The following is a 144,179-nucleotide window of genomic DNA, read 5'->3' as shown; positions in this document are numbered from 1 at the left end:
AAGCGGAGACATACGGGGACAAGCTGTAAGCATGAGAAACAACCTGGCGTATACCCTTTGTAAACCCCCTGATTTGCTCTCTCACGCACACAACTCACAGCAACTTGTAAACCTGTCAGGTGGTTTGGTGTTCTCTTGCATTTGTAATGATGTTATACTGTGAGTGCCTTCGGGCCCTCCTGGATGGAAGAGCATTCAGGTCGTGCAGCTCTTGCTAGGCGGTGATAAAGTTATCAGACATTTAATGGGGTCAACAAGTGGGAGCCAATATTTCATAGGTGTGTTGTATTGTCCTCACTTAGAATAGGTTGACCTTTGTTAGTAGCTCAAGGGTAGGGAGAGAGGGAGAGAGGCGTTTGTGGTCAAAAACACTGCCCAACACATAAACATGACACCCTGCGTTATCACAGCATACTAAACTGCACACACACGCAGCACATTTCAAAGTGTTTGTTACCAAAGCACAAAATTAGCAACGGCATACACACCACAAACTAATTTAACAGTCTGATCAACATTTTTCCTCTTTACATGCACCTTGAGGTGATAATGCACCTCAAGTCAGGAGGTCATGTAGAGTGCCGTTTCTTTCGAGAAAGTAAGGTGCGGAATGGGAAAACATCAACACTGCATAATGCATGTAATTGTCATTCTGCTCAGTGATATCTCAATAGCTTTTCTGTTTACCGAGGGAAATGCTCAGCCATAAACAATAATCCTTTCTCAGAACGGGCCCTTATCGGAATGTAATGAACCATCACGATTGAGTGTGTAAGCCTGCTTTAGTTGATGTCCTTCAGCCCCTGGCACGACCCATGCTTCATGGTTATGTTGTTTTTTTTGAGTGCATCTCGAAGATCACAGAGAAAGAAGGAGCACTCAAGTGCCATTCGGAGACAAATACGCCTCGGTGAAGTGATATTCCATCCACGGTCTATCTTTTGGCTATCAAAGGCTCGCCCACATAGGCTTGAAAGGTGGCCGTAAAAACTTCTAATGATCATTCCTCACATCCAGAGTCTTAATTAAAAGACTGCAGTTATTTTTATTCTCGGAAAAACTGTTTTTTTTCCCGAAAGTTTTGTTCTGTGTCATTAAAGTGGTAAACATTTGAAAGCTCCACTTTTGTGCTCTGAACTCTTGACAGTACGACACCGACTGAACAGAACTGCCAGCAGCTACTTTAAATTTTTACAAATGGTTCAGTTGGGTGCTACAGTACGCTCCGGCACTCAGAGTGCTAATTTAGGAATGTCCCCAACATTTGGAGCCTTTTGCAGAAAAGGAGAGATTATAAAGAGACACGCATTTGCTCCCCCTGAGAGAACAAATTTAGACTGGCATTGACACTCTGAGAGATCAGGTCACATTATTATCCCAGAGTGGGGAAAAAAAACCACGCACTAAGCAGTGGGTACTTTTTTTGTCATAAATGTTTGATCTGTTCTCTGCCATTATGCTGCAAACCGGGGCTTTTAAGAATCCTAGTTGATGCCAGACTCCGGCAGTGAGGACCAATTAGACACAATGGTGTTATCTGGACAAAGACCAAGCTGCAGTGCAGTACTGGCGACTTCTGAAAAGTGCATAAGGCTATGCTGGCACAGGGCATGTTGCAAGTCCTATGGTGCCCACAACAGCCCACATCACACGTTTTAGATGGGCATGCCATATCTCCGCTGCGTGGCACTTTGAGCGGCTGCGGGAAGGAGGCAGACAGAAAAAGAATATATTACAGGAGGATTACGCACCCAGCATGCCAAGTCTCTTGCAGGAGTTTGTCATGCTGCATTTAGTATGTAAGTGAGGGGGGGTGAAAGTGAGAGGGTGTGCTATTGTGTGTGTGTGTGTGTGTGTGTGCAGCTTTTGTGTGCTTTGCCAGAGTTTACGCCTTCATTATAGCCAATATCTGGTAAATTCATTATTGTAATTGTCGTTCCAAATGCTTTACATTCCCTGGCGCACAGGCACTAATTAAAACAAAGTGTAGTCATTAAAGATCAATTCCATACCAGCTTATCAACACTCAGTGATTGTTTAACACCATGCATTCTAATAAAATGAATAGCTTACCTTCAATTACTGCAGCAAAACCCTTTGCTGTGTGTATATATATAGCAATACCTCCAATGCAGCGTCACAGCTTTTTATTTCCCCTTTTATCCAACAAACTAATATAGTTTTATATGTTCTTGCACATATGCAAATCACCTTATTTGCAGTATTTGTGGCCATTCATTGCAGCCTCTGTAGACTGTTCAATAACAGACTTTTCTGCATCTCACGTGTGGAATCTAATTATAGTCTCATTTGCACTTCAGAGAAGATAGTGGGCTTAGCTTGGTGTAAAGCATGCACAGCCATCTAATAAAAAGACTCAAGGTTTTATTGAATCTTCTCAGTTAGAGGCACATTTCAGATCCAGCCGCTGTGTTATAGTCAAACAATTGCATTTGTAACTGTTAGACGGTGTGAGCGGACTCATTAGTGATTGACGGTTATATAAACATTTACTTACTCTGAATGAGAGTGGGTGCCTGACAAATACTCCACAGACTAAATAACCCCTCTGGGTGAGTTGGATGAGCTCTAATCAGCACTTTGGTGTAAACATCTTTCATTGTACCAACCAATCAATGCATTACATGCAAAAGCAGTGACGCCCTAGATTGCGGGGCCCACCCATCATATCAGCAAGACGACAATGAGAGGTGAAAGCAGCTGTCTCCAGTCGCTGCACAACACTGACACTGCACTGTCAGTCAATAAAGTTTCAAGGACACGCTGAACTCCCAAGTTTTTCTGCTAAGCCCTACCTTCCCTACCTTCTCTGTTTACCATGCTCTACCTCAAAGATGCTGACTTGTGGAGAAGTGCAGAACTGTCAGTGCAGGAAGATGAAGTGTACATGCACCTCCCACTTCGTCAGAGTGCCTCAGCCAGGAACTCTACACAATTAGTCCAGAACCTCCAGGGGATGGCTGTTCATAGGAGATGAATGCTAGCAGGATCCCCGAGACGACTCATATGTGTGTATGTGCGGGATTTTTTTTTGTATGTCACGGAGAAAAGAAGAGCAAGAGAGACTTTAACGTTTGTTGGAATCTTACAAACAGTCTGCGATAAGGGTAGACGAGGAAAAATAGTCTCGCCAGTTCTGACAAAACTGAGCGTATCAAGAAGCCACAGTGTCAGAGACACACATCATTATACAATATAGACAACTCTCTGTACAGCACAGATTGCACTCTGCAGCCTTTATCATCCATTAATGTTGCAATGCCTTTGCTAAGAGAAAAATACATGCACTCAACCACCTCAAGGAGACCTGCCCTTCGTCAGCAGCAGCAAATCACAGAGACATTGTGAAGCCAAAGGAGAAAAATATGTCATATGTCACTGCAAGTTTTTTTTGTGCACTCAGTTTGATATGAAAATACCGAGTGCAAAGACATGGCAGGGACCCCGGGCCGAGATCCGCAAAACCGGCATAATCTCTACATCCCCTCCAGCCCACTTTAGAACCCAGAGCAGTCTTCAGTTCAATAATGTAACACTACACACTGCCAGAGTTAATAGCAGCGAGTTCCAGGGTGAAAAAGTTTTCATTTGAAATAATCATGCCCACTTCAGTCCACGCTCTCCCACATCGAGCCTTATGTTAATGCCTCTGAAGGGTCGGATGTGGATGGATGTGCATTTCTCTCTCTCTCTTACTTCATACAATATACAGTGCGTTTTGAGTTGAGCTCTGTTCCCTCTCAATAAAAAGCACATATTTTTATCTTCCATTTTACCAGCTGTCTGGCATAAAACACATCCTGATGTGTAAAATGCCCAGCTAAATCAAGAAGATTTTTTTTTTGTCTGGCGCTAGTGTATACTTTCTTCTTTCCAGGGCCTGAACGCTGAGTGATTTGAATTTGATTTTAATAAAAGTCACTTACTTTTGTATTTCTCTGAAAGTTACAGCCTGTCTAATTCAATTCATTGTGACAACACTAATCTGGGGCTTCTTTTATTTTCATTTCCTGCCACTGCTGCTTCACAAATACATTTCATTTGGTGTTGTTACACCCAGTTGGTAGTGAGGTTTTTCTGTGGCTGTAAATCAGTACAGATCCTCCACATAGATGCTACATATAAATGTCAGCAGGCTTATTTACTGTAACAAACCCCCCTCAGTCTTAACAGGACTGGGTTGGTTGGGTTCCATGTGTTCTACATAGAAGGAAAAAAACACAGTCTCTAATGAAGCATCTCTGGAGATGCTTTCTGCTGCGATGGAACAGCGCAAATGTAGTGTGGGAATAAGGTCTGACAATGTGAGACTACTAGAGATGCAAAGTGAGAGGGATGGCGGGAAAAAAAAGGAGGGTTGCAGATGATCATTTGTTGTTGTTTTCTCTGCCACGGGTTTCTTTTCCTCCCACAGATAGAGAGAAAATATTTGAACCTTTTTTCTGGGCCAGGAGCTGTGTCTGTTGCTCTCCAGTGGTCTCCCTCCCTTGTTACTCTCACTGAAGGGATTCAACCCACGGCATTTCACACACTGAGAGGCATCCGCCGCAAAACCTACATATTCACATGCACATTTGCACACACATAAGCCCCGAAACTGATGCACAAACATTGTTCAAGTACATCCACGGGAACACTACTGAAATATGGATAAAGTATTCAGACAAACACGTACAATCTGTCGTATTTCTGTTAGAGCCTCGGACAAACTCAGCTTTAGCGAGTACATCTATCTTACTTTCAGTTGCATAAATTAAAACTAAGTGCAGCTGGTGTGCAATCAGCAGTTCTCCCTAAAATTGGTGCCAAATGTGCAGGCTAGCTGTGTATTCGTTTTACGAATATACATACATGAAGAATAGCTGAATATAGCTCATATTTGTACTTACTCTACAGATAGCTGGATTGAAGACAGACAACAGAGAGATATCGATAAATATACAGTGCAGAAATGAGCGGAGAAGCTGCACAGGTACAGGAGCCGTATCTCTACAATTGTTCCCCATTGGGAACAAACACTGTCCTCAAGTCTGGAGTCAGCACTTTTATAGTTTTTGCAACTCTGTTTACCATATTTGCAAGATTTCAGATGTAGTTCTGCAGTAGTCTCCCAGGACAAAGATGCAGAGGTACAGAGGTAGAGAGGCTGTACAGTGGTGCACTGGTGCACTGTTGCTAGGTAGCATGATAGCTCCCCCATCTGGACATAAAACAAACTATCAGGCTTTAACATGTAATGAATTCTTGGGAGAGTTAATACTCGCGGTGCCAAGGTTACAGCTGCTGCATGATGAGAAAATTACTCTGCTGGAATCAACGTTCTTTATATTTTAAGCAACTTTTCAGTTGTTGTCATTCATCACGTCCTTTGATTGCCCCACATTCATATTAATAAGTAACTCAGGGCAGGTCAAACTCATTATATAAAGCTCAGAGCAGCACAGTAAGGGTCCACGCAAACACAATTTGATCTCACATAGTTTTTGTGAGTGTTTGTCGAGAAGGCGGGATGCAACAATAATTGTTTGCTTTGAACGCGGGAACAGAGCACCAACAGAGATACAATACAAGCCACAAAGGCAGGACTGACAGTGCAGGGGGAAATATGAATGAAAGGCCTGTGCCTCGCAGAGACAGGGGAGGGAGAAGTGGGGCAGGGGAAGGCACGGGGTGCTCCGATTGGTTGTCTCTCTGCGGACCGGTCTCTTCCAGGATGTTCTTTGGACGCCACAGATGTTTGGATGAAACGAGCAGGCACAATTCGGGTTGGCCTGGGTTCAGTTGGGTCTGTGAATGGGGCCTTTCAAATGCACGCTGAACCACATGGCGCCCAGGACCTCAGCCACAAAGCCTCACTAGACTAACTCAATATTGCAGACATAAAAGGATCAAATACCTCTTTCATTCTTTTATTTTTTGGGGGATCCTAAACAGGGATAAATATTTGTTGTAAAAAATTAGATGATATTTTGAATGTTGGACTGCATGACATGTAATCCCTGTGGTACTGTCAGCGTGAAATAAGCCAGCAGGTAGAACTCTTTCCAAACGTCCTTCAGATCTGTTGACAGCGATGAGCGTTTAAAGTTGTGCACTGAAGAGCAAAACTTTATTCAGTCAAAGTTATACAAACTTAGCTTTAACTTTTCAAAGGGATATAGACGGTTTCAGAGTTTCTCAAGATTTCGATCTAAGATCTTTCAACTTTTACCTCACAGGCTAATTAAGTGAGAATTACTGTTATCCTGTTTCTTTTCGCAATTACAAAGACATAAGATAGAGAATAAAAAGCCTCTTCACTGATGAAATCGTTACCTGATGATTTAAGTGTGTGTGTGTTTGAGTGTGTGAGTGCGAAGGTCTGCACAAACAAAACTATCCCGCTGCTCCATAGCTTCTTCACTCTGATAGGAGAGGCCAATGTATCCAATTAATAAGAGAGGTTAAAGTTGACTTTCCACTGGCTGGTCCAATCACAGTAGGTGCCCCGGTTAATTTGGCGAACAAAGTCATGGCAGGGGTGGGTGGCCACTTAGGGAAAAGCGAGGCGAAGGAGAAGGGATGGATGAGAGGAAGCACGATAAGGACTGAGGGAAAGATTGCGGCCCCCCCTGACAGCTCAGCTTGCATGGCAAATGAGGGAGCTGACTGAACAAAAACATTTGCTGAATGTGTAATGGGAACGATCAGACCACTTCAGGAGGAAGACCAAAACAAAACTTTTGCGACAACCAGAGCTAGATAAGTCCACTGCAGGTTACCGCCTTGGTGGAATGATTATTTGTGCATAAAGTCCTCACATAAACATCGCTCCACATTTCCACTTTTGTCATGAATCATAGTTCAGCCAAGTATTTGTTACACAACAAAATACAGTCAGCAGCATTTTATCTCTGCACAGTCCAGAGCAGTTGGACATAAAGAGAATGGCTTTCTGATGTGATATGTGGCTATTTCTATTGCAGAGCACCCATGTGGATACACAGTCAAAAGCATCACTCACTTGACTCCACTCAGGAGGCCCGTGACTCCCCACTCTGCAAAGGAAATCTCTGAGCTTGCAAAAGACATTGATAGATGTTGCCAAAATATAGTGCATATATACACACCTCATTGGGACTGAAAACCAGTCTCAACTCTGACAAGCAGCCATGGACGATGCTCAAGCACATCCACTGTTCCCTAAATTCATACACAGACACTGATGGCAGTTTTGCCTCAGCAAGCTGAGAAATATTCCCGTCTGCTGGCTTCTTCTTTTTTTTCCCTCTCTCTCTCTCTCTCTCCCTCTCTCACCCTGCATCCCGCTATCTCCGTCACATCTCTCACACTTTGGTTTATGAATCCAAACTGACGACAGGCAGACTTCTTTTCAAACTTTGAAAAAAGTGACTCTGAATAGAACATGTAGCCCTTCGGCTCCTGGGGGCTCCGAGACTCCAGAGCTTTCTTGAGTGGTGCATTTCAAAAGTGGAGAAAAATATTCAAAACAAAGAAGGTGGAGAAGAAAAAAAAAAGATATATATATATATATATATATATATATATTTATGTTTCCAAGAATTCAAGTAATAACCTTAGAAAGCGCAGGTAATAAAGTGATTCATGGAAGTTGGAGATAGTATTTGTTTAATAAAAAAAAATAAAAAATAAAAAAAATCCCTCACAGAACTTTAGCCACACATTACCAGGATTTCACTGTTGTTTCATCATTTCCAGTGGAGATCTAACCTATCATTACAAGCTCTTAAAGAAGGCATTCTCAGCAGTATTATCTTGATGCAGTGTCATCATAGAGTGCCCTTATTCTGAATAAATGTTTTCATCTATCCTTGAAAAGCCTTCCCTATGGCTATATCATAATATTTCATTACTTGGGTGTAATTTTCACAGGCAAAAAAAAAAAAAAAAACTGAACGAAGGGTGTAAGCTTAATTCGATGCAGCTATGGTCTTTTAGAGTTTGAAATTGAATTCCACCTACCTTCAAAGTCTGCTAACACAATTAAGCTTAGTTCTTTGACTTTAAATGTGATTCTGTTCTGAAGTGTCTTTGTTCCGAATGTCTTTTCTTAGAAGTTAATTGCATTTTCAGCGGGTGTTGTTCAGCACTGTAAAATGGGCATTTATGACACCTAGCTTATATCTCTACTTACAGGCTGCCCTGTTGTCGAATACCTCACTGCAAGGTGAAATTAATACTTTTGTATTTTTAGTTTAAAGCGAGCTGGGTTATAGCAGAAGTCTATATAGTGGGATTTCTTTTTGTTTTGTCACTAAATTGGTTTTGTGTTCTCGCCGAGCTTCACACACAAGAACCCCACTTCCAGTGCCTGAAAATTTCTATGCTTCATTAACTCGCCTTCCTTAGTGAGATCCTAAAAAGGTCTCTTTAAGTTAGGGTGAATGGCCTGCTTTACAGAGCAAGAAAAGATGGTCTAATTAAACTATGCCCTCCACCACTCCATTTAACCTCTGACTGCTTCTTTAATGAGTTACTCACATGGAACAGATTTGATTTATATTCCATTTATTCACGGACACATAAATTTGAAAAATATGGGTTGGCCCTCCACAAAAGCCTCAGTCTTAACCTGGGGTTATCACGTTGAGGCAATTGTGGTCTGTAAAAGTGAGAGTTAGTATTTGTTGAACTTCCTCCTTATAAGAACTGCAGTATTATCCCTTAAAGTTGCACTCACAACACATACTTGTTAAAAAAAAAAAAAAAAGTTTCTGCACATCTTCTGAGAGTGAATGACTCTAAACGCAGGGGTGAGGAAAGGGACAGACACAAGAGCCGAACAAGCAAAACAATGGGGAGCCTGTTGGGTTTTGTAAATACATATTATAGCCGAGTATCCAGCCAATCAGTCCGTGCAAGCCTAGCGTCCCTGGAGCCTCCTCAGCAGCCATCTGTGAGCGAAGCAGAGAGAATAAGCAACAGGGAGTTTGGGGAAGTCTGGAAATGCTGAATCAAATCTGCACTACCAGCTGCAAGACTTAAAAAAGTAAGACACGGTGACCTGGGAGTGAAATACATGAAAGAGTGAGTAGAGGAAAAGACCTGCTTTTGATACAGTGAGAAAATGATGCATGAATGTTTGTATGCCAAGGTTTCTCAATGGAGGACGGACGCTTATTAGACTTGCAAAAAAAAGGTTCAAATATTAACTTTTTTTTTTTTTACCTCGTTTCCATCACAAGGCCAAGCAGGTTTATAAAACATGTATGAGTGTAGCCGCGGCTGAATTATCATGAGAGAAATGCAACAGCCAAAACTTTATGAAGTGATGCCACACAGTGCTTTTAGCAGCAGTGGTGCCCTTTGCTAAATAAAGGGACTAAATGATTGATTGAGTGACTGTGTGAGGGAATGACCAATTGAGGGAGAAATGGAGGGAAGAGGAGGAGGAGGGGGAAGGGGGTCAGGGAGTTTGGGAGGGAAGGAACAGACTGCTCTATCATCTCCGCCCAGACACCACTGGGATTTAGAGTGAGAGACAGTATAGAGCGGTGGAGAGACAAATCGCTTCTCTTGACCTTTGAGAGAATAGCCACATACAGTAATAATCCACCGAGGAGGGGGGGAAGTTGAGCCGGCCATAATATTGGGGTTTTTACTTTCACTGGAGAAGTACTCTTCCAACATACTGCCGAGGAAGATAAGGCCGGAAGGATGGAGCTCTGCACTTGTACATGTTTGTTGGTGTTTGATCTCTCGGTTTTTAAGCTCCAGTGATCGTGTGAGAATTCATTTATCACACGGTTTAAAACTAACCAGGACACCACAGTGCAGTATGGATGCTCAGATCAGTTTAAAGATGTGTTCCAGCTGGATTTAAAAAAAAAAAAATCTTTCTTCCACTGCTTTCAGCTGCAGCTTTCACACAACTAGCACTTCGTTGAGATCCCGAACGCTGAGATTTCCACTTTATGTGCCTTCATTAAATTCTAACTAGTGCTGTAATTCTCTTCCCTTTGATTCAAAAGCTCTTCTCTGCACTTTTTTTTTTCCAACGAAACAGTACATGTGGGATGTAGCCTGCAGTGATGTGCAAGCAGTGTTGCAGCATTATGGGCCCTTAACTTTTTTCATCTGCTGCAGTAAAGAGGTTAGCGTGATGGACTAGTTACTGTTGGAGCCTGTCACTGTGGTGTGCACCGCACTCTGATCTACATCGTTCTGGGCTTTAAGTACTACTCCGTGCCCTGAGCAATTATGGGCTGCTTCACTATAGTCTGCCGGGTAGAGAGCTGAAGATGTATTGGTGGGGACAGTACCATTTCTGATGGTGAATAATTCATCTGGTACATTACTGTGGATTTAGATCTTTCCCTGGATTGCTTGATTCAATTTCACCTGTAATTTCCAACAGCCGGCTCTGTCACGTGAGCTTTTAGAGGAGCTTCTGCTAATGTGGTTGGTTGAGTACGCCATTAAAAAAGGTTGCATTACCAAGGACGTATGTTTTGTATCAACACTGCATGTTTGAAATGGGGGTTTGGGGTACTTAAATTCTGAGCATCAAACACTTCTGGGGAGTCTCATGCACCAACTTGTTCCTTTTCTGCATCAATTTATGTCGCAAGTGTCTTTAGTTGTGTCAAAATAAAAGTTTTCCACAACTTTCATGTTTTTATTTTAATTTAAAGATCTCATTATTTAAAACATGTGCAAAGGAGATGAAGGTTAGCTCCCAGCTGTATATCCTTGGTATCCTTGGTAGCCAACAGTATTATCAGGTGACACTTTCCTATCCATCACACACAATATGATTTTTATCTGCCTCCATGCCACCCATCTTCTTCTGATTTTCTCCCCCCTCCTTCCCACTCGTAGACACTTGATGAATGCATACAATTTGCTTGAATCTGTTCATCCATTCCTACCAGACACTGCAGCCCCTCACCTGTTTGCTCCCAATGCATCATCTCTAATCATCGTCCCTGCCATGCACACCCATTCAGTATGTGGGGAATCCCTATCAGTTACGCACTGAATCTGGCTCTAATGGTGCACAGTTGACTGGGTGGGAGGCAGCCCGCCATTAAGGCAAATACAGTAGGATCATGTCTTACCGCATGTTCCACTGAATCCAACAGGAGCAGGCCCAGTTGATTCAGTGGCACCTCATCACGCGGACGCATTAATAACTGCCACAAAGACTCAAATGACTTATGAGGCTGTGAAAAAGCATCATCCTCCTCCGAACGGCGCGCTGTACAACATAATCAATTCCAGGAGAGCACAAATACGCGCCGCTTTATTATTACAAATAATAAATGAACATTAGGCAGCTGGTAATGCAACCAATTTGTCTTTCTGAGGGTCGCTAATGGCGCAAAACACTCTGCGTGAACCCACCAGAAAGAACTTTGGATATTCCGGCACTTTCCATTAAAAATTGAAATGCAATCAGTGTTGTAATCTTCGGCTGCAACTCTCGCTGAAGTCAATGGTGCTGAAACAACAGCCAGCCAGTTCAATCTAATATCAATCAATCATAAGAGATTGTGCGCGCTGGATGAAACTGCTGAGACAGAGAGATGGAGGCCGGTTCTGCTGGTGGCGTACAGCTCCTTTATATTCTACACCGAAACAAATGGGAGCTTATTGAGGTACGGACCAAATGTCCCCCATAGCCTGCCTTTGCATTATAAGTTTTACAAGTGTGAGCACAATGCTTTCAACTTTATTTGACCTTCTTTAAATGTATTTGCTTGTTCTTAAAACCCGGGACGTCCTTGTCCGGGTGCTCCATTTGCTTCCTATATGCTCATTAAATATCCTCTCGTCTGGGCCTCAGGGTCATGGACGCTGGGCCGAGCTGTCTGAGTTGTCTGTGGAGTGGAATACCAGAGTGCCAGTCAGACAGCCACACCTCACCCTCAACCCCCCTCCCAACACTCAGCTCTAATGAAAGAGATGAATTATTGCTCTGAGTGTCCAGAGTTTCATCGAAAGTGACGTTAGCAGGAGCCACAATAAAGCTGTACCTCATATCCACACAGACTTTAGGCTTTGTGTTCTGTGCTGTGTAGTGTAGTGTGTGTGTTTGTGTGTCTGAGAGGATAGGGAAAGCACGTAGGAGGCGGCGGGTAGTGGGGTGGAGGGAGGTGGTGGGGTAGGAAGAGAGAGAAACTGTACACATAAACACACACACACAAACACACTCACACACACACACACTGCAGCCCTCCTTCCCTCCACGATTCAGTGGCTCAGTAAAGCCCAGACATCGTAAACAGGATTTATGTCATTTAATTAAGCTTTTGTACAATTACCTTTATTTACAGCTGCATGAAGCAGGCAATGGGGAACTCATGGCAGTGTGAGCCAAACAGAGAGGTCGTAATTCCTGTCCTTTACTTCTCATTGTTCCCAAGATATGAGAACAACACTCCCGAGTATGTACTGTAGCCTACATGTTTTGCTTGGAGGAGCTGTATATTTACATTTATCACAAATCAGTTGCTCCTGTGTGATTTAAATCATAATTCAGTGTCTGGGTGTCCCATGGAGTTTCTTTTTTTTTTTTTTTTTAAGAAAAATGGATGTCCAATGCGTTTATTGTGTTTTTTAAATTGCACATTTTGTTAAAGCTGTGTCTTAAGCTCAAAATCTATATTCCTCAGGACACATTTATCCTGAGATTCTGCTCCTGTTAATATAAAGCTTCCATTCCCACCAATCTGTCCCCTAATTTGCGAGGAAACGTGTGGCTGACGTGACTCATAATGGTGATGCATTCTCCTGCTTCTATATATCGATATAAGGACGCTCACTTCAGCTTTGATGTCGCAGTGCCATCTACTGGTACGTCCGAAACGTCCCAGGTTTGGCTGCTCGCTGGTGCAGAGAAATATATCAAAACATGTGATTCTGTGTTGCATGCCTGTTTGCTTTGACAACAGCAGAGGCCCTCTCTGACAACTGTTCCCATCTCTGTGTCAAACCAGCAGAACACATGGCAGTGTCTGTGTGTGCTGGCTCCCTGCCACATGGCACACTCACACAGACACACTGGGACTGACTGTCGGCATTGTTGTCTCTCCAGGAGGACGTGAGTCTCATCAACACAGGCATTGTGAAACAAGAGTCACACAACATCCTCGCTGTTGATATTTCAATTTTGGTTTGTTTTGTAATTATACAGTGTAAAGTTACAGGTAGGGTGCACATTAATAGAATAATTTCTATGAATGTTCCAGTTTAGCCATTTTGGCAACTGTAGTCCCTGGTCAGGTGTAATCACATTACATTTAATGTGAGATATCTAACAAAACAAGGTTGTAAATATGTCATTAGCTACAGTTGCCTTTTGAATATATTCATTCTGATTTTGTAGATAAATGGTACATTGTGTGTGTGTGTGTGTGTGTGTGTGTGTGTGTGTGTGTGTGTGTGTGTGTGTGTGTGTGTGGTTGTTTTTTCCCCCCCAGATTTCATTCAGATAAAACGCCTCTTGTTTTTGGGTTGCATGATCTGACCAGGAGAGGGGGCTTTACTCACACTTTTCCTCTGACTGGACTTACACCCAGCAGGAAGACCGGCAAGTCACACTATTTTCCTGCCTGCTTTCATGAAATTGATACCTGAAATAAATTTAAAATCAGTGATGTTTAACATATAACCCAAATAATTTAGCAGCACTTCAAATACTTCTGTGCCAGTGAAGATATCTTGTAAAAATGCTTAAAGTTCTGCTCATACATCTAGTTATAACTATACTGCTTTAACTTATAGCGTCTGTTTATATAACCAACAGCAATCAGTGTGTTTCTCTTCACATCAGCCGTGCCTTGTCCTCCTAAGAATAGCCTGCTGTTTGCTTTTTTCGTTTCTGCATCATGCCCTCTCGTCAACCCCTCTGAATGGGATGGGACATGAAACTAAGCTCAGAAATGCAACAGGCCCCAGAGGCACCGCGACTGAATGCAGAGCTTTACTTCTCATTATGGTCCTCATAAAGAGGCTTTTGGATGCTGCTGGCCTGGGGAGGTCTGTGAAGGAGAAGTAAAAATAAAAAAAAATGAGGAGGCAGATGGAAGAAAGAACCGAGCAAGAGTGGCGAGCGTGGATCAGCCAGTCACAAGACAGATATAGCACAGTATGAATTAAGAACTGTCTATCTATCTATCTATCTATCTATCTAGACAGCAGTCGTCTCCACTCAGGGTTCCTCCATGTGACCTTTCATCACAGATAGGCATCTGTCACACACACACCCACACGCACATTCACACTCTACATACTTTAACATCAATTCAAAAACCCAATCCCATAATTGCAGCACAACTCTGATAGACGACTGTATCCTGTGGGTATTCATACACAGCCCTGGATTATGAATTCATAAGCTGCCATTGTCGTGGAACTTGAGAGAGGATGAACAGCATAAAAAAAAGCTTCATTCACTGCTGCAGTCGGCGTCTCGGGGCATTTTTACAGTGTTTTGGAACTTTGGACAGTGATAGAAAGGATGGATAAAAATAGTTCCTGTCTAGCCAGTAATGATAAAGCCATACCTGCTTATCCGGGTGCTAACCTTCATCCCCCTTTTGAAGACAGAAAGTCAAAAGGAACATGAAGAATTATAGCCTATTCAATCATTCACAAACTGTACTGCTGGAGTCTGCGGGGAGTGGTTCTTTGCCTTGTTTTGAACCATTATTTTTGATCTCTAAATCCCAAGGTGTGCCAGAGGAACAACTACATTTTCCATATTTCAGAAATGAAGCCCTACAAGGCTTAAATCAGAGGGTGCTGGGACAAATTCTGTACTCTGATTAAATTTGCTGAGGAGGCACAACAACTCTGCAGCTGGAGTTCAGAGGCTGTGAGTGTGTGTTTGCAGCGCGTGTGCCTTTGTGAGGGGTGGTAAGAACATTAGCTAGTAAAAGCAGAGAATGGAGTACTCTTTAATTAATTGCAGAGCAAGTTTCGCCCTCAAGCCAAAAACTATGCCTGCTCCTGTTTTAGAAAGACCGGGAGAAGATTGCCGCTGGTGAAAACACAAGCTCTTTGCTGCAGGCCTTCTCCAGTCAAAATGAGAAATGTCTAAACAGCAGCAGCGAGATCATTACAGTTAGCGCCAGAGAGGCTACAAGTTCACTTGCTTATACTCTTGCGTATTAGCATTCACATTTTAGACAATAAACACATTTTATTCCACATGCAGTGTTCTGAAAGATTAGAGTTTTACATGTATGTGTCCAACTTTGGATCATCTAAGTTATTATGTGGGTCAGAAAAGCTAATATTGGGAATCAGCAAGAGAAACAAACTAGCAGAAGGAAGAAAGAAAGATATTTCCAGCCTGTTTCTGCCGGAACACATGGGTTAAGCGCTGAAGATGAATATCCTTCCTCATCTAATGGCTTGTCCTAGATTTCCCCCCACCTGCAGTGCCCTTATTTTTCACTGTAGTGTCTAATCCACCATCGCTCTTCCACTTAACACAAAACAAAGCCTCCTACAGCAGTGTTACTCCAGGCAGCCCAGGGGAGCTGCTCTGCTGAGACCCAACTTCATCACATTGTAAGTAACACACTTTTCATGACATCCATTCCGGGGAGCGGATTATGCCGAACAGATAGCAGACACTCACCTCTCGCCTCCGAGCTCTCTGCTGATTTATAATGCAATCTATTCCATAATCTAAATTTGTTTTGCATTATTCATGCTTGAATGTACTTTTTTTCCAGCAGGATAATTTGCTTGTTATCGAGCTACTGAATGATATAAAGAACTACACAAGGAAACTGGAGTAGTGTATAGCTTTTTTTTTTTGGCTATAGCCTGCCAGATTGATTGTGTGAGTTTATGATAGCAACAGCTACTGTCTTATGTCACAAACAGCTGTGTAAGTGGCATTATTTGGCATACAGAGGTCTCTTGATCGTACAGTGCCCTCCTCCTGTTTCCTGTCACTGGTAAATATGAGGCAGTAATGTAAGGAAAAGGCCACATTTCTGGGGGATCACTAGTTTATGCCATACTTATTAGGCCTAAACATTTAACCCTTGTGGTTTTTTTACATTGATTTTAGGTCCTAATTGTTTGGGGTTGGGGTTACTATAAGTATAAAAGCAGCAATGATTATTGCAAAATCAATCTTTTATTTTCTTTACAATTTTTTCTGGCCTCATTAAAGCCTGATATGAATAAAAGTATTGAACCCTTCCCTTTGCCACAAGCTGGGCTGGCATATCTGATGAAGGCAACAAAATATCGAAATGAACTAACACAATAAGCAAATGTTTTATGTTCTGCAATCGATATATATTTTCTATTTTGTTTTCTAACTTCTAAAGCATATAATCTATTCAGAATCATGTTTTAAGCTACTCCTGTTTAATTTGATAAGTCAGTAATTGTAAGATTGATAAACGACCCTAGGCATATTATATGAGCTTTTACATAAGGAGGGCCTGGTCTCCAGGACCCCGAACAGACCTTTAGGGTTTAATGAAAGTTTAGTATCTTTGTCACTAATTAGCATTTATCTGTGGCTCAGGGAGTAAAGCAGCTAATCCACTAATAAGAAAATTGGCAGCTTGATCCCCTAGCACCTCCAGTCCACATATCAAAGTGTCCTTGGGCAAGATACTCAACCCCAAATTGTGATTTAATGTTTACATGAATGGTTAACTGAATAGTTGTATGGTAGCCTCGGCCACCAGTGCATGAATAAATCGTAAAAGTACAAGTGGTTGGAAGGCTAGACAGGCACTATGTAAGTGCAAGTCCAGAATCTTATTTTTCTACTCTCCCCTTTGTGTCAGGATATTCCTTGCCAAATTTATACTTGTATGACTACTTGTGCCATTGTAGTGCCCTCATATGTACATTTACATCATTTTGTCAGAAACATGTCCCAAAAAAAAGGGTTTTGGACCCCCTGATTACAAACAGCCCTGAGTTGGGGGTGCTCGTTATCACCTTGTGATGACCCAGTGTGCAGGCTAACAGGAAATAATAATGAAAAAAGGGTAGCAGAAGACATCATGAGGGCAGGACCTGGCTCATGGCCTAATTTACCATTAATTTTAGCATCGATCCATCATCTACACCTAGTGAGAGGCAGGGTACACCTGTTGTAGCCCACATCAGGGGCAGAGCCAGACATTGTAAACATTCAGGGATCAGCCCAAACCTGGTGTTCCATAGGAATGCTACTCTGGGAGATTTATTTTCCACTAACAGCAGCTATATGCACTATTTTTGAAGACATTCGAAATAATAGAAAGCCTAAAAATCTGTACATGGTTTAAGAAAAACATGATAGTACTATTTTGTGTCTACTTGTTCTCCAACTGTCCTCACCATTCTGAAACCATGACACAGCAAATGTTGAGGTTGCCTACTTTTCACTGCTGCCACCTAAAAAAGGGGCAAACAATGTCTGATGTTACTTTTTTTAAGTTACACAACACAGTTATGGTAGCACTTTGGCTTGGACAGCATTTTTAATCTTGAAACCTATTTTGTTATATGGACTAGAGTTCACAGAATAAATGTTCAGCTGACAAATCTGCTACGTTTGAATCCATGCCATAATAACCTTGGCTGTTCTAATTGCAAATCAAGAATCCTCAACAATGCCAAGTAAATGTGGTCTTCAGTACTCTGAGCTGAGGCCCACAGAAGAAAATTTACTCAGTTATATTAGATTTCTTTAGGGAATAGCATAGTAGGATAAACAACATGGGCATGTATTATCATCTGGATGACACAAAGTTGAGGGCAAAACTAAAAGATTCGGGGCTGGAGCCCCAGAAGCCACCCTTCCTGCTCCACCTCTGGCCTACACGTCATGATAATGAGATGACATTTCATCTGTTCTGATGTATTAGTTTGTGTCTTGTTTGTAGAAAATAATAGGGTGGATGACATTGTATGCTAAATAATGAGTGTATTGTTTCACACACACACACACACACACACACACACTCCACTGTGTACCTACCAAATGGGCTGCATCAACAGCCACAGGGAGCCAGATCAAGCAGAATTAAACAACACACACCTCAGCGCTGAACAGCCTAAGTAGCAGATTTGCTGAACATAGCACAGATCAATAAGGACATGGTGCGTGGCAGTTGTTACCCCCAAGAGATTTCCTATGTTGGATCAACCGCTGTGACATTTACATCTCTGTCTCACTGTGTCTCTCTACCTAACACATATGGAAACACATCTATTGTGAGTGCACACCAACAGGACGCTTAATTCTGATATCATTAGAGCTCTATGGGGAGACATTACTGTAAGGAAACAGTCATTACCTCAGATTGTGTCATACAGTGTGTATACAGTGTGTGAGCGAGATGGTAAAAATAACAGTGTGTGAATATCACCAAAGCCCATTGTTTTAAATATGAAACATTCACCCCCTGCAGATGTGAAAATAGTTTGCTCCATCGTAGAGGAAAAATCGGCCCTCAGCTTGGATTCAAGGCGGAATCGGTTTCTTTTTATTCCACAGCTGACTCACTTTCTATCTGTACATCCCAGCACTGAGCCCCGTTTACATTACTGGCTTGTTTGCCCAATTTATAGTAACTCATAAACATGCCTGACGCCCTGAAAATTGATAATGGAGAAATCCTGCAGGGTGAGTGATGATGTTGCAAAGAAAAGAAGGCAAATTACAAGGACACTATGTTTAGAGCCTGAAGCTTTACAATCCTATCCAGGCTCAAAGTCCCCTGTCCTGATCCATTCTTTATTGATGTGCGCAGAACAAATATCCTGAGGGTAGATATTTGAGTAGGACAAAGGGATCTTTGTTGTGTTTGAGGAATTGCTCAGCTATGCTTAACAAGCAGATCATTTTAAAGACTTTGCCTCTAAAGACTGCCCCTGTGAGAATTAAGTGAGGGCCGTGCCTCCTTACCACTGCCCTGATTTCTCATTTTGTCTCGCAATAGTATCGATCTGAGCATCCTGTTATGGGGTTTAAGGAAGGATTCCACAGAAGATCGCTGATGGGATGGCGCTTTGAAACCACCTCTGCTGTGAATAATGCCAATAAACCGCCCAGAGGTGATCAATGGTAAAGATTCTCGCAGTGGGAGAATGTTATGCTTGTTTGATAAATGAGCCTCCGCTTGTTTTATGGGGAATACGGTGTCTGCCATCATGTAGGCTATTGAAATGAAACACAAAAAGTCATCTGTATATGTTGTTATTTGACATTTGAATTAAAACATGCTTTAGTGTGCAATGCTGAAACTTGTGCATGAAGTTGATGATGAAAATCCACTCAGATTTAAGTATTTATTCATGTTTATTCGGCAAAATGTATCAGAGAAGTGAAACGTGGCATGTATGGCAGTATGTGCTTACGCATGCGAACAGCCCTGTGTTCACCATATGTGTAAAAAATAATGTTATGAGCATGACATATGTGTTAGAAAAGCACGGGAACACAGACTGTTGTCCTGTCTTCTTCATGGGAGCACATGGTGCGCTGCTGTGACAGTCAGCATTGAACATGTCTTTGGGGATGCTCCATTATTTACACCGTGCCTTCCTGTGGCCCCGATGAGACATGACAGGAGCCACAGGAAGCTCATGAATTAAACAGAGGGGCCTAAAAGCACAGGGGGAGGGTACAGGGTGATGGGGAGGCCTGGGGAGACAGCAGAGCGTTGGGGCTGCAGATTGCAACGCACATGCCGCGGCCTGAGGGGCTGGAGGGAGGTGAGGCGGGGAAGGAAAGGACACACGGGGACAGAGGGGGGGGAGAGATGAGATGGCAGAGGGAAAAGATTTTGTTGAAGAAGAAGTAGAAAGACATGGAGACAAGAGTAAACGGCAAATAGAAGTAACAGATATTCTCTCAGGAGATGAAATGAGAGGAGAGAAATACCTAAAAGAACACAACAGCAGTCTTAATTTAGCCGGAGAGACATTAATACTGATGCATATAAAACACCAGAGTGAAGATGATGTCATGCATTCAGCGGACAGTTAGCCGGGTGTGTGATGTCTCAGCTGTTGCTCCAATAGGTTGGGCAGTGAGTAGCTTCTGGTGTCAGCCTGCATGTCCGGATGGATGGGATAACCTCATTTGGTCTGTGACTCATCACCTGATGCAGCAAACCAATACACAGTAGCTGCGGGCAATAAAGGACTCAGGCAATACCCTTCCTGTTTCAGTAAAGCGATACAATTTGACTAATGGGTATTGAGGTCACACACGTGGATGTTGAATTTTGATGGATGATGGATTTCCTGCATATTTATTATGATACAGTAGGTTTTTACATTGCACTATGTTGCATGCATGTTTATAATCACGCATTTGTCTCAGGATTAACCCATGATGTGGATTAGTTGTTTGCGTAATGTCTCAGATACAGTGAATATTTGCTGAATAAGACCATGGCTTTATGTCCATCTCTCTCTCTATCACACACACACACACACCCTTACACACACTTACGTGTTTTATGAGTCTGATATTTGTAAGTAACTTTTTACAGGAAGTGCCTCTAATAACAACCCCTTTCATTGGCCCCCAGGGAGCAGCTGTCCATCTCTCATGGCAACCCCAGCCGGGAAAAGGAACCGCCCAGACCATTGGTGCCAGGGTGATATCATCTGATCATCAACCTCAAACATGGGCGCTGAGCCACACAGTGCATTTTCATATCGTGGAAGGTCTTCATCCTTCACTTTCCCCCTTTTATATTCAGGGTCTTTATTTTCTGCAAATATTAATCCTGGAGAACAAGTGGAATTGGCTTGTCATATAAAATGGGAAGTTGTGAGCCTCATACATCCGACTGGGAGCCAAGTAAATTAGGCTTATTAACCTGAATCTGTAAAATATGTCCTTTTTTTAACCCCCCAGCTGAATGTAGCTTCTCTTATTGATGCAGTCCATTAGTTGTAATAGTAGTCTGTCTGTGGAGTATCAGTTGTCATTCTACTTGTGCTTGAGTGCTCTTAATTCCCTCCAGAGTCCATCTGGACGAGCATCTTTTCAAACAATATGACAAGGCACTACAATGCACAATTTAAACGCAGGCATCGCATGGGTTGGACATTTACACAATAACTGCAATTGTTCCCGCACTTACATCTGTAGTCTTAAACATGTTGAAGTGTTAGTCCATTTAGTGAAGCAGTGGCGTGCAAGTGCATTAACAGAAACAATTCTAATGTAGATACAGCATGTAAAATAATTAAATAATCAGGTTTAAGTACATCAATTATAAGCATGGGACTTGTGGTCGTTGCCAAAACAGGAACTGATATGTCCCAGTTGAACCTTTTCATTCCATGAGGGTGGCAGTGGGGACACATTTGGATTATTCTCTTTTCCAATCCAGCTGTCTGAAAAGAACACATATAACATAAATGATTCAGCAGAGAAAAAATGTGCCTCTGGATGTTTGTTAATATCTGCGTGTCTGTCTGTACTTGCTAGTGAGGACCAAAACATGTTTTTAACCAACAGAGTGAGCACATTTCTAACTTTTTCAAAGGCCTGTTTGAAGGTTAAGATAAGATTCAGGTTACATTAGGTTTAGGTTAGGGCATATAGTTGTGATGGTTAAGGTTACCACTGAAATACATGGGACACAGATGCGGCACGACACATCTGCCACAGCATGCCGGCAGCAGAGCATGTCCATTATAAACAACTAAAGCTGCTAAACTGAGCACAGAGGCCGCACGTGCCTGCTCAGCCATCGCACAGCTCCTCTGTAGTTTTACGTGGCTGGCCTGTTTTTTCTTCTTTGAGCACTCTGCGGCCCTGCAACAGGTAAAAACTACATAGAACTGTAAAAAAAAAATACTACAAATGATTGAAATGAATACCTCATTGTACTAGACTCAACACAAAGCAGCAGAGCAACCTTGCTGGTGTTTTTACATTTCACATTCAAATACATCAGCGCATCTTGTTGTTAAAACGATCCAGATAACTAATTCAGTACCAGGCAATATGGCCTATACTCTTTCAAAACCTTCATAACCAACTGCATTATAACTTGGCAACAGACAGTAAACGTGGCTGCAACCACATGCTGCAAAGACGGAGTCTGTGTGGTAGGTAAAAAACCCTCGCCCCGCCTACATGACACGTTGCTTCCGTGCCCCACGTATTTCGGCTGTTCAGGTAAGGGGCTAGTGAGTGCATCTTAACAGTGAAGGTTGTCTCAAAAATAGAAGTACAAGGACTTTTAACTTTAGTGTCACTCTGCTTTACAGGCGTTCTAAACCATTAATTACTGGTCATGATCAAACGCCGCTTGATAATGTAACAAACTTAGCACCACAAAGAGGAACATATTTCCAGAAATACATCCAGCATCTGACTTAAATTATGTCTCCGTGGAGATAGTAGTTTTCAATCCACTCCGACTGCGACCTGCATTCACACAGAAAGGTCTCTGTCCACAGAGGCAGCCGTCTGTCAGCAGCAGCTCCTAGAGAGCTGAGGGGACAGCGGCAGGCCAAACAGCCTTCACCAGGCTGACTGACAGCAGACATTTACACAACCAAAATATTTTGCATGTCAGCTCCACAGGAAGAAATCAGCAGTGTTTGTATTCATTGATTCAGTGATTACACAGCAGGATATTTGTTTGATTTAAACGGATTTCTGTCCAGATAATGCTTCACTAAATACGTCAGAAATAGTGTCTGGATGGAGATGACTAAAATCTTTAGCTCGAGCATAAGTTCAGAACGACGCAAGACCATTTAATTTCTGTTCTGCAACACTTATCAAAAGTGTCGAGTGCCTTTTAAGACCTAGCTTACACAACGTAGCTAGCTAATGCTTACGTGCAATAATGTTTATGCATGCTAAACAACAGTTCAATCCAATCAGTTGTAGAACTATGTGTGTTGGCAGAGCCAGATGAATGATTCAATAGACATGCAAATCATAATCTGTTGTCGCCTATTACATCAACTAATAAATAGCACTTGTAGAAGTGTCGTATAACAGCAATATCACACTCAAGGTCATGCTGTTGTACTGAATATCATCATGGCTGTGATTCAGTCGACTAAATAACAGCTGTGATGATATTCAGTACAACAGCACTCCCTCTTATGTGATATTGCTTAATTATTCTGCATGTGTACAAGAGTGTTGACAGTCACTTCAGTTAGAAACAAAACTGTGACCACATGTTTTACTCAAAAATTAACACCAAACCTTGGTGCAACAGAGCTTTCTGGTGACAAGTTGTCTTTATTAGAAGGGTACTTGGAATTCATTGCTGATGTTGTTGCAAGTGTCAGTAAAAACAAGATAGATAGTGAGAACTGTGCAATAGCACCAGCGTTGATTTTCCAAAAATAGTGCTGCACCTAAAGTTCAGATGTTCAAGAAGTTTGAGTCGTTAAATATGGTGTTTATCAGTCTCCTTTGTTGAAGTTGTCCTCGTGTCACAAATTGAAAAGTTGTGCATGCAGAGAGCTGCCCATTTTCTACCACTATCCCTCTGTGAAAGTGTGACTGAGGGGGCCATGTGCTCGCTGTCCCCCTCCACCCCTCCACCCCCATCTCACCACCGCTCTGCCCATATGTGCATTCGAGTGGCAGCTGCAAACTCCCCCGCTTGTCCTCTGAAAAAAGAAAGTGAAAAACAGCCCCCTGCACCACAGCGAAAGCAGGAGAGCTTTTCTGGTCAGAGCGTGTCTGGCTGCCACTGTGAGTGTCAGGGAGAAACAAAAAGGAAAGAGTGGAGGCTTCTGGTGTCCATTGTTGCAGGAAACAGTAAACCAGTCATTTGTAAGGACTCTGTCATCTGCAGTATTCATCCATTAAGAAGAGAACTCTCTCTTTTATGTAATTTCACACTGTTAGTGATTAAGTCGATGCATTAATTGTGTGCACACACCACACACACACAACCTGCAGCTATCCGCTAATAAAGCACCACAGTGGCCTCCCCATCTGCCTTCTCCAACTCCCTTTGGGGACCGCAGGAGGTGTAGAACAGCAGACTGTGCCATGGCCTGCTCAACACATTAGTAACTCACTGACACACAGAGGCCGGGCGGGCACATACTGCACATATTGAGGCAACGCCAGCGGAAGTCTCATCCGGCACCAATTAGAATATTACAAGACAAGTGTGCAGGCAGGAAAACAAATGCAAGAGTGTGCTGCACACGCAGACACAAATATGGAGCAGGCCTCATACTTCTGTCTCTTTCGCGCTCGCTGTTTTACATACACCACAACACTCAATGAAATGTCACCTCGTACATACACACACACACCAGATCTGTTCAGAGACAGATGGACCTGCTGCCTCCTACAGCATAATACCCATCTTGTGCAAAGGAGGAACTGAAGTCATGTGAACTGTTAGTATACCAAACAGACCAGAAGAAAGAAAAAAAAATACAAAACTGGAACTAGCAACAGGAGGTCATGGTGGACTGATAACATGAATCTTAAATGTCATGGATACATTATACAAAACATATACTCCCAAACATAATTTATAGATTATTAAAACAGATTTAAATGTGAGCTAATATATGCGTACTAACAACAAACACTACAGCACATCCTGGCACGGACTGAGACATATTCTCAGGAACATGCTCACTGGAGTTATTTTTTCAGATGACATCTTAGGGTTTCATGTCACATCTTGAAATTCTCATTGATTATTCACATATGGTATTAAACTTTAAGCATCAGGCTGACATCGGACATGGCATAGGAGGGTTTCATGAATCCCATGAAAGTAATGGTGGAACACCAAGCCTACTTCTCCCAGGGACCTTTGCTCACGCCATCCATCCATGTGTCACTCACTCCCTTTTTTAAACTTTTATGGTAATCCGGTGATTTATTCACACAAGTCCTGATGGGCCTGCAGGCATCGTGTTCTTGAGCTGAGGAAGAGGAGGCAAGCAGGCTTGTGCATTCACCCAGGCACTTGGAACATATGTGTTAATGTGTGTATCTGACCCCAGACACTCCCCACTTTGGCACTTAAATGTAACACTATTGGGTTATTCAGTTGACACATTATTATGAAGATTTTGATAAAGCTTCCTCTTTGTGTGTGTGTGTGTGTGTGTGTGTGTGTGTGTGCGCGTGTATGTGAGAAGGATATCAGATTGAGAGACTAAGAGAGGAAGTCTACGTACATGTATAGCTTGTCACCCTCACTGCTGTGTTACAGTTTGTATCTAATGTATGACTTTTACCTTACACATCCTAACCACACAGAATGAAAGACGAATGACACACACTCGAGCCTTGGTTGCTGCAACAGCCGGCCCACTTTACTCCCCCACAAATGGCAATGAAGAGAGAAAGAAATATCTCATTACACTAACACAATCAAGAACCAATGACCACTTGCAGTGGGTAATTCATTTACATTTACTAATGTAGGCGAGGGAGCTTTTTTTAAATTACATTAAAAAACAGAACGCTACTGCTTCACATCACAGGAAACACGTCAGTGAATGCAAAAAAACATCATTGTCTTCAAAGGCGTAGGAGGGTGGAGATCCTCCCATGTGCTGCCTTTGAGGGCAATGAAGCGTTATGATAATATGACTATTAATATGGATGAGGGCCCTCAGTCGACACCCAGTCAGGCTCCCCCGTGGTACTCAAATCAGTGCCCATCCTCAAATCTGACAACGCAGTTATGGTGAAACAGAGCAGAACAGCCAGGCTGGCCTGCCGTTCTCCTTCACACACTCCTTCTCCCCTTGGCAGACCGTCAGCGCTGGCCCGGCTCCCATACTAACACACATGCAGAGATACAGAGATAAAGACAAAGACATGAAGGTGTACACAGATATAGACAAAACCACAGAATACACACGCTCACGTGGGTAAAACTCTTGAGGTTAGATTTCGGACTTGCTTATTTAACGCCACTTGTTCTGGCAGGCCTGGTCCCAGCTTGGGGATTCTTTGATTATTGATTGTTGGATTATATGTATTTACTCAATATTTCCTTATTTTTTACAGAATATTGTCAATAGTCGATGTCATGTCCATATCTGTGTTCGTCAAGAAGAAAATAAGCTGATAAAAAATCACTAGTATCATATGATGCATATTGGTGTATGCACTAGGTCTGCACAATGTCAGGAAAATATGTGATATGCAACAACGCTGTTGAATATCGCGATAACAATGTTAGGCTACTTGCTAGAAATAAACAGATATTAAAGTTAAGCCAGTTCTGCCTTTCTGCTACTTTCAGTATACTGCTAAAATACAACCACCTGAATTAAAAAATATGGAAGGAAATGATTTCCAATATTTTTTTTCATCTAACAAATATCACTGAGTGCTATATTGCAGTCTTTTGCGCTGTTTTTATTGTGCTAGTTGTTATCGCACTGATGATAAAAAAATGATATAATGTGCTGCTACAGTATGGTTAGCAACCACCAGCAGTTTTCGTATATGCAAATGTCTAGAAAGTGCTTGTTTTATGATGTATGGCTTTCGAACATCAAATATGATAACTGGCTCAAAAGAGGGGCAGAGCCTAGTTGTACAGGGTGTAGGCTTTGCACCAAAACGCTTGCAGCATGGAGGAAGTGGCTCTGGTCAGCCATGCTAAAAGGAAGAAGCATCAAAACAACTAAAAGGCTGCTAAACAAACTGCCAGCGTTGGTAGATATTTCCATATCCATGCTAGATAACTTTGCTGCTTTGTGTAAACTGTATGTGTGAACACAAAGCTGTTTCATTCCAAATTCCATGCTGCGTTTTTGCTGCAATGCCTGTCTTAGGGCCGTACTGGAGTAAGAGACTCATCTTGTACACTTTTCTCTTTTCATCTACTTAAATAAAGTCGTGGAAATGGAGTAAAATATTATGGAAAATTTATGGAAAAGTTTTGACAATTCATTGGTAAAAATGTGCAGGAACCCTGAATGACATCAGCGCTGACTGACACAGAATTGGAGGCCTTTTTCACATGGCCACCATTTTGAAATCAAACGCTAGGCTGAGGTGGCAGATGTCCTAACATCAGGTGGTATTGTTCATGTATTTGATTATCAATGGAGAATGTGAAGGTACATCATGCTGTGTGAGATGGGGGCACCATCTTGTGAGGTATGCGTTCTGTTATTGCATTTACCAAAGTTTATGCACTCACACCAAAAACACAATAGTTTACGATGTCTGGGTATGTGAGTGGAGGTAGGGCATTGTGGTCTGTAATCCAGCCTCGGAAATGTCTGCAAACAAAGAGGTGAATCCACATTCTTGTAAGCATTCTACTTTTCTTGGCATGTTTTTGTAACATAATAATCCACTGCATACTTTACTAGTGTGTTCACAGGTGTATAGATGTTGCTAGGCAAGATAATGAATGATTGGAGACAACAAATTGAAGACAAAAAAAATCCAGAAAATTTTATTTCATACCACTAGTGGAATGTAACAGGGTACATTTACTCAAGTACTGTTAAGTACAAATTTGAGGTACCTGTACTTTATTTTCTTGTGATGCCACTTCTACTTTTACTCCACTACGTCTGAGAGGGAAATATTGTACTTCACGACTTTTATCTGACAGCTGGAGTCACTTGCTACTTCACAAATTAAGATTTTTGCATACAAAGCATATGAAACAGGATTCTAAGTTATCAAACAAAATCATGTTCGGGTTTAGTGTTATATCCATATGATTGGCAAGAAGAACAACAATACGTTAACCTCTAAAGGGTATGAGATCTCATTTTTCTTCCTCACACACCTCAGGGTCAGAGGTTGAAATCAAACACAGAAGGGTTACTCCACCTCTCAGCAGGTATGAAGCTAGTCCTCCCAAATCATCTGTATGCCAGGTAAAGGCGATTAGCCACATCCTGTCTTCAATCTCATTACACTCAGTATGGTAGGATCCACAGGACACAGTTGCAATGCCACACAGAGGCAGAGGATGATCCCAGTCGTCCAGATTACACCCCCATATCAAGCTAAATGAGGAGAACACAGGACCTAGCAGCAGTGAAGCCTATAGGGCATGGTGACACAGTAAATGCAGGGGCCACTGACGTCTTGAGAGCAGGCTGTTGTGCCACCTCAAGAGCCCACTCATACTGGAGTGCCCCGCGTGCTTAATGAGCGTGCTTGAGTGTATATGACTGCGGCTATCGGTGCGTGTTTGCGTGTTTACAAGTGAGCATTTGTGTGTTTCAAGGGAAGTAGCTTTTATGGTTACATGTCAAGTCAATGTCAGTCTTTAGATTTCACAGTTCACTGACCTTCTGTGTCACAGGACTTGACGGAAGCCTGTGCTGTAGCAGAGAGCGTAGGCATCAGCTCCCTGAGTGACCCAAGGGAGCGCAAAGTGTACTTCCCTCTGAGTGGCAGTTTTTCACACCCTGTGCCGTATACCTCTGTGAGCAACTCAGCATGAGAGCTTTAAAATCCTCCTCTATCTACCTGTCTTGAAAGGACAGTCCAATCGCAGTACCAAAAAAGAACAGACAGATGAGGGTTCATAGTTTGAGAAAAAGACTTAGACAGAGAGTAAAACTCCAGTGAGCAATGAGAAAGTAGAGGGGGATATCCAGACATCTGTGCCAGTTGCTCTAAGACGGATCAGTGTGAGGTGGAATGGAGATGGCAGCTGCAACGAGGGCATGGCTGGAGATGGTGAGTGGAGACCAACGGTGGCCCGCTGCTGTAGCTGCCCAACACTATGTCAGCTCTATCAGGTCAAGTTTAGCCCATAGCTGACTTACTGGAGCACACAAATCACCCCACCCTGCATTTGAATGTTTAAACAGGTATTTAAAGTTTACCCAGGCCAGAATTTAAGTATAAGTAAAATGCAAAAACGTTTAAATGTGCCAAAGACACGTCACTTGATCAGCTGCTGAAACCTACTGGCTAATGTTGCTTCTGATCAGCCCTCACTGTATGTTATTGTGCAACAGCTCATGCACGCGTCCAGTAAAAATAGCTATCCCACATGATCACACATTTGGTGAAAACTGCACAAACACCTCCTTAGTTGTTTGCTAAAACAACAGACATCAGCAGACATTTGTTATCTTCCCTGGCGATGCTCTGCCAGGCCTGCACTGCAGCCATCTCCACTCCTTGCTTGTCTCGGGGGGCATTTTTGTCTACAGTGTGGTGTACAGTTGTGTTGTCGACATTATCCGACTTGGCCAGTCAAGCATTCGGCTGGAAAAAAGGAACCCTAGGTTGCCTGGCCTGGATCGTTGTCTTGCTACAATGTCCTAAAACTCTACAACTGTGTATACTGTACAAATAGATAGTCCCATTGTGTCCTTCCGCATGAAGGTAAATACTCCAAACAATTGAAAAGCTATCACTGTGCTAATACTTTTTGACTGCATTGCAAAAAGCCACTCTGTGCTAGTCAAACCGAATGAGTTAAATTTAAATGGGATGATCAGTCCAGCTAATATGAACAAAGATAGACTTTCTGTCACAAAGCCAGAGCTATATTCAGACTGTCTTCAGCAGTGTATGAATGTGGTAATTAAAAACTCTCACCAGACCATATGCATATTTCATTTAGTCATCAACAGTCAGGCACAAAGAATGAATACAATGTCCAGGCCAAGGAGACTGAATGATGTCAGTCCAGTTGACTAACGAAAAGGAAGAATCCTCGGATTGAAGCAGAACAAGGAGCACAATCAATAAGAGATTTTAAGATTGCAAATGAGTCCAGTTGTCTATGTGGCATAATGTGTTCATGATTTTACTTAGAATAAAAGTCCAGTTCAATATAACATAAAAATATACTAGAAAATATGTTACTCCAAGTCTCTATAAGCCTGGTTTTGATATACATCTGTGCTGCTTGCCTGAAAGGGTTAAGGTCTGTTTACTACCTACTCTCTGACCCTCTGCAAATATCATTATTATAAGCACTGGGGACATTATTAGATTTAATATATGTTAATATCAATTAGGATACAAGTCCCATTTCTCAGAGCACTGATTGAAGATGTCATGGATTGAAGGGGTGCCGCTCTGTGTTCACTTGGCTGTGTCTGCTCAGTGACTGGAGAGGAGTGGGAGAGGGAGGGGAGAGAAGCAGCGCAGCAGCGGGCAAGCCAGCAGCCCTGAAACCCAGAAATAAAGGCGAACTTAGCTTGTATACGCAAGAATAATTTACTTTGCTTTACGACATGGCACTTCGCACAGAACAACACACAGTTCCGGGGATTTAGGCGATAAGGCTGGGTCGTTTGTGGACTCTACCGGAGACGGCTGGAAACTCACAAGGAAAGAAAACAACAACACTGGAAAAAAGACGGGGGTTACACACAACAGTGACAATAAAACAACACTCCCCGACAAGTGGTCTGCCCGGTGCCGAGGGTGAAGTCCGAGCAAAACAACAGGAAATATTGGTAAATTGATATTCTATTTGAAACATTTTAAATGCTAGTTGTAGGGTAGCTTTTCTGCGTGAACTTTAAACTCAGGAAACAATGAAGACATAGCGAGCAAGAACTCATCAAGTGTCTCGAAGCTGCTAGCCATCCCGCTAGCGTTAGCTTGGCTATCTCACAGCTAGCGAATGCGAGGCGAAGCTAACGCCCGCTAGTGCGGCGAAGTGAGCTAAGTTAGCTTGTCGGCTAACGTTAGCTGGCTAGCTAAACGCGTTTCGAGAAACTTTTCGTGTTGTTTCCCAAGAGCCCAAACACTGAAGGAGTATTGTAAGAACAGAGGGGAAGGGCAGGTTCCCTTCTGGACTTTATCCCCTCTACGTATTTTCCTAATATGATGGCTACGGAGGTCAGCAGTGAGGATACGGGCTCGGTCACGACAGGGACAGGGGTGGCAGGCGGAGGAGGCCCGGAGACGGCCCCTTTCCCCTACTATCCCAAGTCGAGCAGAGTGCGAGTCACTGATTTGGGACAAGGACCAGCACCAACCCTCCGCCAACATTCAAACACATTTCCGGACTCACTTCCCGACATGAGTATGACCTATCCCATGTCTAACGTTAGTGGGGATATGACCGGACCAGCGCTTTCCGCAACAGGGAGTGGCGGAGCAGGAGGTGGACATTCAGTTTTCCAAGGAACAAGCTCAGGGACTGTGGGCGGCATTTGCTGCTCTCCCACTTCGGAGGGTCCGGCTAGTCGGATTTCACCCACATCAACAGGCCCGGATGGGCCCACTGACTTCCCCCCACTGCCACCACCACCTCCTCCCCCTCCAGGCTGCGGGGTGCTCGGTGGCACTATGGATGAAAGCGACATGCAGGATGGACCGGAATACGAGGAAGAAGAGGTGGTGTTCCCCCTCTCTGCACCTCCCACCAACCAGTGAGTATACTACCAGCACAAAAATAGGTCTTGTTCATTGACACCTAGAAATCAACATTTTCAAGCATCCTGTACTTTTTGTTGGGTTCATTTCCTTCCTGCTGTCATGCACTTGAGGTCTGAATTTGTGTTGACTCCTGCAGGAACTACAGTGACTGCTCACAGCTATCATCAGTTATGATCTACACTTACATCCCACAATCATTACTTTATGTGCTAGAGATTCTTTATAACCGAACAGTCGTGGCCATAATGTAATCTAAATTTAACAAGCCCATTACCCTCTGTGTATGGTTTTCACACCTGCAAACATGTTATGCTTCTTAAAAGAATCATAATTACTCAGATGGAGTTGCATTGGCCGCAGAATGTGCAAGTGGTGATACATTGCATATTGAGAGCAGTCAAAGTAAGGTCAAGTTGTTGTTGGAGCAAATTGCAACACCCCCATTCAAAATAAAACTAACAACACAGTATTGGTGTCTGTGTGAAGATTTTTATAGTCAATATCATGCACACCTTAAAATGAGAGTGATGCATTCAGAGTAAGAGTGCAAATTTTGAGCATTTTTATTTATTGACAGTCTACCACATTAAGGATCAATAATTTATCAAATATGAAAAGTTTAATGAGTGTATAGAAGGGGCTCTTGGTCTAGTATGAAATCAAAGAAAAAAATTAAAAACAAAAAGGGAAAATTAAATAAAAGATGAGTTTTACTATGAAATGTAAGAGGATGTTGCTAAAGTAAACTGGTTAGATAAAGCATTGCAGGTGATAAGCACTCACTTCAAGTGAGGGCACTGGATGTTATTTGGGTAAGCAACATCTTTATATGCACTTTTCTAGTTGTAACAAAAACCAGTTGTGTCATGACTGCATCATGGGCTCTGAAATGCTCACAACTGCATGGAGTCCAACTTGAGACAAGGTGCTGTTTGATTCTTAATTACTCAACTGCTTAATTATGATCAAATGATCAGCAACTACCCCTTTACATTTGTAATCAAGAGGTTAATCAATCATTTTTGGCTGACTAGTGATTGGTAGTGTTGCACTGCACCCCCATAAAACACCTGTTAGGATGTCACTGTAATTGTGCTGTGTGCTATCATGCGAAATTGGAAATAGGGATGGGTTTGGAGGAAAAAAAATACAGTCCTCTGACTTAACAGACATTATGCGCAACAAATACAATATTTGTTTGTGATTAAAATGAAATAAGCATAAAACAGAGTATATGCTAGCCTTCTTTTAATTGTAGCATGGAAAATGCATCCTGTGCATTGTGTTTTAGAATTGCATCTCTAATTATAGGCATTTTTTATGAGTTTATCAGGCATGCACAAAAGCACATGTCCAAACGCGTGTGTGCTGGTGTTGTAATAACCTAAATACAGCCCTCCCATTTGTTACAGTCTCATTAGAGAACTGCTGAGCTTTGTCATTTCTGGCCCTCATACTGTAAGATATGGAAGTGACTGGGCCTGGAGTGTGGATTCAGCTCTTATTTTAGGAGCCACTCTATATCTCCCTGTCAAAATACAGAGGAAGGGGAAGGCCGGCATTTCACCAGTCTCGCCTGTGCTGGTAATGAACAACCCTAAATGGAATTAACTGCGCTCGAATCCAGGTTCTTGCATGTAGTACGACTGTGGAAGAGGTAGTTTTGCCAAGGGAATACAGACTTCTTCATGTGTTTGCACTTGGATTCCAGTTTATCAACTTGTAGGGTTGCCAGCAAGGCAGTGGAACAGTTGTCACTTGTGCATGAATGGCATTGATTTTCTTTGGTCCTGCTTGTTTCACAATGAGAGTCTTGTAGTCAAATGTTTATCAGGCACATTCACTAACACACATAACTTTGCACGCTGGTGAGAGTCAAAATGAATCTACTCACTCTCTCACTCATGCCTACTCTGAGATGCTTTACTCAACCCAGTTGTGCAAGGCACATACGCAACATAAGCTTTCCCTCTATATTGGGTTTGTGGTTTCGGTGAATTGCCTGTAGTGGTGATGAATGTACGGGAAAGCTGGACCACATTTCTTTAAAATTGTTTGGTTATTATTAGCCTTCAGTTTCCCAATAGGTGTTGTGAACTTGTGTATGATGTTTACCCCACGGAGGCCTACCTGGATGTAGATCTGTAGAAGGATAGCAACAAAAAACTACGCTCTTATTCTTTCTTTCCTTAAATGCCTCATTTTTGCAATCGACTAGTTTATCATCAGAGAGTTGCACCCAGCAAACATCTGGTTAAAACCATTGTAGTCAAATGCTGACTGCATACACAGTATATGTATGCTCATCATGAGAACACCTGCCACTGGCAATATAAGCAAGGCCAGACACAGGCTAGACATACCGCCTTTATTCATCCTCTTGTCTTGCAGTTAGTTCCTCCCAAGAACAGAGGAATTATAAGGTGCTGCCTTCGCCTTGTAATGATGACCCAGTTAAGGCGGGGGTCTGTCTCTCCTTCAGGATGTGCCACTGATCCACTGACAGCGCTGAGATGCCGACCCTCTGCGTGCTTACTGTCTCATCCAGTAGTGCTGTCTGATAGATGATGCCTGATCTAATATACAGGGATTCGGGCAAATACATCTCGGTCATGGACATAGCTCAAGTTTTAGCCTGTAGGCAATAAACTGAAGCTCATGGCCACATTTTATGACATAAAATCAGCTAATTGTGTGTCATGTTGTGTATGTGCACATTCAGCCCATGTGTAACACAAGACATGCATACATTCGTCTCGTCATGATGGAGTTTTATTTCCTCCATTGTGCCTATAATAGCATATGCCAGTGGCAAATCGACCATTGGCAGCATTGGGTGTTACATTCACAGCTGACTAGCCTGAATGATTCTGAATTTCACCCTGTCCCTTAGCTACATAGCTAGCTGTGTATGCCTTCTGTAATCGGGCTCTAAGACTGATCTTGTATTCCTCTGAGTTATGTTAGCAGTCTGCAAAGTGCATGTAGGAAGAGTGATGGTGGAAAACTTCCACACTGTTGGAAGTGGTCCCACAGTGTGTTGCACAGTGACTGTGAGAGCTAAACTTGGCACACTTGCAGAGTGCGGTAGAGTGAAAATGTTCGCGAGAGTGAGAGAGAGACAAACAGCAGTCACATTCATTCACACCTCCGTACAACAGTGTGTCATTCATAAACAATGGCTGCAGCAATGCAACAACAATTTTACACTGATGATAGCTTAACGAAGCGGCAAGAGTGAAAATGTCAGGTGGCCCTAAACTGCGTGCGTTCCTGCTGCCATTAGAAACCTCCGGCCCAGTGCATGAGCTTAAACAAACAGCACGTTGGGAAATGAGTCGTTGATTTTGAGTTTCCACGAAGATTAGCAAGGATTTCAGATCACAAAGGGTTTCCCCGAGGAGGTGGTGGTAGGAGGAAGGAGAAAAGGGGGAAAGAAAAGTTGGATTTGAAGATCAGTGGCTGTATGAATGAGTTTAGCACTTGGCTGTGGAAACAACTCTGTAACTGCAGTGTTAATTGAGTTACCACACTACCTAATTGCCCTTTGTGAAGGGAGGCAGAGACAGTGGAATTCTGAAATGGCACAGGATCATGTCACATAGCTTAACGAAGTTATTCCCTGACAGAGATTGTTCTCACTACCCAAAATATTACAGCACCTTTATAACAAAGCAGGGTGTTATTAATGGGATTGGATCAGTCAATTAGCATTAAGCCTGTAATATCCTGCCATACATTTTTGAAATTACTCCCAAGCTGGGAAGTTACATACGCTACTGCATTTTATATGGAACTGTGTTTGCATCTCGTTGCACAACCACCCCCTCAGGCTTCCAACCCTGATAGAGGAGGATGCACATGCTTCGAGCTGGCTTACTAGACCCATTGATTGAAATTCCAGTCCCACTTTTATTAGTGTAAGCTCTTTGCTGTGCATTGATAAGGCAAAGCCTATGGTTTCCATGCATTTTCAATGTGTTACGCAATGTCCTGTCATGCCCTTCTAATACCCACGCTGCCCTGCCTTTTCTCTCCTACATCCTGTTTTCAATACTTCTGAGCCACTCATTGTGGCCTTAACAGGATCCTCAGAAGCATTTCAGTTGTGTTTGACAACACCCAGGATTTTTTGATTTGAATGACTTTTCACATTAAGGTGTGCAGAATAATTTGGGTACTTTGCATAGAAAATGTTACAGTGCCAGGTTAATCCCAAGCACAACAGGACAAGTACTACAGGTGTGACTTCATACACAACAAGTATTACAAAGGTGTATATTTTAACAGCTGTCATTGCATTGTTAATTGCACAAAAGAGCAGCCACATAACTGAAAGCTAGTGTTGCACGTTTGCATTTTATTGAGATGCACTTTGTGTGTTGTGGATGTTTGTATAAATGATGGTTTAAGTTTTGCAGGAAGAGAATGTTCTTAACAGGACGCCCCCGCCTGTAGAAATCAAAAGCACAGGAGGAATACTGTATGGCTAGATGACAGGGAAGCCTATCACTGATGTAATGATGTTATTTCAGGGAGGCTGATTCACAGCAGGAAAGCCGAGATGTCGGCTTTGGTCCCTGTGTTTCTGGCTGGGCATTAAAACGATGATAGTTTGTTAGCATTCAGCCTGAGGAAGGCTGAAGATGCATGGATGGGCCTTTACCATCTCTCCATCTGTACATTTTACGTCTACCACTTTGTGCTGTCATTCTCCTGTCCTGACTGAGGTAACAAGCTGTGGCAGTCCATTGGGTGCAAAGCAAAGGAAAACCAGTTCACAGCTGCTGTCAGGCCTTCACAGCTCTCCACCTTTTTTTCTTTCCATTGTGGAAACTTGGGTGCACAAATATGAGTAAATGGTTAAGGGAATTTACATAATAGTTGTTTGGCTGGTTAGTTAGTGCATGAACCCATACTGTGTTTACATTAAAAGTTCTTGCGTTTGTTCATTTACTGAAAGCATGCTCGGTCCAGAGTTAAAACCATTCTTAAATTTTGAGTGTGCGCGATGGTCACGTCATTGTGTGCTTAATCTTTAAGCATGGTTGAAGCCATGTGTATATGAACTACCCTCGCAGACCAGTGAAGGTCACAAGGTTGTGTGATTTGTTTCCAGTGATGCGCATCTGTGTTTCTGAGCATTCATGGGCAGCACAGAAATGTGTATTCATACAGTTGGATGCCACTCCCTACCCTTGCTGTCCCGCTGCTTCAAAAACCAATAGGCAGCATGCTCATGATGCGTGGCTTTATGAGAGAGAAAGGGGGAGGGTAAGAGAAAGTCAGAGCAGGATGAAGTGGGAGCAAAGACGACAGGACTAGTTTGCTTCAGTTTCTGGAAGATCAACTTCTTGAGGATGGCCTCTAAAGGATAACAGACCCCGTCATGGTCCTGCAGTTTTCCTCAAATTAGTTAGCAAAACTAAATGCATGGGGTGTCAGTCTGCAACTCTGTGTCCTCCTGTTCATCTTGCTTCCATGGATGTTGCCCATTGACACTAGTGACGGAAGATGACTGTATCAGGGTGGCTGCAGGGTCATATCATCATGCCTTGTGCGGATTTAGAGCTACCTTTGCTCTGCTTTCCACGTCGGAGCTCACAGTTTTTGCCTGGCCAGCAGCAGTATAAGTGGACTCGGTGCACCTTGTGAGACCACTGGACGCAGGAGGGAGATGCAGCAGAGGGCGAACTCGGCGTAAGTGGGGCATCAAATCATCCCGCAACTCTAACCTAGCCTCCCCAAAAGTGTGCTGGTAGAAACAGCTGACAACTCCTGCTGATCAACAGTTTTTTAATTTTAGGATTTCAGTTTCATTGCAGTTGGTTAAAATATTGTTCGTTAAAAAGGAAATTAGTCAGTTTATTCATTTAATATTATACAGAGGACTTTCGTCTGTATGAGAACACTTTCAACCAACTGTGATCATTTCACTTTTCAGTGATAATATCATAAGAAATCGTAAATATTTTTGCTTGGAATAGTCTTCACTAGATAGCCAAACACTTCTGTTATGATGGTATATAATGCAACAGTTTTGTCTAATTAGATAATTCACAACCTGACACATGGAAGTAAGAAAATGTCATATTACATATGTAACTAACATGATAATATGTCAGGCAAAGACAACCAAATGGAATATATTGGCTCTATTTAAAAATGTAAGTGCGGTGTTTACTGGGCATTAAACTTGTGGGTAGATAACATGTTGTATTCAGTACCTCCTATAGAAAGCCGGCAGCTCCGCTGAGGTGCATTGCTAATGTACAGTAATGCAATGTTTCATTCATTTTGAGACTGATGAGGGCTGACAGTACGTCTTCGGAGATGTTTGAGTACAGCTGCATCCATCAAGACAGAAGACGATGAAGAGGAGAGACATGAGCTGGAGCAAAAGAGCTCACAAAAGAGCATAATGAGAGACAGACAGACTGACAGAGAGACGAGGTCCAACTCACTCAAGTCACAGCAATCTGTATCTGTCCTGTTAGTCTTATTGCTCCTGGAGACTTGGCTCCAGTAAACAGAAAAAAAATAGTTTGTCAGATTTTTCTAGCATGTGGTAACAATTAGGCTGTGCATAGATAGATAGATGGATAGACACAAATAGTAGAATCTTCGCTTACCTGAAATCAACATTTATAACTTAATTTTGATATCAACAGTATAAAAAAAAGATAATAAATGACTGCTTCAATAATCCATCAGCCAAGGCTTATTAAATGGTTTAGCTCTATCCATCATACTCTAGGTTTCATTACTTTTTAACAGTAGTCATGCTTGAATGACCCTGGTCAGCAGAGTATGCGGTGTCCTCATTTTGAGCACAAATATTTCCTAAGACTTGGTGTCCTTTTCAAACCATGTCGTTGCTTTTACGTTTGTACTATTTTTAGCAATAATTCCACCTTGGCATGACGACACACAACGCCCCAGATAATTTGAATTACCTTTTTGTACTCAGATCAGTCTACTGATGTTTTTGTCAGTCATTATTTCACCCATTATTGTGTAATTTCCTCCTATGCTGCGTATACAACATGCTTATGCAGTCAATGCTGTCTTTTAAGTGCTGTCTAAAACACTCTAATCATGAGTTAAGTGCACATTAATGACCCAGGCGATTCAAGCAGCGTATTCTATTTAGCCTCGAGTTTATCTGTACTGCTACATTTATATCGCTGTGTAAAAATGTCCGCATGCAACAGCTGTTACCTATTTAATTGAAATATTAATTACATAGCGGCATGATATGCACTCATATTTTCTTTTCTACAGTTATGGTGCAAGTTAGGCTAGTTGAGTTCCATTTGATTTCTCAAGTAAAACAATCTCATTAAAGAATTGTGAATTCATTTGTGGAAATAGTGCTTCTCTCTTTCTCAGGGAAAGTCTTATCATATTCTATTCTGCAGAATCTTTACCCTGGCCATCATCGTACAGTTTCTCTCAGACAATTGTACATTGATTCTGTATCTGAAATATTTCTTATTCCAGTTGTAAGAACAAAACTGCACTGTTCACTGCGTGGGCTTTCTGTGGCTTCACTGTGCCACAGGTTGTCCTTTCCAGATCAAAAGCTATAAACTACAAGAAACCACACAAAGGGTTTATGCGGCTCAACAGCACAGGCATAATCTACAAACAGTATGTCACTCTTGTCTTGTCAGAGCTCTTGTGATGCAACATTTTTAAGGCATTCAGCCTTAAAAATATAGCCAGAAGGATTGTATACACAATAAATCATGCTGCCATGCTTGCTGGAGCCTAAGCCCTGTGTTTTGGCATCTTGCCCAAGCTCACAAGGCTTGGGCATGTTCAATTTCAGCAACACACAGTAATATTGTTCTTGACGGCATGACACAATTAGTCGGACTATGCATATAACTTAACATCTATCTTAATCTTAATATCTATCAATTTATATCAGTTGACTGTGGGGGAAAATATGCAGAGAGATGAATGCCTTATCTTGAGCGGAACGTCAGTGTAGGAGAGAATCAGGACAGTGACGCTGCTTTCAGTTCATGTACTGACATGACAGGGCATTCCTCAAGTAGATAGTAGCACTGTATCCTATTACCGCTGTCATGGCTTATGCTCATGGCCTGTTTATCATAACACCCTTCCTGCCTAGTTTTCGCACTCATATCCCATGTCATCAAGGACACAGTTATATAAGAATGTAATGTAGCTAATACATAAAGCTACAGGAAACTTGATCTAAATTGCTTTTTCCAAATTCATAGATAGGTGTGATGTACAGTGCAAAGCTAAAAATCTCACAGACCTGAAAATACTTCTTCATTCTGAGTCTCCTCTGAATGTGCAGACACCAGACTACTAGGTGTGCGAGTTAGACGTACGGTAAATTAAATCGAGCAGGCTGTGTAAATAATGCAGATGACCTCAAGGCACTGTACAACAACAAATCCACATGGCTGACGTTGCTATGTAAACACACAACATACAGCAGTGAAGTAAAAGAGGAATACCACAGCTGTAAAATGTATGTTATGGTGCGATGAACAGCAGCCCAAAACAAAAATACAGAAAAGCAGCCTGGCCCAGCATGTAAACATATGAAGAGTTTGTGTGTGGCGAATACTGATAATCAATAACCCACTGGATTAAAGTACACCTGAGAAACAAGACTGGCTTGTGCAGTTTGTGCACCTGCTTGCTTCGGCAATCTAGTAAATGGCCCTAACAAGGTCTGTCTTTCACTCTGTTTATTTGCGACATAAAGTAGGAGTGGGATTCAGTAATTAAGCGATGCCAACAAGCTGTTTATTGTTACATGCCTGCCGAAAGCCAGAGCTCTATAACAGTAAAATATGGTAGGTGACAAACAAATATATTGCCTCCACCGTGTAACATTTAATTTGAAAACAAACCCCCAACACTGAAGCCCCCTTGCATCCTTCAGTAAAACAAAGCACTGTTCTGTATTGAGTTTTGGCTTAAATGTATGATGCAAACAGTTCTCCTTTTTCATCCACACTTGGAATAAGTTGCTTGGAATTTCTGTAGTGGAGAAAAAAGCAATCTAAATGGAGAGTCTTCTGGCGTAAGAGTCCTTGTGTTGTTCAACAGTGTACAGAGGTCAGCAAGTCCCCATTCTACCAACTGTACCTACATGCCTAGTTAATTAATTACCTCTCAGTCATTTATCAGAGGCAACATTCAAGGAAGAGCAGTACTCCACGTTTGAAAATGTCAGGTTTGTGTTCAAACATAGCATTTAGAGATTAGCAAGTTAAACTAAACAAACAGCAGGTGAGCAAAACAGGTTTGAAGCATTTCTAAGAACTGATTGTAAGGCCACCAATACCGTTATTGCCTTTTTATTCTCAAATGGACTTCCTTCTAACTGCTACATCAATAGGTGGTTTAATGATGGGGTAGTAATCAGGTCTACGAAAGGGCTTCCTGTTTGAAACCTTTTACACAGTCAGCCTGTTTGTGATGAAGCATGACATTAAAGGTGTCTCATTTACATGATCACATTTTCTGATCCAAGGCCCAATATATAATTTTTGCTACCACCACGTTTGACCCTAGATTGATTGGTTCTTGTTTAAATCAAGAACTTACTTCTTGGTTGACAAAAATAATCTTGTTGTGGTGACCTATGAGTTTAGGCCTACTAGGTAACTTGAGACTGGTTATCAGTGGTCTGTTTGGTTTAGTAGAATAATGCCAGTAGTGAATTTTGATTAGTTAAATGTTTTACTAATCTTTGAGATTACCATTTAGACATTTGCGTTGGTGGATGAGAAGACGAATAAGCTTTCAGAGTCAGAAACCAAAAATGAAAATGCACAAGTACTAAAGAGTGACAGGGTTGTTGCAGAAACAATGGTCTAATATATTTCACACCTCTGCTGTCTAATCTTTTGGGTTCCGTTCAGTCTTGCACTTTAAACCTTCCTGTACTAAAGTTAACACACAGATGTTTCACTTGGTGTGACTTGGTTAGACAGTGTTTGTTGGATAGGTCTTCTTGTTTTATTGTGAACAAAATATGTTATTATTTTATTTTTTTTTCCTGCAATTTTAAACAGCCCAAAATAGGCTAGCTGATGCAGTTCTTGGATGTGTGTACCACAGCCGAACCCACAGCAGCAGGCTGTCTGGCAGCACGATGCACAGCCTCAGGGAGTTTATCAGTATGAATCAACATTTTGTTGCCTCTATAAAAGTGCATGACTATAGCCAAAGAAGTTTCAAGTATATTATAATAAAAACTACACTGATGCACAGTTTTAGTGGTGTTTGGCTAGGACCCACTATTGTTGATGGTTTCATTGGGTTGTCTATTGCAGACAAGCAAACCTGGATGAAGGGTACTACTTCAAAATTTGAGTCAAGATTTAATATGTCATCAAACATTACAGCCATAACAACATGTGAAGTATAACTATTGTGTGATACCAAAGGCCCACTGTGACACAAAACATATGTAATCAAAAACACATGGAATTTGAAGTTTGAACATTTTCTTGTGTGACTGTATATAAACCGCAGTGTTTCCTTACATGTGTTGGTATTAGTGTGTACTGTTGTTTGTTCATGGTTGTTGAAGCTTTTAAGGTTTGTTTGCTCTGTTAGTTTGGTGTGTGCTGTCACAGGCCCCTTGAGTTCACTGTGAATGCACTACAGTGATACCCGCACACTATTTTGGTTCATGCACGTGCAGCAGCGCAAAGTGCTAATGGGGCTTGGTGAAGGGGAATACAGATTGGAGGGTGTGATGATTAAAAAATACATTCTCAGTTGGTCACATCACTGGTCTCATCTCTCCGAAACAGCTGTGCCAATCACAGTGCTGCATGACAACAACAGGTCAACAACTGGAGAATCGGCCTCTCCAAGAAAAATTGCATTTTGTATGATTGCATCAGTCAAACGCAATTTCAGTTATGAGTCTACTACATTTCGCATTGCACATTGTTACATCATATCTAAAAATATGACACAGTAGCATTTGTCTCTCAAAGCATTTCAAGATTAAAACACAAAATGCAGATTTTATTTCATAAAGAAGTTTGAAAGGAGGCTGTGACTCACAGGGTTCAGTCAGACACTGCAGATTTAACAACATCTATGTCCTGCCTTCAGATGCTGTATGGATTTAAAGGGATACTTTGCCAATTTTACACCAGTTTTGTATCATATAAATTTGCTTAGTAGGTGTAAATGAACTTTGGTAAAGTTCCCTCCTCTTACCAGCACACAGATCTCACTGCTCATCTCTCAGCTCTAAAACTAAGCCGTGTTGATCAAATATGAACCAAGATTCTGTTACTGTGTTGCCTGTCTCTCACCTAAAATGTTATCAGAAACGTATTTCAGCTCACTGTTATACTGTAATTTGTGATCATCAGGTACTAGCAGATTGCTGTGTTGTTTCCTGTGTCAGAACAACAAGCTCACATCACGTCACCCACCAGCGGGAGAGTTTATTGGTCCTGTGCAGCACAGTGCATTTTCGAGCAAAAGTGAATGTCAAAGAACTTATTCTATTATTTCTTTGGTCATATAGCCCCAATTTCAAAAGTATTTGTATCTTTCTACTGCACAGACAGCCCAGTTTTATGAAAAGACCACCTTTCCAGCAGCTGGTTGTTGTGACATGACAAAAATAGTTCCCTGTGTGTATAGGTGTCTATGGAAAGCTGCTTAAATTGATGTCTGGCATAGCTTTAGTAGTTGTTTTCATGAGGTATTTTTTCTTTTGGATATTTACTGGTGATCTAAGGACTTGGGTGTGCCTGTCAAATATACCACACACTCCTCTAAAAATGTCTCGAATTGGTGCTAGTAAATCAGAAGTCGGTTTTGGAGTTGGTAAACAGAGCAGACAGAAAACCAGGGTAGGAAGGAGCGGCCCTCATTAGAAACCAACATCTCCCTGTCCATCATCATCCATGTACTCTTGTGCCTTGCTCGTCTCCCAGTTGCAGGCCTGACACTGGCCGCTCCCGCTGTTTGGTTGTTTAGAATGGCTTGAAGCAATGGAAACAGTAACTGGCCCTCACATTGTTTGTCATGTTGTGTTGTGGCTGGTTTTGACCGTAGGATGTTTTTGTAGATGTTGTGGTTTGGACAGTTTGGTTTTCAGACTTTAAGTCTTTCTTGGCCTGGCTCACAATTGGAGGCAGTAAGAATTTCTATCACAAATATAATTTATTTGGGTTTTAATGTCATTACATTGAGAATGTGAAGGTACATCACGCCATGTGAGGTAGGGACATCATCTTGTGAGGTACGCACTCTGTTAACATGTGGGTGGAGGTAGTGTACTGGGGTCTGTAATCCAGCCTTGGACTGCCAAGTCATATGGATCTAAGTTATTTATCGTGTCCCAATACCGTTGCTCGACCACTGTATCAGAAACAGGTAACACAGCGCGATCCTCACAAGGTGGCACCCCCATTCAGAAATATTTTACACAGGATGATGTCAGTTTCACATTCTCTATAATGGGTCACGTGTATGTGTTGGTAGGGGCATAAATTACTTAAATCATATGCCGCAATAATTGGAACCTAGCTAGTTTGACTTGCTCTCTGCCATTCTTCTTTCGCAGTCATCTACCTTTCTCTCTTCAGTGTTATTTCCCCCTGCTTCCCCAGCCCCTGAAGGGCTGCTTGGCCCTACTCTCCAACTGCTCTCAATCGCCCTCTTCAATTCTCTTATCACCCAAATCCCCCCAAAGCCCCCTCATGGACACTTAACTCTCCCTCTTCTCTTCGGCAAGCCTTCTCCAGCTTACTCCATGATAGCAGACTTCATCATGTTTTCTTTACAAGTAGAGACCTCTACTCACCTAAACCAGATGGGAGCCCTTTAGGTCTCCTGTTAAAAGAGCTACTGCGGCGCCTCATTCATCTTCTCACCGCTGGATGTTTTTCCAGTCACTGCCTTCCGCTCCAAGAGGCACCAGTGGCCTAAATTTGGAAAAGCGTGTTAATTTTTTACCCCAGCTGGCAAGGCCCAGTCAAGTTCAGCCTCACCTGCTGAAATTTTAACCAGTGTTGTTCCTAAGGCTTCTGTTTAATTCAGAAAGCAGCAAGACTTTAATGGTGCAGTGGAAACTCAAAAATAAAAGCTTTTCGATTTCCATTCGTTTAAGAATACATGACCTTCTCAGTGCAGGTTGTGCTCTCATGAAAGTAAGTGGTAAAATTCATTAGAGCTTCATTTCTAATACTGAGTTTATTTTCAGTTATTCTATCAAGAATTTTGTGATCGATCATTTACTTGTTTACTTATTTACCTCAACAAGTTTCCAGAACAGCCCTGAAAATGAGAAGAAGTGCTGTGTTCTCAAGGTTGAAATAGAGACGTATTAAGTAGAACACATGACATCAGGTAACAGGATTCAGTGGTATGCTATTCTGTTATATTATGATTTGTGTTTGCAGTCTTGTACACTTTTTTATTTCTGGTTATGTCCTGAAACTGGACAGTGAATAACTAAAAAAAAGTGTTGTTAAAAAGATGTTTTGTAAGCGAGGCGCTGTGTCCTTACATGTTTCACGGCCCCTGTGGCCTCTCAAAACAATAAATCACGTCCTTCTCTAATTGTGTTTACCTCAAGAGGTGGTATTGCCACAGTTCTTTTATTAGTTGCAAGTGGTTTATTTTATTTTGCTAGAATTTAACAGGAAGGGCACAGCGTATTAAATATTGCTAAGGCATGATGTGGGATGTTTTTTGTTGTGTTAATACTTTAGGCAGTTTTGCCCAGCACTACATAAATTCAATCAGCCAAACAGTTGAATTAATGGGGTAGTTACTGCTCGACAGAAATGTGCACTTCCTTGCTTAACGGGCTTGTAAATTTAGTAACACAGTTCCTTTCAGTTGCATCTCAGTACAGTTTGCCTCACAAAAACCTCACTATTTCCTCCTTGTCTTTCTGTCTCAGGTGGTACCATGGCAAGCTAGACCGAACCATCGCTGAGGAGCGGCTGCGCCAGGCCCGGAACCCTGGCAGCTACCTCATCAGGGAGAGTGACCGCCGGCCCGGTTCCTTTGTCCTGTCTTTCCTCAGTGTGACCAACGTGGTCAACCATTTCAGGTATGACAGAGTACATGCAACAAGCAGGAATAACTTAATCTCAGTGATAGGCCCAGTTTAAATCTGCAGCAAGAGCCTACTTAAATGCCTGAGGGTGAAGAAGGTTTTGCATTGACGAATTATTTAAAATGTTTTAAGTAGCTATTTTCAGAGATGTAATCTTACCTGACCTGACTTGGCTTAGTACACAATGCTGACAAACTTTTGTCCAGTTAGCTATTTTTTTTTAACCAATTACTGCTACATGGGATTTACATGAAAAGGGAGGGTCCTCGTAGTGTCATATGTGTTCACCATACCAATTATAAAAGCAGCATAGAGCTTATCTGTCTAGCATGGTAGTGCTAACGCCCTCCAACTGAAAGAGTGTGGGTGGAATAGTTAGAATAGTTTGGTCCGATATAAACTGTTGCACCTCTCCTCTCTATAGAGCCCTTTTAGTAGGTGAAATAGACAATAATATGGCATCTCACAATAAGCAGGCAGCCTGCCACACTCAAGTACAAGATAAGGAAAGGGGAACTACAGAAGTTATTCATTACCTGCTAACCAAAAGGGCAGAAAGCCACAGACAGAACAACCTCAAAGATGAGCCAACACCGAAGTGAGAATGTTTAAGTTTGAAAAGTGGTTTCCGGTGACAAGTCATGCCATTGCAGACGACTTCAGCCTATTTGTGTTGCAGTCATTCAAAGAGACAGTGCAAAGCTTGAGAACAGTATTTTTATAACGCATATCAGCTTGCACACTTTGATGTCTGCTGAAACCCATGACTGTGTGTGTGTGTGTGTGTGTGTGTGTGTGTGTGTGTGTGTGTGTGTGTGTGTGTGTGTGTGTGTGTGAATTCATGACGCAGAAGACTTTTGTGTGTGGGTGGACCTGAATGTGTGTGGGTGGACCTGAAGCAAAAGGAATGAAGACAGCACACTCCTCTAGCAACAATACCTTTGAGTATTTAGCAACTTTACAGTCAATAAAACAAAACAGATTAGGCATTGTCATCCATCCTCCCCCTCAATGGATGTGTTATAATCAGTATGAGGGTACGTTTACTCTGCAGCTCACACATGAACGGGGAAGATATGCTCTTTCTGATCAAGGGCCAACATCCACTACCGAACAAAACTGGAACATAAGAAGATGGGATGTAATAAAGTGAAAATATTTATAACTGAGAATGACATTTTGCATTTACAGGTAGCCCCAGGTTTCAGCCCCATCTATCAGCACATATCTGTAGGCCCTTGTGCTGATTTGGTCACTCTCTCCCACAGCGCACATTACTCAGAAATATTTAGGTTCCTCTCGTTCAAAGCTTGTTTTTTATCGATGCAGCTATAATTATTTTTTATACATTTTCATAGTATTTCTTGTTTCTACTCTGCTCCTTATGTTTGCCCCGCTCGTCCTACTTTTGTACCTTAGAAAGCAAAAGGTATGTCCTCTGAGACATCCCAGACATTTTCTCCAGAAAATGCACTTCTCTAATTAAGTAACAATGACATCATCTCCTTCCCTCACATTGGTTTATTGTGGAGCCATGATGTCATTGATTCTGGAGGGAAGGAGACCTTCTGTCAGGAAATTATAAACGTTGGGTTAATTGTGTGACACCTACATTTCCAAAGGTTCATGTCCTTAGATTGTACAGCAGTAAATGAGTAATCGCTCAAGTGCGTTTATTATAAATCCTCAGTCGGAGATCCACTCAACTGATGAGCAGAGAATTAGGATTAGTGGCTCTGCAATGAGAAATGGTTTAGAGCAGTACTTTTATCAAACAATTGTAATCAATAACTAGTGATTTTAAGTCACAAATTATAAATATCATGAACCTGATAGCTGGATTCAACAGAGCAGCCTCTCATTCTCTTACTGTCTGAAGTCCTCTTTAGATAGATATTCACTATTATCTGATGTTTAAGGATTGTGGTACAGCTATTTAGTCTGATATTTCAGTTTATATGTGCTACATATGTTTCATCTGCAGTGTAGGAGTATTGGTGGAAACAATGTTTGCACTGTTCAGATTATTTCACAGTCACATTTATCAAAATTGAACCTGTTATATTTCCTTCACTGCACAAGGATTAGCCTGCATTGAAAAATACCTGTGCTGTTTCCTCTTGGCAGGATAATCGCCATGTGTGGAGACTATTACATCGGTGGGCGGCGGTTCTCTTCTTTATCAGACCTGATCGGTTACTACAGCTATGTGTCTTGCCTGCTAAAAGGAGAGAAACTGCTATCGCCAGTGGCGCCCCCAGAGGTGAGACTGACAGGGGGAGTGGTTGGGAGAAAACAGTAGATTCCAAAATACGACATTTTAACAGTCAATTCCGGCATATTTGAAATTTTAAGCATTGCCTTACAATTTCATGCAATTGTAAACTCGTTTTATTTCTTTTTGTGTGACATGACATTACTTGATATTTGCATTTTTCCTCCTTGTAGTTGTTTCCCAAAATAAATCTTGTGAAATACGCCTTGTCTAAATATTATGAGATGTACTCCCAGGGTTCCAGATCTGAGCTGAAATTGTGTAATATTGAATATTCACTCGCTGTTTAATTTAAAGGCTATACATAATGTAACGGGCATCTGGTTTCCTTTTTTTCTGTTGGATTGAACCATTAATATGGTTGCTTCTTTAAAAAGAGACTATTTTTTATGGCTTAATGATAACATTTGATCAAAATGGAGTTGGCTGCTTTTTGTTTTCAGCATTGGATCAGTCTGACTAAGTGAATTGGTCTTTTAAGCTGTTTTTTTTTAAGCTGAATTCAAAACTTTCATGCAAATACTGTGACAGTCAACAATAAGGTTTGCAGAATGAAATCTAATCTCCTGTAATGTAGTCTGGTAAAAGTACTTAAACCTAATAAAATGTTTCAGGGTTGAAAGATTATTGGAAAACCTGTACCTTTTTCAGTTAACTTGTAGTCAACCTCAATTTCTTTATTCAGCCACTTCCTCAAAGTACAAGGGAATATTCTTCATGTCTTCCCTTTCCCCTTTTTTCTTTTGCCTTCAGGCGGTATCCAGAACTGTTTAAGGCAAAGCTCAGGCTAATGCTAATTACCTTTTTTAGCGGAGTGTGATATCTCCCAGAGGGAGTTGTAGTAGAATACTTGATTTTGTGGAATAATTGGGGGATTTAACATGAATGTGGCTTTGGAAGGTCAAAGCGAAGAATGAGAGTTTTATTCTTTGTGTATGTTTCCACAGCCTGTAGAAGACAGGAGGAGAGTCAGGGCCATACTTCCATACACCAAAGTGCCAGATACTGATGAGATCAGGTACGTGTCTGTGTGTTCCTGTGAAAGAGACTTTCCTTGTGTTACAGTATAACATTTACATATCCAACCAATCACTGTCTTAAAAGTATAAATATGATCCATAATATTTGAGTCACAGACGAGCACTGATTATTTCCTGGGCTCAGAAATACAGTACTTGATTATAATGCTCGCTAAGTGCTGCCTGGTTTCCCTTTGATTTTTTTGGCATGTCGCAGGCCTGCTCTTCCCCTCACAGCAGCCTGGAAAGCACATCATCTGACTTGTTAATGAAAAACAGTCTTGTCCCTGTCATTAAGCTGCAGTAGGCACACTTACTGATGATCCCAGCTATCCCTGATTTCCTAAATCTGATAAACATCTGTCTGAAGTCAACCTCAACCCCGAGTCTGCCAGCGAGCCACAAGCTTAAACTGAGTAGATAGACATGCAACATTTGCCTCAGATGTCATGAGTCAGAGGAGACCCCTGCTGGTAATGCCCCGGCATTACCATAGACACTAAATTAATAGAAAACAGTTTCTTAAGCTGGAAATTTTAATTTAAAGATCTGCTGATCCCAAATTTCCTTTACATCACCCAGATGACAATGCCTTGACAAAGGAAAAGTGTGATAAAAAATGATGACGTCATATCATAATAACCTATGTGTAGCAGAGTTAACAGTGTGCCTCACGCATGTTTTTATATTTGAATTTTTCATACAATCTTCACAATCTTTGTATCCATTTTGACGCAGCTTCCTGAAAGGGGACATGTTTATTGTTCACAATGAACTGGATGATGGCTGGATGTGGGTGACCAATGTTCGCACAGAGGAGCAGGGCCTCATTGTGGAGGATCTGGTGGAGGAGGTGGTAAGCACAGCATAACATGTGAAGGCGTTTTTTTTTGAAGATGCATCCCAAAACATCAAAGACAGTTACATGGAATAAAGACAAAATTGATAGTGGCATCTTCACAGTAAACTCTGTGGAGTGTGCATCAAAACAAACCAATGTGACATGACTACTATATGTACCGAAGTTTCATTAGCATAGCACCTAGGGTATTGATGTCATGTATGAATATACAGCAGTTAGATTTGGTGTCTTGACAGATTTCTGTGTGTGATCTTTTTCAGGGGCGGGAGGAGGATCCACATGAGGGAAAAGCGTAAGTTGTGTTGCACTGAACTCACTTTTCTCAGTGTACACTTTCTGATGGATTGGAAGATGTCAAAGCAGGGTGTAAAAGTTCACATGCAAACTTTTCTCATTAGTTACAGTTCTCTATGATGCAGCAAATTGTTACTCGACTTTATTTTGTGATAGTGATTGCTTCCCTTATACTTCTGGACAACATATCATTACAGGATAATATCCACCCTCTTAGTTTAGCCTTTTTGTTCTCTTACATTTACACAACCTTGTTTGCTTTATGCTTCAGAACAGCATGACAAGCATTGTGTACAGTATGAGTCATTACTGTCTCCTCACCTATCATGCCCTTCAGCTTTGGCAAGTCTGAAAATGTGGCTGAATTAGTGACTACCTAGAAAAACAACCCTAAGCATGCCAGATGCCCATGGGCTCCTGTTAGATGATAGATGTTATACATTAAATTATGGTCACATCTAAGGATTTTTCTTTTCTTTTATTGCTTTTAAACAATAGATAGAACATAAAAGGGCACATATTATGTGTTTGTAGAGAATACTAATTAATTTTGCAGACATCTGTAACGTGTGTTTAGAGATGGTGTTGTTGCAGTAAGTTTTACCGAACATCTGCATTTTGTTGTTTGAGCTAATTTTATTGTCTGCACCTTTTTTTTTGGTTGCTCTTGTTCGATCTCCTGAACAGCTGGTATCACGGAAAGATCACCAAACAAGAGGCCTACAACCTGCTGATGACAGGTACCATTCCTCCCTGCACGATAACGTCACAAGTGATTAATAATGTTCACCTAATGAGAGGCTTTCTGTTTGTCAGAAATAAGTTGTGAACATCAAGGTCCATTCATCAAAATATAACGCTGAGCATGCACTAAAAGCTTTCTCTGTCTCCCTCACTGTGATTCTCTGGCCATCCTCTTATTTCATAGTTGGCCAGGTGTGCAGTTTTCTAGTCCGACCATCCGACAACACACCTGGGGACTACTCCCTCTTTTTTCGCACCAATGAAAACATCCAAAGGTTTAAGATCTCCCCCACCCCCAACAATCAGTACATGATGGGGGGGAGGTACTACAACAGGTATGTCTGAAAATGTGCCTCTAAAAGTTGTTAGAACAGAATAATATCAAGAGAAGTTGTAGTTACAGTCACTAATGTGCTGTATCTTGTTCTCCTCTCACGGGCAGTGTTGATGACATTATTGATCATTACAAGAAAGAGCAGATTGTCGAGGGCTACAACCTGAAAGAGCCGGTTTCAGTACAGGTACGTACGTATGAATCTATATATAGGTTATGTTTTTCATTTATTAGGATGAAATTTGACAATGTAAGGGCTTTGATAAGACTTAAATGCTCACATTGCACATACCCTCACTGGCATGCAAAGTATTTAAGTATTGGAAGGACAAAGATGTCAGCACATATCAGTTTGGACAAAGAGGAAAAGCTACAATACATGATGTGGCAGTGTCACCAAACTGTAATGTATATCGGAAGAAAATATATTGCATCAGACATTTTCCTGATGACACTTTGTTTTCTGCAAAATCTAGAACATCTCTGTGAAGCAACAGATACAGCACGTAGTTAAAAAAAAAAAGTACTGTAACGTAAGCTGGCCCTTTGATTTGATGGTTGTGTGGTGGCTTGATATGTTTGTTTTTTTTATTGACTGTAGCACCAGGAACAAGTTCTTTCTGACACAGTGGATGGGAGAGAAATTTATAACACTATCAGACGGAAAACAAAAGACGCTTTCTACAAAAACATTGTCAAGAAAGGCTACCTCCAGTTCAACAAAGGTATATGTAACATCGGTCTTGTACAGCATCATGAACAATATATCTCAGTCCTGTTTTGTGGTCCAGTCAGTTAGGAAAATAAACTTTTCTTTGGCTCCTCTCACCTTCAGGCAAAGGCAAAAGATGGAAGAACCTTTACTTCATCTTGGAGGGTAACGACGCCCAGCTCATCTACTTCGAGAGCGAGAAGAGAGCCACCAAACCCAAAGGGCTGATCGACCTAAGTGTGTGCTCCGTGTATGGTGTGCATGACAGTCTGTTTGGCAGGTGAGATGTCAAACTATTGTTCTCGGTCCAATTCAGTAAAGTTGGCAGGAAGTACTGTCACTCTGCTCAGAATGATCAGTTGCCAAGGCACCACATAAAAGCAATTTCTTTAAAATGATGTATCATACAGTACAAAGCAATTTAAAACCCTTTCTTCTATTTTACTTTTTCAGGCCTCACTGTTTCCAGATTGTTGTCCAGCACTTTAGTGAGGAACAGTACATATTCTACTTTGCGGGGGAAGCTCCAGAGCAGGCACAGGTAATAAGAGAGTCAGCATTGCACTTTCACTGATGACTGTCTCGTCAAACAGAGCAGAAGCACATGCACATCTATTTTGTCCAGATACTGCATCCAAAAAACTATAACTGCGTGCTCCATCTTGAAAATGAATTATACGCTGTGAACTGCTTCTGTTATTTAGAAAAAAAATCTGCCTCAACTAGTTCTTACAGAGACAGAGCCCGTGACAACTGTTTTACAAATCTTCTGTTTTGTTTTTGCAGGATTGGATGAAATGCCTTCAAACTTTCTGCACTAACTTAAGGAAACCCACTCAGACGACCTCCAACAAGAGGCTTAGACAGGTACATATACCGTCAGTCAGTGTGTGTTCATGTAGACTAATTAAAGCAATAGATGATCATATCCCACAAGCTTCCAAAAACATATTTATCACTCAGGTTTTAGACCGCCAGCAATGAGTGATAGTAAAATTTGAAGGTCAGAATTAATCAGAATTAAGCATATCTGTGACAGGGTGGCTACATGATTAGAGACTTTAAACAGTTTGAAAGGTCCCAATTTGAGTATCTAAGTGCATCTATTAAAAATAAACACACAATAAAAGACGAGGTGACCTTTCCTGACTGGCTTGGAGCAAGTTCGCTGTACTGCCCTTGTAAAACAAGTCAATTTTGTCACTGCATAATTACACCATTCCATTTTTTGTTTTGAAGGCTTCTTGCCTGGTCACCCTCTGACTGTTTTATTTTACTTTTAAAGGCCATTAATAAGGTGTGTTGTTAGTTCGTTTTGTCTATAGGTGGCTCATTAAACAACTGAGTAACTATTAGCATTCCTTAGGTTAAAAAAAAAGTATTATTTTTTCTGTGTGATGAGACTAAGATTTTCATATTTTCATTCTAAGAATATTATTAACAGGAAAGATCAGATGCTCTCCATCTTCTGAACTGTTCTCTTCTTTAACTATTTTTAATTTATTAAATATATTTTTGATTTAGGACCTTGTTGAAAATGCTGAGCAATTATTACAACCCATCTGTATGTATGTATGTTATGCTTATGTATGTTTTGTGTGATGAATCCTTTTCTTTCTCTCAGGTGAGCAGCCTGGTGCTGTATGTGGAGGAGGCCCACAAGCTGCCAGTGAAGTATTTCACCAACCCCTACTGTAACATCTACCTGAACAGCGTGCAGGTGGCGAAGACGCACCCTAGGGAGGGGCAGAACCCTGTGTTTACTGAGGAGTTCATCTTTGAGTGAGTCTATCCTCCCTTGGATTCTTCCATTGCTCTTTCTCCCTCTACATTTTGCTCTCCTCACATATAAAGCAACCCTTCTTGCTTAGAATTAAAACCATTTTCTTTACTTGTTTACATAATTATTGAATTGTATTATCTGTTTTGTTTCAGTGACTTGTCGAGTGAAATCAACAGATTCGAAATCAGCCTAAGCAACAAAACAAAAAAGAGCAAAGAAAGTGACATCTGTAAGTCCATCTGGAAATTTGACACATGTAACTTCTTTGAGCCTCTGCATTCATCTCATCTCTTTTCGTTTCATTTCACAACTGACACCTCTCCCACCCTGTCACGCCTCAATCTCTCTGCCCCTCAGTGTTCATGCGTTGCCAGCTGAACCGTCTGCAGAAGGGCCAGATGATTGATGAGTGGTTCCCTCTCAGCTCCCACGTGCCTCTGAAGGGCATCGAGCCGGGCTCTTTACGCGTACGTGCCCGCTACTCCATGGAGAAGATCATGCCCGAAGAGGAGTACAGCGAGTTCAAAGAGGTCTGATCCGCTTAAAAGTGGTTTTGATTGCAGCTTCCATTAACCGTCTGCCTCTCTGTTATTCACTAAAAATTACAATGATATTGTCGTCGTGTGTCCCCTGCAGATGATCTTGCAGAAAGAGTTCCATGTCATATACGCTCTGGCCCATGTGTGTGGCCAGGACCGCACCTTATTGGCAAGCCTGCTTCTGCGGATCTTCAGACACGAGAGAGCTGAAGCCCCTCTACTCAGGACACTCAATGACAGAGAGATTAACATGGAGGGTAAGAAAGCAAGCAATAATAACAGCATTGATAAATTAACGGATCTGCAAACACTTCACCCACAGTATATTAACAACACCTAAGCCTGCAATGTTTTACAGGGTTCAGCTTTATTGTTTTGGTTTGTTTGAATCACCTGCATAACCGTCCCTGCCTGTGCACTCCCACCAGATGAAGCCACAACATTATTCAGAGCGACCACACTGGCCAGCACACTGATGGAGCAGTACATGAAGGCCACAGCCACACCGTTTGTCCACCACGCTCTCAAAGACACCATCCTCAAGATCATGGAGAGCAAACAGTCCTGTGAGGTAAAGACCTACAAAGGGTTTATTTTTGCTCTCTTACACAGCGATACAAGCCTCTAAGCTATTTTCCCCTGCTCTTATCTGCGTTACAAGATTATGTACATGGCATTTATATCATATTAGCGCAGAAGCTCTGCAAGCCTGCCACATAGATGAGAAGAAAAACAGACGAAACAGTGACACAGCCTCAACAAAGCTGAAGTCTGGAGGCTGCTGTGTGAGACGTAGTTACAGTAAATATTTCAAAACACTTTGGAGTTCTTATCGAGTTCACACACCTATTAAAATGAATGTCTAGCCAGTGCGTAAGCTGTTGTGTTTTTCTCAGCTGCTTTTGTGTTAAAAACAAGAAATATCACAAATGCACTAAACAGTGCCTGATCCTGATTTTTATTAATTTGTCTGAAGCTGAACCCTTCTAAACTGGAAAAGAACGAGGATGTGAACCTGAACCTGGCTCATCTCCTCAACATCCTGTCTGAGCTGGTGGAGAAGATATTCATGGCTGCTGAGATCCTACCACCGTAAGAGCAAACACACATTTACTCCTGCACAGTGATGTCCTGTTTTGTGGGTGAACAAACACAAAGCCAAAGGGCTAATAAACCCAAATTAATCAGTCTTTGTCTCTCTGTGTCAACCCATCCAGGACATTGAGGTTCATCTATGGCTGTCTGCAGAAGTCTGTGCAGCAGAAATGGCCCACTAATACCACCATGCGGACGAGGGTCGTAAGGTAAGCAAACAAAATTAATCAGTGTTGGACACACTTCTTTTAAGAGTAAAAAAGCTGACCACGCTATCTTTTGTCAACTTTTCTTTTGCTTACTGTCAGTGCTATTTTGTGTTCGTGTTCAGTGTAACTTACTCCATCCATTCTTCTTCCAGTGGCTTCGTCTTCCTAAGACTGATCTGTCCTGCCATTCTCAACCCCCGAATGTTCAACATAATTTCTGGTGAGCATCTGCTGAAAAGCACACAAAATCCTGTTTGCCACGTGACATGTTACAATGTGTGTTTTGTGCTACCATCTCTTCTTGCAGACCCTCCATCTTCAGCAGCAGGCAGGACACTCACACTAGTGGCTAAGTCTGTCCAGAACTTGGCCAACCTGGTTGAATTTGGTGCTAAGGTATGAATTATGTACTTTGTAAATGTATGCTAATATTGTTTTGACTGTGGTTTTACATCAGAGGAGTAATTTGCATTGGTATTTGTAATGTCTGCTGTAAATTATGATTCTACAAATGTTTTTTCCATCCTCAAACAGGAACCTTATATGGAGGGTGTGAACCCTTTCATCAAAAACAACAAACACAGGATGATCATGTTTCTGGACGAGTTGGGGGTGAGTAACATTCTGTAGCCCAGTTCAGACCAATGATTCACGACGAGACGTTGCAGCAATGTGAACTGGCTGGTCTTAGCTTGACTGACCTGCAACTCAGCTGATCAAATCGACAGAGGCTGGTTTAAGAACGTAAAGCATGTCACCTGTTTCAACCGCCAGTTGGCCTGTAGTGATTGACTGTCAGAATGCAGAAGTCAGAATGACCGCAGACGGCATGAGCTTGTTGCGGCAGGTGCGCCGTCCTTGCTGAGCAGGGTGTGCCAGTGTTGGACGGTGGGTCGCCGCTGCTGCTCGCTGTATGTGCTTATGCAACCCCAAACACACACACTCTCATTGACTGATTAATTGGCGCCGGCTATTTATATTATTGTGGCGTATTTATTATGAGTACAGTCCATCTGATGCTCGTTTTTGCTGTTTCATCACTACTACAAATGCAGCTGTAGCCAGCACCTCACCATCACTATCCTCACTCATATTTTATGAAGCTACAAATTATATTCAGCCACAAAATAAGCCTGAAAAGCTGGAAATCAGAACGGAAGTACAGAGAGTTGTTGCATAGAGATGATACACCATCTCATCTAGTAAGTAGTTGCCTGTTTCAACTCATCTCGTCACGAATCTTTGGTCTGAACCGGGCTTTTGCCTTTTTATCAACTCATCAGAAGTCTCTTATTCCTCCTTGCTGACCCTGACTTCTGACAAAACTTCACAAACTTAGAAAATTGCCCACTGTGTTTGTAGAATGTCCCTGACCTCCCTGAAGCCACAGAGCACTTAAAGACGGACCTGTCCCGGGACCTGGCTGCGCTGCACGAGGTCTGTGCCACACACTCAGACGAGCTCCGGACGCTGAGCAACGAAAGGGGAGCACAGCAGGTCAGAGACTGATGATATGCACAGAGGATGATTTATGCCTGTTCCTGTTTCAGAAGACGAATCTAACTCCTGTTTCCTCTCCGCAGCATGTGTTGAAAAAGCTGCTGGCCATCACAGAGCTCCTCCAGCAGAAGCAGGCTCAGTACGCCATGTCCAACAGCAACAGGTAGTACTGCACTCCTCTCCTCCCATCCTCCCATCCTCCCGTCAAGTCTCCTCCACCGCCGGAGCGCAGCGCAGAGGAGACCTAGCATGCTCTACCCTCATCACCATGGCAACCCCTCCATCATGTCCTCCAATAGTCCCCTCCCATCCCCACCCACCTGCCATCTTGTCCCGTTCACCACAAGAGAGCTATGCAACAACAGCAGCTGAGTACAACAAACCAACGCAGTACTTAAACGTAAATTAAAAACAAACAAACTTGCACCACTGACTGACAGCTGTATGCACAGGAAACATATTTTTCTCCCTCATAAACTGTGTTCACAATTCTGACTCGGGTACATTTCATTACCTTCATCATGAGGGCCAAATATTAAGATTTCAATGGTTTCTTTGTACCCGCTTTGTGTTTTGACAGCACAGGTTGCCAAAGTGTATCCCCCCTCTCTCTTCCTGCTCAATGAGAAAACTGACATGAAGAAGCTAGTTCTCTCAGACCCCCTTTTCTTGTAACTGGATTATGAGCGATAATGCTTTTTATACTGTAATTGACTGATTTATTTTAAGGTTGTGACAATATCCGCAAAGTGCTGAAACTAGCATTTCTGTCTATTTGTTCTTTTTTTTTCCTTTCTTTGTTTTCTAGATTGGAACAAAGTCTTTCAGAAAAGTATGGTTATTTTATATTAAGAATAAATTCTCTTGCTGGAATCATGAGTATATAAGTGAGATGAGCTGAATTTTTTTTTTCCTCCTCAGATTGTATCAGCTATTTTTTGATTATTTGGTTAAGTCTTTTTTTGAAACTTCTCAATGCCAGACAAGACACATAATCAGAGAAAACCAAGTAAAAATGAAAAGTGTTTACAGCAGTAAATTTTTTGAATAGTACAGACTGTATCAGACATGCATGCACTTATTAAACAGTTTTTGTAAAGTAGATTACGGAGTCATTCATTGTCCCCTGACAGAGGTGGAGAAACATGCGCACAGTATCATGTGGCTTGGTTATGTGGAACTTTCTGCAGGAACTTAAAACACAAAATGTAGAAAAATATCTTTATTGTTACCGCAGAACAAAGTTGTTCCTACAGTGTCTTGTAGGAAAGTAAATACAACATGTACCAATATGCAAACTGTCTATGACATGTCCATTGTGTTCTCTAGGAACGGTTGGTCATCCAACCTTGACAGTTCAATATTGGGAATAACTCATAATAACTGTAAACTTTGTTTGAATCCAAAACTGTTTTGGAGTAAAAGGTCACATCAGGTCTTCATCGGTCCATTCCTGCAATTAAAAAAGTCAATTTCAGAGGGATTTTAAAAGAAATAAGTAGTTTAATTAAGTTTCTGTATTGCAAAATATTCACCCACCTCTTCTGCCAAACGTGGTTCTTTTGATACATGTCCGTCTTCTTCATATCCTCTCTTTCGTTTGCTGAAATGCAAAAGTATTTTGTGAGTAATCTTACTTCCAGCAGATCAGAACTTTACTTTGCAAGCCGTAATTGTTGGTGAACTCTGTTCCTTACATTCAACGTCTGTGACCAACCCCGTCAAATCCATTTTCAACATTCATTTAGGTGAATAATGTGGCATCTAGTTTCCACTACGCCCTCATGATCACCATTAGTAGCTGTAGTTTCCCCATGTCTCTTCATTCTCAGTCGTTACGTAACTTCATTTAGACTAGAATATATACATACACACTGATGAGCATTAATATACACAGACGTTCAAGTGATTCTCCCAACACGTGCCTTTCACAAACATGTCCACTTTATCTTACAGGACAGAGTGCACCATCATGTCACTGGCTGCTGCCATCCAGGTAATGTGAGTTTTACAGATCCCCGCCCCGAAAATCAAAGTGCGGTAGTCAGACCGCACAGCCAGCCAGCCAAAGCGAGGCCTCATCCCGTGAGGTGTCCGACCGAAGACTTAAGTCAGTTTGTATTTATAAGCATGTGGCCTAGATTCCTGGCAGTTCAAACGCAATATGGCCGTTCTCCATGGGAAACCACTTGCTGCATATCTGAATACTGAATCCTTCCAAAGCCCTTTCCCAAAATGCTTCAGACACAGACAGGGTGTTGAACTGAAATTTGACAAGACGCCTTGTCGCTTACGACCTTGACGAACTGATTTCTATGAAGATGGACCTGAGATACAGTCAGCTGCAGAAATGTCTGAACTTCTTTGATCCTGGTATGCCTGCCACTCCCTCAGTTTGACTGGTTGGTGATTGACAGAAACCAGACAAACGTGGCGTCCTGATCAGCCACTCCTATCCTTGGACAGAACTTTGCGAGGATTCGAGGGGGGGGGGGGGCAATCCAAAGCATTGAAGTAGCGTTTTCTGCCGTCATCAGGGAAATTTAAACACAGCACCTCTCTCCAAGATGACACAAGCCTTAACTCCCTTTCTACACACCATCCGCCCGCCCACGTCACCTGATCTTACAACAAGCTCTTCCTTCAAACCATGAACGACTTCCACCGTCTTTGTGTATAAACCACGCAGCACTGGAACCACTTGTTACATTTTTATATGCTGCTTTGTTTGTGATATTATAAACTTAGGCTTGTATAGAAGTAAAAGGTGTTTGTGTGTGACCTAGCTGAACAGAGGTGAGAGATAGTCTAAGAGTTTGTAGGAGATATCTGTAACCTGTCCTGTGCATGTGTTAACCCTGAATGGATCCTGCTATTAGTGTGTGGGCCTACATATATGCTGCTCTAACAAACATCACCTGAACTCCCTCGAAGCCTTCTGGGGTGTGAACAAAAGCTTTCATGCATTTGCAGTATCTCTTGCTCAGTACACCTCTGTCTGCACCGACTGTTTTCGTATAGATTCATCCTGAGAAGTCATGCCACGCACAGATTTATCAACTTCAAAGTCATAAAGGGTCGGCCCGCCGTGCCTCCTGATGACTCCAGCAGCTGCAGAGTCTGAATCTGTGCCTGTCATAGCTCAAGAGTTTACCAAACTGTTTACTGTAGTTGCACTTAAAGATACCACGGACCTCACCGACCTCACCAAGTGTTAACAGACCGCTGGCGACAGTTAAGTGATAACGAATGAGCCCAAAAGTCTCCTCATCAGCGATACCAAGAGGATCAGCTGTGCTACATGGTATGGATGATGTAGGTAGGAATGTGGCGTGCTGTTGTACTTCCTTTCTGTATTTCATACAGCTGATGATGTGTTCCTTTTTATTTTTCTACCTGATACTGAACCTTGAACCTTTTGCATCTTAGATACGACAACCTGGCTAAAATAAAACTGTTACTACATATGAAAACAGAAAGATTGAATTGCTTACTTGGGTGTGGGTGATTACAAAAGCATACAAATACCAGCACCAATGCACTACACTACAGTACATTTTGTATTTGAACCAAATTAACAGGAACAGATGTCTTCATCTCCTTACTTGCTTGAACTGGCAAATTCAGCATGAATCCTCTCCAGTTTCTTTTTGCAAGCATTCACCTCCTCTGGTTTGGGAAGTTCATATTTCTTTAGAAGAGTTTTCATGCCTGAAGAACACAGGAAACATTTACTTTAATCTCAGATAAGACTTTAGTACAGTAAAGCTCAAAGCAGCTCACTATCACCATCTTGTGGCGTCAAATTGAAGGTGCAGCTTACTCACGTCTCATTGAGTCGTACATCTTTGACAGAGTCTCCTTGTCCTCTTTGAGTCGTAAACATTCAGTCAGGTAGCTAAACAACAAACAAAGAGGATTATTTTCCATTTTCACATTAAATTAAATACTTTTCTTAAGTGAAATTTCCATTTTAAGGAATACTGTACCTCTCAAATGACATTTGTGCATTAGTGTCTCACCCCATGTTACACTGAATTCATGAAGAAAAGTTTTTTCCAAGCCTCCAAGGAATGAAGAATCCAAAAAGCCTAACCTAAGGTTTTAGCAAAAATGCATGTGTTTGGGAAGAACTGAGCCAACGACTGGATAAATAAGACTTGGATTTTACTGCAGGAGTTGTGTTAAAATTTGTTGATGGATGTTTTGATATAGTTTTGCTGTTGTTAAATGTGACTTCATCAAGAATTTTCTCATTTTTTTAAAAAGATTCTTTGTTCACTGGACGCACACAAGATTTTTATGTTTGTTTGTTTTTTTTAAAGATAATTTTTTGGCTTGTTTGCCTTTAATGACAGGACAGTTTGAAGCGTCAAAGTGAGAGACAGAGGGGACGATATGCACTAATTGGGTTGTGAGCTGGAATCAAACCCATGGTCGCTTTGGCAAGGACACAACCTTTGTATGTGAGGTGCCCACCCTACCTACTGAGCTATGGGCGCCCTCAGGAAAAAATTTAATTCACAAATTCAGCGAAACATGGGCTGAGTTAATTACTTACACATGGTCATTTGGGGGTTGAAGTGCTCCTTTAAGGTTTTTGTTATTACTCTGGTAGAACATTTTCCTTTAATTACTATACAAACAAATGAGCTAATGATGGAAAAAGCTGATTATTTATGGAAATTTATTGCAGTTTATCAGTACAAAATGACTTTAAAATCTACTTTTCAAACTTAAAACTTCACACTGTTCCTTGTTTTAATCTGAGCACACCTAATGACCCACCTCTCCATGCTGAGACCGGCTCTGGAGGCGCTGTTCAGAATCGCTGTTAGAGCGATCTGAGAGGGGGGAAACAGCAGTCCCGCATCTGTCATGGCTGCCTGTGTCAGAAAGTCATCAGCACTCTTCCTTAGCGACTCTGGGTTCTCCAGCGTAGGATACCTTGTCTGATTGATTAAATGTATAAAACAGGAAATTCACTGACAGGACACATAATCTGAACTGGTGAGTGAGGTGCGACAGTGCTGTGACAGTTTTTGAGTACAAGAGTAACATTCAGAGCTCTCAGGCATCCACGTACCTTCAGATCAATGAGCAGACCCTCCATGGGTCTGTAGGGGTTGTGCACCACCAGGTGAAAGTTGAGTTGTTGGATCAGCAGCAGCTCGTACTCCAGGATCTGCTCTAGAACCCTTTCCTGCCCTTCGGGGGTCTCCTGCAGGAGGTTTCCCACAAACTGGGTGCTGGACACGTTGAACTCATCCACTTTACAGGACAGGTATGTACATGTCAGCCTGAAACAGGAGGGGGAAATTGGAACAGTTGGATTTTTAAGGATATGAGGCAAACTTAATCCTTCCTAAACAACAATGTTCTGTAAACAGTTCCTAAACGTTTAATTAAAACATTTTATTAAGAGTGGTGTCAGTTTGCACATAGCATAAGTAAATATATACAAATAAAGAAATTATTGGTAAGTGTATGAATGCAATGTGGAGAAAATTAGTGCATTTACAAAGAAAAAAAAAACAGAAAAAAGAAAAAGGTAAAGCACCCAATCCACCGAGCCTAGACACCAACACAAAATCTAAGGATCCTACATTAAATTCACCTCCTCATTTCTAATAGAACTGATCCTCTCCACCTCAAGAGTACTGACGACAATGATGTGAGGTTGTTAAATGTCTCTGAAATATTAATAGTAGTTTGTGGTTCAGGCTCAATTCTTGAATCAAGCATGTCTGAAAATGTACGGAAAAATGTTGCACCAGTATGTCTGAATCTCAGGACACATTATATAACAGTGTATTAGAGTGGCTTTGTTAGATTGATACTTGTCGCACAGAGAAGAAACAGAGGGGAATCATTCATTTATCTTAGATTTGGAAATATGTAACCTATGTACAAGTGTCCACCTTTTCATTATGCAGAGCTGTAGATACCAAGCGGGGGGTATGGTGGGAGCTTGACAATGGATCTAAGTATGGAGTCAGTTATGGTCTCATGAGATGATGAACTTCCGAGCATCATCATAAAAAATTAAAGGCAATCCCAGCATTTACACAACTGGGGGTACATTCATGTTTTAATTCAGTAATTACATCTACTGTTAGCCTCCAATTATTACCTACAGCTGAGACTATTTGGTCATTCAAGTAATTTCCCCTCAAACATATTATACTATCGGGGCGTTGGTGGCTTAGTGGTAGAGCAAGCGCCCCATGTACAAGGCTGTTGCCGCAGCGGCCCGGGTTCAAATCCAGCCTGTGGCCCTTTGCTGCATGTCTCTCCCTCTCTCTCTCTCCTCCCTTCACACTTCACTATCCTGTCAATTAAAGGCAAAAATGCCCTAAAAATATCTTTAAAAAAACCAACATATTATACTATCTCATAATGCACACCACAATATTTGTATTTCCAGATTATATTTCCCATTAAAAACTGTCTATCATTGCTCATCTCGCACCGTGATCAGCTCTACTCACATGATAATCCTGGGGTGGTACTCCATGACAGAGTTGTTGAGGTAAAATCTTCTGAAGTACATGATGGCTGTGCCCTGCACGGGAGAGACACACGTGGGTCAGACATCTACATACAGTAAGGTCATGTTGTTCCCACACAGGTGAAAAGAAGACACAAACATACCACGACAGACTTCGGCATCACAGGCTTGAAAGCATTGCAGAAGTCCAGCATCCTCCTCTCATAGTGTCGGAATATAACATCTTCCTCATGACGCTCAAGGAACTTGGACTCACTCACCCCGGGCTGGTTCAGACAGAGGGACAGGAGCAGGTGAAGTAAACTGTCACACGGTAGAGTACGAGGTGTTTTTATGTGCTACTTACTTTCCCACTTTCTAGTATCTTGTTACGGAATTTCTGGTTGGCTTTGTATCTCATCTGCTCCACCTCGTCTTCACTTTTAAATGTCCAGTATTTCCCCTGTGAGCTGTTGTGGAACATGGCTGCGTCTGGAAGAAAACAGGGACAACACTGTCAAATGAAGGGCGAAGAAACAAGAACAGAACAGTGACAGAAGAAGAGCTAGCTTGCCGCCCATGATGTCAAAGGGTTATGCTAGCATCAATTAGCTTACTTTATCTGTGCCTAAATGTTCGCAAGTCCATTCAAAACCGGAAACCGGTGACGACGACAATGGTTTGGTGAAGCAGTCGGTGGCTGTGTACTAAACAGCCTCTTTATTTCCTCGCGAAACTTGAAAATCACTGTATAAAAATACAAACAACAAAGATACAACACCATGAAGTGCGTCGCCAGTCTTTGGCGTCAAGGCTGTCCTGTTTTGATGACGCGCGGCGATACTACCGTATTTCACGATACAGTGCGCAAAAGAAATGTATTCATCATACAGGCCTCTCTCACTCACTCACTCACTCAGTCACTCACTCACACACACACACACACACACACACACACACACACACACACATTAAAAAAACTTTTAACAATCACGTTTTCTTTTCTTTATGGCTTACAGGGTTATCTTATTAAATTAATGCTGTGGTGCATTTTGATCACTTGAGATATGGTCTAATCATACGAATTTCAGTATATGACATGGGATTGCACTCATTTAAAAAAATAAGTAAATTATTTGGCTCCAAGGCTGTTTTAGCATATTAGGTAGCCTACTATAGGCCTAGGTTCCACACTTAAAAGTAGTATAGTATACAAAAATAACTTAGTTAGTTAGTTAGTTAGTTAGTTAGTTAGTTAGTTAGTTAGTTTATTGACACAATATACAAAAACAAAAAAAAATCATATATAAGATAAACCCACTAGTAAAAACATTATAAAGTAATACACCTAACAACACAGAATCCCCTCATTCAGTAGAGGCTGGTGCTCAAGTACCGCAACACATGCATGTAACATGAGATTCTTTTATCAGTGTTTACGAAGAGTGAGTTCAGTTCAGAGGAGTCATGTCACGTCCATATTTCTTACCACCTCTGTAGAGGAGTCCAGTCTCAAAAGGTGGCCCACAGGTAAAGAAAAGTTAGAAACATAAAATGAAATAGATACCCAGGGGTGTCGTAGTGGGAGGAAAGTGGGACTGATTACCCGGGGCCCCAACGGGAGGTTGGCTCTCAAAAAGCCTCGAACGAAGTTTGGTTTTGTTCCCATTTTCTTAATTTCTACGTATTTAGTGGAATAACTAAATTAATATTGGCTGAATAAATCAGTTGAAAGACTGAACTTTGTAGTTCGCCTCACATTAGGATTCGTCTAGTGGTAGTGTCTAAGGTAACCTCCGAAATGCCATAATGCCAAAAACTGCAGTTCATCGAATGACCACTTGAGGCTGGCTCCACAACAAAGTAAATCCCCATAGATCCCCATATTAAAATGCCCAACTTTACAGCAGAACTTAACATGTTTACAGCCTGGTACAAAAAAAATATATTTGGTCTCTATTGCTTATTTCAACATTCATGACAACTGAAGGGAGGCCTTAAATTAAGACTTAGAGTTACGCATATTTAAGGAAAGGGCGGGGCTGCTTGATTGACAGGCTGTCTGAAACTTTGCTATCATTCGCTGCAGTCTCCAAGTCAGATCGATCCCTCGCTTCTCCACAGCTCCAGCCTCTCGTCCAAATATGGTCACTTTTGGCTCCAAAAACTAGATGCTGACTGCCATCATGCCGAACTCGAGGCTTCAAAACAGCAGTCCATAAACCAATGGATGACATCACGGTAGCCACGCCCATTATTTATATAGTCTGTGGCAGTGGTTCCCAACTGGTCCAACCATGGGGTCCAGATTTCTCCTTAGTCATTGTTGCAAGGTCCAGGAGGTCAAACATATTCAGTACTTGCATTTGGCCATGTCATCAAGCTTGTGTGCCATCTCTGTCAGGAAGCTGTCCGTTAGTCACTCATTCTACAGCAGGAAATGCCACTTCAAAATAAAAGGTCTGTGCTGGAAATTCACTGTAATCTAAAGTACTTGTTTTTTTTGTTGTTTTTTTACAAACGACACATTTGTGAGTCCCCTGCAGTCCATTCAGAATGAACCCATGACCAGCTTTTGGACCACGACCCATCACTTTGGAACCGCTGGTTTTCTGTGTCTGACTGCAGCTAAAGTGAGTGAGTGACTGCTGCTGGAGCACAAACAAATACTGTTGTGTCTTTCCTTAAGCAAGGGACATTGGGTTCCAAAAAAGTAAATAAATAAAATAATATAAAATAATAAATAAAAATAAATAAATAAATAAAAAGGTGCTTGAGAGATCTGGATCAAGAGAGGAAGGGTGGGGGGCCACACAGACTGCATTTGCATAGGGCCCAGTATTTGGTGTTACGCCCCTGTAGATTAATAAATAAACAATAATAAAAAGCTAATACATTAATAAATAGCCTAAATAGATGGCAATTTGGTCATCCACAAATATAGGCCTACACTGTGTGGTGTGTTACACTAACTGTCCATATATTTCAGGATTTCCTCCACATCTGATTTACACTGTTCCCTCCACTTCCTGCGATTTCCCGCCCTCACCCACCTGGATGAAACTCCAGAATAACTGAGCCGCTCCACAACCATGTTGGTCAAATTCCTGGATTTGGATCATTTTAGATGGAAGAGCATAACCGAAATTGAATCACACAGTATGTTTAGACGGAGCCACTCAACCCCCACCAGTGTTTCCGTATACCGTCATTTGCATAAACATGAGTAATTTATGAATAATAAATGCCCGTGCATTCAGCGGGAGCCGTTAATTTGCATATCACCACAGCTACAGTTTTATTTCCTTAGTGCGGTGTTATCATGAAGCCCTTCAAGCCTGCATAAACCAGAATCAAAGAAATAATGCTTTAACAGGTACGTGCTGAGGACTGTTTTATTATCTTAATCTCTTTCTCTACAGGCGGAAAAGATTTTAACTTTAATGCCCGAGCTGTGTGTGTGATAGGCTTGTAAAACGCTATACGTCGAGTGTGCGCCGGCTCACATCTACAGTATCCATCGCTCGGTCTTGCCCTGTAAATTGCATAAACATGAAGTGCCGATGCATTATTGATGAGACCATTGCAACGTTTACTGTAGCCTATGTGCGCCCGTGTGTGCGCGCACTGATAGGGCGTATTATGCTTGCGTGCGTGTGTGCGTGAGTGACTGTGCATGTACGTCTGGGTTGTCAGTATAACTAAACACCTTTCCTTCTGCTATTGCGCATAAATCCGCAGTGTGGTGTAGATGACTTATTTTTGTCTTTTTATCCTGTGTTAGAGTTTCCCTGAAACATATGTATTTTTTTTACGCTGCTGCTGAATTTTCTGTTTATATTTTTGGCAGTAATGAGGCTCAGTGAATGCAGCATGCAGTCTATTTATTTACAGAAGGAATACTTGGATGCTATTGACACAGAGGAAGCAAGTAAAACTGTGTGTGTGTGTGTGTGTGAGAGGTGGTTTGGAAGACAGGGAGACAGAATGTCAGGTCAGGCGTGTGTGTGTCTGTGTGACTAAAGGTTGTGCCTATATAATGTGACAGGCAGTGTTTTATGGGAAATCAGACTTGAGTGATTTTGTGGCATCACCAGATCAGCTGAATGATCTTCGAGCCTCCCTGATCAAGTTAGTCTCATCCACCCTGAGTCAAGTCTGCGCTCCCTGTCTGTTATTTCTCAGCCCCGTTTGAAAACCTCTCCAGAAATTCCTGCAATTTACGGACACGGAGTCAGGGTTGATGCTGTGTGAAGCATCACCTTGGCTTTACACAGCTTTGTAAACTATTCATGATGATGATAATGTTGAAGAGGAGGAGGAGGAGGAGGAGAAGAATCTAGAGGAGGAAGGAGGAGGAGGATAATCCCCACCCTGTGGCTCACCTCCCCACCGTCTCATCTCTGAAGTTACTTTCTTGTATGAAAGGAAATAATTTGGAAATAACCTTGACAACGATGCAAATGATTTCTCTGACCAATGAGCTCGCTTAATCTCTTCCCCCCCCCCCCTCTCTGATATTCCTCTTTTTTTTTTTTGCCATAGCGTTCAATCCATTTCGGCTTCACACACCAACAAATACAATTAAAATCCTGATTCAAACTCCCTATATGTGCATATTAATTATTCTGCCCTCCATCCAGCACAACCCCCCCCCCCCTCAATTGTGCTGCGGTTGCCGTGGCAACCAGGGGTGGCAGTGCTGATGTCAGAGACTCCTCCAAGGACACTCATGCAGGCGCTGGGTCAGGTGATATGCACTGCTGCTGGGCATCGGCTAACACCCAAGAACAAAATGGCCGCCGTCCCCCCTTCTACTTTTTGCCGCATGGGAGAGTCTGTCTTTGAGCCTTAAACAAAAGAGGAAGTGCACCTGTGCTCGCCTAATACCTTTTTGTTTTGATGATATGTGTGATATGGATGATGTGGGATCTCCTCAGCGTGATTGGTGTGACTGAAACGCATCACAGAGCTGAGCTGTCTAAGCCCCCTCAGAGATCAGCTGCCTGTCTGAAGAATTTAGAAATCTGCCCGGCTATTTAAGTGCATTCACATCTGTGTGTGCCTTTGTGTTCGAATGTGTCTGTACATTGGTTTCCTCAGGTTGGCATTAAGCAGCCAAGGTTTTTTTTTTTTTCCTCCCCTCCCCCCTCCAGACACTCAAAGCTCCCCCACCATCTCTCTCTCCCTCTCTGTCTCTAATTGAGCTTTGTGTCTACCTCCATCTCCATTCAAATCCAGAGTCATTTGCATACTGCCGCCGCACGCCGGACAGCTCCCCAGCTGTACAGTACAGAACTAAATGAGGAACACAGACCCACTTTACGTGACGTGAATACTAAGCAGCGAGGAGAGTCATTTCCCTGTTTCCTGAAAATACAGCTACCTGAGAGATGAGGGGTAGAGAGGAAGGAGGACGCTTGTATCAAATCAGTGCATTCAGAGCGAGACAGGCATTACCAGCCTGAAAGGAGATGCTGATGTAGAGGAACAGTTTATTATTTCTAAATAAAAAAAAACCCCAGAAGGTATCAATAATTTGACGTAGAAGTAGCCAGATATATTGTGATGTATATAAAGAAAGTTGGTGATAAAAGCCAGGTGTACATGCGTGGTCAGACATCAGTGCTTTTGTGCTTCAATTTGAACGTGATCTCAGATTTTTTTTCATATTCAGCAGGGAAATACAGGATTTACCCAGCTTTTTCTCTACCTGTCTGACATGATAATTGCTCCCATTTCGCTCAAATATTGCCAGGTTTAATTTGGACCCCGCTGCCCCTTGGCTTTTCTCTGGCTTCAGTCCTGCGGAGGCCTGATCCCGCAGCTCTCTCTCGCTCTTCACCGCAGAGACTTCCGCAGCATTGAGGAATTTTAGGGGACATTTTGCTTGAGTGCGCCGAGACACGTAATGATGTTGTATTTTTGATGCACTCCAACCACACTTAACAGAACGTGTTAAGCACACCCTTAATGGGAACCTTAAAACCCCAAGGCCAATTTTCATTTCTAGCATATTGGTGGGGATTTGTGACATTTCAACTCATTTCAGGATTCAATCAAAGCCATAGCTCCAGGGAGAGCAAAAATGGCACGCTCTTTATGGCAAATCCAACTGTCCTTGGTTTGCTATATGCGTACAACTTCTCCCTCCACAGTAAGACCAGTGAGAATCGAGTGAAATTTAATGATCCATTTAACTTTACCTTGAAGACAAATGCAAACAGTGCAGAAGTGTTTCAGATTCTTTTTTTGTACCTCAGTGAGTTTAGATGGAAATGTTTTTATTTAGAAAACAAAGTAACTCGTGCTCATTTGCAAATGGTCGCCGGGAATTTAAATCACTGTGGGGAGTGACAAACACACATGGCGCTCCATCATCCTGAGCACCTTTAGCTTTGAGTGAAATGCAGAGAAGGGCAGATAGAGTGATGTTAAAGCGCAGCCATTCTGGTGAAAATCCAATCCCTCACAGTCCCGAGCTCCAACAAGTCCTCCAAATGACCCTTTATATCAACGTGCAATGTCCTCACCTTTCCAAATAGCCGGGCCATTTGGGTGGAATGGGTGCATGTGTAGTGTGCTGGTGGAGTAATGTATGGCACTGTCCCTTGGCACTGTTCTCTTTTCCTAACTGAAGAGCTGCGGTGTGTTTGTGTATCCGAGCATGGACGTGTCCTGCTATCTGGGCTGTATATTGTGTTGTGCAGTTGTGAGGCAGATTTTTTTTTTTCCATTTTAATATTTTTTATTTATTTCTATCACATTTATATACTTCCTATCAGAGCTGCAAAGGTAGAAGTTTCCAACTGAAAGCAATCCCTTATATCACAATGAATTAAATGTTGCATTTAAAATAGATGCATTTACAAATATTTATCAATTACATTAGAAATGAGATCCCCTCCTAAAAAATTACCACCTCCAGCCTGCTAATTACATTTTTAAATGGGTGTGTACATCACTAAAGCAAAGCTGTATATCAAGTGTGTGTGTGAGGCAGGAAGAGATTCGTACATTGGTGTGAATTTGCGCGCAGCGGGGGGTTTTGCATCTTAATCTAATTAAGAACTAGATGCCTGAATACAGATGAAGAATTATGAGCTTGAATATTGGGGGAGGGGAACCGTGTTTGATCAAGTCAGGTTGCCCAGCAACCCGAAGCATTTATTTCAGACAAAAAAAAAAAAAAAAAAGCTCTCTAAGATTTAATAATCAGGTTGTCTGCATTAAAATGCAAAGGAGGCTGTCAGGCTCCACCTGAAGGACAGCAAAAATTAGGCAGGGTAATTTCTCGACTTACAGGTGAATTGCTGACCTTCTGCGGTGAGTGCCTGTCAAAATCAGCACTCAAACGCGGCAAATCAGCCAAAATAAGCTTTTAAATGTAGCTTGTAAAAACCACAAGTGAATAAAACCGAAGCGGCATGTGCATGCAGCGTATTTTTCTCATTTAGAATTTTGTTAATTGAGCAAGCTCAAGTGAGCCTAAACGCCGTCATTATGAATTAAACACGATGTTCATTTTCAATTTTCTCCTCAGACAGGTTTGCAGTTTTCATGCCTCGTTTATTTCGGGGAATGAAACCAAATATAATGACAGACAGATATAATAACAGACAAAGGAAAAATGCCAAAATATGTCTCTCTTGTGTTGCTTATACAAAAAATAACACCAATTGTGGCACAATAATAATAATAATAATACACAAATACATATTTTAAAAGAATAATGTTTTTATTCATATTTTCCTCTAGCTATAATCACAGAGCATTTATATATATATATGGAAAAAAAAAACATTTTCCACAAATATTAACCACTACAAGGTATATTTTCTGACGCCCTTCATTGCCTCTCTAATTGACAGTGTGAAAGCTGGGTGCTGGCTGTTGAAGTGCTCCTACTATAATCACTGGCACCCTCCTCTCCTTTGTTTTCCTAATTGCCGCCATCCCTTTTGTCGGAGAGCATTCTTATAAGTGCATCAATCCCTGCTGCAGAGCACTGAAGGCTTCCTGTGGACTTCCTGTGGACTTCAACAAAAAGCCCTGTCAGGTGGATCAGCCATTAGTCACCGGTCTACATTGTCTCTGACAAATCTGACGTTTAAAGTACACGCATAATTCCAAAGCACCCTCTGTGCTCCACAAATTGCACGCATTTTATCCTGGAAATGTCATAAACGTCAGGTTGAACTATTTGCAGGAAGAATGTTGATACAAAATGTTGATTTGAGCCTTTGCTCAGTTAAATTTTGCCTCATCAAATGTATGGCAGTGGAAAATATATAAATAAATACATTTAATTGTCGACAATAGATCCTATTATTATCATACTGGTATGGCTGGATTTTTTTTTTCTCTTAAGGTCACATAATTGTAACTGTAAATTCATATTCACCCCATTTTTTGTGTGCTTTTTTATGTCAAGACACTACTGCTAAACTAAAACTAATAATAATAATAATAATAATAATAAAAATAATAATAATGGATCAAATTCTCACACAGCATTTGAAACACTCCATTTTTTTTCCCGTCTGTTCGTCTTTATCTGAATTAAAGCATTATGTATTTTTTTCCAACTTGTGTAATCTGTAATAGATTTTGCTACAATGCCCTGATTAAATAATGCCCTCTTGTGGTCTTTGTGTGAGGAATATTAAGCGGAAGCAAATATATAATTAATATAATGATGACAATACAAATACATTTCAACATGTTTTTGGTTTTTTTCCCCTTTACTTAATCTTCAAATATACTCCTGTGCTTACATCACATTTTTAATCATGTTAACACACTCATTTCCTCTTTAAATGATGTTTCTTGAGAGTCTTGAGACGTTCATTTAGGAGAAACACACACACACACACACACACACACACAGCCTCACACACTTGTCTGGGTGATGGGAGTTACTCGCTCTTTTCACTAGATGGGGTAAGAGCATCATTTAAAAGGCCTTGAAACCAAGCAAACGTCGCCCCACTGCACCTTTGCAAACAGCATTTTCTTGATAAAACCATTATAATTCCTTTTAGATTTTTCTAGAAACCCAGGGTGCTTGGTGAGGTCTGAAGTTACGTCACCTTAAAGCAAGTTGTGCATGTGTTAAATCTCTGGAGGAGATGCTACTTTTGTTTTGCGGCTTGGATTTGCGTGTGTGCGTGGCTGAGGTGTAAGCAATACTTACCTGAATACAAAGAAAAATATTCAGGTAACATAACAAGCCTGTGTACAGTGTGTGTGTGTGTGTGCAGGTGTGTGTGTTGCACTATGTGGAGCCTCCACTGCAGTTTGACAGGCCTTCTGTGGGTGTTTGTACGTAACTACTGTTTGTATTAGCCAAAATAATTCTCTGAGAAACACATTTCCCCGCAGTACAATATTTTCAAATCTATTTTAGATTTCATTTCATTCTCTCCCGCATATATTCCGACTCTCAAAATTGCGTTCCTCTTCGATTCATAAAAGTTTTTCCTCTCTGTCCTCCTCTTTTCCCAGCACCCCACCTCCTGCTTCATACATTCATTTCAGAGTAGCATATCATTAGCTCATGGTTGTGTTATGGCCCGCTGTTGTTCGTCTTGTCCCAGCTCCTCAGTGCGTCTGAATTGGCATGGGAAAGAGAAAGGGAGAGCTTAACGGCCAGAACTGTGAGGCTCTGTGGAGATGACAAGTAGCTCCTTGATTAACCCATAGGCTGGTTGAGCGGACACACTGTGTTCTTTATTCATTTCCCTTGTCCTTTTCTTTCAGAAAGAGACCCAATAGGGCCCAGCAGGTGAATGTAAAGAAACGCGAGAGGACTCCCCTCCGATCAACCTTTTCAGACCCAGACAATGGGCCGGCCCACCTCTTGTACAGCTGCATTAAAACCCTGATTAAAGTTCTTCCTGTTAGCGATTGATTGAGGATGCAGAGCTAAAACCAACAAAAACCTGCACTGCTGAGGCCTGATAATGACTGGGCCCCACCTACAAAGCACAGGCTTCAAATGATTAGTGGGGTTTTGTTTTCTTAGTAGGTGTGTGAGTGTGTGTTTGTGATGGAGAGTGTGTGTGTTAGAGAGAGAGAGAGGTGAGGGAGGAGAGGTTGTCTTACCATACCAGGAGGTCTTCAGACAGATAGCTCTAATTAATCAACGGGCTCGGTGGAAAAAAAAACTTTTTTTTTTTTTTTTTTTGTGTGTGTGCATGTGTGTGTGTGTCTTTCTTTCAAAGCAATGACAGCATGTATGAGTGTCTTTATCTGTGCAAGTGCATACCTGTGTGTTATGTGTCAGTAGGCTCTACCTAAAATAAAATAAATCCATATATAAATATAGATACATAAATCAAATATATCAATCAATTATTGGTTAAATTAGATTAATTTTCCCACTTTTATTATATACATATAAACTGTATACTCTGATAATAATAAAGAAAAAATAGGGGGGAAAAAGACGAGAATGAATCAGGGCAAAACTGACATGTTTTTGTGAATTAAAATACACATTATTGTTTGAAGTGCTTGGTATGTTCTTGTAGTCCTTTAATCATCAGTAGCATTACGGGTAGTAAAAGATATGCTCGCGGGTCTGTTAAAACTTTCACATGCTTATCATCATCATGTTTTGAAGTGTGGATTTTTAAACACTCTTGTCATTGTTATGTAAACAGCCTTTTTTGCATGTTAATCCTTTTATGGGAGAACGTTGGGGAGACGCATGACGACATGGGAAATGATTTGTAGAGAAGACGCTGAGAAGACTTTAACAATATGCATGTGTGTGTGTCTGAGTGTGTGTTTGTGTGAGTCAAGAGAGAGAGAGAGACAGAGAGAGGGCGAGAGAAAGAGGTTCTTCAAGAATCCATAAATATTGCATTTCTTTGTTTGACGGATGTGTGACACATTTTCATGTTTCCTCAACAAATTCCACTGTCATATTTTCCCTTTTGTCAGTCATCTTCCAAACAGCAGATCCTGACAATTATCCCAGAGAAACTCCTGATCAAAACCACCTTATTCTGTCTGCTGCTCAGCTCCATCACACGCACTGATTCTGCATCACTCCCCTTCCTCCTCGCGCACAATCTTTATTTGATTCCGGCTCTGTATATTGCACCACTCATCAGTTCAAATGCAAAAAAATTACATTTACAAAGTGTTTGTGTCATCTATATTTCACACAGTTTGTAATGTCTATTTGTTGATGCACGACGCAGTTATTACAGTGTTGCCGCAGAGTGATTGTCGTGAGGCTTCGCTCTGTGTGCTGTAACGAAGCAGCTAATTCACAGTTTCAACAGAGGAGGGCATTGTGTGTTTGCCTTAATGTGGGCTGCTCTTAATGACGGACTTCAGCGGAATAATGGCAATAATGGCTCGGAAAGGCTTATTAAAAAAAATGTTGACTGGGTTTTTCCCTTTCACGAATAGTCAGTCAGGTGTGAATTTGATTTGCAGATGTTTTCCCTGTATTTAAGAGTCAAATAGCAGGAAATGATTTATTTATTGTTTAATATTTAAGGCAAATTTTCCGTGTAATTTGTTTAAAAAATTACACAAGTTAAGCTGCGGAATTTCCTACAAGAAAATTAGAAATTCACACACTTGAAAGTACAAGTAAAACATTTTATTCAGTCAATCCTGGAGTGTTTGAATAGAAGCAGAGTGGAAAATAGAGACAGGCAGGTAGAGGAAGGCACTGAGGAGGCCCTCAGGCTACAGTGAGGGTCTTGGGCAGATTGGCTCTGGGGCTCCACAACGATCCTCACATCCCACACATTTATCAGAATAGGGTTAGCGTACCACACTGTGCCTACACTTACACTGTGCTCTCACGCAAACACACACACACACACGTTTAGCCCCAGACGTCCGCCTACACCCACTGTAAGCCTTATAGCCTTTTTAACTTCTCCTCTGTGCACCTCTTCCTCCCACTCTACTGTTATTAGCCTCAGACAATCAGACTACCTGACTCCACCTCGCGGCATATACATGAGTCAGAACGACCTGCAGTCTCAGTTATTTTCAAGAGCATAATTGTTCCATGTGTATGGCGTGCAATTGCCACTGCAGAATCAAAGAAATGATGCAGTGGAAAAGACGTTAGAGAGGTGGGCTATTAGTGAAATGTCTAAGACAGTGAAATCATTAGAGATTCTCTTCGGGAATCCTAACAAATATCTCCAATATGGTGAAAAAGCACACAGTGCAATATGTTTGTAAATACAGTTATAGGAGTTTTGCTTTTATTCTTGCCACTTAAAGCCTCTGCAGCTCAGCCTGCTCCCTGTGATTTTCTATTTCTCATATGGTCAGGGAGTCTTATTTAGTCTTACATGATGCAAGTGTGGCCTCGGGCGCATGAAAAGAGAAAATTCAACTTTTGACAGAGAGTCTATCTCTCTTTCATTTGCACCCTTGTACATCTCTTTGCTCCGCGGAACCCTTTTGCTTATAGAAATGGACATTAACCGTACCTGGCAGGCAGCTTGTGGGATAAGAGCAGGGGTCTGTTGATAAATCCAGCTTGGTTCGTAGTCGCACTCTTAACAATGTCTACAGCAAGCCCTCGGAGTGAAAAGCTGTGAAATACTGTTTCTGTGTAGCGCTGCTGTTCTGCATTCACCCTGCTGATTTATTATAGATAGGACGCTGCCTACAACTCTGCTTTTCATGTGGATTTGTAGCGGGTCAGGAATGAATGACCACAAGAATCACAAAGTGCACATGATGAGTCACGTATGGATGGAACTGTCAATTTTGATAAAACTCATCTACACTGGCAAAAACACACTCTCTAATTCTACATTTTACCTCGTTTGTTATTTAACATAAATTCAAAAATATATAGACATTTATACATTGTTCTGATTTGTGTGTTTTCTGTGATAAAAACTGAATATCAATGAAATCAGGATGGTGGGAAAACACTTTGGTGTGTGTATTTCCATGCCCTACAATAACCACAAAGACTGGCAGTCTCGACTCAACCCCTTATCCTCAGCTCCAACCCCCAGCCTCGTCTCTGCCCCCACCAACCCACCCTCGACAAACCGCAGTCCTCCGCAGCACAAACAGCAGCACGTTGTCACACACTCGACCCTCAGTGTCAGCACTGGGTCAGGGAGGCCGACAACAGGCTGTGTGTACCATCAAACACACGTGTCAGTGTGAGGGACTGCCAGATTGTCAGTAACTCTTCTCATCCAACCCTAAAATATCTCACACCCCCCCTCTCCACCCCTCCACCCTCACACAAACACACACACTCGCAAAGACTGGCTCAATATCCTGATCCGTCTGACCCCGGTGGATGTGGATCAGTGCAGAGGCACTGACAACTCAGGCTCTGGCATGCCAACAAGTCTGGTGTCGATGAAGTGATGCTTTGAATTAAAAGTACGTTTGACGCTTAAGAGGAGCTAACCTGATTTGACTGGCTAACGTGATTTGAGTGGGCTCAGACGGAGATAGAGTGCTATGGTGTGTGGAGAGAAATGGATCTCCGCCAGCCGGATCTGCTTATTCAGTCGATAATGGAAGCAAATGCAGCCAAATGAACCCCGAGGTTCAGCACGGAGCTAATCTGAAATGTTAACAGTTGCCCTTGCATTGATGCTATTCTAGGTTTTATCACTATGGTTATCTAATAGCCTCTGCTAAATGCTCTTGAGCATTACAAGCATTTAGTGAGGTGATCATTGATAAGCTTGCTGATTTTTATTGGCATCCAGCGGGATAGATTAAAGAAATCACAAGAAACCCAAATGCAATCTTGTGTAAGTGCTTTTTTTTTTTTAATGGTTTGCATTTTTGACCCCACTGAACTTCTATGTTCATCTCTGTTTCTGTTAAGCGTTGGATATATGCACACTTAAGAATAGTTTTTTCTTTCCCATACTGTGGCTAATTTTGTTGTGAGAAACGCTTTTGATGAGAGAGGCCGGGCTTCTGGGGTGTTTTCGGAGGTGAGAGAGTGTCAGAAATGGTGAGATACAAAGTGCAGAAGCGTTGATTGGGAAGAGGTGGGTGGAGAAAAAGATTTGACTATTAGGACGCCCATCTCTATCTGTGTCTGTGAAGTGCAGGCAGCCCGTGTGTGTTTCTCTTACCAACTCTTTCTCTGTGGCATCACTGTTTGTGTTGGAAAAAGCAGGGTCTTTTGCTTTGTATGTAAAAAAGGTGAGGTGCAGTGCTTTCCCCCCCACCACCCCACTCCAACCCCCCCTCATCCTCAAAGAGCATTAATCACTGGTTCTCAAAGACACAGTCTCTCTGAGGAGCAGTCACTCAACCCAGAATGACGAGACACACATGAAAGCTAGCAAAGGGGGGTTCAAGATAAGGTATAGCGAACCATCCTGCAGGGAGAAGGGGGAGAGGATTTCCCCTCTCATTAAAGATCAACTGCTCGGCTCTCGCCTAACGAGAACTCCTTCTTGAAAGCAAACAAACAAACAAGCACTCACTTGGAAGGAACCATAAAACGGAGAAGAGGCTTTTCACAATAGACGATATTGCATATTGTCAACTCTGCACCTCCGGTAAACACTCGTCGGGCTTGTCAGTAGAAGTTGTGGATGCGCAGCTATCAGCGTGAGGTCACGGGTCACAGATGGCCTCAGGGGGGAGGAAGCGGACCAAAGCTGGGCCTTCTTGTGCTCTTCTCAGAAATGCCTTCATGATCTCCAAGCGTGAGTCCTCGCCCCTGAAGACCAGCACCCGCTGGGCCTATAATCCTGTCTAAAAGAACCAGGAAGATGGCTTCTCTGCTCCTTCTCTGGCCTTGAGGTCCTCCAACAGCTCCCAGTATATGAGGGGATTAGCAGAGCAGGCCTCGAGCATCCCTGCTGTCTCAGTATGGAGCTGACCCTGCAACCCTGTGGCCAGGTGGAGCTCCGTGATGGGTGGATACTCAGGACTGAATTAGCCTCTCTCTTCCTCTCTAAATGAGGTGTCCTGAAGGGCGCCAGGTAAGACAGGTCACGAGGGGTCGACAAACCCCTGTGGTATGACACAAAGAGAGGCAGAGGATCACCTGCCGCTTGCCGGATCAAATGAGAGCTTAAAAAGGGGGCTCCTCTCTTGTCAAATCTCTCTCCATGAATACTCAGGAAAGCCAGAGACTACTGTATAGCCTCCCCCCAGTCTTGGCCTCCTGTAGACCAGAGACCCTGTTGACTGCTAACACCCCTGTACTTCAGCCCAGGTCCCCTCGCAGTAGCCATCAAGCTCTTAATTCCTACTCTCAGCCCATCACTAAGTACTGTGTGCATAATGGACCTATAATCAACCCCTGGCCAATGGAGCCTTTTCTCTCAGCGTGTCTGCACTCATGTTGAGCTCACATGTCGAGTTGCAATGAGATGCTAATTAGACTTCATATCTACAGGGCTAATCTGTGTGTTCACATTCAGGTGCTTTTAATCCACTCCATAGCCGAGCAGCTTGCTAATTTGAAGGTAGTAGTGGTCAAGGGAAAAGGCTAAAATTATCTTATGAAAAATTTTTGATGTAGACATGTTTGAATGGAGCTGTTCAGATATAACACGAAGCAGTAATTATCTACGCGTATGTACAGTGTGTTCTGTGGCTGTAAGGTTAATGGTCAGATCCTGTTCTCTCTACCAAATAACCTCATCAAACTGCACCGCGTGACAGGGTAAGTGAGGGGTGTGGCGATCTAGGTGCCCAACACAATGCCCCTTGTCAGTCAGCCTCATTCCTGGGGGTGAAGAGGGGGCGAGGGAGGGTGCGATGGAGGCAGCCACAGGCCATTGGGTCTCTGCAATTGGCCTTAATCCGCCAGCTAATAAGTTCAGAGAGGGGCCATATGCTGCAGTGCAATGTGTGGGGAGGGGAGTGTTGCCTCATGTTACTTACACCAGGCCGGCGCTTTCTCAGGTACCGCCCTCCCACGGTCTGTTCCTTTGTATTGGGGGATCAGCCCTCTCCACGCTGTGAATGGTCCGAATTGATTAAACCCCACCGTATAATTGTCAGCAAATCCCAGCGAATCATTTCCCATCCATTTGAAAAGTACAATGTGCGTTTCTCTTTTTCTCCTCGCCTCCTTTCTTCCTCACCATCCCCACCCCTCAATGTCCTTCCCCTCCTGTTTTCTTCTCTTTTTTTAAGGTCACAGGTTTGTCCCTGCATGCCACTCTGGGTCCCCTGCATGCGAGAGAAAGCAGAGGAAGGAGGAGGATGAGGATAAGAGGAGGCAGGGGTGAGGAGGCATAGGGTATGCTTGGCTGGACAGTTGGCCATAGATGAAAGTGGGCAAAGGGGAGATGTGTTTTAATCTGTGGCCCAGGCCAGAGAGTGGGGCGCTGATCTGAGCTGGCACCTGCCTGGGCACAGCCAGGGCTGAGTCTGGTCTCAGCATCAGGTTAACACCAGGCATTCGAGGTTTGAGGGGGGCAGAGAAAGTGGAACAGGTATAGCTGTAATAAATGTTAGGTTTGTTTTTTTCATAGTGTTTATCCAGTCTGTCCTCCAAAGAACGACAAGATCAGTCATTTTGACAAATGCCCATTTCTTTACCTTTAAGTGACGTTCTTATAGAGCAACAAGTCAACATAGGAAGGGATCGGACTTTGAAGGTCTAGTGTGTAGGATTCAGGGGGATATATTGGCTGACATGGAATATGAATTCATTCTTTTTTTTTAGCGTATATTCACCTGAAAATAAGAATGTTTTCGTTACCTTTGAATGATTCATTTGTGTTAGAATAGGGAGCAGGTCCTCGTCCACAGAGTCCACCATTTTACACTGGCATGTTTCTACAGGAGCCCAGAACGGACAAACGAAACACTAGTTCTAGATAAGGACATTAGCGTTTTTCACGTTTTTGCATCGGCCAGCCTAGTTAGCAGCCCCTCCATGATGAGCTGAACAGCATAAGAAAAATGCTGATTTTTAACATGAAACATCTTTATTCTGTATTTTTACGAGTGTAAATTCCCGTGTCCGTGTGTTTTGGAGAGGAAGAGACCTCTCCAGATAATCTGGCTCCTGGTAAAAACCTCTGGAACAACGAACACTGAAGGAATCATTGGCACATGAGGGAAATTTCAGCTGGTTGCAAGATGCCACTAAATCCTACACATTGCTCCTTAAACATGGAAGACTGTGAATCATTTTCAGTTTCAAATTACAAGTCAATGTTGTCTTTTTTAACCATGACCACAATTGTTCTCTAAGCTTATTGTAACTATGACAACTGAGGTCCCCTAAGCTCTACAAAATAGTAATTTCAACCCAAACGATGTTGCCCTAATCTTAACTAACAATTTTTTAACCCAAACTTTGATTTTTCCGTAAACCTAACCAAGTTATTTTTGTGCCTTAACCTAACCAAACCTTAACCAAAATGTTGTCACATCATAAAATGAAATTTTTACAGTTCCGGAAGACAGACAAATGATGTCATCCTGCCGATAGGAGCATCAGGCATTGCTTGTATGTGTTATGCAAGGCAATTAGAACAATGTATTTTGTTGTTTTATTTGGAGAACTTGTCGGTTTTTCAAGGATGTATTTTTACTTCTCGGTTAAAGAATAACTTGTTTGTGAACATGTGAACATTTAATACCAAAGCATCTGATCTGTATGCTTTTATAATTACATACACATTTTTTTGTTGTCTTTTATAGAAAGGCAGTCTCGGCAGCACTGACCACAGACCAATCAACCCCTCTGACACTTGTCCTTCCTCTCATCATTCCCCCATTATGAGCACACATGTTCAACACCCTTTCATTGATCTGAGAAGTCCCTAGACGAAGGTTCAAGGCTCTCTGACCTCAGTCATTTAACCCTTGACCTCAGCTACTGGCTGAAAGCATGTCCCAATCCGGGAATTCAGTTCATTTCAGGTGGCCCGTGGCTTCAAAAAGATATTTAAGAATCACGTTTTGGAGATACATTTGCTCTAAATGAGTAGGTTTTGAAACTTGCAATGACATTTTGTACATCGTATAATTATCTGGACCAACAAAAGTACAAAGAAGACCTTAAGGCGATTTTGTAAAACATCTTTTCAAGGTCAAGAACTTTCACACTTAAGGATCGCTCTGTTTTTTTCATGACAGTTTGATGGACAGATCGTTTTTAAAGGCCCAAAGTTCAGTTAAAAAAGGTGCTCATGTGTCATTATTTGAGTGTCATATGGAGCAAAATGCCTCCGGTCATAATGAATCGCTCTGTATCTCACATTGATCGCCATCCACATCCCTTGGAGATTCTCTTTACATATGGGGTCATATACATACAAGCAGTCCCTGTCACGAATCTCGTAACCTGACATTGATCTTCAACTTTGACGTTTGGCTTTCATTACTGGCTGAAGGGCGTTGTTTGTGAGAGTGATCTTCATGTAAAGTGCTCATAAACGATCACAGGCCATGCAGGCAGATTTATGATCATGGGGGTTACAAGGAGACGTGGGACAATGCAGCATCTCATCTATACTCGTATAAATAGCACAGTCGTGTGAGTTTGGGGTTTGTATGCGGTCATGGTGGTGGTGATGATGGCGATGATGGTGGTGATGAGGAGGGGGAGGTGGTGGAGAAATATGGGGAGGCGGGGTTAAAACGGGGAAGGGCGACAAACAAGGTGTTGCGCCACAAGTTGTGTTTGAGATGCTTTTGGTGGGATAATATAGTTAAACCGAGTCAGGTGCTAATTCGTATGAAAACTACCATGCAAATGCTCATATGGATACAAAACACATATTAACATGCTAATTCTGGATGTAGCTCATGGTCAGGAAATGCTGCACCTCTGGCCCCTTATTTCCATGCTGAATAGTTAACCTTGAGATCAACGCTGGAAAATGCAATCCTCAAAGACTGTCCCTCTAAAGACCCCATCTAGAGAGTTAATTATGGTTTCTCTCTCACAGTTCTGCATTGTTAATGACTTCCCGTACATATTTTTCTCCCCTTTTCAAACTATAGTGCTTTCTGTCATGATGCTTTATCTAGGTAGGTGTCGGGCTGGGAATTCAGTGTGTTCTTATTCTTCCTCTGCATCAAAACTCAGTGTATTCGCCTCGCTTTTTAGTCCTAATTCTGACGGCAAGGTAGCAGCTCACGACAAGGGTCATTAATCCTCCACTTGTCCGGCCTAAGTCACTAATGATGTCCACTAACTAGCGCTGGAATCCTTCAGCAAGAGTCTCCTGGGAATGAGGTCGGGGTGTTTGCTTCGTGAACTCTGACCTCTAGTGACCACAGTGGTCTGACCCACACATGTGCTCTTGTACCAATGAGGTCATCAATGGGACCTTGTCAAGGGCCTTGAGCAAACAGATTAGGCCCCATTGTTTGTAAATAGGATGACCAGCTGCCTCGCTGCCCATCACTATAATTATGTGACCCGTGAAGAGGAAAACTGACACAAGGCCCAGTTTATCAGGAGCTCAAGTGGTAGTCAAAGTCATTTAAAGGCATCACTGATGAAGATGTGTTTTATTTCTGCTATAACAAAAATTTTTGTTTGTATGAGAATGCGAATATAAATTTAAATTCTAGTATCGTACAGTTCAGTTAATGTATAATCTTTTACACAAACCAATAAAAATTAAAGTTCACAGAATAATTTGAACCAAAAATTGACCAGTCACACACTAATCCTAGAAAAAAATAGCCAAGGAGTCTTGAGTTAATTTTAGTGCTGCGTAGCGCCTTTCATTCCCTCGTTAACCCCCTGCCCCACAACAACTTGCCCCCCTACCACTGAACCACCCTGCCTGTGTCCACCCAATCCTGCCCCCCCACCCCATTCCCCTTGGAGGGTGCAGCGTGGCTGACCATATCCTCATTTGACCTGCATCTCCCATATGGAGAGAGGCAGTAGACGGATTGAGAGGAGACACTGCTGGAGGGTCAGAGGTTAAATGACCAGGACTGTTTACAAGGCGATGGGGAGTTCAAACAGCAGACGCTTGTCCAGTCTTTGTCCCCACCCTGTTAATGACTCCATTAAAGACTGATGGAGTAGAGAGACGGAGTATTTAAGCCATTATTGGTTGACGATATAAGTATATATTTGTTTAAATGATAATCTTGAATAACTGATCTACTGAATTATAAAGTTTATCAGAAGTTGGTTTTGGCATAGAAATATATAATGTCAATATATAATGGAACTTTTTAGAAATCTATTAACACACAAGAAAATATTCTCCAGTCTAATGGATAAGCAGCCTCCAGTGCAAACCTAAAGCTTCCACACCTCAGCTTCTATACGTCTCCTCACATGGGTTATGAATCTGATTAACACAGGGTTTGCTTTTGTTTGGACACCCTGTGTTTACATAAAGAGGCCCAGTGGGACCAGCCCTGGAGGTCAGGGGGTCGAATCTCGGTTGTCAGAGAGCCTTGTGACATTTCTTTCCCACGTTTCCCGGCTGCCATTGTCCGCGGCGAGGAGCCCCCGTTAACGTTTGGCCCTGGGAGGTAGTGTGGCGTGAGAGGGAGGCCTAGGGGCATTGGACCCTCAGCGGGTCCCTGGGAAACGGGCGTAACCAGGCGGGGCTGAGGCGAGCGGGGACAGCATGGGGTCATTTTCCGGCTTGCTGCCCCTCTAAAGGGCTTTGGAGCACAGTATTGGCCCCTGGAGGAGTGCTGGTGTGGAAGACAGTACAAAGGGCTTTGTCTGCATGTGTGTGAGTGAGTGTGTGTGTGTGTGTGTGTGTTAGTGAGAGAGAGAGCAGGTTTGTGTGAGTATCAAAATGATTATTCTACAAGTAAGCTATAAATTCTGCTCTCCGGTTTTATTAATTGTGATGATGGATAAGGAAGTTATATAATGTCATGGTGATATTATCAGGTGGAAGAGCAGCAACCAGAGTTGTTAAAAAAATAAAAAAAAAGAAATCCAGCAAGGTGTGTGATCACAAAATATGGAATGATGTTCCCGTAATGATGTCGGCTGCCAGGACTCTCACATAATTGCTGATTATTTCCAAATGAATAACAATGTAATGTAAGTAGAATGCAAAAAAAATACTGAAGTAAAATATCTTGAATAATAAATTGGATTAACATACAGTATGTGAGAACTAATTTCAGAGGTCACGGGATAAAATATTTGCATTGTGACACAGAATGACAGTATTATAAATGGTAATTTCTTTAATAAAACATGATTTATTAACTGATTTAATCACTATAGTTGGACTGTTGGAGTGATCACAGGTGTTTCTAGCATTTAAATAAGAAAATGGGAACATTTTGCTGCAAATTCTACAAAAAGCAAAGACAAAAATACTTGTGCAATATTCAGATTATAATTTCTTCACAATTCTACTTTGTTTGTTTTAGATATATTTAGTAAATATGCCATATGCTTATTCATACAACCCATGACCCTGCAGCATTAACACACAAATTCCTTCCTCCTTACACCTTTCCTCACTAAGGAGATGTGCATTTACATTTTGCCTCTTGTAGTCCTAGGATGTCATCTGAAGCTAACACACCGAGCTATTGAATAATAAATAGACATCAGCAAAAATGAATAAATAAAACATATCATCCTGCCATTATCACCTTTTCTCTGTCTACATGCCAGAAAAAATAAAACCAACGTTCCTACTTATAATAAGGTCATCCTTTTTTAATGTTAGCCTGTGCGTATCTTCAGGGTCTCTGACAGGTTTTCAGGAGTCTGGGTTTGCAGTGGAGTCGACGTGTACAGTTATGTGTGACTGGGGCTTTGTTGATCTGAGGGGGGTGCTTGCTCGCTAGCTTTGAGAGATGATGGTAGAGAAAGACCCCCTCCACCCCAACACACTCACTCTGGCACACACACACACACACACACACACACACACACACACACACACCGGCACTGCTCCTGTGGAGAGCAAAGATAGAAGCAGAAGAGGATCTTGAGGGAGAAACGGTCTCTGGTGTACAGTGCACGGAGAGGATCTGTGCCGTTTTCTCTCCTCTCGGTGCAGCTGTGGTGACGGATGGCAGCCATTTTGTTTTATGCATTAAAGATTCACTGTGTGCCCCTCACATCTTTAAATATTTTTGAGGTCATCCCGGGGGAATGTGATGAATATAAACAAAATCCACACACCTGAACTTTGATTTGGTCTTTTTTTCTGTGAGAGGTGATTTTATGTTTTCCTGGTAATCATCGTTTCTTATTCGTTAACTGCATTTGATTCACGTTTTTTCTCCTCAACACAAAGTCAGTGTTGAGAAGCTTGTTTGGAAATGTAACAGCTACAGATTGCTAATTGCCCCGTTAAAATGTAATAAGCAAAGTAACGATTTTAATTACCTCTTCAAAGTAATGTAACCTACAGTGGCATAAGGTAGTTATGATGGGCCCCAGTGCATGCTATTATGCACATATCGTCTTGTCACATGATCATAGGCTTGACATTGGATAACATCATCATACATATTACCCAGCAACCATTATTTCATTTTGTATACAACAAAAAATACCCCAGAAATTAAGAAATGATTAATTAGATTTAACTATTTTAATTGCTAATTTTAATTGTTGCATATAATCTAGTTATTGATGCTATTGACTATTATACAAAAAATATACCTTTTTCAAAGCAAATGGCACTATTTTTTTTATTTAATTTTTAATTTCTTTGTTGGAGGGCCTACTTTCTCCATGGGCTCCCCACTCCACGGGCCCCGGTGCAACCACACTGCCTCCACTGTCTATATTTACGCCCCTAGTAACATATTACATATTTGATTACTTTTTTAATTACTTTTCTAACATGTTTTTAACTGGGCAATAAAACTGAAAAAGTGTCAGGAAATAGGCTGTACCAAAAAAATCTACTTGCATGGCAAAAAGATGCAAAGCAACAGAATGAATGTTACACATATATTCAGGTGTAACCCATGTGTAATCACCAACATTGTGATTTGTAACTGTAATTTAATTACTTTTTTCCCCTCAATGACTGTAACTGATTACATTAGTTTTGCACTTTAATCACATGTCACTAATTAGATGTAACTAGTTACTCCCCAACACTGCACAAAGTAACCATAAGCTACAGTGTACTCCAGGTTGAGGGACAAAAAGAAGAACACTGGCAGAGATGGGAATTTTTACACATGGGAAAAAATGGAGAAGCACGGTTTTTTTGTCTCCAATAGACCATGCCAGCTCTTGAGTGCTATATATGAAAGTTTAAATAAAATGTCTATTCATCCCATTGTAAGTTTACCTGGGCTGAACGTATTACCAGTAGCATATCAGCCACAAGAACTAGGCTGATAGAATCTCTCCACTCTTCCAAATCGCAGACAAAACATTGCAATCTAGTGGCTGATTGCAGCTATTTTCTTGCTTCTCTCTTAAGCAGAATTGTTTCCTGGCCCTTACGGATTGAGTTTATCAGGTGTTGAAGAATGGAATAGGGATGGTTTATCAGGTGTTAAACAACAGAATAGAATATTGTGGGAAAAAGGTCACAACTTTTTACAGAACTCAAAACCAAACTTTGTTTCAATTTCATTGCAGAACGAGGGCACAAAACCTTTAGATCTGAAAAAAAGAAGAAGTGCCAGGTGCTTTGGATGCACTACAGCATTTCCACACATCTCTTGTCGAGTAGCCCTGGTGCGTGGGAGGGTGCCATTTTATTTTCAAATGTATTTATTCATAGATCTGACATTTTAAACAACCTCTGCGTGCCTGCAGAGTTACAAAGCAAGCTAATTTTCTATCATATTCCATAGGTTTAAGGCTCCATCACGTTCCATAGGCCGTTAGATCTGAGGACTATTCACTTGCTGTCTTTCTCTCTTCGCCTCCTGCACTCCCAAAGCCTGAACCTGAACTTGGGAGTGCAGGCATAGATTTATATGCATGCCCCTCCTTTGATGACAGGGTAAATATTCACACAGACAGCCAAGGTGCCCCCGTCATTACCCATGTGCTGTGTGTTTGCCCACCAGTTAAATTCTTAGGGGGATTGTTTGGTGAGATGAATGGGGCCAAAGTGCTGAAGGACGTATCGGAGTTCAGCAAACAAAACCTCCCCTGATTGGCTCAGCAACAGCTCGGTCCAGTGGGCAAAGTTAGCGGCGAGGAGGTGAGAGGAAGGGTGGGGGTGGGGGGGGAGCCGTTGTAGGGTTTCGCCTGTCAATTACGGCTGCTGTGAATGGCTGAGAGGTGGAGAGCGCTCTGCTGTACTCGCCATCTCCCTGGTCCTGTTGGATCTGTGGAGATAGCTGAGGTGTCGTTCACCTCAAATAAGAAAAACCCTGTCAATATTCAACTATTTAATAACCCTGAATGTGCAGCTCACGGTGCCTTTTGAAGACTGTGGGGTCTGCATTTCCCTTTGATGTACTTTCATTGTCAGACTCTCTATCTGAAATCTTCGAAGATGGAATTGGTGACATTTTCTCTTTTTTTCATTCATTCAATCCAACCTCAAAGGTTTCCAGCAGTATTTCTCTAGTCCAAGATGCTTTGTTGTATAGAGGGGAGGGGGGGCATTCAAGTTGGCTGTAGTTCCCCACTAGGATTTCTATCACTGGGTAATGGAACACCAGGAGATTTAGGCAAGGATGTTACTGACAAAATATATATTTTTTGATGTGCCTTGCCTACTAAAGCGTAGACCTCGGTGTCTAGATTGCTCCAATTTAGCTCCTTTTTCTAAAGTCAGAAGCACAAAGATACATTGAAGCACATGAGCATGCCTTCTCTTAAACATAGACTCAAACACACACACCGACAAAGCTCAATATTGACAGATGATTTGTGTATTTGCTTTAATGTAATTATAGCATGCTAGCCCATGAAACATAGTTACATTAGCCTACTTATATTATGCCTCCATCCAAGGATCCTCACTGACTGTGTTATTATAGATCTACCATTACGGCTCTAACGTTGCTCTAGCAATGGGGCAAGAAAAATAGCCAAACTTCCTTTGTTTCTCAGTTAAAGGTAACGAGTTGATTGTGAAACTGAAAAGAGGTGATAATCAGGAATTGTTCTTTGGACCCAAACATTGTGCTACATTTGAGGGGACAACTGACCTTGATGTGCTAAATAATTATGTTAATTAGGTGGTCAATGACCTCTAGAAACATTTAGCTGCATTAATGCAACATCTGTAGGCAAGAGTAGTATGGGTCAATCAAATTTCAGCGTACTTTGGTTGCGGGCAGGTAAACTGTCCAGAGAGCAAAAGAGGCAGAAGGCATTGGCCAAAATGCAGTCTAAGAACCCATCGGTGCTCATCTCACAATGATATAGCATTTTAATTAGCTTTGTTAGCCGGTTACTTGTGAAGCAATCTGGTCGTAGCGAGATAATCCCCATAGACCCCTGTGTTAAAATGCCCAACTTTATAGTAATATGTTTGCAGCTTGGTACAAAAACAGTTTGGTCAATAAAGCTAAAATTCAAGACAATAGTGTAGGCGTGATTTTTTTTTTTATATAACTCACTGTTTACATTTTATCACAGCTTAAAGTTGTGCATAATTAAGGGCGTGGCTGCTTGAGTGACAGGCTGTGAGTCAGGCCCACCCCTCACTCATCAACAGCTCCACCCCCTCGTCCAAATATGGTCACTTCTGACTCCAAAGAAACAACATGGCAACAGCTGAAATGCTGAACTTGAGGCTTTGAAACATCAGTCCACAAACCAATGGGTGACGTCATAGTAGCTACATCAATTATTTTTACCAGTGGTTCTCAAATGTAGTGCCACAGCACACTGGTGTGACGTGATGCAAATCCAGGTGTACCGTGGGATTTTGTGATGACCACACATTATTATTGCAGTATTCAACCGGGCCTATACAAAAAGTTATGAATGAATTGTTTAATTGACTGTATCAGTATGTTGTGTGCACCTATTTCCTAATAAAGAGGCAAACTCTACCTAAAAATATGATTTAATTTAATTCAATTAATTAATAAAAACCTTCAAGGGGAACCTATTTGTCGCTGTTTGCGTGAGGGAATGATAAGTATGTGACACATCACATTATCTTACGTTATTTTCCGTTTAAATAGTTGTGTTATTGGTGCTTTCATGTAATTTTAAAACGGTTAAAATAAATTCTTGAAACATTTTGTTGATGAATATTTCATGAGGAATAGTTGGTCATCAATTGTTATTTGATATCAGACATTTATGTTGTGATAAGAGTGATAACACATGTTATAGAGGCTATTTTGCACAGATTTAATACTGGTGTGCCTTGAGATTTTGGCTTGCCTTGGGCCTTGGGCACAAAAAGTTTGAAAACCACTGTTTTATACAGTCTATGGTCGTCTCAAGTTACAGAATATCCATTGCCCAGGTGTCCGCTGGCTACACCGGACTCCCAAAAATATTGGATGTTGCCCTCAGCAGCTAAATCATCATCAGACCGATAGTCGATGGGTTCCAAGACTGGATGGTTAATACAGCATGTAGTCAAGTGGCTATTGGAACATGATGAAGTTGATGAAGTGTACAACTGAGCATTGACAAACCAACAGGTCAGTTACCAAATACCAAAAACCTGTAAATGAAAAAGAAGATGTAACCCATACTGTGTCATGACCTTGACACCAGCAGCAGAAAAAGGTAAACTCAGTCTGGGTCCTCTAAAGTCAGTCAAGGTTGTCAGTTTCCCTCCAGCTTGTGTCACTCTCCTTATTCCCTTAAAAGCTTTTCCCTGCATGTTATAGAGGAGGGCACAGCTGTTGGTTTAGCTGTGTTTATCTGTTATTTTCTGTTGCAAGCTTTTTATTCAAAGGGGGAAAGGTTGGGTTAATGCAGCATTATCTGTTTTGTTAAAAATCAGTAGACTTTGCTTATTTCTTTGTTGAGTTGTGTGGAATTTTTAGTGTCTGTGACTGAAGATTTTTGCATGACGCCCAAAGAAAGTTTCAGGTCTCACTGGTTGTTATGGCCATGAGGTTAACGTTGATGGAATTTCCAATGCAGGTTGTATTTATGGTAACAGTGAGTCCTAAAACTTGGAAATGAGTTAGCATTTTAGCACTACTGGTTCCCTCGTCTTGAAGTCAAAGTTTTTTGAATGGGTTTTTGTTTAGATGCCTGAAATGACGTCTGTGGTTAACACAAGCTTAAGAGACTTTCACATTGACATAAAATACGTCACTAAATACCCCACTCGTGAATGTTAAAGCTTTAATGTGTCTTAGAAACGGCTAGCAAGTGGCTGAAAGACACTACAGAGTGTCATCACGGTGAACACAATCTTACAGCCTTGTTGTAGTGGTGACGTTAAGTCATGTGACCATAGTGTAGTTTGTTTATAGACGAACGTTAGCTTTTCACCACCTCCAAAAGTAGTGTTTGTTTGCGAAGATTGTCTTGCTGACCAAACGTGTAGGTATCATAAACTTTTGTTTACCACAGAGCTTATTTTCTGCAATAATCCAAAATCCAATGGGGAAAATCCCATTGGATACAAACACACATGGTTGGGTTTAGGAAAAAAGAACAGGGTTTGGCGTTAGAATGTTATGGGACATGAACACCGCTCTCTTGGGTGAAAGTCCGTGTTTGTTGGAACCATCCACCGACCTTCCCGCCCGCCCCATTCGAACTTTCGCCGCCCTAACTTTCGTCCTTGTCCCGCTGCGTTTCCCCCTGAAACTGCCGGGCGCCGTTTAACTATAACGACAACCGGCTGCAGATCACACCAACATTAAAGGACGGCTTTTTTGTTGGTTTCTGATGCCGCAAGTCACTGCCCAAGCGCTGCATTTTGACGATTTCAGAGTGAGACCAGACTCCGTCGGCCTACAAAATATGTCATCCCCGCAGCGTGCTATTTCACTCTATCACATAGAGCAATACTGAGTGCCAAATCACAATGTGAGTTATTCTTCAGCTACCATGCTCAGAATTTAGGCTGGGATTTTAGTTGCAGCGGCTGCAGTCGCTTTAATCACCAGTTAAACATCACATTGATTTCATCACAGTGTTTTCTCAGCAGTATATTTCAAGACTATGTTCGAATTGGTAGCCTACTAGCTTTTCAATGAGGGAAAATCACCTGGTAAAGTGACCACAAAGGCAAAATGACTCAACCTAATCTCCCATTGTGGGACTTTTATGCCACTACATTACCTTTTACTATATTTGAACAATTTATTACAGGTATTGCACATAGCAGTACGCTACATCCGTAAGATCTGTCAGGCTTAAGATTCAGTGCAAATAAGCACAGATGGCCGACTGTTAAAATGTGTATGTTTCAGTATACGTGTTTTAAAGCATTATGTGTAAATTTTTAATGAAAATATAAAGTGCATTGCTAACGGACCAATGGAGTTGTGGTGATTATATAAATGCCCTTTTCACTTATGCTTCAAATTTAACTTCACTTTTGCATTTACTTCAACTCAATGATAGCACCACCTCCTTGACCTTTCGTGTCAAAATATCCAATAAACACCTGAAAAAACACAAAGTAGAGCCCTGAGCCAAGGCAGTTATGATATTGAGTCTGTGCAATACTAGTGCAAGCAGAGTCCCTGTGAAATGAATACTGTGGACTTTCCCTCGCTGTAAAGTATCTTTCAAGGTCTGTCTTGAGGAGGGCATAACTATAGAGCCAACACTCCAGAGCGCGTAGCTGTAATGTCTAACAACTTCCTCCATTTCTCCTTCTCATATTCAGCTAATTTGAGTCTCCCCGTCTCTCTGTGGTGCTGTGTGCTCTATACATCTTCACCCACCATTCCCTCACATTTTCACTCCGTGCACTCTCACTCTGGAGGACCTATACACTGGCAGATAAGAGGAAATGAAGTCTCGTCTGCACAATTTGAAGCGCTGCTTTGAAGCTGAATGTGAAATAGCAGCTCCGCTCCTCTCTGCTCCTCTCCGGCTGGTAAAATAAGGGCCCTCTCGTTAAAAGCACTTTACCTGTGCTCCCTCTATGGATCATTGCTCTCATTAAACAGATTTGGGGTTACATTCAAATCACAATTACTCCAAGCACTAACTGTTAATGGGCACAAGGGTTGAAAGAGTAAGAGAAATGTTTCTGACATTTCTTTTTATATCTCTCTTTGAGCAGGGATGAGAACACATCAAAGGGTGTAAGGTGGAGCATAAACTAACCTAAACCTGAATGGGGATTGATTTCAAAGATGTGCAATATTGAACTGTACCTGAAATCACAGCCAAAAAATTTAAACTTTGTGCTAGATTTTAATCTTATGGTCTGCTGGGAACAGTTACTTACATAATAGTTATATGTTTAAAATATAGAACTGAATTTCCTCTCCAGACTGAGCTGGTAACTAGAGCGCATTCTTGCCCTTATGTGACCTTTCAGTACTTACTGAGCGAGTTTTTCTGTACTTGAATATGCAACACACATTACTGTGTGTCTCCGCGAGTGTGTGTTTGTCTGGGGAGTGTTGTATATGTACCAGACTGTCGAGAACACCCCCTGGGTCCTACTGCACAATGCCAAGAAGAGTGCAGGCAAGATACTTTCATCTGCTCACCACAGAGATCCTGCTGGGTGTGTGTGTGCGTGCGTGTGTGTGTGTGTATGTGAGGGCATACGTGCATATGTTTGTGTGTGTCTGAACTGTTTGTCTGAATGGTAAAGAGGAGAGATATGTCACCTTGAGCTCTGCAACACAGAGAGGAAACATACTTTCTTTGCATTGCAGATACAGTAACTCTTCCTAATTTGACGTGATCATTTAGATTTAACAGTATTTAAATGACTGTTTGCACTTTGCGTCAACTGTTCCTCAGATAAAGATAAAGCTATTTAAAACTCATTGCTTCCTGTGAGAGTAACCTGCTGACTGCCTCAGGAAAAGAAAGCGATATTAAGTTTTTCACAAATGACCAAAAGAAACCAGAATGTGGATATTTCCTCATGATGCATCTTAGTGTGCGTTTCAGAGAAGCAGAATATACAGTAGGCACACAATTTAGCATTCTGTGTGTATTTGTGAGCATGCATGTGGTTGCACCTCGCTGCTACTATGTTGTTGTGTGTGCCGTTTTACCGTATGTGTAAGGGCCTCTCCTGGTGACTGCCTAGGGCAATAAGCACAGGATGTAATCCCATGTATGCCTCCAGTCTCTTAGCTGCCTGCGTAGATGTGGAGGAACGTTTTAGCCCCTGCAGTGTGCCGTAGGGCACAAGTGCTCACCCTCCTGTACTGCTAACAGACAGCAGCTGCCTGGTGCAGTTTCCTCCAAGCTTTCACCATTTGCGCGCGACTCTTTCCACACTCCATCTGTGCGGCACAGTTCAATTTGCAGCAATGAGAGACGGCTTAAGGAGGGAGAAATTGACTTTTGACAGCCATTATATTAAAGTATGCACACTTTCACAAATTTGTATCAGTGTCTGGAGGTGAGGAGCACTCTCTTGCCTGAAAATCAAATCATCTACTTAATGTATAGCCATATCTTGATTGGCACTTGGTTGTGCGAAAGCTAAGATCTATAGTAAGTAAAACGTGCTTAGAGTGAAGCCAAATGTCGCGCATTGATTGAAAACCGAGTGAAGACATCCTTAGTGCTCAATTCAGGCTCTGTGACAGGCAATCAAATTTCATTTGACAAATGAATTCAAGGAAACAGTCTGACATGAATAGCTTTACTCAGTAGGTGCACAGAAATCATATCACTTAAAATAAACATCAAGGGAAGTTATCTAAGCTTTTATTGTGTGCTTAAAATAGTTGAAGCTGATTCTCTGGTAAAAACTAAAGCTACACAAGCAAGATTGTTAAGTGAAAATGTGCCTGTTATTTCGGCCTAAATCAGAAAGTGGGGCTGCATCAGTGGAATAATCCCATCCTCCATAACTGAGACTCAGTGGGTTTGCCCTAAATGTATTCTGCTGTCGGATATTGCCACTTCTTCGCCTTTCGGAAGTAACAAATGTAAACTCAAGCACTGTCATCATAAATGTTAGTATATGAGAACACTACTCTGAGAGACTCTGGCCTTACTTGCATCTCTTATCATTTCTGAATCATGTGAAATAAAAAGGGATCATATGTTCAGGCTGCTAAACACCAGTGTTGTGTGTTCAATTTGCTGCAATGTGATCAATACTCAGAAACAGGGATGTACACAAACGTGAAGGGGCTGTTGCTCTAACCTGGAAAAAGGGGCAGGCTTCATCGCAAGGCTTTTCTGAAGTGGAGCTTTTAGGGTTAGCCCCTACAGAAATGAACTTTCTCTGACATTATTCTAAAGACGGAAAACTATATTATGCGCCAATATTATATAGTGTGTATTAATAATTGATTGAAATGCTCATTTTTAGTTACTTCCAACTTTTTTAAAACACTTCTAAGAAAATAGGCTTAATTCCCATTTAATGCATTGTGTGGTTGCGTGACTTTTTTTATTCACCTGGTGGTCTGAATCCAGCTCTTCAAAGCTGCACTCCTGAGCTGCCTCCCTCAGCTCTCTGCTGTCTCTCTCCTGCATACAGCTCACTGCCTACATGTTAGCCAGCTAGCAAGCAAGCTAAGGCCTAGTCCACACTACCCATGTACTTCTGAAATTGTGTATTATTCTATGCAATTTGGCTTTTTGGCCACACGCAACCGCACTTTTGGGCCCCCGAAACCGCGTTTCTTTGAAACCAGAGTCCAGGGTGAAGTTTTTGGAAGACTCCGGTGCCAGCGGTTGCGTGTAGATAGAATAATGGCAGTATTTTATTACCTGTCTCCACTGTTTGATGTCAGAGCGACGGTAAATAGCTAGTGAAATCGCAGACCAAACAAACATGCTGGTGCTAACTTTATTTGTGAGCGTGCTATCTGCTCTCTTTGGATGGCATATCCAGCTGCTCGACCTAATTCAACAGCAGAGGTGCCTGAACAGACTCCCAATCCACATTTTCTTGTATTTTATCCACTTTGTATTCATTTGTTACCTTGAGGAGCAATTCTACCTTGCTATCGGTCCACACGAAAGACTCACCCCTGCCTCGATTCACCATTGTTGGTTAAAAAAGAAAGAAAGAAAGAAAGAAAGAAAGAAAGAAAGGTAAGGTTGTTTCGCGCTATTTTTGTGGATCGGGTTGTTTTTATTTTCCGCACTTCCCTATTCCGGTATTGACTCTGACTTCTGATTGATTAAAATGGCCTTTCCGTTAGAAGTTACATCGCCACCTACTGCTTTGGCATGTGTATTACATCACTTGGTAGCGGGTTTTGCGGTTTCATGTAGATATCATATTTTTTTATCACACCACTCATGTGGACAAATTTTTTTTGGAAACCAGAGCCTGAAAACCTTTGGTTTCAGAAGTACACGGGTCCGTGTGGACTAGGCCTAAGATTGGTTAGTGAGATAGCATAACAGAAGGCGATATTGTATGACATGATGCAAGCGTGAGCTGTGCGTTGTTCCAAATTATACATGAAGATTTTTTGCCCAGTGTATCTCATTGGTGAAACCACTCTGGAGCCCTCAAGTTGGCAACAACCCTGTCAGATGACAGGGCTAACAGGGCATTGTTTTGAGTCACGTTTTCATTTATTACAATCATACATATTTCTCTTTCACAACAGCAAAAATAAAACTTCTTTTTGTTCTCCTCTAAATGGGCAGCTCAGCCAAAGAGGGCAAATGGCTGTTGCTTGGGCAACTTTAGCAAGTACCTGTGAGCATCCCTGCACAGAAACATATCACAGCACATGATGTGTTCGAAGCTGAAATTGTAGAACTGAGCAAACCTGTATCACTCATCACTGTTTCTCGCCTGGGTTTGATTGTATGGCTGAAATGCCTTTACTCTTTTACATGATCTATATTATATAATCACCCAGTGCTGTCAAGGTGTTGCCGATCCCCTGAATTAATAAGATGGAGGAATTGCTTTCACTTGATATTGTCACTGGTGCTTTTACCGTTTGCTGTGAAACCTGTCATAGCCTATTTCCTTTCTGTCCATGTCCTTATCCTTTCAACTGCTTTATTATTACCGTGGCCTGACCTCCTGTGGCGTATATTGAGAGTTCTGATGAGGTTGTCGAGGAAGGCTGGAGAAGTGACAGGTGGTCTTGATGATAACTATCCATCGACCCCCTTCTATCTCACCACGGTGCAAACCTCCACCACTGATCTCACCTCTGATGTCCACAAATGCAACAGAACACAGCAGAAAGGCAGATCAATAGGTGTCATAATCGATAGGTCAGAATGAGGAATCACTGAAAGGTCAGCGGCAATCGATTCCCTCGTTATTGCACTGCAACCTCTCTGCTGTTGCATGTTGGTCATTAACTATGAAACCCTGCAGGATGCCAGCCCCCCTGCCTGCTTTCCGTAACATCAGCTAATCCTAATTATTAGTTCCGCTCTGGCTGGAGGGGCAGACGACGACATTTTCTTCATCTGTGTGTGATGTGTTATGTTATGATATCTGCCTGGCCCTCACACCCCTGACCTGTCTCTCTGTGAGACAGTTCCTTGTTAGGAGAAAGTCAGTCCGCCCCCTGCTGCATGTAGCCGCTGCCATACAACCATCATTATTGAATGACAGTGCTGTATGTAGCTGCCACGCCACAAGGTTCTCAGACCAGCATTCTTGAACTCCAGGACACTTTCCCAGAATGACATGGGGTCCAGATCATGAATCTTACACCACTCAACCCAGTGCGATCTTGGTCCACCGTGGAGCTTAGCAAGATATCCACGTGAGCTCTCAGCTCTGCAAGGGAATAGGACAGGATCACCCAGTTGAGCCAAATCTGATTTTCACCTTAGTCGAGACTGGTGTGAAGCGATGATGATGATGTTTTGATGGCCTTGAGAAATGCAGTGTCATGGGGGTGACAAATGAATGTCAGGAACCAGCTTAGGTAAGGGACTGTGTTTCATGGAATTAAGACCTATGTGAGGAGCGACCAGTGTCTAAACAAAGTCCATGCATACTCACACCAGGTGTACATACAACATGCCAAACACGAGCAAAAATACTGAAAGCCTTAATCAACTGTGAGCTGGTGTGGAAATTAAATAAAAATAATCCACAATACAAATTGAATAAATTGAAAACCAGTTGCCGACATGCATGTTCAGTGCTGAAGAAAAAAAATCAAGCCTGTGCCGTGGCCAAGCAACTACACAACTCTCTTTTGACCCTCTAAACCCGTTTTGTCCAGTGCTTCTCCCCTGAAATGGCATTAGCATAAATCTCCAGCCCATAGAGGTAATGATGGCGTGAAATTATGGCTGCCTCAGCAGACCTTATTCCCCTCTCCGCTCTCCCTCCCTCTGGGTCCAAGGCCTCAGCCTTCGACTGAGACCATCTCCCATGCCTTCTTTCTCCCTCCTTCCTCTCCCTCTCTCTCCTCCTTTGCCTCCCAGTTCCATTCAAAGGGAATGTGTAACTGAATTTGAAATTGAGTGCCCTTCTTTCAAGGACCACAGCTAATGAGACGTTTTGCCTTGAAATCCAGGCCGGATGGGGGGAGACCCTGATGGGCGAGGCCTGGAGATGATAGCCGCCCTGTACGTCAGGTGTAAGGCTGTCCGGATCTCTTACCGCTGAGAAGGGGAAAGGTGGTTTCTATAGGTGTGAGAAATAAGGATAAGCCTTTATAGCATGAACACCCTTCTCTGGGTCACCTGGGGCTGCCATTGTGAACCTGAAATAATACGCCTGTGTGATCTGTATCTATGTGCAAAGAGGAGACCGACACCAGCCAGGCCTCCCCCTTTTGCATACATGTATTAGGAGCTATGGTGAAAAAAAAAAAAGCCCATAAGGGTCTGGAGAGAGATAGGAGGTGACAATTAGATTGAGATGGAAGAAAGTACACTGGAGTGGGTCAGAGCGAGTTGAGGAAGGATGGAGTTTGGAGAGATGGAGAAGAGAGTCAAAGAGATGGAAAGGGGGTCGGGCCCATAGAAACAGGTATACTTGACAGTTTGCGGTCCGGGGATCATCCGAGAGACGCCGCATGGGTGCAATGATGAAAGGAATCGAGAGCTTTGCGTCCTAGGGGTTCTCCCTTTAATCAGGGGCCCCGAGGAGAGAACCTTGCAGCCTATGGGCCCCTGGCCGCTGCTAGCCACTGTCATGCTAATGAAAGAGGCTCAGGGTGTGAATGGAGAGGCTAGCTTGTTACCAGCGTGCTAATTAATGCATGCGGCAGGGGTGTGCGTGTGAGTGAGGGTTTTTTTTTATGCATTTTAATGAAGTCTCTGTGTACGTGTGAGTGTGTGCATGCGTGTCAGGATGACAGGGATTTGAGGCATGGAGTGAGACGGATGTGCGACCAGGTTTAAAAATAGGGGCTCAAGAGTGCAGAACACAGCAGATGCATTGAGGAGGAGTGTGAGAATAATTTGCTGGGAATTACCTGAAGTTGAGTCGGCCCCCTGCTTTATTGTGTGACTCTATAATAAAATGTTTTAGCTTCAAAATACAGTTAAAAACACAGAAGGGTTACTGCAGATTGCATCGGCTACAAACCCAAAGAATTATGCTGCGTATTTTAACATTAATTAAACTGATCAAGAGCTGTAATTAATCAATTTTACTATTACTAGTATTATTTATGAATACATACATGCAGCTGCAGCCTGCCCCGTCTCGATCATTGTGCAGTGGAAACAATCCTGTCTGATTTACTTTCTCACGACTAGCTACATCACGTTGACTGCTGTTTGTCAGTGCTCTTGTGTCTGTCATGTCCCAGACTATATGACAAAAAATTATCCTTGGAGATCTGTTAAGGGCCTCACCCCCAGACAACCCTCTCTGTCTACCCGCCGTTCCCACGGACAAATAGATGGGGGACTTGAGGATGGCCATAGGCGCAGCATATGGCTCTAGGCGGCAGCATTGTTCTGAGCTGTTTGCGTAAGATGAAAAAAAAACGCCATTGTTGCACGTGTCACTCAGACAAGACGTAGGGGCATGTGTCAGGGCAAAGGGAATGCCATCAAAGTCTGTGACCTTTTAATTTGCTGGTGGCCTCTCCCACAGACCTCTGTGTCTGCCGTACATGCCCCACTCTGTGATTTGGGACTCTATCAATCTCACCGGTATTGACAAGGGACATGTTTGTTAGATTCAATTTGATTGATTTAACCCAGGAGGAAAATCCATGGGTAGAGGTTTGTTATAAAATGCCGACATGTATAAAAAATTATTTCCACAATGGGGGCTGAGATAAATTAGGTTAAATGCTGTGAGGTTATGGCCTGTGAGAGAATTACTACAAGGCTGGATATATGAAATTGTCATCTTTGAAGAATTGAAATTATTTTCTAGAGCATCAACATGGATATCTCAGAGGATGTGACCCAGTACAGACGAGATACACTAATAAAATATGCTCTACTTTTTTTCCATCAGTCAGTACAATTTTAAACAGCCACTCAGAGTTTTAGTTCTTCAAGTTTTTATCTTTAGCACAAAGACAACTACAAAGTCAAATTATTATTTTGAATTGTGGGGTATTAGACGCATATAAATATCCGTCAATTATCACTGCCAACACACTTTATGCATTTCTGCTGTGATCATTTTAAATGCAGTTACGTCCATGTAAAACACAGCGTACTGGGTATCAGAAAACACTGTTCTCTGTCTCTATGAGTGCTACATGTACTGGAGGTCCCTATGTTTTGTTCCACCAGTACAGCCGCCCATATTCCATCCTACCCCCCAACCTTGTCCACCCTGTAAAGTGCCATTATAAAAATGTCAAGGGGTCCCTCTCTCTCGTCCTGCCTGTCAAAATCATGTGCCATTATGCAAATCAGCGTGTGAACACACACTCTCGAAGATTTACATAGGCTGTATGGGCTATAGGCAGTGCTGAATTCAGATGATTACAGAATTAATCCGGGGGGATACATACTGCATGTATACATTTATGAAAATAAGGAAGTATTTTACATTTGGCCTTGAAGATTAAAACATTATCACGGCATTAACATATATGTAGCAGCTGTGGCTCAGGAGGTGGAGCGGGTCTTCTAATAATCACAGGGTTGATGGTTCGATCTTTGAATCCTCCTGTCCACATGTCTTGGGCAAGACGCTGAATCCGATGTTGCTCCTGATTGGCAGGTCAGCATCTTATATGGAAGCTTCATCACCATCTGTGCATGTGAATGGGTGAATGAGAGGCAAATTGTAAAGCACTTTGTCAGCTAAGGCAGATGAGTGCAGTCCATTTTTGACAACATAATTGTTTTCTTTTCTATCTCTGTCCGAAGGCTGATTTATTCAAGTTTTCTGTACAAAAAAAAAGCAGTTGTTTGCTATTAGTTCTTCAATATAATTAAAGTTGTTGTACAAAAAAAGTATACATTGAAAAAATTTAAAAAATGAAAATCAGAACTGAAAAGATATAGCTAAATCCAAATGTGTTTGGCCTCCAGTTCAGTTCAAGTCAGTCTGACACATGCTCAAATCTGAATATATTCCTCAAGTTAAGAGGATTTTCCTCCATTGATATATTTTATTGAAGAGATCATACTAAATGGTCCAATGCCAGCACCCCCCTTAAATTGGGTTTAAAGTGATTTTCTCACTGACTATTAGGTAGAAGTGCATGTGTGATTTTATCCTTTTTACATTTCTTAACTCTTTCCTCTTTCACTGGTCTTAAATGTCTGTGTTTGAATTGCAGTGTCTGGAGTGGCTTTTGCGGTTCTGCAGAAATGGAAATAGTGTGCGTGAGAAAAAAGGGAAAGAGGGACATAAAAGGTAGAAAAATGTCATTTTTGGTCAAAAAGCATGAATGTACCCGAAGTGGAGGTCAACCCTATAATGTAACCATTTGGAGGGATAATCATTAAAGTCATTTACTATGACTTTCACTGCATTGCTTCTTAAGTAATGGCAGAGGTAAGTCCTATTGAAAGGAAAGTGAAAAGAGTTATGTGTATCCTTCTGGTGCACCTGTACTATACAGAACGATACATTACGGAAAATCAAGAAAGGACAGATAACTTCACTGCTCTATGACACATCAGGGTATCCATTAGCGGCAGAAAGAGCATGAGAGAAAAAAAAAGACAGGGAGAAAAGGAGAACGAAATAGAGATCGGGCCTTCTGTTTTGACAGCCCTGAACCAGAATATTGCTCCATTGTTTGTTTCTCAGAGCAGAGGAGTCATGGATGTGGTTTGAGTGACAGTGAGTCCGATGTACGCTGACATGCGGAGCTGCTTCACATTTCCTCTAATTGCTCCGCATTGCCCGAGCTTGGCACACATGTAGAGCATGGTAAGAGGCGCCTCTTTTTAGGTCGAAACAGAGGGTGCTGTGATTTGGCATACAAAGAGAAAAGGAGGCACGGGGGGGAAGAAGAAGAAGAAGAAGAGCACGAGGAGGAGGAGGAGGAGGAGAAGGGCTTGAAGAGGAGGTATTCTATTATTCCTGAAAGACTACTCTGAAGGACAGAGAGGTGATGGCCTTGCTTGTACAACTCTGTGGCATAATAATGTCCTGCATTAAATCTCCGGCCAGTTAAAGCATAGATATAGTGCCACCGCGCGAGATATATGACATCAGGTACCGTCTGCCAGTCAGGTGTCAACGATGCACGCCATAGGTTTTGTGGAAATAACCAAATGTAGAAACAAAGACAGGGATGTGAGGGGGGACAATACAGTGGCATACATAGCGTCAGTTTTGATTCATGGTGTGCTGAAAAGCTCTGAGATTGGAGGAAATCCTTGCAAGGGAGGGAAAAAAGCCTCTATCCTTGCTGATGCTATTTTAATTAAATAGTTGCTAGGTTACATCGTGCAGAACGACAGGGGTGGGTGGTGTGGCACAGGCACCCGGGCGAAGGGAATGGCGTGTGTGTGTGTGTATGTTGGTGTGTGTGTGTGTGAGGGGACATGTCCCTGAACAATGAAAGCACATCCCTTTTTTTCCACACCCAATCTATAATAAGGATTTCAAATGTGAGACATATTGACATGAAATACAGTGAGAGCGATTTTACACTCTCTAAAACTCTCTCTGGCTCTCCCCCTCTCCCTCTCGCGCTCTCCCCATATTCGTCTGTCTTTTTCATTTTTCTCTCACAGATCAGAGGGTGGGGGGAAGCCCCCTTTCATCTCGGTGACAGTGCTTTTCACCTCCACTGGTGACTTACCGAGGACTAGTGCTCCCATTGCACCCTGGGATGCCAGACGGTGGAGAATGCCACGGGCCTGTGTGCCCTGGCAACCACTCCTGTTTCAGTGACCCCCCCCTTCCCAACACACACACACACACATACACATACACACACACCTCCTCCAGCCTTCTTTAGCTCTCCACTCCCAGCCTCCATCCAGGGCTCTGACCACACAGAAACCCAGACAGGGCACTGATGGATGGGGTGAGGAGACAGCAGAGAGTCCCTTGATGTTGGAAATAAATCTGACAGGCCCTACTGGATAAGGCCAAGCGTAATCTTTCTCATTGACTTCAGTGTGAAGGGTGTGTGTGTGTATGTGTGTGTGGGTTTGTCCTTTTTTTCCACACCCTTTTCTTTATTTTCAACACCCTCACTCATCTCCACCTCGGCCCTTCTTCCCTCTTCCCTCTATGCCAGCAGAGATAATGCCATAATTTACAGCTATGCATTGTAGAAGATGAATGATAGTTGCTTTTCTTGCTTAATATGCATTCACCACTACCAGATAATAGTCTTTTTGTAGGAAGAATAAAAGAAATACCTTCAAAAGGAATTGAGCATTTTTATGTTATATTCTCCCCCTAATGTGCTAAAAGTGATATATAATTCTCCGTCTTTCATTAGAAACAAAATTGATAATGATGAAAGTGTGCTACGTTTTTCTATAGCTGCTCCTTCTTCATATTCTTGAGTGAAATATTGCAGGGTGAAAAAAAAGTTAGCTTTTCAGTTTTTTCCTCACATAGTCTCCTGAGTGTATATGGAGCCAGCTTAAAAAAAAAAAAGTGGGGAAAAGAAACACGCAGGCAAACACACACACAAATGATTTTGCAAAAACATCCACTCTTGATGCATATACAGCATAAATATGTATTCCATGTCTCAGTCACAAACACCTATTTCTCTTTCTACCTTCACTTCTGTGTCTCCCCTGCAGACAGTGTATAGTACAAGAGGCTGAAGCTACAGTATGTGGGTGTTTCAGCACCAAGAGGAGCTGGGGGACCCTTGTGTCCAGGGGCCAGTTTCCTCCCTCGGGACTCCTCTAAGTGACTCCGGTGACCTGTTGCCCTCCTCGGTTGGTCGGCATGCGCTCCAGCAGGTCGCGGCGAGAGGTCAGGGGGGTCGTTTGAAGCAACGTGGTGTCAATGTGTGACCTTCTCGCAGACAAACAGGAGGATCAAACGGCAAATTAACTCTCCGAACAAGGTCATGTTTTGAATTTTGGGTTGAAGGACTTGACAAGATTGCTGATTTTATGGAAATTAACTCAAGTGCAATTATTCGTGGTTGTTTAGTTCCTGAATTTGGCTTCCTATCACAATATGACAACAGCTTATTTTGTTTTTCAACTTATTTCTTAGAAGATATACAAATTGATGCTAAATTTTATTTGAGAGGTTTCCAAGATAATACTGTTTTGGATATATACATAGACTCATGAATGCTTTTATTTCTCTTTACCAAATCAAATTCAGTGTAAACAGCTAACCTGAACAAAGAAAAGCCAAGATATGGTCAGATTATTGTTGAAATGCCCCTTTAATAGACACAATAAAGTCAGTGAAACACAAATATAATACTCTGTGTTTGCATATCTTTATTTTTTAATATTTATTTTTTCTCCCATGTTCCAAAATCAGTATCACGTGTTATATCATCCGAACTGAACAATCACGCCGTAACCATTCATGGTGTTTCAGGTACAAGCTAACTGACACAAATTTCTCCCTTTATCCAGAGTAATGTTCCGACTTTGCCGCCTTCATTCCAATCAGTTTTACATTTCCTGAAAACAGTGTGGAGTAACATTGTCTTAATTAGGAACATAGGCCGGCTTTACAGCAATGTGTGGGAGGACCTGGAGGTTGAGGTGCTCCGTGAATGCAATGTGCATCATCAGCCTAATAAAATCTAACAGTGAAAATTAAGTCACTTGGACCTGAGGCACGCAGAACAACAGGATCCCTGAAGCAAAATGATGCAGGTTTCAGTTGTGTGTGAGAGAGAGAGAGTGTGTGTGTGAGTGTGTGTACCCGCGTGGATATGTGTGTGTTTACATAGGTGCACTTGCTAGAGCGTAGAACCACAAAGGAAGCAATTATAAAAATATGTTTGTTACTGTATTAATTCTGTCTTTGGAACAGAGAGGAGAGAAACCCCACGCTGAAGACGCGATGTAGGCTGCAGCTCCTTTGTCCTAGTTTGAGCACCACATTCACCAAAGTGCATCAAAGTGTCAGCAATTCAAACATGAAAAATGGATGAGGACAATGGTGCATTTCTCACAATTTTTCTAATAAACTGTCAATCAAACGGCCCCATGAATGACACTAATATCATATGATGCAGCATTCCATATCAAAGATCTCATCGATGCTCGTTCCCCCTTTGGCTCAATCTGAGGCCTGTCCTCCCCTCTTATTATCACCATCATCATTCGGACATGAAAGGCGAGAAACAAGTGCTGCACCATTGCCAAGGAGAAACCTTGATCTTGGAGCATTTGCATTCGCCACCTAGTTCCACTGGATGTATGAACGCGTTACCAAGGTGCTCCCTGATTGGATGGCACTGAAAAGCTGGCATTCTGCTAATGCTCAAAGCAAGCAGGCTCTCCCCCCTCCCCCCTCCATGCACTGTCACACTCAGCTGGCGGCACTAGGGGGCAGTCCACTCTGTTGGTTGTTATTGTGAAGGAGGCATCTACAGTAGGGTTTTCATCAAGAGAAATAAGGCACGGCAAGAGTTTAAAAATATATATATATATTTAAATATGTATATATAGAGAGAGGAGAATTAATTTATTCATTCATGTTGATTCCTTAAAAAATCTATTTGGTTTCTGTGAGCTTAATGTCCTGCCTTTCCACCATGAAAGACATTAAGCTGTGGTGTGCTGCCTCGGCTAATTAATTTGGAACGTACCATTAATTTGTTGAAGAGTTGAGCACAGTTTTTCTAGGAAATCACAGATTACGTAGAAAAGACACTGAACATGAAGTCCACTTGCCTTGCTGGGTGAATATTCCTCTCTTGAGGAGAATAAAGCTAAAGTTAAACACATCTTAATGACATAATATGAGATCATTGGTGCTAATGTATATGGTGGCTCCCTGTTTAAAAAAATAGAAGGTGGATTGAACACAGTGGGTGGACAGGCCTGTGTTTCTGCATGCACTGTGATGCACTCTCATCACAGTGCATTTCAATTTAATTCACAATATTAAAAAAAGCCCATGATTTATTAGGAATATTAAAGATAAATATAATCTGTATTGAATTTAAAAAACAGAGGAAATGTCACTGTTGGTTTACATAAAGCAGCAAAGAGAAGCAATTCATTTATATCTTAAATACACACACACACACACACACACACACTCTTTAAGGAGCTATACAGTAGCAATATGTGGTATAGTGTCTATCAGAGGGCTGCTGATGAAGCACGGAAACCCCAAAGGAACAATGTTCATCTGGAGATGAATTAATGTAAGAGCAGTGGTGATTACCACGAGGGCAGTCAGCCATTTCATATTTCCAGCACGAGGCGGTGGACCTCAAATTTTAACCATGACGAGATTTAAATGTACTTTGCTTGGCGAGGATCTCTGTTTCTTTTTTCCTCCCTGCTTTGCACTGATAACTGGTGCACGTTTAACTCAATTAGGTCATAATACACAGACGGCTTTGGAGATGAACAATATTTCCCATATGTGTGGATGAGAATGACAAACGGGTCAGAACCATTGCGCGTGTTTTAGTGGGATAACAGGGACTAAAGTCAAATTAAAATGGGTCCTCCACAATGCTACATTGTCTGTGGATCTTTGCTTTCTGTGTATTATGTTATATGTATGTCAGCTGAACAAGAAATCCAGATTTATATCACACTGGATGACACACTTGACCCCTTTTAATTGTGTAACATGATTTTAAAAAAATCCCAGCTTGTATACTCTACTGTATATAATTCTTTTTTTGTTCATTATTACACAGTCTTCTCAACGCCATATTGCAAAACAATTTTAGTGTGTCTTGATTTCTCTGAGCATGACGCAACACATTGTGAATTCCTCCTGAATTTACTGCCTGTCAATAACTAAAATTCTTGTTTCATTTCTACTTGTGTTACTGCATTTCTCTCTTTTTTTTAAAAACGTTTTGTGGAATTTATAAACAATTTGCGAGAAATAAACCTCTGTTGTCACGGTATTGAAAAGATGATAATTGCATGTACTGAGTGTAAGATGATTGCTAAATGCTAATGTCCGTCCGCCAATCCGTGACAGGCACTCTCTTCAGCAGGGGACCCTTTCTGTTTTTCTTATCTTTGTCATAAATTGGAAGTAATGTAAAAACAGGTCAGAGGAGTTCAAGCAATGTAAAGTGTTCTCTTTTGGGCCATTCACGACACTAGGTCAGGTCAGCCATGAAGTATGGCTGCTGCTTCTCACAATCGACATGAGGGTGGGATCACCACTCTGTGTCACACAGAAAGCCCACTATTGTAGCGTCACCCCTCCAGAAGCTTCTCAGTTCTTCTGGCCGTGCTGGGGATGGAAGGGTGGGGGACCCCTTTGCTGAAGCGGAGCTCCACACCACTCTACAGAGAAGGGACCTTGGTGAATAGGCCCCACTCAAGAGGAATAAAGGAACCTCTCCACTGGTTTGTTTTGGAAGCTGTCTTATTGATCTGTCTACCTATGAATGAATGCATTGGCCCAGTTTTCCTGCTCATCTGGACAATGGCACTCGAGGCCTGTATTAACTGGCTTGATGTTATTCCCAGAGAATGGCGTGCATTAAGAGGAGTTTGGGAGCGTTTCATCCCTCTATCTACTCCTCTGACCTTTCCCACAAGAATGGAGAAGCCAAAGTAAGAAAAGCAAATCGATGGCCATTGACTGCCTAAATCAATGCCAGTTTGCGCGAGGACATATTTAATAAGTGGACTGATGCTGAAACACAATTATCGAGCACCGTCATTCAAAGACCATCAACGTTCAGTATAAAGACACTATTTTAAACCTTGCCTGAGACCTTGGAGACCCAAAAAAGGAGTAAACACAGAGAAAAGCTTTTTGAGTCTGAAAGAGGACCTCATGTGCTTGTAGTCTACGAACACTGAATAAATCGCTAAGGATGATGTGTGAGTTGGACATATCATCGTTACCTTCAAGCACATTCAAGCATGAATTCAAGGCCGTACCACAAAACGCAGCTCTGCAGCAAAAGCCAAAAAAGATCTATAAAACAATACCACTTTATTCAAGTTATTGAACAGTTTTCTACATTCTGACTCTGTAAAAAAAGCACAGCACGAGCTAAAACAAGTGAACATGTAACATGCCAAATAATTAGCTTCTTGTTCTCAAACACATTTAAAGGACTTTTACTCCCGTTGGCATCATTTGGAGGAAAAGAGAGAACGAGATTTAACAAGAGAGACAGTTTACCATTTTACAATCGTGTCTATCTTTGGTGAGGCATCTTTTCTTGTATGGGCCAGAGTATCATCAAACTTCAATGAATACTGACTTTCTGTCATTTTGGTAATTTATTCACTTAGAACATTCATCAAAGTGAATGTGGATATATTAAATATCCAAACTTCCCTGCAGCATTTAATGACTGTGACCAATAAATCCAAATGAGATTTCTACCTCTTAGGACTGGAAGCTGACCCAATTATGAACCGTTCTTTCAACACTTAAAAACAAATGCTTATAGATGCTTGCTTTGAATTTACCAGGAGTTCACAAGTACAAAGTGCCAAACACATCTAAGGCTTTGTCTCACTGTCGTGATACAACAGCCATACATGAAGCCGGTAGAGCATTGAGATAAAATAAAAAAGGACATAGTAAAGAACATAATTTATTTAAGAATCTAAAGCAGAAATAAATACATGAAAGAACAATGTGTGTAATTTACTTCATGAACCCAACAATGGACAATAAACACTTTCAGTGGTAACTAACAGAAGAAACATCGCCTCATCAGGCCACTGAATTCTGAAAGTATCCCAGCTACTTTTTAACGGACCAGACCATTAAAAAAAAAAAAAAAAAAAAGGTTAATCTGCAACTGATTTGTCAAACACGGTTTCAAAAATGATTCAATTAAGCCATCGTGGACTCCAATAACAAAATAAAGTGTGCGCTGTTAAAATCAGAAATGTTTACAGGCCTCGGCATGTGTAATAAATACAAAAACAAAGATAAATCAATCGATTAAAACAGTCGTTATGACAAATTAGGATTAGTTTGAAAGGTAGATTTAACAGATGGTAGTAAAGACTTGAGGAAGTGCAGGGGAGTGGGGGGAGAGGGGCGTATTAATTCAACTCACCATACAAATCATTTTCCTGAAAACAATCTACAAATTAGGCAGGATTGATACATTCATTATGTGCATATTCCCCCATAGTTCACACACACAAAACTGAAGCTAAGACTTTCGACATCTGGAGCTAAAAAATGTGATATGGTGCTGCTTGAGTTTGTAAAATGTGTCCTGTACAAAACTCACAGAGCTGGAGTTTAGAGATTACAACTCTGTGGCGTAATAATGACAAATGAAATGCCAGAGACCTGTAGTAATCTGGCACCATGTACCCTACATTCCTGAATGGACTGAACAATCATGTTAGGGCCCAATGACTGTTTGTGCGTACATTTACCCACCAGAAAACTGCAAAGACACTGTTAATACCATTGTGTTGCTGTGAACAACGGCTTTTGATTCCCTCTTTATCAAGATGGATCTACAGAAAACAGAGGGCCGCAGAGTTGTAGTCCAGTTACAGTTTCGAACACTTGCAGACACCAAATCTTTAGCCACTGGGACAGGGGAACACGCTCACTTGGCACCATTTTTAAAAGTGAAAACTTGTACAAATTCACAATTTGATCCATGAGAAAAAGAATATGAAACAAAACGATTGTTCTCAAACGAGTTTACAAGCAATGGATGGGTATAAGTTGAAAAAAAAAAAGAAGAAAAGCAGAACATAAAGGCGGTAGCTTATCAACATTAGTTGACATCATCTCCTCTTGATCACAATGCCCTTTCAGATTACAGCTGACCTAGCAGCAGAGATCCTACACATGCAGACAGACACACAGACACAAGCACATACCTCGACTGAACCCTCAGTGCTGTCCTCCCTTTAAATCATCTCTGCCGCTCCGAAAAAGGAGCTTAAAATTCACTCGTAGCTTCTAAAATGGCTCAGTTAAAAAACCGGGGAGGTTACGACGCAGATTAAACATTTAAATACATCAGCTTCAAGTCAATGAGATGTCTCCCATGAGTTTAACGTCTTCTCTTCCTCCTCTGCAGGTACAGCTCTTCTTCGGGTTGTCCACGTTCTGACCCTGTTTAGCTGACAGCCATTCTGGAAAGGCCGCCCCTCCCTCCTTCCTCCCCCGACAAACAGAGACGCACCAGTCCTTGCTGCGACGTTTTAAGACTATTTCAGACACTTTTGTGGTCCGTGGCAATGGAATTTCAACATTTTAGTTAAGCAGGCAATTTTGTTTGAACACACATATTTTAAAGTTTTGATCAAAAGACAAACATCGGGCACAAGTATGGCAGTTTTCCCCAAACCTTTAAAAACACAGTGATTTTAAGCTAATATAAGGTCACACATTAGCCTCCACGAACATCTCCAGATTCAATGATATTCTGTGACATTAATGTAGCTTCTCTACAACCTGTGGGAAATAAGCCTTATAATGGGCCTTATAATGGGCTGTGATACAGACTGGAATATAGATGGTTGCATGACTCTTAATGTCCAGGCCCTGCAAATAATAAAACTTTAACCTAACAGCATGTATCCAGTCATGCAGAGTAACTCCAGAGGCTTTTCCTGGATAAGTCTGATGTACTTCATTGCCAATACTAGCTTAAACAAGCCTTAGTGACCACTGGAAATAGATTTAAAGAAGAGGGACAGTCTGGAATCGGACTCCTACATGCATGGAGCTGTAAGAGGCTGCGTTTAAGGCTTTCTAAAGTAAAATCTATCAGAATTCTGAAGATGTTGATGGATCAAACTCATCATATGAGCTCAGTTTAAAAACAAAAATATCAACAAGAACATTAATTAAACCCCTTCTGCCACTGGTGGAACTGAGCAGAACTGCCACACCACATTTCAACACGTAAAATCAATTGTAATCAGCATCTGAGACATTATTTTACCTCATATCATTCAAATTTCACACAGCAAACTGGACCGATTTCTCATTACTATGCCAATACACTGACACCGATTAATATTCTTCTAAGTCCGTCTGTTATTAAGGTTTATAAATCTCGCTCTCCAAATAAAAAGGTAGTGGTCGTTGTAGTAAAAACAATGACAAGAGTTCACAGAGTCATCTGTGGAGGAAGCACTGGAAATTGAACCAGGAGCTCTGATGATATGGTCAGTCATTGTTGAGGTGGTCAGAGGGAGGGAAGGGAGAGGTTGGTGAGCAGAGTCATCAGTAGGTCTCTGTCGCCCCCACTCAGTCCTTTCTGATCAGGCCAGACGTACAGTGGCCCTGTGGGGGCGTGGCTGCCACCGCTGGGCTGGTGATGCTATGCCGCCATGAGATACTGATGATAGAAGAGGCCGAAGAGGGAGGTGGAGAAGAGGCAGGCAGCAATCCACCAAGTAAAGAAGGAGAAGAGGCCCCGGAAAAGCAATGGGCTGAAGACAGTCCGCAGGCCTCCCAGAGCCATTGACAGCTGGGCTACTGATGCCCGGGCTCCTGTTTCTCCCACTGAAGCTGGTGTTGGGGCTGCTATTGGTGCGGCCCCCATCACAGAGTCAGAGTTAATATCATAGATGCAAGGCAGGTCTTCTTCAGGATAGACCCACCAGGAGTGTCCACCTGTAATAAATAAGACAAGAGATCAAAAATAGCTTACATTTATGGAAGGCAAGGAGATTTTGTAAACTGGAGAACCACTGAGCGGCAGATGACTCACCTAAGGTTTTTAGCAGCAAAGTTGTATGCAGCAGCATCACCAGCGGTGCCACATACTGTAGTGCGATTACACACAAGTAGTAAAAAACACGTGCAACCTGGGAGAAATTAGACAAGAAGAATTCCATTACAAAGAACATTTACACAAACTGTTAACCAAAGCATTGTGTAAGATGTAGAGGTTTAATACCAAACTCTAGGGGTGGGGGAAAAAAAATCGATACAGTACAGTATTGCGATATTTTTGTGTGGCAATATCGTATCGTTACGCATCGTTATATAAATTGTTAATACAACAAATATGAATTAAACTTTAGGTAGCCTACTAGAATAATATAATCAATTGCCTTTTCAGTCCACTAGATACATTTTGCTGCTGCAAAAAACAGCTTAAGTGAGATAAACATACCAAAAACGTATTCTTATTTTGAGGGTGCTTTCAGACCTAGAGTTGTCTTGCTTTGGTCCGAATCAGGGATTGATTTTGTTACAAAGTTGCATAATTGCCTAGAGTTGGTTCGTGTTCTCATGGCAGCATTTACAAGTGGACCAGATCAAATGCCTGCACAAGAAAGATGCTCTTGACTGGTCAGAGTTTCCATGCAGGAAAATTCCAGCAAGTAAAGAAAACGTTAAAAGGGACACTTGCAGATAAATGTGACACTTTCTAATGTCACAATGGAGGGACAACTACGCAGGTTGATGTTAGCGCTGGTCGTCGTGGACTATATTGCTGTCATAGTTCATTTTAGTCAAACCATACAGTTTGAAAACGAGGCACTGCTCCAACTAGAAAACAATGTTTTGATGCATTGGATGTGCTGAATGTGCATATTAAGGCCGTACAGGAGGAGGTGCACATTAATAATCCTCCAGGACTGTAACATGCTCATGTTTAACCCAAACAATGTGTAATGTGACTGCAGTTGGAACACGCCAGTGAGGACAGAACACGTTCTCACCACAAACGAACCGCACCACGGGGTCAAACGAACTTGAGTTTGGTTGAACCGAACCAAACAGGGCAGGTGTGAAAGCACCCTTAATCTTATTGGATAATGCCGAAGTCTTCCTTTCCACATAATTTACAGTTGAAAAAGGAAATAAATCGCAATATATTTAATGGTAATACTCAGAATATCGCAACATATTTAAAATCACAATAATATTGTATCGTGACTTAAGTATCGTGATAATATCCATCATGGATCCTTTGGTCATTCCCACCCTGACCAAACTCATAGCTGCTTCACACATCATCTAACGTAGGGATACAGCACAGCACAGGTCTCAGCCTACTGGCCAGTATCAGTTTTCATGGTGACATATCTTATTGGACACAATGGCATTTTTAAATGACAGACATTTGCGAGATATTTTCTCTTACAATCTCCCTATTGTCGACCATAACTCTCACAGAGTCAAGACGCTCTTGACAGCATACCTGTATTTGCAGTGTCATATATTTTAATGTTAGTTCTATAATAATATTTGACTGTGTGTACATCCTGGACAAGAATATGAGTTGTAAGATAGGATAAGCTGGTCTGCACTAAACTAAAGTGTCAGTACTTCATGCTGGGGAGGGCTTTTAAAAGAAAATGATAGGAGGAGCTGATGTGTTTGGCCACAACCGATGCCCGTCCTAAACACACTCACTGATAATGTATCCAATTTCCAAGTGCACCACAGGTGGGCTGCATGCCTCCTGCATAATGCATGTCCTGTGGACGGATGGCTGAGTTTTGTGCTCTGTTCCTTAATTCACAAAGACAGGACCCGAAAAGTGTCTATATTTGCTTTTAATAAAGGGAAACTGGCTAACTCCTAAATTTCTCCACCTCAAGGTGCCTCAATCTAAGTGGTTACTACAGATCATAACACTACTCTGCCTCTAAATCCGTTTCAACAGTACACCATGTGTTAAATGAGATAAAATTAGCATTTTGTATGTCTAAATTGACGCAGAAATGCAGAAGGGTGTAATAGGGACTATTAAATCTATCATCTTACTCACCATCTTCTGCAGGTCAACAGTACTTATCCGTCCCGCCTCCTTCTTCATCTGGTCCACACCCTTCTGGGCCAGGTTGAGGTAGGCCTGCAAATGATGTCTCATCATAGCGAGCCGGAGCATACACATCAGTATGATGGCCCATAACCGCAACGTATCATACGTATCCTCAGTCATCCTGGTATTAATAGAAAGAAAGGGGTGAGTAAGGGAGGACAGATGATGAAGGGAAATGCAACACATCATGTATCAGCTCCATCATTTGGATGGTGGGCAGAAACAATGAGAAGCAAAGATAGTAAGAGCAAAAGAGTCATAAACAACTCAGAGAAAAAGTAAAAGAGGTTGAAACTGGGAGATAAGAAGGTGGAAAGTGGGTGCTGCAACATGAAATCAGGCTTTATCATATTTGACCTTGATGGTATCACACTTTGTAGCAGGAAAAAAAAGTTGACACATGACAGAATTCAAAACTTGCGACAAATAACAAATGTTATCTCAGAATGAATAACCAGCTAACAAATGACAGCAGTTAGAGATACAATAAAGAGCTCTCCCTGAGGTATGACAAAATTTGTTTACAGTCTAATTTGAACCCAAGTAGACAATGTGTGTATTGTCATTTCATCTACAAGCAGAATACATTCCTTATCTCAATGAACCGTTGTAAATTCCATTTTCATAACTGCTGTTGCATTGTTTACATCCATTTACCTGCACAAAAGCCACAATTATTTTTTATTTTCACAGCTTGCCAATGTTGTCCCATCCGTCTTGTTTGAATGGCAGGTAATTAGCTTGCTAGATATCAAGGGAGTCCAACTGGCTTGCCTACCAAGTACAGATCAATCAACAAAAGGTGCCGGGACGTACACCTTCAGAAACTGGTTTGCTTTTGAGCACACTGACTAAGGCTAGGTATATACACAAGAATTTGCTTCGTCACAGCCACAGAACACATTGTATTCATGCATTTATTTATTTTCTGTAACCCCTTGTCCAGTTGGGGGTCATGGGGGGGCTGAGGCAGGGTACACTCTGGACAGGTCGCCAGACTATCGCAGGGCTAACACATAGAGACAGACGAGCATTCACGCTTATATTCACAGCTACAGCCAATTTAGTGTCGCCATTTAACCTGCATGTCTTTGGACTGTGGGAGGAAGCCGGAGTACCCTGAGAAAACCCACGCCAACACAGAAAGAACATGCAAACGCCGCACAGAAGGGCTCCCCCACCCTGGGTTCGATCCAGGAACCTTCTTGCTGTGAGGCAGCAATGCTAATCACTGCACCACCGCGCCGCCATACACATCTTATTCATAAGTAGTAATGTGATGATTTGAGATTTTGGTATCACATTTATTGTCAGAGGGAAGCAGGAGGTTTCACACTTTTAAAGGTTGTTAATCAGGACTTTTCGACAGTTGGCTGTGCAGCAGGATCAGAGGAAAGTTTGGGCTAAAACTCAAGATAAATTAAGATGAGAGAGAGCAAAATGTGTTTGTAAGTAGGACTAAATTAAATTTATGAAATCAAATCAGTGATGTGGCAAAATGGCTACAGAACGTGCAGTGTCATTTGCATCTGGATCACCAAATTAAATAATAGCTTTTACTTACAAAGGCACATTCTCCTTTTCCAGAGTGGGGTTCATTATGTAGTCCTTGGTAATGGGCTTCACCCACAGCAGGACCATGATAAGAGGGGACAGGAAGTTGATATGAAGCAGAGTCCTGTAGCAAAAGAGAGGTGAAGGAAAAGATGCCAAGTTAAACCAATAATAATTCTACATGCTGAAAAACATCCAACAACTTGCCCTCCTTTACATCAAGGGTCCCAGAACACCTATGATAATAACAAAAATGTCTAACCGCTGAAGTAAACCTAAAGAGTGACTGATAAATATAGGCAGACTCGCTAAGAGTCCTCATTAATGGCTCCCATGTATCTGAGAAAAACAACTAGTTGTCACAGAAATCTTTGCTTTTTAATCTTAATTTGAAAACTCATAATGAGAAATAAGGTCCACGCCATCAATGCAACTTTCCATGCGAGGGGTGAGAAGATAACCAAGGCACAGATTTTGAAGAGCTTGGAGATAATCCCTGCTAGTGACAGCGTCTGAGGATGTAAGCTCATGACAGTTAAGAGAGGGGAATGGAAGAGGAGGCCATTTTGGAGAGTCTTGCTATGCCAAAGTGGATTATCTGGATGCGACGTGCTCCCTGCTCTGCACCCCCTATCATGGTCATAGACATGCCACCCAGAGAGTTCTGAAATAGAAATCTGCCCCAACTGAGGAAGTCTTCATCTGACTCACAGGGTGCTCTCTCGTATCTGACACACTCGGAATAGCAGGAGACAAGTACAACTGCTCTATATTTGGTTTCTTGGTACTCCAAGAGAGGATAGTTTGGTACTTGAGCACTGTTTGTGGCCAATTTGAGCACACTGTGTATTGATTAAAGGGACAAATCAAAAATACACTTTTCCTCATGCCTGTAGTGCTATTTATCAGTCTGGATTGTTTTAGCGCGAGGGTTGGAGATATCAGCTGTAGAGATTTCTGCCTTCTCTAGTATATAATGAAACTAGATAGCATTTGGCGTGTGGTGCTCAAAGTGTCAAAAAAATACATTTGATTAACTCAACATCAATGTCTCTTTCCAGACATTATCAAGTATTTAATCAAAATCATCCATGGACCTTGTTATAAGCAGCTTCATGCATAAACTATTTCCTTTTCACCAAACTACACCCGCCAACTGTATCACAGCACAGAAGGAAGTGTGCATCTACTGCTAGCTCACCTAGCACCACTGAGCCAGCTGACATTACAGCTCAGCTGAGGATGACACCATTAATGTTTACATCTCTGAGCACAAGCCTTTCGTCCATGAGTAGACGCACACTTCCTTTGCGCTGTGATACGACTGGCAGGTGTAGTTCAGTAGAAAGGAAACAGTTCCTGCATGAAACTGGTCACAACAAGGTCTGTGGATTAGTTTGAGTAACTGGATCATGATTTCTGGAAAGAGACATTGCTGTTGAGTTTGTCAAATGCAGTTTTTTGGCACTCTGAGCACCACAGGCCAAGTACCATCTAGTTCTATCATTTTTGAGAGAAGGCAGACATCTCTGTCTGATATTGCCGACGCTTAGCAACTCACATAGCCTGGAAATCCAGACCCAAATCTAGAAAGATTTAGGGTCTGGCTATGAGTTATGAAAATGGCCCAACTCGAGGGGCAGCACCAAGCATGCATTTGAAAATATCACTGCACACAATTGGATAACACTACGACCAATCAGAACAATACTTAGCGCTTAGCTACCAGCGGAGCTAACTGGTAGATTAGACTCTTGCCGTATCCGGTTGGCAAAACAGCAAAAACGTCCTTCTTGCAAAGGAAAGATTTGAGCACCGTCTTCTGTTCCTCTTTTAGAGAAAAAGCCAAGTCTAACTCGTTCATTGTAGCGGCCAAAGCCGTTTCAAACAACTGGTGTTCATCTGTAGCCATCTTGCAATGTTTATTGACTGATTCCGGACTTTATCGTCGCAGCACTGTCCTCATCTGTTTAGCTCGCCTCTGGCCCGCCTATATCAGATACACCAATGTGATTGGTGCAGCTCGGCTCCAACGGCATGGGTAACGATCATCATTACTGACTGCCAGAGTGACTCGCTGAGCAAATTCAAATTGTGCTCTCGCGAGAACTCTGGATTTCCAGGGTACAACTCACACGAAAACAATCTAGATTGATGGCTAGAACCCCAGGTAAGAGAAAAAATATGTTTACTTGGATTCCGGGGTGAACTGTCCTTTAAGCCTAGAACCACAGATACAGCAGACTGTCCTAAAGGTTTTCTCCATTGTCATCACTCACATGTACAGTATATTCCAGTGAACTATTCACTAATTTACATGAAATGAAATTTAAGTTATATACCTTCACTTAAAATACCACTAAAACGTAGTGAGGATAAACACTTGGACCGAACACGGAAGGCTAAGCCTAGAGAAAGGGCCACTAAAGCTGCTATAAACCAAAGTGCAACTAGCAAAAAATAAATAAAATAAAACATAAAACACATTACACATTTGTTCTGACAAAGAACTGATCTTAAAGGTCGCATTTTATACCTTATTGTTAAGGATAAGGAAGACATCAAATGTATTCAATGAAATATACATGAGAGAAAACAATTTCTGTAGTGGACTCACTGTGTAAATTTGGCTGTGGTCAGATTGAGTGCATCTAGGTGCATCTGGGCCAATCGAAGACCAGGGAAAGTTAGAAAGGCTCCAATCAGGGAGCAGAGCAAGGCCAGGATCAGTTTGAAGGTGAGTTTAGATATGGGGCCCCTGTGAAAGGGAAAACACATAGTGAGGTACTACTGTAGTTTCATGAGTCATAAAGAATTCATGAAGGCAGAGAAAACAAAAATGATACTATGAGAATACTGATTTTGTACTTACTGGGACTCTAAGCCCTGGTGCTCCAGAAACTGTAGAGCACTGTCAGAGAAGTTTGCAAAACCTACAAACGGAGGAATGTTTGAGAGTGACTTACTCACTGGGGCCAAAAGTAATAACATTTGGTTGTTACAAAGAGGGTCATTTGAGAAAAAACTCACCTGTTTCCAAACCAAACTCCAGGTAGTTTTCAGTGACAATGAGGATGGCCATGGCTTTGACAAAAAAGAAGAAAGCAAAAGTAATGCAGAGTGAACGCTCCCCTCCTTCCTCCAGCTTGAAGTAGTGAGCCGTGAGAGAGAAAAGGGTCTTACTGTGGGGACAGAGTCAAGGAATAACATCTCCAAAAGCTAGAAAATCACGACATTTTTGCACATGTATTGTCAATGCCCTTTACATTTTCAAGAGAAGCAGAAGTACGTCTAAGCAATCAACCAGTACATGTTTTACAAAACACAACACGACAAAGCTATTCACCACACAAAATGTGTTTTGTCTTCACACAAGTACACAGTTTGCACATTCTTACAGGCCCCTTGAGAACCCTCAACTCTTAAATGCCACACAAACCCTGCTACCTAGCACATGTGGGTACAGAATGTGAGGGTCACTGGCACCAACGTGTGCCATTGAGGATGCAATAGTATTTTACTTTCCCCCCTCGACCTTGATCAGAACACTGAGGACAGAGCATGTTTCAAAGGCAAACTGTTTGCCACAGAGATAATAGTCTGTTACTGCAACATTTCAGGTGACAGTATGCCAATTTTTCACTTCCTTTTAGTCCTTTTTCAAGAATGGTATTCAATCCAGTGGAGTCTTCTTTTTCTTTTCTTCTATTTAGCACTGTGAAGACAGCTGTATAAACACTCGCCAGACAAGTTTGAGCCAGCGTGAGGCTGAAAAGAGCTGTTTGAGCTATCATGTGGTGGGCTACAATTAAAATACCGCCGAGCTGGCCTGTCGACATCGGCCAAAAGGTGAGGATGTGTAGTCACATTCATACATTTCAGTAAACAAGAGAAAAAAAAGCAAGGTACCATTAGATGCAGATACTTGACGAGCACGCTGCTCCAGGGTTATCACTGAAGGTTAAAGCAGTGGAGTCTGCAAGAGTCTTCAACATATCATCAGAGCTGAAATAGGAAAACTGAAATCAAGTGTCCCATTAACACTTATATTGAGCCAACATATTCCCTCATCTTCATAGTGCCATTTCATCTGTTCCCCAGTCTGTCCTTTTCCCCCAAGCACATCAGTCTGTTGGGCTGTGAAAATTGGGCCTCCAATCTCCGACGTAGGCAGGAAATGACACACCATCTGACCGCGGTGAGCCGGGCCCGACCAGGAGCACTGGAAAGATTGATCCCTGTGGTTGGTGGCAAGGATAATGCATATCATTTAACCATCATTCAGCGTAGCAAAATAGCAGGTAGCTGTGGAGGATAAAGGTGCTGGCAGTCAAGCCGGTGGGAGCTTTAGCAGTCATTTTATAGTCTCTCTCTGCCACTGCTGCATCCACACAATCAAGCTGGAATGATTTGCTCTCTTATAGACAAAGAGATGTTAACCTATGACACATATAGGACGGCGGTAAAGAATGTAAAGTGAAAATAATGCAAATTTGGAAGTGCAGAGGAGAGTACATAGAAAATAGGTCTGTTCAGCTGAAAGCTCAAATGTTGCCAACCCACATAGTCATAATATACAGCTCAAATATGTTCCATATTCAACAATTTACACCAAAACACAGATGAGATTTAACAGTCTGATGAGGAAATAAGAACAACCAAGATGTAAAGAGTGACTGATGTAAGGATACATGACAAAAGCGAGTACTAGCAGGCACCAGACCACACTGATGTTCATCTCTCCCGAGGGCTGAGCCACACTGTAGTAGAGTTCTGTTATCAGATAGACCACAGTTGCCGCTACTGTGAAATCCACCAGCCACTGGAACTCTGGGAAGTAGTGCAATGCTGGGGGCATAGAGAGTACAATTTAATCTAAATATTCAATAATAAAATATATACAGAGTAGGATATGCAAACATTACGAGTGTGACCATCTTTATTTATATACATTTTTGTCCTCTTAGAGTCATACCTAATGTGTCGACTTCTGCGATGCATTTCGTCTCCAGCTGTAGATCTATGTCCTTTGGAACCGTTAGCGGCTTATTGTCTATGTGACCATTGTACTTCCTAGGACAAAGAGGAGAGCACACGAGAACAACAACTAGGGTCAGGATAAGAAACACATAACTTCTAAATGCATGAAGTACACAGAATTTTAAGCCATTAATGTTTTTTATCCAGTGATGAGAAACCAAGGTGTCAACAGGTACCAGACTCTTCAATATAATTCTTTTAAAGTCCTTTTCAAGATCATTTTTAACCAAATTTAAGACTGTTTTTTTGGTCATATCATCTTTCTTCTTTCGTCATTGGAGTGAGTTAGATAAATATACATTTTGCCAAAAGGTATGCGCAAGTATAAAGTAAAGTATTAGGTTCAGTGGTAGGGTTAAATATTTGTAACATCAGAAATGTGAGCTTTCACAGAGAGTTTGACTTTGACAAGAAAAAAATTAAAGATGAATAAAAAAATAGATAAAATATTTGTGGCATTTCATACCTCACAAATTCAGATTTAAGACTATTTAATGACTCTTAAAGCCTAATATTTGTAAAATGGAATTTAAGATGTGTAACATTTTTCAAGGACCTACAGACATCCTGGATACAAACTATGAAATACACCATTATGATGAAAATAGATCCTTTCAGTGGTGTCTGCTCTAGCAGACACTTTTGTTCCAGTTTTTGTCTCATCTTGCTTTTCATACAGTTGAAAAGAAGTTGCTGTTCCACACATTTCTGTACTTTATGCAGCTCCTTGCATCCAAATTTAACAGCTGGCAGAGGTCTAGTTACTTTTATTATGACTAATACTACTGGACTCTTTCATGACTGAGGGGGGCGATACATAGGCAGCGCTAAATCGCTACCAGCAGGCAAATGGAGAGCTGTTCTTCGGGCTTGAAGAGCTGTCTGGTGGGCCTCCTCAGTTCTGGGCTTTGTTTGTTCAGCCCTGTGTGTGCGCTGGATTCACAGGACAATACCACTGTAAGACTCTAGGGCCAAACATGCCCTGGACAGATTTCATCTGTGAGGCACCTGACAGGAAAAAAAGGGGCTCAGCTTCACCCCTGACTGAGGGAGTCAGACGGTTAACAAAGAGAACGGAGCTGCATGGCACGAGCTGGCAAAAGGACAGTGGTCCATCTTTTTCTTCGAGGGATTACTGAACATGTGGTGCTAGAGAGCCCTGACCTGCCTCACACAGGGTCAGAGAAAGGACTGCGCAACAAAACCGCCATAAGTTAGGGAGCTAGACACCGCGAGGAACAGTACGGATTAACTTTCAGTTGTGACTTCAATTTAAATGCACATTTAAAAGGAGAGTACAAAGGAAGAAGCACTTAATTCACGTGTTCAACATATGGTTCAACTTCCACCTGCAGCCCTAAAAATTGAATAGTAGTTTTTTTTTTTTGAATTGCAAAGTAGTCTTGATGGAAAATCATCTTCCAGAATCAAAGCTTGACATCTGACCACTTTGAAGACATAATGCTGTTTGAGAAACTTTGATTTCAGAGAAGATGCAATCCTTTTAAAGTGTCATCCCCTAAAATAGCCTAATAGTAATGGCTCCAAAAAACAGGACCAACTTTCCTCACATCCACCAGACAGGGCCACTTCTAAGCCCGGTTGCTCCGAGCCTCGACGAAGAGCCATAAAGGAACAAAACAACAAAAACAGACTTCTGTCTCCTTACTTCAAACAGGCCTTAAATGAGCCACATAAACACATCAGCTTCATCTGTTTGCCGACATGCCTGTGGTCTCCATCCATCTCAAATGTCTGCTTCTCATCTTTTCTTTCCTCCCTGATGAAAGGGGTGCCTTTCGTACCTCCTCTGTGCCACTGCATTTCCCCAACCCCCAAACAATAGCCCTTCTTCATTCCAGCCCCCCCCCCTTCCTACCTACCTGTCTTTCTTCTTCTGTCCTTTTTGTTTCCCAGCTAAGCTCCTCAACTCATCTTCCGTAGGGTGCTGATACCACCGCAGACTGTGAACAAAGAAAAGGAGAAAGATGTGGAATCGGGCTCAGACATGGACAGAGAAGGAAAGAGTGAGAAAACGGGCACAATAAAGCAGATATTTCAAATGAAAACACTGACAAACTAAAGCTGGATTTGTACTATGCAACTACTAAGACATACAGTGTGAAAATCACATTGATTCTGAAGTATGGAAACAGGTAAAGTGATAATCACTTACTGCTCAATTGGGGAATTCACTTACTTAAATTGCCTTTACCACACCTTAAAGTCATATGAAAAATGCTCTTAAAAGCAGTGTCGTTAAGTCTTGATTCTATGAACATGACTCATAGCCTAAATTTCTAACAGCTGTGATTCTTATGATTAACTCCCAAACAACACACACACACACAAAACAGACAACTCTCAGAGCTTTGCTTCAAATCAGCAGCTCTGATACTCATCTAAGAAGAACTTGTAAGAGGCTTTACAACAGCAAGGTTATCTGTCCTTAAGGACTGAGCTTGAAATATGAGCTAATTTAAGAGCATCCATTTGAAGACAAACATTTCAGGCACCCTCTTTAACTTTGTTTAGCAACCCTCTTGTCAGAAGAAGCGCTCTGTGTGGTAGCGGAGGATAGAAGGAGCACAGCTTGGTTTTCCCCTTGTACATTTATTTATTATGGAAAATTAATTACAAAATATTCTGGAGGGACACTCTAGGCCTCCTGCTCAGGGCAAAAGTTTTCAAAAAAAATGTTTCAACAGTGCCCTGAAAAAGAAAAATGAATTAATTATTAAATATGCTCCAAGAAGTTGTTTACTGAAAAAACATATGTGGCACTAATTAGGGGAAATGAGGCGGGCACTTTATTTTTATGCGCCGTCCTCTCGGGTTATCCCAATATTTTGATGCCCTTTTGCCTTTGCAGTGTGATTTAATGATTCTTTTTCTTCTCGTATCCAAACCCTTTCTGAACACTCTGCCGTCTGGGTAAACATTTTGATCCCCATTGTTCTGGACTCCTTTTTTTTTTAAAATAAACTTTTCATAAGGCAAGTAAACTGAAGAAATGAAACTGTAGCATTTAGAGAAACTATGTGAAGCAGCATGTACACGGTTCTGCATTACCTGCCACTGCAGAGTAGCCATCTTGCGAAGGAATAATGAGGTATGATTTTCTGAATTACACTGGCCATTACCATGGTAACCACCAGCTGCACACCAATCACACCCTGCGGAAATAAGATGGGGGTTTAAATCACATTTAAATAGTAATTATACATGCCATATTGCAGTTTCACATATAAAGTACTGGTTTGTGGAGACTTAAAGGCTGAAACATCTCTTCTAACTGTACCTTAGAACATGTTTTGAATGCAATATCATGTCAAAAATTCAATTATAAATCTCAGATCAAGCTTCATGACATCTCTGATACACCAACATAAACAAGCTGTACATATGTGTGTGATGTTATGAGACAAATACACAGCCTCTAGTGTTTCTGAAGACAGTGCTTTGGCAAAATAATGAGTGAACCTCATCTTAATTGACTGAGGTGAGATAATAGACTTTGTTACATTGGTGGTGTTTTTGATCATGAAATTTGGCATTTCATAGTCCCCAGAAAATAATACTGTAACACTTTTATTGACCATGACCCCTGACCTTTTCTACAGCTCAACCATCAGGCTAAAAGTCCCACTTGTTGTTGTAAATACTTCAGCTGATAGAGTTGTTGAAACACTAGGCTCTACGATCTTGATAAAGATCAAGAACTCAAACACAGAATGACCTTCATTTCACTATAAACAGACGGGGAGTGCACTCTGTAGAACCCAAGAGTAAAACACTTCAGTGTAATTCTGTTAAGCCTAAAATGTGAATTAGGCCATGTTAGGTTCCTCAAAGCACTTCTTTTCTTTTTCTATACTTGAAGCCACAATGTGAACGATGACAATTTCCAACATATGAGGCCCCTAGAAATGTGGAACCAAAAGGAGATGCTGTGGCAATCTTTTAGGCTACCAACAGACTTGCATTATCCTGAAATCAGTTCGTAGGTGCCTTAATAAGATTCACACCCTGATTTAGGGCTGTATCTAATAATTATTCTCTTGTCAATTCACCAGTCAATTATTTCATCGATTCATTGATTAGTTGTTTGATCTATAAAATGTCAGAAAATGGTGACAAATGTCAACAACTGTTCCCGAAGCACGAGATGACGTCCTCAAATGTCTCGTTATTTCCACAAGCCAAAGATAATCAGTTTACTGTCACAAAACCAGAAAGTGTTCACATCCAAGAGGTTGGTATCAATTAATTATAAATTTATTCAGATTACCAAATTAGTTGGCGATTAATCTAATAGTTGACAACTAAACAATTAATCATTGCAGCTCTACTGTGACTGACATGAATCATGTGACTGACTACCAGATGCCACGAAAAACTCTCATGTGACATCACAGTAAATAACATGGTATGTTTAAATACCTGGGACTCCCTACTGCTTTACAGAACTTGAGATACTCCTTGCTTGATTAATGAGAGTCTACAATTGCAGCTAGGAGTTGTCATGATGACCTAATGTTTGGTGACACGATGATCTACATCTTGAGGTGACTAAGATTTAGTAACCAGGAGACATTTTTCAATGCCTTTCTACCAAAGCAGCTGCTCCTCTTAATACTTCTGGTTGTTTCAGGGCATTGCAGGCAATGCTGCAAGTCAATGAGCAGGGACTGCTTCATGGCTCTACTGGATTTACAGCATTCTGGTAAGTATTTAATTTACTAGATTACACAAAAATGACATTAACATTATGTATAGTTGATGCAACTGTACTTACGGGGTGATAAAAGATTAATATCACCCACCCCAACTGTGACAAAACCAAACCAAAATAAGGCAATATTGCCACATTCACCTCAATGCAACAAATGCAATGGTACATCATTTTAAACACATCATCTCTGACTTTAATTATAAGGCAATTAATTGCAAACTAACCAACTACCTAATGTGAGTAAATGTAGTAGTGGAAATAACTACAATGTTGACTAAATGACACTCTGTCTAAAACATCTGTCACAATGTCAGCCTCCATACGCCCCACAGAATGAACACAGCTTTCCTGTGGTAGGTATCCAAAGATTTAGCAACATAAGGAGCTCAATATCAACCCAGCGCTCTTAGATCAATACTCACTTAGGCTTAAGAGGCCAGAATCATTCCCATCATGCTGCGCTTTTATCCGTTCACTGTAGGTAAGGTCTGCGGGTTGGCATATCTTTTTGGCAATCAGTAGGAATCATTGATATCTGTGCCTACACACGCTTGAGCAAAGAGAACCAATTAGCTAACTAATCCCAAATACAATATATATTTTTCCTCTATTCCAACACCCGTATATCTGTGCTAGCACCTAGGCATGTATGTACCAGTGAATCTATACTTGCAAACTCATCACTGTAATATACAGCCATAAATCATGTAGCCTTATTCGTCTTCTCAACATCTTTACCATCATTATTAGCCTAATTAAACTCCCTGCACTCAATTCTACTCAATACAGCCTACTTTGGAGAGCTGCAATGATTAGTCCAACCACAGAAAATTAACTGGTAACAATTCAGATAATTGAATAATTTTAATTTAGATTTTTTTTAGGCAAAAAGTCAAACATCTGCTGGTTTCATGCTTCTTAAATGTGAGAATCTGATGCCGCTCTTTGTCATACATGATAATGAAGTGAAGAGCTTTGGATTTTTGGACTGCTGGTTGGATACAACACAGAGCCTTTGAAGACAGGGAATGTTTCACTGTTCTTTGACCTTTTATTGACAAAGAAAATTAATCAATTAATTGAGAAGATAATGTGCAGGTCAATCGATAATAAGAATAATTATTAATAACTGATAAAAAAGTGTTGTTGCAAGATGCAGTCCTGCTACATTCACCCTAAAAGGGAAATTCAGAGTGCTAATTTCACTTTGCCTAATAGCCGTCTTGGTGGCAATTTAGAGAATTGTTGGTCCATTAAGAAATGTTTTTCATAGAACAGAAAATGAGTACAGAAATAAATAAATTAAGAACTCTGCTGACATGCACATTCTGAAAATGTGTCCTCTGGGATGGTCCATCACCTAGCCGGATCTTGGCCTATCCTGGCCAGCATGAAGCATATCTTATCCCATTTAGTTGCTTGAAATATTCAAAGTGCCTGTGTCTGTCTTTTCTTACTGAGCCACACAAAATTCCTCCCTTCCAGCACCGTCACTGATTAAAACAATGCCCCAGTTCACCATTTTACAGGTTTTGTGGTTCCCTTTTTTGTCAGCACTCTATTCAGCAGCTTTCAGCTCATTCTTAAAACAGCCTGATTAAAAAATGACCTAAAGATGTGGCCTGGATTTCTACAATAACCCTCCTTTATTTGAATATCTTACAATAGATTGGGTTTTGGGCTGCACTGCAATTAGTTGAAGATGCTAACCTAGCTTCACACATGTCCTGTTTCTAACATAAAGCTGGACAACACTCATCATAGCTAAACAACTCTGTGCATAATACTAGTAAATGTATTTCTGAGTGATGATTAAACCTTTGTCAGGCTGCTGTTGGGGTAGGAGGAGGAAGTGAATCACACCTAGACAGGACAGGTGATGAGGCCAGACCTGTACACTAGACCTAGATTTTGGATTGGTCATGGGGATCCCCAGTGTCACCCAGCATGGGGCAAGCTCCAAAAGCTAAAGTCAATACCTCTTCTGGAGTCACAGAGGGGAGAGTGGGTGCCATTAATTTGACAATTACACTCCCTAAGATGTGATGCGTGACCAAACACAACCTCTCTGACTCAAGATATTCTCTATGTGAGTAATGGTCACACTATATAGGTCAAAAGCACACAGCCTTAGTTTGGTGGATGCTGACCAGCCTCTGTGGGGGCGCTGCAAGGATCTCAGGCCTGGGGGAAATTGAGCCAGCATGGACTCTCTTATCTTTCCCAGTCCGCTTGACCCCCTCCACACAAGAACCAAATGAAATCTGTAGGGGGTAAGGAGTGGGAGTTACAGTGATAACCACCATCCCCAAGAGTTCAAACACCTCACTTCTACTTTGCCCATGATACTAACTTCAGTGAAACCTCTTATTAACCAGTATTTCCCCTGTTTCATTTATCTCAACTACTTGTGGGTGTATTTAATCCTTTCTCTGCATCTAGAAATGGGCCTAATCTAAATGTACTAGTAAGAGACTAGAAGAGATCCTGCATGTTTGTCATTTCTGTGATATACTGTAACTTAAGTTTTTCTTTTTTTCCCCTTCCCTGGTTTAACAGTAAACCCTGGCTGTGCAGCAATAAACTGGAAATATTCAGACATGATCTGATTGAAGATCTAGATTTGAAGACTGAATGACTCTACCTGCCTGGCAACTACTGTCCTGTCCAAGCCGCTGTAAGAGAGGATAGCTTTCAGCAGACTGGGAACATTCTGACTGTATGTTATGAAGACTAATACAAATCAATGCAACTAACTAGTCATAGCACAAATCCAAACATAGTAAAAAAAAAAACACACAAAAGATAAACTCTCTGATTGTGTTGGAGCTTCCCCAAATTGTTAAATTTCATCCCATTTTTGAGTTTTGCTCCTGTTGAGATTAGACACACAGCAACTGTGTTTTGTAGAGACATTTGGGAATCATTGTGTTATAACAAATTTACACAATGATGTATTCTGAGTAATATATGCACAAACGTAAGGACAAACGCGCACACCGGGCAGGTTGCAGTTAACATCTCTAAGTTTTCAAATCAGTTTCAGCTTTCGATGTAAGCATTATCTTGGCAGGTTTTATGAAACACTTTGAATGAATTTAGATTTAACTATCAAAGTGCTCAACAACTGCTTGAGAAAATAAGAATAAATGACACCAAATGAGCGTCACCGTACCTGTAAGGGCATCCTGAGGTCAAACTGCGCAGGTCAGGTAGGTGAACGCACCTTTCCCAAAAGTAACCTGCTGCCAGCTGAATGGCATGCTAACTACTTGCTATTATCATTCATATTTACGTATCTTCAACGTCAACAGTGCAATACTAGCTAATATCAGTACTCCATAACACTGTTTGTGAGTGAACACCACGTAAAACAGTCCTCGTTACATACTATTAACATCACTAGACTGCATTTAACGTTCACTTTCTGCTAACGCTAGCTTAAGTGCTACACGGACCAGCCGGCTACAGGCACCTGCTATGGCTAGCAAGCTAGGCTAACGTCACACTGCAGTCCCTATAACAAAATATTAGAAACATAACTGGGTCAGAACCGTCACAGTAGATGTCCACATCAAAAATGATGTTGGCAGCCAGTGCTCAATCAGTGAAGTGGGACAGATAAGAGAATTCGTTGCGTTCAGGTGCTCGCTGCTCCACTCACCATGTTGATGCAGTGCAGCTGAAACGGACTCTACCCCGACAACACTGAGCACCCCGAGTCGGAAATCAAGCGGCGAGGAGCACATAAGCCCTTCTTGCGATGGGTATGCACAAAACGAAGGGGTTTCTCATTCAAATTCTCTCCATATCCTCTCAGAGACCGGTTACATCGTCAAAAATCAGCCTCCGCTCCCAAGTATTTTCAACTGCAGTAGAGGTCACGCTAAAACTCTGGGTAAGTAGGGGTCTTTAGATATGCCTGTACAAAAATAGTAACTCAACAGGATTACATTATTCACAGTTTTACAAATTGAAATAGAACAGTGGCAATGAAACAAGGTGAATCCAACGGTTTGCCATTTAATTCGAAATTTGGCCAAAAAATGACATTGATGTTGTCATTTTGAACAGGATTAGACAATACCTCTATAAGTATGCATTAGGACCCCTGAAACCGGAAGCGAGCGAAGAGACACCACTACACATGACATATCAGTGCCTACCTGAATCAGACGTCTGTAAGAGAGCAAGGGGCACTTCGACGAGTAGAGGCACATGGATAGATTTATGTGATAATCATAGAATACACATAAAACAGCCTCACCGGAAGACAGTTATCACATACATCTACATCAGTGGTAGATTGAATTACACAAGACAGCCGCAGGCTTATTTCCATTGTGATCCTCTTGGGATGCAATATGCTAGATCTGGCAAGACCAGCAGGCGCAAATACAATAGGCCTGTCCATATAATTAGCCCGCATACAGACATAAAAACACATAATAGGACAACACTGTAATTAGTTTCTGCAAGGTCCCCACTGTCAAATATTATTTGGTAACCATTTCTTCGAAGCTTGCTTAAAATTTCTCTCTACTTTAATCAGTTTCAGAGATTCTGGAATTTTGTTCCAGTCAGGTAAAGGTGTTTTTCAGTTTCAGTCTCTCAGTTCCTGCAACTGTTGACATGCCTCTCAGAATGTGATTATTGACAGCATACAATGTACTTTGGTAAACAAATCACATGCTGTTAAGAGAGGCTTGACCCTCACTTTCTTTACCACTGTGACATTATTAAGTGATACAAAGACTTACCTATACGGCAAGCGAGGAAAGCTACAGATTGGTAATAGAATGCAACAGGCTACAGCAATGTAGACCTAACTAACTGAAACCTTTTAGATACACTCACAGGCATGTTTCTTAAAATCTAGAAAGAAAACCAACAAACGACAAAGATGTTGCTTTAAGTAATTGCATTTTAAAATCTGTTATCACAATGCATGGTAGCTATTGTATGAACTTGCAATGTATTTATTTAATTTAAATGACATTTAAGATGAAATTGTAATAGTGCACACACATAGGTAACACTCATGGTACATAGGAGAGGAGGCAGTGGGGCCTTTGTGGTAGTTTTGTGTCTCTTTGTTTTGCTTTGTTTGTTATTTCTTGTCTCTTTGTGGTCATTTAGAGTCTCTTCCTGATCAGCATGTGCTACTTTGACATTTTGCAAGTGAAGGCCAGGTGGTCCCCCAAACACTGTGGGCCCCTGGGCCTGTGCCTGATAGGCATGTCCAGTAATCCATTCATGTTTACACTGTTTTGATGAACAACAGCTGTTTTTATGTAGGCTAGTGATAAAGAGCCACAAGCACAGTCTTTCCTTTCCTTTCAGTGAGTGGGAGGTGTTTCCCAAGGTGGCACGGTGGAGCAGTGGTTAGCATTGTCAACTCAAGAGGGGTCCCGGTTCAAACCCAGAGTGGGGTTGCTGTGTGGAGTTTGCATGTTCTCCTTGTGTCAACATGTTTTCTCCAGGTGTTCCGGCTTCCTCCCACAGTCCAAAGACATGCAGGTTAATTGGTGACTCTAAATTGTCCGTAGGTGTGAATGTGAGTGTGAATGGTTGTCTGTCTCTATGTGTCAGCCCTGTGATAGTCTGATGACCTGTCCAGGGTGGACACCACCTCTTGCCCAATGTCAGCTGGGATAGGCTCCATCGCGATCGCCAACAGGATAAACAGTTACAGAAAATGGATGAATATGCACTCCTATACTTGTAGTCTCTCTGAAAGTTAGACTCAGGAGAACACGGTTTATAACAATAAAGGATACAATATGAGGTTCTGTCGGAGTTTTAAAAACAATTAGGTAGTTTGAAACAATTTGATTTAGTGATATCTGCATCAGTTGCCGCATTAAAGCACAAATGAATGAATAAAATGTTATAATAAATCAATAAAATATTCTTTCTGAAAAGCGCTATTGATATTTAATTACATTGGAGGCCATTGGTCATACTTTCATATGTTAACTTTTTTTATTATTTAAATGTAGGACTTTTAGTATATCTCATATTGAGAACGTTTCTGTCAGGTAAACACTTTGAGTATTTTTTCCACCACCTCAATGAGATTTTGTCCATTTCTTGATGCACTTAGGTGGCAAATGAGTGGAGATCACAATAAAATATCCCTGAGTGAGGATTTATCTGTAAAGATCACCGACAATTTACTCTCAGTGGCATTACTTACAGTAACTCCCCTGATGAATTCAGGAAAAAGAGACTTTCCTCTTTTGCTGTTAGCATTGGATGTGAGTTCTTCACATGCTATATGTAGAAGAAAATGAGGCACAGTAGGTATCAAAACTTAATAATAGTCATTAAAATAATGTAAGAATAACACAGTGTTCATTCTGTTTACAGCATGGTTCAAATACTGAACACAAACTCAGAGTACACATTTATGCATTTGGACAAGGAATGGCATTTACATCAACATGTGGGTATAAAAGGCCTGGGATGTATTTGCACATGCGCATACGTTGGCTAAACCCTCCTCTCTTATTGCAGGGATACCTACCCCACCCCCTTGATGCATCGTACCAGCCCCTCATGGCATGTAGACACGCACACACACTGCAGGAGTGTGCTTCCACGCTGTCTCAATTTACTCTCTTGCACATTTCCCCTGTTTAAAAAATTAAAATTCAGCCCCGAGGCCTAGGAGGTATCTCTCTAAAGGCTGCTGTTTACTAATGATGATGTCAGCAATGAATGCAATTAAGTTAAAGCGATGCAGTAAATCACACGAGGGGGGAAAAAAAACCATGAAATCTTTACGATTTGGAAAACAGGATGTCGTTTCACAACAGTGGCTCGAGAGAGAGACACTGACAATGTTTTATTTCAGTATCTGGGTTATTCCATACATTTCCCACTGATTTCCTTTTCATTTATAATTGAAGGGAGTCTCATACTGTACATTCTCCTCGTTGTATTCCATATCACACTCAGCACTATTACTGCTGCTGTTTGAACTCTATTCTCTCTGGAGCTTGTGTTTTTTCTCTTCTTCTTTCCTTATTCAGTGTTGTCTGTTCTTTTTAGTCAGGCTTGTTATTTTTAGATGAAACATAATAGCCAGGATCTTCAGTGTACTGTGAGAGTTTCACACCCCTTTCCTAGTGTTTAATCCATATGACATCTCCTCCGTGCCTACTGGCTCCTTTGAGTTTCAACTCACAAGCCTTACAATATAAATAAAGATGATGAGAATATTACAGTAAAAATCTCAGCCTAGTCAATCAAATAGACTCATTGTTCAATGTCACGATTCATTTTTAATGGCAGTGCTTTTTGTGTGTGAGTGCTGGTGAGCATTATACATTGTTTCCTTCTTTTATTAATCAAACAACAGTTTGAAATGTGTGTCACTGATCTCAGCAGTATACCTCGAAGCAGAGGAGGAAAGTGGAACAAAAATCCATGTCAACTCGTCACCAGTAAGACTTAAAATGCTTCAGAATGTAATTCTCTTTGGTGCAGTGCCTCCTTCTCCATTCTCTGTAATCTACAAGAATGCAAATTACAATGCAAATGCAAATACTACTGAATAATTTATGTGTAGCGTAGAGTTCCTTTACAGAAACCGGGAGCTTTTTTTGCTTAAATAGAGTAATGTGGCATTCGGAGCACACATTTGGTTAACCACAGAAATATACCATAGACATTCAGTGTGTAAAATCCAGCTCAACAATTTAGTGAAGGTTTTGAAGGATTAAATATATGATGCACAGTCTCCTTTTCTGAATTATATTATCTCAAATGCAGTGTTGTGCTCTGTGTTCACTATATTACTGAATGCTGAAGCTCAAACAACAGATTTTTTTGTCATACTTGTTACACATTATATCTGATTTTGGATGTTTGATTCCTCTTTGGTGCAGATGTGTAATGTAGCCCACTGGCCCTGACGAAATGGCAAAAGCAAACTAAATTTTACTTGATGTTACTGTAGGTTATAGCCAACAGCAGTTTAATTATTTTTCACTTATTTCCATGCTCACAGATAGTTAAATACCTCCAACACACTGTATGTAAATGTCAATCCAAACCACTGTTGACATTAGATCCCATTTTCAGATACAACACTGCGTTTGCATCCACAATAACAGGGCCTTTCAAGGTCTGCATTCAGTGCATCAATCTAATTTCTATAAATTAAAACGAAGCACACGGAGAATGGCTTCATATTTTGTGTGGAAGCCAGGAAAAACAGCTACACATATTACAATTAATGACGTTCATATACACTTGAACACATGCATTTTGTCTTTTTTTTTTTTTTTAAGAGAAGAAAAAAAAAGGCTTCTGTCTCTATCCCAACGTGTGGCTGCATTCAGGCTTCTCCCTCGGCGGTTTTTCCATCAGGGATTGTAATTAAGCAACAGCATTCATGAGTGGGCATGCTCATTTAGCTTGTGTCTGGGCTTAGACAGCTTTAGAGGGATGAAAGAACAAATCCTGGTGGAACAAGGCAATGTATGCTATAGCTAAAGTGAAAACATTGCAGACAGAATAACAACTACTCCGAAACTTTGCATGTATGGCATCCTGCAACATAGATGAGTGTTTTATCATTGGAGGTGTATACTGATTTGCTTTATGTTGTGAATATTGCATCGTAACATGCTTACATGGGACTGAAAAATGTTTTGTAGACACATTTTCATTCTCTTTTTATGTGAATCATTTTGATATTTTTGCTTGTGTATAGACAGAGAAGAGGAGCAACATGATCCTTCTATTTTCTAACTGAGGTCTCTTTTTATATGCATACTTTTATGCATAAAAGCTGACATTATTGTGATTACTGGGGTTAAAAATGTAAATTTGAGTGCATGGTTGTTGGACAGGTGGAGCAGCTCCTTTGGATGAGGTCAAGTAAATAATAACAATAATAAACAACACTGCTGGTAATGTTTTTTTTAAAGAAACATAAAATATCTTTGAAAAAAGGCTGAAAAAATTTGCTTCACCACAATTTTACATAATGACGCCATTGTATTCTCATTTGAATATAAAACGGCCGCGGCGATGTAATTAATTTGATGCTAGGTGATGCTGACTCAGTAATAAAATCTCAATAGCAAATCATAATTACGTTCTGGGGTTTTCTCTCTGTAAACCATGCGATCAATCTGTCCAGACTGATAAAAATAATAATAATAAAAAATGATTTTTTTGTGGGGGGCATCTCCTTAATTGTTCCAAAGATTTTGACATTTCATACTAAGTATCCTTCACTACCAGGCCTTATTATAAGAAAATATAGATTTCACTTTTGGTTAAGTGTGAAACTTTGATGCTGAGTTTATGATTTTAAGATGCACCAACATTTGCAAATGACATCTTTTTTTAAAAGAACTGGGCTCTGTGGTTGTCCATAAGGTCAGATTACTCATATACACCACATATTTTTCTTCTTCTGTGTCTCACACATATATATTGGACAAATTATCGATGCAACATGAGGCATAGTGGCATGCCTGGCATCACATTAGCCTACCACGTGTAGCGTTACCACGTGTCTGAAATCCACCAAATCAATTAATTGTAATTAAGAAAGGGTCAGGTTTGGTGTTGGCGTAGCTTATTTTGCATTTTCTTGTTTCACAGTGTATTTCATCTCCTGCTCTAAAACTCCATTGTCTGTGGAAGTCACAGGAAAACACTGCAGAGCGCCATTGCAGCACCAGAAAATATTAATGCTGCTTTTTTTCCCCCCTATTCAATTGAAGACTGATTTATATCAGAATTAGGCTACAGTATGCGAATGTGTGTGTGTGAGTGTGTGTGTGTGCACATACAGCAACAGACACACTGAGAAATAAAGGCAGAGCTAGAGGGAGAGGGGGAGAGAGAGAGAAGCTCATTATAATCAGGCAATTATGCTGGCAGAATTAGAAGCGTCCTTATTTTCTCTTGTGGCAGCCTGAGTGTGGAGACGGTTTTTTAAGTGACTGCAGACTAATCCATGGATATGACTGACTATCCTGTGCTAATATGGAGCATCTGTAGTCGTGTATGACAACAAGATTTGGAGGTGAAAGCCTGTGATTTTGGCTTTTTGGAAAAACCGGTGACTCAAGCAAGGCTCCCCAGGTTCTGTGCTCTAATTTGCATTGATGAGGATTTTTTTTTTTTTCTCTTTCTCTCCTGGTTGAGGTTTTTGCTCAGCGGTAGTGAGTGAGAGACGAGGGCAGTTACACACGCCTACAACTCAGGACCATGGCTGTACACAATCAGTGCCTTCCAAACAGTGGTATATAATTATATTGCATGTTTTTAGACATTTTTATACAATTTCATGTGGTGCATTGCTACTGCTGCTGTTGATGCTGTTAATGTCAGTGCAAAATGTGTGTGAGTGAGGGTGTGTATGTGTGTGAGTACATCATGGAGGCTTTATCCTTTAAAGTGGAATTAATTTGACATTAAGTTTTAAGACATTAAAATAATTTAAATAACTAAGGATTTTGGATCATGAAAGCTTGTAAAAAATATTTTTGATATGATTGATTATTCTCATATAATAAAATGTGTAAAAAAAAAAAATCAATAAAATGTCACAATGCACATCTGTGTGTGGAAACTCTTAAATCCAAATAAATGCACTCTTGTCATTATTGAGTCAAGATTTGACACATATGTGTTTGTGCACCGACGGCATGTTCACGCTAAAGACTTTGACCTTAGGTCAAGGGTGTTTGACCTGCATTTGACTCTTGACCTCTACTACATGTCTTATCAACTCGCCTGTTAATGTGTATTGATCATCTCTCCCTTGAGACAGGAAGACTGAAACATGTATTTTTAGTCTTTTTTTTGTAAAATGGGAACACCTAGGTTTTTTTCCTCACAATTAAGGCACTTGCAAGGATATTGTAGTAACGTTTTCCCCATTCTTTGTTTAATTTAAACAACAAATTTACAACAACATAAGCAATGCAACAGTTCTCCTGGAGTATTTGTGCATGAAATAGGAAAAATATGACAGACACAAAGACATCCTTAATGTCCATCTTGAGGGCACAGGCAGAACACCCCACATTTCCCACCCATTTCCCACTTGCTAAAAAATGTTGAATTGTTGAATGTGAACTGTGCATGGAATTTGGCAGTAGGGATTGTCTACGTGTGTGATGGGAGAGGGGGTTAAGATGAAGTGGAATGGCGACTCCCTGAAAGTTCTCAGGGAAGTGCTTGTGTCTGGCCATGGAGCAGGCAGCTGATTTGGGATAGGGCGTTAGCATAACAAAGGGCCTGAGCCTGTGAACTTGGGGCACCTTTCGACCCTGGCGCTGTGGGGATGAATAGTCTCTGGGCCTCCCCATAGAGCACCCCCATGGCTAGCCTGATCGTGGCTAAATTGTTAATCAGGGTAATTTAATATAGTTTTCAATATGCCTCATCTCTCATCGGGAAAGCATTCACCGCCTTCTCGCCTTCCCGCCCAAAAAAAAAAGGCCCCCCCTATTCAACCAGGCGAGACAGGCAGCTGCAGGTCTTATAGCCTTCTCAATTGAAATGTTCAAACATCAACAACACGAAGGCCTCAGCTCTCTGTTTGTGCGTGTGTGTGCATATGTGTTTGTACATGTGCACTGGTGTGAGCCGTTCCTCTGTCTTTCTTCCAAACTTGAGCATGAAAGACAAGTCATGCGTAAATGTATAAATCTGGACACACATACAGAAAATAACTGAGTGACAGTGTGGGTGACAGGGATAACAGAGAGGGAGATAACAACTGTAATGCACAATTTTACTGTACTGCTCCTGGTTACTGAAACAACTGCAGCCTCACTCCCTTAGTTTTCACAAAGTGCAAGGCCAAATATTTGCTTTAACCTACTCTTAGAAAACTTGACATGACAGACAATCTGTGGCACTTTTCCTCTCTAACCTGAGTGAGGTCACAGCCAGCAGTAACTCTCAGTCTCAGGACAGGTGACGTCAGCTCTCCTGGTGGAAGCGTCCAGTAGCTGAGGTGAGTCATCGGACTCCGGGCCTTAGTTTTAGGCAGTGTGAGTTAGAAACACCCGTCCACCCACACACACACACACACACAGTACACTTTCACACATGCACGCACACGGGGCCTGGGTCCTGACTCTACTGTCTATAAATACATACTGTAATCGAGAATGACTCAGACACTTCATGGCTCTCTGTGGGGAGGCAGAAGATGGAGTGGGGAGGACAAGGAGTCTGTAGGAACAATGGAAGAAAGCGAGCAAGACCCTGCATTGCTGGGTACATTTGAGCACATGGTGGCAGAAAATGGAGGACAGAGAACAGGAAGTCTTGGAATACCAGGCGACGCTTTTGGGGTACTTATTGATTGGAATTCACCCTCACAGATTTATGGCCTAAAATGTTTTGAAGAAAAAATAATCACCCACAAACAATGCACCATATTAAGTCAGTTTTGCCCATTTATTGCAGCTTTGTGGTTACATAGGGTCATATTAGACATCTTTGTTTTCATTCATTCCTCATTTATTTTACTACATATGCAGCTTCAGAAACAGCCCTGCCTCCTAGAAATTATGTACGCACTAATTTGAAACAGCATATACATTTTGAGGGGAACATAATGCAAAGCAAATTATGTTTTTGTAACCCTCTTTTCTTGATGATGTTCCCTGGTTCTGCGGGTAATAAGTGGAAATTTGTTTCTTCCTCTTTGTTTAATTGTTACCAACAAGACAAGACAGTACTAGGCTAATACATTTCATTTTAGGGGTAAAGCAGCTTATCCTCACACTGTTAAGCAAAAGGCACTCACTCTCTCGTGTCTCACTCATACCTGTCCCCACAAAACAAGGGCAGGTAGGAACCAATTAGCTCATAACCAAGGGAATACAATGACTCCACTTAAACACCGCACATGAAAATACAAATGAAACAATATACAAAGTATTATAAATGACAATGAAATAATAATTTACCAGGAACTCAATGATGCTGAATCTAATACTACTGTACCCACTAAAAAAATAATACAGTAACTTAAGTAATAAAACTAACCCAAAAAATATAATGTGTGCAGTAATTATGGTTTAATTTTCTATTGACATATTGAGGAAATGTTGCTAATAAGCATATCTGGCAAGTCTTAGAAATGTTGATACTGTACATATCAGAAAAATGTTCACTGACAACGTATTTCAGTTGTTTTCCACCAAATTAGGTAATCTTGCAATAAAGTGACTTTTTTTTTTTGTTACCTTTTTTATTAGGATTAAATTGAAATCAAATCCTTCTCGAAACCTTAACCAAAGTTATTTTGTTGCCTAAATCTAAGACAAGAGTCAAGGTCCTGCACTTTGTACACCCACTATCCTCCATGACCATGTCCTTCCAAATCATACGCAGTACACAAATGTAGTGTTTCATTACCTGAAAGAAACGTTGTCTCTGAATATGATCCAGACATTGATTACCTTGCCACAACAATGTAATTAAGGAAGCAGTTAAGTGAGATACAAATGTAATTTGTAGGTGACGGGGTTGTACTGAAACTAGAGACTGTTCTGGGAGTCCCAGCCAACATGAGAAGGGTGCTAACTGCGGGTGATACAACAATAGGGTATGCCCTCAGATTCTGAATGATGACATGTTGCTGATTTATTTACGCACTGTTGTTACCAAAATACCACCCATTTTCCCCCAAATTTTCTCACCACTTCTCTTACTGATATTTTTCATTCACACCCCTGTCTTTTAAAACTCTTTGTCCCTGGTCAGATAATCAGTGTTGGCATGTGGACAATATGACTACCGCAGAGTGCACACATGTATGTGCAAACACTAACTAATTAGCATAACACCTCGCCACGGCCATGTGCTAAAAGAGACACTATGAAGAGTCTCGGGCCGGCAGACTGTGTGCCCTTGTGGGCCATTAAATAGAAGTGGCCTGCTCTTGTGTACTCTGTCTAAGGCTCTATGTTAATTTATGCCGTGTGACTAGATGATAATTCATGCCTAAATCACCAGACTGCACACCCCCCGACCCAAAACCAGACATGCGTCTATGGGAACCAAGGGCCCTAAGTCAACGTAACACCAGACATGCTCACGTCACCCACACCAAGACTAATCAGTTAACCAAAGTAAACAAACTGAAGCATTCATTTTAACCACATATTGCTTTAATTTTTAAAGTCACCACTTATTGTCGCAAATTTCTCCAAATTGTTTGCACACTAAATACACAGCATTTACCGTGTGGTTTATTTTGTTGATTAATTAATTTTAATAAACACCAATATTCTCAAACTACTGTGTGGTATCATATCTGTAAAATACACCCTCCCCTTTTTTCCTGCTCTAGAAGTCACTTACTGCTACGCACATGCCTGTGGTCCAAGTTACGAAGTTTGGATGTCACAGTATTTGTTCAGCTAGTACGACAGGAAATAGAATTTATCAACATGGAAACAAAGGTATTATAGGCCCCTGGGGGGGACAAGGTCTAACTGGGGTCAGGACTGTGGGGCCTTGTCTAGACGGCCTGCTTTTGTGGTTGGAGGGTTTCAGCCTCTATCTCACCCTGACAATAGGAGAACTTGACCCGTGTCTAGCTGCCGTGGGACTCTGAGACAAGGAGACAGGGAGAGATGGACTGGCGAGGCAGCGGAATGGCAGTGAAAGAAGTTTTAAGTCGTGGAGAGACTTAACTTCTGAAATATTAGGGTAATGAAAGTATATCAAAAAATATATTGCGACTTTTGAACTCTTCAGTAAGATTGTTCCACAGCCTGGGGTTCACCACAAAATGGACGTGGCTAACTTCAGGTTCTTTAAGGCTCTGAATTTTTCCACTTCCTCTGAATGAGTGCGTCACTTCCAAACAATACGTAGTACAGAAAATATCTAGTCATAAGGCGTTAAAACCAACCAGTGACAATACCAACACACAGAAACACCAAAACACCCATTAAACGCCAAATTCAAATCAATCCCTCCTACTCTCTTAGCTCCCGTTTCGGTGTATGTTGAGGGTGCAGGGTGCTGCTGCGGGGCATGGTATAATTGAAAGGCTGAAGAAGAACACTGCTTGTTTAAACCAACCAGCAGGCAGCGAGGGCATGATGGGAAAACAAAGCTGGAGCCCCAGGAGTGGGTGACACGACATCACTAATGGCGGAGCAGAGAGGAACACTGCTTCTGTTTTGTTACCCTTAGTCCTTGTGACAACCAGCAGGTTGAAGATACTACACAGTACAATTCACGGATTCAAATCTGAAGTTTGCACAGCTATATTGAGCAGGCTCAGCAGGATCTGACGGAGCTCTCCTGGGTGCTGGTTCCAGCTATTTTCTTTTTGTTGTGGAAATATATTGTCAATCATCAGTGTAATTTAAAGAAATTATTTCAGATTCTGGAGCCATGATGGCTTTATACCTGTTGGTGTAAATTGAATTCCATATTTTTACCTTTGATGTAGTTTTCAGGCCGCCACAAATATATGATATAAGGGCAGAAGGAGCACTTATGGATTCATTTGCTACTGCACATATAACAGAACCTCTTTATTTCCTCACTCCCATCTATGTACAGTACCTATATACTGTAAATACAAATAGCTGTGGACAGTAAGTGATAGGTGAGTGAACAGATTGTAGAGAATGCGAATAGACTGTTCTATTTAAACAATATTGAAAATCTGCAATGCTCCCTGAGACCCTTCCATTTCACATCTCTGTTGTTTTTTTCTTCCTATGGATGAGAGTTTGACACCGGCTATATCTCAGCAGTATAAGCTACAGCAGCTGCGAATTCCCTCAAAGCAAATCACCAGGCATGTCTGTCTGTTATTGACCCACATCAGGAATCCCCACCCACCACCTGCAAGACGGCGGCTCATTTTAGCCAGCAATAAATATCAATGTTACATATCAATAAACCCATCAGAGAGGTGGGGAGAAATAGCAGGGAGGAAAAAGGGTTAGATTGAAAGAGGGATGGATGGATGTGGGGAATGAGAGAGAGGGCAGAGATGGGAGAATGGGGACAGAGAGAGAGGGAGAGCGAAGAAGAAGAAGAAGAAGAAGAAAGTGATGGCTGCTCGTCTGTTTCGGGCCCTGTGGTTTCGTGCCTCCTGGGATAGCCGAACACTCTGTCAAGATTCTACACTTCAAAATCAATCACTCTCGACTGAGCACAAAGAGAAAGACACACACATTCACACGCGTGTGCACCCTCACTCACACACACACACACAAACAAATGTATATCCGCACATGTGCAGGCACTGTCTTCTGTCCTTGTCCAGCATCAACAAGGCAGCCTAGGCATGTCACGGCAGTGTGTGATAGTGGAGGACGTCAGATCACGAAGTTTCTGTAAAAACAGAGACACCACAGGGCTGTATGACAAAATCCCTGTAAAACTTAAATTAATAGCCTGGCTATTATTTGCTTCACTATACAGCATCTATACAGGACCGTAAACTTTCTTTTTTCATTCACTCCTGTAAAGTGGAGTGATACGTGCATAGTTAAAGTCCCTATGCTGTTATACTCTATATTGGCACTCATGGAAAGCCTCTTGTATAATCAGACTGCTTGGTTACAACTAACTGTTATAGAAGAGGTTTTATGTCCAAAGCAACTCTGTAAAAAAGAATTGCTTTGACTCGGTGTCTAACTGAGACTGCCGTTTATTTGTCAAAATGTGTAGCTGCACCGGGTTAGTAAAAGGGACTCGTGTTTAATTGGGACTCTGCTTTTAATTGAAGTTTTATGGCACTGAGTCAGCTTAACATTTGAACATAATGTGTTGCGATTGAAGGTGTGGGACAGCTGGGCTATAGCCTAGTTAATGAGCAAGCAGAGAAATTTAAACGGTTAGCTAAAAGTAATGGATCACTTGATAGAAGAGATTGTTAAAAGTAATAGATAAAGACGCAAACTGAATAAATAAATTTGAGGTTAAATAGTAAACAGTGGTAGTGGTGTGAATGCAAATGTGTCCGTACCAACTTAAATTCAACTGTATGAAGAAAATATTGTAACAAAATCAAAACTAAAATGCTTATATCCTTGTGAGACCCTGCGTCCTCACATAAGGACATCACATTTTGGGTTTTCTTGACCTTATACTTCATTCTACTTGACATAGACTGACTTTTTTGAGCAATTTAGTGGTAGTAAGGCACATTACACTAATCCATGTAAAAACAAGATGGCAGCCATTTCTGCCAAGTCACTCTGCAGCCAATCCTGACACAAAAGTGGACAAGGTCCAAAACCTGATGACATTTTATGATTGAACCTGGTTTATTTATGATTTATAATGATTGTAGATTGATATGGCAACAGATTTGACCAATTTTAGCAACAGTAATAAGCTAAGACGCTGTTAATTAGGAAGGACTCATTTGAAGATGTTGGGACTTTATTGGCGTCTTATTTGAGGACATTGAGACTTTGTTATCATTGACAATGTTTTGTTTTTCATACTTATCAGGTCCTACTGATCCCAAATAGCTGGTAGAAATTTAAAATGAATACCAAACGAAAGTTCGGGTCTCAAGGGGTTAAAGTCAATAGCCCCTTTTACACTGCCAGATTTTCCGCGAATGTTGGGCCGTTTTGCCGGCAAGCTGCAAGCATTTAGACACACAGGGCCGGATTGGCGAGCTGATCCAAGGTGCCCAATTTTCCGCCTCGTAGGGTAGACATATTGGTGGAACCCTTTTAGTTTAAACAGACCGAGGCGGCCCTCCGCAACCGGAGGGGCTGTTGATGACTTGTGGGAGGAGCTGTTGGTGACGCCGCACGTGCTACCCACTGGCGGTGGATAAACAGGAAACAGCTGATAGCAGGAATTAGCAAGCAGCTAGTAGCAAGAGGGAAACACAAACCTGACAGACACTGTAAAGATGAGCAACTGGGGAGACAAAGAATTGCGCACCCTCCTTGCCCTCGCAAACAAAGAGGCTATTAACCATCAGATGACCGGGATGGTGAAGAATCAGTGAAGAATGGGCCGACTTCTGAGAGAACTGCCGAAGGACTGACCAGCCGCGGCTTCCCTCCCACGTCATTGTTTACGTCACATGCTGAGCTACACATTTTGTTACTTGCTCACGCCCCCCATTGCTATGGCTAATTTTGCTGTGTAGTAATTTAGTTTGAAATCAACTCAAATTGACCCTTCTGGGACATGACAGGTGGTGTCAGTGATGGGGTACCTGAGTTCATGTGACAGGGCTATGCAGGTACATCAGACAAAACAACCCAATCATCAGAATAAATGTGGTCTGCGGCAGCCTGCTTGGCACCATCCACCATCTCCTTGTCCCCTTAATGACAAACTTAGCTCATACACATGTAATTTGAACTAAACATTGATATAATCTAGGACATGTACAAATGTAACATATCTGTGGTTTGCAAAAACGTACAATGCCAACATTTTATTCTGGCAACTGTTACAAACTTATTTTGGTTGATGCGTCTGATAAGGATGGAAAACTCAGTTAATTTCTGTCGTGATTTTCATTTGAAAACTTCTGCTTTAACCCCCAACAACCTTGACTAATCCAATCAAACTCCAGTTTCATGCACCAGATTTCAGTTGTGATCTCTAACAAGCTGCTTTTTAAAATCTACACACATCCCCGTATTGCATTTTATAGCACTGTAACACTCTGCAACCGACAGCCTCTTTGGTTTCCAGATCTTCTTAGGGAATAACCAGAGAGTTAAACACACACCAAAGGTAGTCTCAGTAAGACCTCATTTTTCTCACTGTGAAGTTTCCAGACTTGGAGTTCTGTATCTTGTCGTCTGTTGGGATCATGGGGCGGATAGTACTTGTGAATCTTCTCCCAAACAAAATAAGATAACACAAAGTCCTGCTATCTGTAGATAAAAGTGAAATACTGTGCCGTCTAGTGGAAAAAAAGAGGAGGGAGACAAAGAAAGTAGCAAAAAAGTTCCATCACATAATGGAGTTTAGAAGTTTTATTCTTTACTTTTCATCGCCGGCAGCTTCCAAGGTCATGTTCCCAGGCCAAAAAACACCTTAATGTAAAAAAAAAGAGAGATTTTTTTTCAAAGCTCTGCATCAATAGTAGAATTCATGCATTTATTTTTTACTGCCTTCAGGAGATCAATCCTAAGTAAGTGCCATCTGAGATCTTTGTGGTTCCCAAATGCTCTCGGCTCAATTCAATTGTACTGAAAGATGTAGACAGCTGCATTATGATTCCAGGAAGACCTGTTTAAACTAGGATCCATGTCTTCACTTGTTTGAATCTGTCTCTATTGGATTTCACTACACATTCATCCACCAGCCAG

The 144,179-nt window shown here is 41.6% G+C and overlaps 3 protein-coding genes and 1 long non-coding RNA gene across 6 annotated transcripts; 2 read left to right on the top strand and 2 right to left on the bottom strand.

Moving 5' to 3' along the window:
- The first annotated feature begins 30,055 nt into the window (after nucleotides 1-30,055).
- Nucleotides 30,056-60,327, top strand: rasa1a (RAS p21 protein activator (GTPase activating protein) 1a). Of its 3 annotated transcripts, none has more exons than XM_050050484.1 (26): nucleotides 30,056-31,335; nucleotides 45,288-45,440; nucleotides 47,574-47,709; nucleotides 48,669-48,739; nucleotides 49,479-49,596; nucleotides 49,863-49,894; nucleotides 50,584-50,636; nucleotides 50,825-50,975; nucleotides 51,083-51,161; nucleotides 51,576-51,699; nucleotides 51,810-51,966; nucleotides 52,140-52,227; nucleotides 52,473-52,553; nucleotides 53,311-53,468; nucleotides 53,622-53,698; nucleotides 53,827-53,999; nucleotides 54,106-54,265; nucleotides 54,437-54,579; nucleotides 54,985-55,100; nucleotides 55,226-55,312; nucleotides 55,465-55,532; nucleotides 55,620-55,708; nucleotides 55,847-55,924; nucleotides 56,675-56,809; nucleotides 56,896-56,975; nucleotides 58,769-60,325. In XM_050050484.1, the coding sequence occupies exons 1-26, from the start codon at nucleotides 30,785-30,787 to the stop codon at nucleotides 58,815-58,817; spliced, it is 3,207 nt and encodes a 1,068-aa protein (XP_049906441.1). In that variant the 5' UTR covers nucleotides 30,056-30,784; the 3' UTR covers nucleotides 58,818-60,325. The 3 variants fall into 3 exon arrangements, with proteins under 3 accessions (XP_049906441.1, XP_049906442.1, XP_049906443.1); XM_050050486.1 differs by lacking the exon at nucleotides 30,056-31,335 and adding an exon at nucleotides 36,653-37,042 and having other exon boundaries at nucleotides 58,769-60,327; XM_050050485.1 differs by lacking the exon at nucleotides 58,769-60,325 and having other exon boundaries at nucleotides 56,896-57,906.
- On the bottom strand, nucleotides 57,574-64,122 carry ccnh (cyclin H). The gene is made up of 10 exons (XM_050050487.1): nucleotides 63,920-64,122; nucleotides 63,670-63,794; nucleotides 63,467-63,589; nucleotides 63,304-63,377; nucleotides 61,899-62,112; nucleotides 61,601-61,764; nucleotides 60,640-60,710; nucleotides 60,418-60,523; nucleotides 58,352-58,415; nucleotides 57,574-58,265 (listed from the first exon to the last, which is right to left on the bottom strand). The coding sequence occupies exons 2-10, from the start codon at nucleotides 63,784-63,786 to the stop codon at nucleotides 58,239-58,241; spliced, it is 960 nt and encodes a 319-aa protein (XP_049906444.1). The 5' UTR covers nucleotides 63,787-63,794; nucleotides 63,920-64,122; the 3' UTR covers nucleotides 57,574-58,238.
- Nucleotides 64,123-66,554: 2,432 nt separating this feature from the next.
- LOC126393989 (uncharacterized) lies at nucleotides 66,555-104,041 on the top strand. The gene is made up of 2 exons (XR_007570324.1): nucleotides 66,555-66,678; nucleotides 103,399-104,041. It is a non-coding gene; the product is annotated as an uncharacterized LOC126393989 (long non-coding RNA).
- Nucleotides 104,042-108,331: 4,290 nt separating this feature from the next.
- tmem161b (transmembrane protein 161B) lies at nucleotides 108,332-128,741 on the bottom strand. The gene is made up of 12 exons (XM_050051138.1): nucleotides 128,516-128,741; nucleotides 123,189-123,292; nucleotides 122,000-122,080; nucleotides 120,052-120,149; nucleotides 119,768-119,924; nucleotides 118,107-118,258; nucleotides 117,949-118,009; nucleotides 117,694-117,834; nucleotides 115,087-115,200; nucleotides 113,469-113,643; nucleotides 111,453-111,549; nucleotides 108,332-111,355 (listed from the first exon to the last, which is right to left on the bottom strand). Exons 1-12 carry the CDS (start codon nucleotides 128,516-128,518, stop codon nucleotides 111,060-111,062), a joined length of 1,479 nt encoding a protein of 492 aa, XP_049907095.1. The 5' UTR covers nucleotides 128,519-128,741; the 3' UTR covers nucleotides 108,332-111,059.
- Between the last annotated feature and the right edge of the window lie 15,438 nt (nucleotides 128,742-144,179).

This window comes from Epinephelus moara, chromosome 8 (genome assembly GCF_006386435.1).
Source record: "Epinephelus moara isolate mb chromosome 8, YSFRI_EMoa_1.0, whole genome shotgun sequence".
NCBI classification, from domain to species: domain Eukaryota; kingdom Metazoa; phylum Chordata; class Actinopteri; order Perciformes; family Serranidae; genus Epinephelus; species Epinephelus moara.
This window is presented reverse-complemented; position numbering and strand designations above follow the sequence as displayed.

Coding starts and splice junctions, on each gene's coding strand:
- rasa1a (XM_050050484.1), top strand. CDS start 30,785: ATGATGGCTACGGAGGTCAGCAGTGAGGATACGGGCTCGGTCACGACA. Junction 45,441..47,573: donor AACGTGGTCAACCATTTCAG/GTATGACAGAGT, acceptor TCCTCTTGGCAG/GATAATCGCCATGTGTGGAG. Junction 53,699..53,826: donor GAGCAAAGAAAGTGACATCT/GTAAGTCCATCT, acceptor TCTGCCCCTCAG/TGTTCATGCGTTGCCAGCTG.
- ccnh (XM_050050487.1), bottom strand. CDS start 63,786: ATGTTCCACAACAGCTCACAGGGGAAATACTGGACATTTAAAAGTGAA. Junction 63,590..63,669: donor AGATACTAGAAAGTGGGAAA/GTAAGTAGCACA, acceptor TGTCTGAACCAG/CCCGGGGTGAGTGAGTCCAA. Junction 61,765..61,898: donor GTCTGCTCATTGATCTGAAG/GTACGTGGATGC, acceptor TTAATCAATCAG/ACAAGGTATCCTACGCTGGA.
- tmem161b (XM_050051138.1), bottom strand. Junction 120,150..121,999: donor GGACAGAAGAAGAAAGACAG/GTAGGTAGGAAG, acceptor TCTTTGTCCTAG/GAAGTACAATGGTCACATAG. Junction 118,010..118,106: donor GGAGTTTGGTTTGGAAACAG/GTGAGTTTTTTC, acceptor CTCCGTTTGTAG/GTTTTGCAAACTTCTCTGAC.